Source organism: Oryzias latipes, chromosome 23 (assembly GCF_053564925.1).
Source record: "Oryzias latipes strain Hd-rR chromosome 23, Olatipes_Hd-rR_3.1".
NCBI lineage: Eukaryota > Metazoa > Chordata > Actinopteri > Beloniformes > Adrianichthyidae > Oryzias > Oryzias latipes.
In genome coordinates this window covers 19,982,136-20,121,760 of record NC_136259.1, presented here as the reverse complement: position 1 = coordinate 20,121,760, position 139,625 = coordinate 19,982,136, and the positions used below count along the sequence as shown (strand labels likewise).

General features: G+C 38.3%; 11 protein-coding genes across 40 annotated transcripts in view; 8 read left to right on the top strand and 3 right to left on the bottom strand.

Annotated features, from left to right (window-relative positions):
• Positions 1-29,535, top strand: part of mybpc1 (myosin binding protein C1) — a 33,231-nt gene extending 3,696 nt beyond the window's left edge. Inside the window, exons 3-34 of one of the 22 annotated variants that reach the window (XM_078941597.1) lie at positions 1,176-1,247; positions 2,527-2,742; positions 3,786-3,824; positions 5,073-5,114; positions 5,559-5,600; positions 6,034-6,144; positions 8,540-8,688; positions 8,761-8,878; positions 8,962-9,013; positions 9,650-9,706; positions 13,625-13,791; positions 13,879-14,011; positions 16,656-16,664; positions 16,890-17,014; positions 17,110-17,215; positions 17,684-17,850; positions 17,935-18,100; positions 18,176-18,282; positions 18,362-18,498; positions 18,871-19,030; positions 19,142-19,246; positions 19,330-19,518; positions 20,050-20,184; positions 21,951-22,118; positions 22,192-22,280; positions 22,356-22,551; positions 22,717-22,856; positions 22,944-23,103; positions 24,333-24,469; positions 24,702-24,888; positions 26,843-26,885; positions 28,792-29,535. In XM_078941597.1, the coding sequence (XP_078797723.1) occupies positions 1,176-1,247; positions 2,527-2,742; positions 3,786-3,824; positions 5,073-5,114; positions 5,559-5,600; positions 6,034-6,144; positions 8,540-8,688; positions 8,761-8,878; positions 8,962-9,013; positions 9,650-9,706; positions 13,625-13,791; positions 13,879-14,011; positions 16,656-16,664; positions 16,890-17,014; positions 17,110-17,215; positions 17,684-17,850; positions 17,935-18,100; positions 18,176-18,282; positions 18,362-18,498; positions 18,871-19,030; positions 19,142-19,246; positions 19,330-19,518; positions 20,050-20,184; positions 21,951-22,118; positions 22,192-22,280; positions 22,356-22,551; positions 22,717-22,856; positions 22,944-23,103; positions 24,333-24,469; positions 24,702-24,888; positions 26,843-26,862 (3,701 nt within the window). In that variant the 3' untranslated portion in view covers positions 26,863-26,885; positions 28,792-29,535. The remainder of the gene's footprint in view (positions 1-1,175; positions 1,248-2,526; positions 2,743-3,785; positions 3,825-5,072; positions 5,115-5,558; positions 5,601-6,033; positions 6,145-8,539; positions 8,689-8,760; positions 8,879-8,961; positions 9,014-9,649; positions 9,707-13,624; positions 13,792-13,878; positions 14,012-16,655; positions 16,665-16,889; positions 17,015-17,109; positions 17,216-17,683; positions 17,851-17,934; positions 18,101-18,175; positions 18,283-18,361; positions 18,499-18,870; positions 19,031-19,141; positions 19,247-19,329; positions 19,519-20,049; positions 20,185-21,950; positions 22,119-22,191; positions 22,281-22,355; positions 22,552-22,716; positions 22,857-22,943; positions 23,104-24,332; positions 24,470-24,701; positions 24,889-26,842; positions 26,886-28,791) is intronic. The other 21 variants (XM_078941600.1, XM_011491189.4, XM_078941596.1 and 18 more) reach the window with 21 other exon arrangements.
• A 497-nt stretch (positions 29,536-30,032) lies between these two features.
• On the top strand, positions 30,033-38,528 carry chpt1 (choline phosphotransferase 1). The gene is made up of 8 exons (XM_004083072.4): positions 30,033-30,673; positions 32,387-32,534; positions 32,640-32,781; positions 33,460-33,544; positions 33,980-34,111; positions 34,178-34,336; positions 34,440-34,565; positions 37,240-38,528. The coding sequence occupies exons 1-8, from the start codon at positions 30,434-30,436 to the stop codon at positions 37,354-37,356; spliced, it is 1,149 nt and encodes a 382-aa protein (XP_004083120.1). The 5' UTR covers positions 30,033-30,433; the 3' UTR covers positions 37,357-38,528.
• Positions 38,529-40,195: 1,667 nt separating this feature from the next.
• gnptab (N-acetylglucosamine-1-phosphate transferase subunits alpha and beta) lies at positions 40,196-62,774 on the bottom strand. Its single transcript, XM_004083185.5, has 21 exons — positions 62,039-62,774; positions 61,417-61,502; positions 61,055-61,174; positions 59,426-59,476; positions 57,981-58,183; positions 56,672-56,736; positions 56,460-56,594; positions 49,317-49,478; positions 49,007-49,186; positions 48,755-48,925; positions 48,554-48,677; positions 48,266-48,475; positions 46,263-47,254; positions 45,977-46,176; positions 45,681-45,900; positions 45,481-45,594; positions 45,291-45,376; positions 45,113-45,211; positions 44,864-45,031; positions 43,055-43,145; positions 40,196-41,339 (listed from the first exon to the last, which is right to left on the bottom strand). Exons 1-21 carry the CDS (start codon positions 62,198-62,200, stop codon positions 41,274-41,276), a joined length of 3,705 nt encoding a protein of 1,234 aa, XP_004083233.1. The 5' UTR covers positions 62,201-62,774; the 3' UTR covers positions 40,196-41,273.
• Positions 62,775-65,576: 2,802 nt separating this feature from the next.
• dram1 (DNA-damage regulated autophagy modulator 1) lies at positions 65,577-71,239 on the top strand. Of its 2 annotated transcripts, XM_004083184.5 has the most exons (7): positions 65,577-65,877; positions 66,174-66,241; positions 67,645-67,787; positions 67,864-68,041; positions 68,141-68,199; positions 69,361-69,453; positions 69,526-71,239. In XM_004083184.5, exons 1-7 carry the CDS (start codon positions 65,747-65,749, stop codon positions 69,568-69,570), a joined length of 717 nt encoding a protein of 238 aa, XP_004083232.1. In that variant the 5' UTR covers positions 65,577-65,746; the 3' UTR covers positions 69,571-71,239. The 2 variants fall into 2 exon arrangements, with proteins under 2 accessions (XP_004083232.1, XP_078797716.1); XM_078941590.1 differs by having other exon boundaries at positions 65,609-65,877; positions 67,864-68,199.
• washc3 (WASH complex subunit 3) lies at positions 71,231-76,292 on the bottom strand. 2 transcript variants are annotated; one of them, XM_078941591.1, is made up of 8 exons: positions 76,242-76,292; positions 76,064-76,164; positions 75,649-75,747; positions 74,897-74,962; positions 74,668-74,805; positions 73,402-73,515; positions 73,238-73,302; positions 71,231-73,139 (listed from the first exon to the last, which is right to left on the bottom strand). In XM_078941591.1, the coding sequence occupies exons 2-8, from the start codon at positions 76,112-76,114 to the stop codon at positions 73,040-73,042; spliced, it is 633 nt and encodes a 210-aa protein (XP_078797717.1). In that variant the 5' UTR covers positions 76,115-76,164; positions 76,242-76,292; the 3' UTR covers positions 71,231-73,039. The 2 variants fall into 2 exon arrangements, with proteins under 2 accessions (XP_078797717.1, XP_004083119.1); XM_004083071.5 differs by having other exon boundaries at positions 76,064-76,274.
• Positions 76,293-76,819: 527 nt separating this feature from the next.
• On the top strand, positions 76,820-82,498 carry LOC101160125 (uncharacterized). Of its 2 annotated transcripts, none has more exons than XM_023952480.2 (9): positions 76,820-76,991; positions 77,503-77,705; positions 77,783-77,884; positions 77,957-78,052; positions 78,139-78,249; positions 78,330-78,447; positions 78,536-79,259; positions 80,495-80,547; positions 80,635-82,498. In XM_023952480.2, the coding sequence occupies exons 1-9, from the start codon at positions 76,952-76,954 to the stop codon at positions 82,116-82,118; spliced, it is 2,931 nt and encodes a 976-aa protein (XP_023808248.1). In that variant the 5' UTR covers positions 76,820-76,951; the 3' UTR covers positions 82,119-82,498. The 2 variants fall into 2 exon arrangements, with proteins under 2 accessions (XP_023808248.1, XP_023808250.1); XM_023952482.2 differs by having other exon boundaries at positions 76,845-76,991; positions 77,553-77,705.
• A 5,786-nt stretch (positions 82,499-88,284) lies between these two features.
• def6c (DEF6 guanine nucleotide exchange factor c) lies at positions 88,285-99,893 on the top strand. The gene is made up of 12 exons (XM_004083070.5): positions 88,285-88,906; positions 89,433-89,573; positions 91,593-91,775; positions 93,031-93,261; positions 93,339-93,485; positions 93,568-93,676; positions 95,960-96,192; positions 96,254-96,361; positions 96,582-96,748; positions 96,827-97,025; positions 98,122-98,212; positions 99,361-99,893. The coding sequence occupies exons 1-12, from the start codon at positions 88,811-88,813 to the stop codon at positions 99,573-99,575; spliced, it is 1,920 nt and encodes a 639-aa protein (XP_004083118.1). The 5' UTR covers positions 88,285-88,810; the 3' UTR covers positions 99,576-99,893.
• Positions 99,894-100,720: 827 nt separating this feature from the next.
• Positions 100,721-104,425, top strand: mcat (malonyl CoA:ACP acyltransferase (mitochondrial)). The gene is made up of 5 exons (XM_004083069.5): positions 100,721-101,340; positions 102,144-102,231; positions 102,315-102,532; positions 102,830-102,967; positions 103,188-104,425. Exons 1-5 carry the CDS (start codon positions 100,951-100,953, stop codon positions 103,458-103,460), a joined length of 1,107 nt encoding a protein of 368 aa, XP_004083117.1. The 5' UTR covers positions 100,721-100,950; the 3' UTR covers positions 103,461-104,425.
• On the bottom strand, positions 103,576-107,073 carry bik (BCL2 interacting killer). 2 transcript variants are annotated; one of them, XM_078941587.1, is made up of 6 exons: positions 106,943-107,073; positions 106,822-106,851; positions 105,749-105,852; positions 105,379-105,531; positions 105,189-105,303; positions 103,576-104,135 (listed from the first exon to the last, which is right to left on the bottom strand). In XM_078941587.1, exons 3-6 carry the CDS (start codon positions 105,841-105,843, stop codon positions 104,019-104,021), a joined length of 480 nt encoding a protein of 159 aa, XP_078797713.1. In that variant the 5' UTR covers positions 105,844-105,852; positions 106,822-106,851; positions 106,943-107,073; the 3' UTR covers positions 103,576-104,018. The 2 variants fall into 2 exon arrangements, with proteins under 2 accessions (XP_078797713.1, XP_078797714.1); XM_078941588.1 differs by lacking the exons at positions 106,822-106,851; positions 106,943-107,073 and having other exon boundaries at positions 105,749-106,069.
• ttll1 (tubulin tyrosine ligase-like family, member 1) lies at positions 106,973-118,523 on the top strand. Of its 2 annotated transcripts, XM_020714130.3 has the most exons (10): positions 106,973-108,533; positions 108,661-108,784; positions 109,021-109,229; positions 109,309-109,489; positions 110,796-110,933; positions 111,118-111,226; positions 111,468-111,611; positions 113,424-113,510; positions 114,469-114,632; positions 118,268-118,523. In XM_020714130.3, exons 2-10 carry the CDS (start codon positions 108,672-108,674, stop codon positions 118,395-118,397), a joined length of 1,275 nt encoding a protein of 424 aa, XP_020569789.2. In that variant the 5' UTR covers positions 106,973-108,533; positions 108,661-108,671; the 3' UTR covers positions 118,398-118,523. The 2 variants fall into 2 exon arrangements, with proteins under 2 accessions (XP_020569789.2, XP_078797712.1); XM_078941586.1 differs by lacking the exon at positions 108,661-108,784 and having other exon boundaries at positions 108,352-108,533.
• Positions 118,524-121,007: 2,484 nt separating this feature from the next.
• pacsin2 (protein kinase C and casein kinase substrate in neurons 2) lies at positions 121,008-139,168 on the top strand. 4 transcript variants are annotated; one of them, XM_020714127.3, is made up of 12 exons: positions 121,008-121,169; positions 127,157-127,245; positions 127,391-127,547; positions 127,638-127,873; positions 129,725-129,880; positions 130,499-130,674; positions 130,792-130,912; positions 132,011-132,058; positions 133,892-134,019; positions 136,366-136,497; positions 137,333-137,514; positions 137,601-139,168. In XM_020714127.3, exons 2-12 carry the CDS (start codon positions 127,189-127,191, stop codon positions 137,708-137,710), a joined length of 1,503 nt encoding a protein of 500 aa, XP_020569786.1. In that variant the 5' UTR covers positions 121,008-121,169; positions 127,157-127,188; the 3' UTR covers positions 137,711-139,168. The 4 variants fall into 4 exon arrangements, with proteins under 4 accessions (XP_020569786.1, XP_011489481.1, XP_020569788.1 ...); XM_011491179.4 differs by lacking the exon at positions 132,011-132,058; XM_020714129.3 differs by lacking the exon at positions 136,366-136,497.
• Positions 139,169-139,625: the final 457 nt, after the last annotated feature.

Here is a 139,625-nt window from a genome sequence, read left to right as displayed (position 1 = left end):
CGCCCTGCCTCTTCCATGTGAGCATGTTGCTGGCATATCACTGCCTCTCTATACTGACCCTTCAGATTTGACCTTGGAGCTGCAGCATCTTGAGGCTCCAGAGGGGGTTGAAGGCTGAGCTTAATGTTTCAGAGTGCAACTAAAAATAATTGGGGAAAAACCTAAAATAAAACATGTCTTTCACTTGCTCATCAAATCTAATACTATAACCTGTAGTCAATACATTTTCCCAAAAGAAAAACAGGCTATTTATTGCTTTTATAGGCTAGAAATTAAACTAAATCTGTGACTTATTTTAAAAATAAAAATCCTGAATCAGCCCTTTGTTTGTTTAAGAGGCTTATGGTGCTAATCTTGTGGCAACAGAACAGAAATTTACCATTTATGCTTTCATTTGAATTCACTGAAGTTAGAGGGGAAGTTGCTCACTAGATAAACATATTATAATCTATAACTTATGTTAAACTGTTTTCCTTCCTAGTGTAGATTTTAATGCTGTAGTAATAATAAATTATTGCAATTTTTTGTTTTTTCATGGCAAAAATTGATATTTTATTTCACTTTTATTCAATCTGACACAATAAACAACACTTCTATAAGTGACAATCTATGAATTTAGGTTGGCTTTAAGAACAAAACCCACTTTAAAACTAAAGATTTCCCCAAACACTGAAGCGTCAAGACTACAAATCCTCCGGCTCCGAACACAATCAATTCTTCGTCTTAGACTATGAAGGAAAATATGTTTTCAAACGGATTAGACGTGAATTAAACATTAATCGTTTATCAGTTTACTTGAAGAAACAAGTTAATACCAGAAATAAGGGAATTATGGTGCAGATCTACACAGATTAATATAATTAAGTACAACTTAAACTGTCTTAATCCAGCATTAGTGCAGTCTGTCCCATTAATAACTAAAAATATGGTAAATTGAGAAAAATATTCACATTTCAGTAAAAAAAAGGAACCACGACTTATGTAAAGATAGTTTAAAATGTGAGATTTGAAAAAAATTAAAACATGTATTTCTGTATGTAATATTGGTATAGAACTTGCAAGAAGGTAGATGGATAGACATGCGTGCTTCTGTATTATATGTGGGCGACTGCGGCCTCTGAAGCTTTGTGTTCAAGTAGCTGTTCCATCCACCATTATATCTGTCACATGCTCAGAAAGTGTTGCCCCAGACAGTAATGGTGCCCCAACCCTACCTGAGATATCTCTGGAGGTTTCTCCACCCCCAGGTGGGTAACTCCAATGTCCACCTTCACTTTCCCAAGAATGTATTTTTGCACATCCAACTCACATCACACATTTGCTTGTTGTTTGCCGTCACGTCTTTCCTCACTTCACTTTTCTGGTCAAAAGCCTAAAAAAGCTTTGTTAATTAGCCGCCTCAGTCAACACACATAAATGTCAGCCCACGTGCACTTGCCCTGGCACATGTTGCAGTCACTAACTTACACCGGTTACCTGTTTGTTGTGTTGAATGACAATGCATCAAAATACAGGAGGTGTAGAGAAGGATTAAGTAAGATGGGCTGTACTGACCCTGGTAGCTTAAAAGACCCACAGTGATGAAAATTGTTTTTAACAAGTTCTTGTGGCATTTTCTGAAGATGTAGGGCATCTATCAGGAAAATGAAGCTTAAATTAGCATGTCTGAGTATTTCTTTGTTCAAAAAAACTATTTTTCTTGAAAGAAATGATTTGTAGAAGATAATATTTATATACGTCTTAATTTTTCTCTGGCATTTGGCTTGAAACTGTATGGCTGGGTAGCTCCAACATGGGTTGCCATTTTCGTTGCACCGGTAATATAAGGTTGGAGGTGTAAGGTTGCTGCAAGCTAGCGAGAGAGCATATAAACAGATAACTCTCAATTAAGGGTGACTAAAAGGGGGGGCGGGGTTGCTCCACACCAGCAGCCCGTCCCACAAGTCAGAGGCAACTTTCTAATGAACTACTGTTGCTCGATAGAAACAATGAGCTTGAAAAAGCCACAAGTCTTTGATTTTGGATAAGAATGGCATAATCCTTATCAAAAGACCACTGGGAATGCTTTTAAAATAGTTTAAAAGATGATCAGAGTGGGTCTTTAAATAACTTTTAACAGGGCAATTCAAAGATTACAGGAATTAGTCATGCCTCTGGGTCAGTACGTCCCACCTTCTTCATCACTCTACTGTATAGATGTAAAAAGACCAGATAGATACAAAAATAAAATAATAGCAATAGGTCAAATAATTACAAAAGTTGTATTCTTGACCAACCAATATTCTTATTTCTAATTATTTGTGTCCTAATGGAGACAAGGAGATATGATAGATGTTTTCTGTTTTAGCATTTTTAATATTTTTCAAGCCCAAACATAAACAAAAGTAGTTAAAATGTCCAGTATGGTATCTATCTGGTTGTTAACTATCTATAATTACCTCATCTAAGCAAGCATTGTTTTGAAAGGCTGCCAGAGTTTGTGCTTAATGCTTGCTGCTCCAGCCTGGCGCTTTGTCTGCTATACAGAGGCAGTAACAGAGGGGAAAGAGCCATTAGAGACTGATGGGGAGAAACCAGAGTCCGCAAAGCCTGAGCCATCACAAGCAGTAGTGGCTCAGATGCCCAACACCGCTGATAGTTCTTCAAACCAACCAGAACCTAGTGGTGTTGGGGTCAAAGAGCATGCAGAATCCACGGACTGTATTGTTAAGGATGAGGGCAGTTGCTCTCCTGCTCCGAATGGTAAGTATGATACTTTAATAAGAATAAATCCCATGTCTCGGTGAAAAACATGCATGATTTTACCCTCTCGCTCCTCAGATGAAACACTTCTAAAAAGTTGAATGAGTGTCCCATTCAGCATCTAACATTTACGTCATGCAAATTCTCCCAAAAATAAGTTGAAACTTTCTGATAGGAATGCTATGGACTTCATTCACTTTGAGTGCACCAATGTAACTAAGCTCCTAGACCAGTTCTGGGATTTACCAAAAACAGAAACGAAAGCACTGTGCAAAGGTTTTGATCTATTCTTCAAATTCTTGAAACTAGCTACAACCAGACTTCAATAAAATGGTAAAGTAACATATTTCTAAGACTCTATTCTCCAGATATAGAGTCACTTTATGAATGGAATGATTAAAATTTTAAATAAGCAAAATGTTGTCAATGTCCAAAAAGACAACTAGCACGCCTTCGCACAACTGGACAGTTGTTTGACGAGACAACTAAAAAAAGATCAAATATTTGGCTAAATGGAACGGAAACACATAGTAGAAAAGATATAGCAAAACTGTTGCACAGTGTTGTACACACGATTCTCTCTAAAGCTTTTAGATGTCCAATAAATCGAAAACCTATAGGTTAAAAGATCATTATATAAATTCAGCATCTAACTCAAGTAATGACGGAATAACGAAGGATTCCGAGAAAAAATGGGGAATGATGCAGCTCATTAGTTTAAAGTTAATCATGTTGTTTGACTTGCTCATAATTCTTCTTTTCTTTTAAATAATTACTGCTTCAGGTGTGAGATTTAAATTTATATGTCTGACACATGGTTTGTATAGTCTGCTTGAATGTGCACATGCACTGTGGTGCTCCATCTGCTTATGCTACTGTGGCTGAGAACCTTGAGACCCAAACCTGTATGTGTGACTAAAACTAAGAACTTTGCTTTGCATGTTGTCAGTGGTCTGCTGGTTTGTGCCATCTTGGTCTGCAAATAATGGACTTTGGAGTTCTTTGAGAAGTTGGTCTGTTTGTCAATAACAACTTTATTGCAGATGATAATCCTGCTTCCTCATCCCCAACACCCCAAACAGGTTGGTATCCACGATAACAAATGCTTCCTCTCACCTTTCATTTGAGGAGGAAAACCTCAGAGCACTTACTTTTAATGGCGATCAAATATATTAAACTACAGGGGGAAAAATCTCTGTTAATGTTAGTTAAATAATTCCTGGACACTGCTGTTTAGATAAACTTGGTTTTAATAAGAAAAAGGCACTGACAATCGAATCAGTTAGTTAAAAGGGGCCCAAGTCCAAGAGGTTTGTTTTTCCAGGAAATTATCTTAAATGCATTGCTTAAAGGGAGGCTACACCAAATGATTAATACTTTACCCAGATTTAGCACCAGTTCATAGCTTACAGATGCTATAATTTGAAGCACCTCACTTTTATAATGTCGGAGGACTAGCAAACTAACCTACAACGGACTTGGGACTTTTTTGCACATAATCAAAAGCTTTTCCCTTGAAGACCATAGAACATATAATATCTCTATTTTGGAAAATTGTGGACTTGGGCCCCTTTTGAACTAACCGATTCAATTTTTAAAGTGGAAAATATCTGTGGTTATGTGCATATTTCTATGCATGTGTTTGCAATAACATTTACATTTTTTACAGGAACATCAACTTTATAACCTGAATAAAAATAAAGTAGTATGTGGCAGTAGATATTTGCATGCACATGCAAATAAACCAACTATACACATGCTTTATTTTTATAATATTTAAACCATAATAAAAAAAATGTTTTTTTCTCTCTCTGTACTGTTTTCACCTTTAAAATCATAATAACTTAAAAACACAAAGCAATTCCATTCACCGTGTAAAAGACTGAAAAAAAATCAATTTACCAAAGTGTCACACCTGAATATTAGATCTTTTTTTTATATTTTTCTTATAGCTGAAATTTTAAAAAATAATACTTATTGTCTTTATCAAGAACGCAGCCAAAAGCTTAGAGAACATGCTTTCACCTGACCCACAGCCATAGATTAACACAGCAAAATACTATAAATTAAGTTTTAATTTGTTAGTAACATTTACTGTTTAGTGGTAAACGGTTTATGTACTCATAACAGGAAGTTGGCCAAATCTTCTGTTTAAGGGGCCAGAAAGTGATGGTGGACTTCCATGTAGAAAACACTTGGTTGTTCATATGTTATTCTCCGCTGTCTTTTTCAAAGTGTTTAAAGACCGAACATCCAAAAGGATGGCTAATCTTTTTGGCTGTCAAGTCTGTTTCAAATTTCCAATTAACTATGTTTTTTTTTCTCCACAGAGGATGGCATTTCAACCAAGAAACTCTCAATTGACTTGCCTAGTAAGAAGCATTGTTTGCAAACTGTTACACTGGTCTAATTCAGACGTATTCAAAATACTGGAAACATACGCAACACATTTTTGATACCAGATATTCTGTTTTTAAATATAAATGTTTAAAAAGGGATTTAAAAAAAAGAAACCCTTGCTTTCATAGTCATATAAATAGACTCCTATTAACAGATTCCTGTTAACTTTTAGGCTTTTTCTGTAAAAACTGAAACTTCGTGTATAAACAACTTAAAGATTTAATCGTGTCTTTTTTATATTCGTTAAGAACAATATTGTACATTTAATTCTTTTTAGTCAGTACTTTGATGTTAAAAATTCCTCACATCATTGCTTACATGTCTTAAACTCTCTCCTTTGTTACACATTGTGAATGTATGGATTTTACAGTATTATTTTTTTTTACAATTCGCTGTATGCTGTTGTTTCTGTTTAGATGATAGTGATCCTGTGTCATCCACGGGGAGAAAAGACTCAGGTAACCAAAACAGAAAATGTAGTCAACTGTTCTAACACCACAGAAGTACTTTCTTTTACAACTTTTAGGATGACAACATTTTTCATGTGTAGCATCTTTATTTGCTTCAAGTAAGAGGCTCAAAGACTAAATGAAGAAACTGGAGGGGAAAAAATAGCTATTCAGTCAAACACCAACTACATGAAGTCACTATTAGGTTTGATAGAAAGCAGCATAATCTACATAAAACATCTTTTCCACTATCTGTGCTCACAAGTGTATCTTTACCTTGTCTGTTTTATGCTTTCCACAAACAAAGAGCTGTGTGTTCAGGACTTCAGGCGCTTTGAAATGTGTTTATAGTGTGAGTGATTTCTAAAGCAAAGAGATAGGTTGATCCCAGAGAAGCAGAGGAGAGCCGTTAGTCATCCATGTGTCTCCATTTACTGACTAGTGTGGTCTCTGGGAGACGGACAGCCCCCAGAAGACGTGGACAAGCCAGTTGACAATCCACCACTGTCCACACTGCTGATAGAAAGGCCCCAAAGTGGCACCGTGGCTGTGGGTGAGTGACACAACCTGCTGTAGTTTGATGCTTTTATTTGATTTATAAAGATAGGTGTAGGACAAGAACAGGGGAGTCAGTTTTAGAAAAAAATAAAGATATACTGTTTAATTAAAACATTTAAAGACCCACTGCTATGAAAATTGTGATTTTGTGTTTTTCTCATGATCTTGTGGTGTTTCTGTCATAATGGGGGACTTATATAAAGATGTATTTCGGAGTATTTCTTTATTCCAATCAATGTGAAACAGGAGCAGACAAAAAATTTTGTTGGAAAAAGCTTGTAGATGTGATGTAAGATCTATAACGGCAAGCTTCCTGTTCTGCTCCATTCTAATGCAACCACTTGTAGACGACTACATCCACGCACATCTTCATTTTCCTCATCTGAGCTGGTATCTGGCTCAAATCTGTACAGCTGGATTGCTCCAATATTGCTTGCCATTTTTGTTGCACTGCTACTGTTAGGTTGGGGTTGTGAGGGGCTGTAAGATAGCAGGAGAGCATGTAAACAGAAGGATGATGAGAAGGGGGTCGGCTTACTCCGCACCAACAGTCCCGCCCACAACTCAGAGGTGAATTTCTAATGAACTACTGGCACTCTGCAGAAACTATGTCCCAGAAAACAACAGAGGTCTTTTTCATTATAAATCATAGTCATATGGAAACACTTTTAAAATACCGTAATTTCCGGACTTTTTTCCTGCGCTTACAGCCGTGCGGCTTATTCAGTGACGCGGATAATTTATGGATTTTATTAGCGGCCGCCGTGTATGTATTTTCGGACACAGTGTATGGTTTGAATTCTCTAACACCAAACTCAAGCCATTTACTTTTCAACACACCTCTAAGCAGCCAAACAGCATGGACCTCACTTCAGGTCTTACACACTTCAGTCATGGTTCAACAAAACGAAACACGCATGCCCAGCCGCATCCAAGAATCATTTGGTGCCATTAGACCCAACGTGCACGTGATCGCCGCTACAATATGATGAAGCTTTCAAGTTAAAAGCAATCGTTAAAAGCAGCGTGAAAAAATCCACCATCACCAACGGGTTTGGAAAAGCCGGTCAGCTGCGTGACGGAGAGAACAGCGCATGCTCAGGAGTGCATTTACCTCTGAGTCATAGTGACTCGGCTGGCTGCACGTAAATATATGGGAATAATATCAGCCTTTATTTTGTCGGGACACGACTGGAAACACAAATTGACGTGATCGTTTTAACGGTTATTAAGGACTGAGCGGAGTTTTGCATTGAAACGCTCACAGCCTCCGTGTGAGCTGGAGACTGCGTGTCGTGTGAGCTGCGGGGCCGATGGCAGTCTGAAGGCTCCCACACGTAACAACGCATCCGCCCCTCATACACAAAACGTACAGTATTAAGTCCGATTGCTCTGCACAGACACGATTTGCTCCGTTCACCGGCGCAATGGGGACGAAGCGCTCCTCCTTGAAGCCGCCCTGGCCAGAGCTGTCGGAGTAGATAGGAAGGGGAGACAAGGAGCGCGCGGGAGCGCGGAGGCGTCGAGCCATTCTGCAGGCTGCAGCCAGGGCTTACTCGAGGCGTCCGCGGAACAACAGTGTTTGTTGTGGAAGGAAACTTCTGACCCACGCGCCGCGAGGAGGCGCGCGTATCGCGCTGAGGCGCGCGCTTTTCAATCGTCGCTGCTTTATTTTACTAGCGTGTTTTTTAACCAGCCCTGTTACTCCCATAACGCTGCCGCGACACAAGCGGAAGGAGAGCTTTACCCGTTCACCCCTCCGTGCACTGTTGATACTTGCTCATTCTTAAACACGTACAACAGAATGGCGAGCCGGGCGTTGGCCCCGCCTTTAGCCCCTAAGACTCATGGGAAATGGGGGATCGCGGATGTAAATTTCTTCATCATAACTGAGGGATGTAATGTTGATTATATGGTTACTGTTTGTAATTTTATGTATGATACCTAGATTGTCAATAAGTAAAAAATAAATAAATAAATAAAAAAACCATAACTGAGGAACTTGTGAACAGAATAGATGTTCATACTGTTTAGCAGATGCAGATATACTCAAATACATGAACCTGAGGCAAAATCAACTCCACCCGCTGTGTGCCAATGAATCACACTTGCTCTGTGAGTCAGGACGTGATCCGTCAGGATGACAATGTTGCCTAACTCATGCGGCGGCTTGTTTGTGTATGTATAAAATTAGTTATATACATGAAAATAGGTGGGTGCGGCTAATAATCGGGTGCGCTTTGTAGTCCGGAATTTACGGTAGGTCAAAATAGGATTGGAGTGGGATTTTGAACCTAAGTAGATTCTATTATTCAATTAGGAATAGTTTATTTCATTCAATGTCAGCCATAACATTTTCCCTAAGTGTTGCAGTATTTTTGTGTCCACAGGTGGTGACATCACTTTCGTGGCTAAGGTGGAAGCCAAGGATCTTCTTCGTAAACCCACTGTCAAGTGGTTCAAGGGGAAATGGATGGATCTGGCCAGCAAGACTGGGAAGCACTTGCAACTTAAAGAGAGCTTTGAGCGAGCGACGAAGGTGAGTCAATTGAATTTATTGGACGCCATTCCACAAATATGGTGAAAATTCCACCAAACCACTCCCCCACAGATCCACACTTTTGAGATGCACATCATCAAAGCCAAAGAAAACTATGCTGGAAACTACAGGTGCGAGGTGAACTACAAAGACAAGTTTGACAGCTGTTCCTTTGACTTGGAGATTAAAGGTTTGTCACAGCATTAATGTACAATACACGACGAGAAAAAAGTTTTCTTTCATTGTGTAAGATATGCGTTTGCTTTTTTACAGAAGAAGAAAAAGGCCAACATAGCATAGATATTCGTTCAGCCTTTAAAAGAAGGTAATAAAAAGAATAACAACAACCATCATTAAAAACACGAAATTCAGCTGTAATTCTTTTTCATATTTCTTTATGGAAAAACTTTTTTGTACAAGATAATCATTTTTTAAGCCTCCTAAATGAAGAAAAGACAAAGCGTCTTATTCCTGTGGCGAAACAGGGAAATCAAGAAATTCATGTAAAAATACTGAATGATATACTAGTCCTGCAATAGTAATAATAATGTTATTAACCTTTTCTTTATAAGCAATTACAAATCAATCATCTAATTCAATGTGTAAAGGCCAACTCTTGCTCTTTTAATCTCTAAACAAACAATGTAAAGCAATGCAAAGCATCCCAGTTCCATCACGTTTGCACAATGTTGCTTCAACGTTGCAGGAACATTGTGTAAATAATAGATGGGATAGCTCTTGATGTTTGTTACACAAACTACTTTGTTGCAAGTGCCGATCCAAAGCAAATCTTTGAAAAAAGTTTTTTTGGGTAAGCACAAATCGAGACTTAGCTTGAAGCTAATTTATCGATTGACATTGGAGCTTTTGCTTTGTGCTGCTGTGAGAGCATTGTTTTTTAGTGCCTGTAACTGTTGGAACTCTGACTGAATCTTTATTAATCTCTCCTTGTTAACAACAGCAGTGAAGGACAAGAAGATGCAGGGGAACTTGACTTTAGTGGTCTCCTTAAACATAGGTGAGAATCACATCTCTAGCCTGGCTGGACTTCTTTGTTTTTCACTAATTTTTACACCTATTTAATGGATGTCCTTTTTTCAAAAACTGTTTTAGCCTACTGTAAAAGTGACAAGAACACCTCATCAGATATTTCATAATATTATTGGGTTTTCAAAGTATGACAGGTGGAGTCACAAAAGTTTTGCTGTTTTTTTTAATAGTTATAAGCAATTTTATGGACATAGGTATACAAGCCAAAATAGATTCTATAAAGAACTTCAATAATAAAAATAGAGATAATAATAGAATAGGTAAGGTAATGCCTGACAAGGTGTCCATTATCAGAAATTATACCATGGTCCGGGTGAATTTTCGATTCTGATTGGCTGCTGGGTGTGGATTAAAAACTAATAATCCACAATGATAATGCAGGGCTAAAAAAGAAGTTCCGGTCACATGAACGTTCTGTATGGCTTCTTTTAATCAAACTTTAGCTTCATCATCTGCAAAAACAAGCAATAAGAGGTGAGCTTTCTCTCAGAACCGCTGCTTTCTTTAACCTATGGTGACAATCAGGATGTATTTCGCTTTCCTTTGCCGATGCAGTCGAAGTTGGTGCCGGCTAAGCAGCCACCACCACATTTCAAATAGTCAGCTTTTTGTGAAAAAAGCGATCTAAACTGAAGAAATAACACAAATAAAGTACCAAAACACTGATTGAATATTTATATCTTTTGTAAGTGACCATGGTATAAGCGGGTTAATGGCCTTCAAAATGTGCATTAACAGAAATTAATGCGCTATATGGAAGCCTGGACTGTCCTCCGCAAACAATTTGTCGGCCAATAATCCTTATTTAAGGGATAACGCAGAGGTGTAAATTGTCAGACAATGCGTCTGCAAAGTCCATTAATTTTTTGATATAGACATACAGTGCAGACCAAAAGTTTGGACACACCTGCTCACACCTTCATTCATTTGAATGTGCAGGTGTGTCCAAACTGGACCGTGTTAAAAAGTCAATTTTAAAATGGCTTCACATTGCACCTTCAACAAGAAAAATTGTTAAAATAGATCGAATGTAAAAGTGACCACATAATTGTTATACTGGTAATAATCAGGCACGGATGATTTTTACTCATGTGAAGTATGTGTGTCACAGTTTGAAAACCCTTTGTTAGATAGCAAAGTTACTGTAGTAGCTCAAGATTTACCCTCCAGTGTGGAGATTCAAATCAGGTTTAAGTGTTGGATTAAATAGAGCACGTCAGTGACACTGTTCGGCAGAGAAATTCCACATTTATTTTGGGCTTGTCTGTTTTTCTCCCCTACATATTCAGAAATCAAAGGTTAGTAAAGAGAAAACCCTTAAAATTAAAACGAATAAACCTTGTAGCAGGTGAGTACTGTGAATCCTGCAGAATCCCCAGCATGATGTGTAGCACTAGGTACTGGTCGCGCAAGAGTGTTGGCCTACTGTAGTACGGTAACACTTTATTTGAAGGCAGCATTCTTGATCGCTCAGTCAGCAGTCAGGAATGATGGAAATGGGCGCTGCATGAAGCAGGGAGCATCATTTTGGATCATTACTGATAAGCTGGTTGGCCAAAGAGAAATGATGCCATAAAATAGTGTTATCACTACGCTGTCATTTATTATTTCTTAAGGAATACAGCTGTGTTTATTTCAGCCTTTTTCATAACGGACTGAAAATAAACAGGAAAGACACAAAAGAAGGGAATACTGATTTATGTAAATTACCTTCAACCTTATGGACATTTTGGTAAAATGTCTAAGGTAGAAAAAAATAACAGACTGCTTTTCATTTTGCTAATCCTGTTTAGGTCACGGTAGATACATATTAACCTGAAGATTAGTTAACTAACATCCGCAATAGACTACTGCATCTTTATTGCATCATAGCACCTCTGAAGTGATCACTCAAACCAACAACAAACAAAGGGATGGGCTAGTTAAAAAAAGGACCTTACTGTGTTAAATAAATTGTTTTTTTGCAGGGTTCTTCTAATTTTGTGCATGCTGCACATAAATGCAAATATTGATAATGAAACTAATGAGTAAGCTGGCATTATTATAGAAAATGATTTTACTTTTGGCTTCTACTGTGTGCTGCTTGAATCCAGATGAAACACATAAAGGAATAACACATTCTATCCTTCTTGATGAAAAAGATGTATTTATTTTAAAAATTATTTTCTTGAGTATTAATAAACATTTTAAAAGGGTAAAATTTGCTTCTTCTTAAAGCATTACATCTATTTTTTTATTTAAAGTGAATGCAAATAAAGCAAATTATTGTTAATAAATTAAAAATAATTTAAATGAATACTTTCACATCTTACTTATACTTGTTTAATCATTACCTATTTTTTTTAATTTATATTTTAAAAAAACTCCTTAAATAATTTTTTTTAAAGTATATAAAACGTAAGAAATTTAAACCTGGTAAAGTTCAACGTTATAGGAAATGTGTTTAAATTGTCAAATTAAATATGAAAACTTCCCATAAACTGATAAGCATTTCTCCCTATCACGTTTAGTGTAGAAAAATAGGGAGAGGTAAAACAAACGTTGTTTGTTGCCTGCTGTGCTAAAAGTTTGCTCCAAGCACACCAACTATTTAAAGGGCCTATATCATGTGTTTCATCGTCAATGCCCTTGCTGTTGGAAGGAGATTTTCACTCAAAATCTGACGATACGTGGCCCCATTCATTCTTTCTTTTACAAGGCTCAGTCGCCCTGGTCCCTTTGCTGAAAAACATCTACAAAGCACGATGTTTCCACCCCCGTGCTTTACAGTAGGTACAGTGTCCTTTGGATGTAACTCAGCATTCTTTCTCCTCCAAACACGAGTAGATTTCTTATCAAAAAGTTCTATTTTGGTTTCATTTGACCATGGGACATTCTCCCAATCCTCTTTGGGGTTTTTCATGAGAAATGAACATTATAATTCACTTAACCCTTGTGCTATCCTAGGCACTTTAACATTGGGAGTTGGGTCATCTAGACCCCACAAGACAGTGCTCTGAACCTTTTTTCTTCAATGATTTGTGATCTTCTCTGGTGTCCATGAAATCTTTCCACCTTTATCCACCTTTGTCATGGTAGGGAGAACACATTAATGTAAGGGTGGGGTCATCTAAGATAGCACAAGGGTTACAAGGTCAAAAAGTTGATTTTGCATGATATTGGCCCTTTAATACAAATCACAAAAGCAATCTGGATCTCTAAAATGTAACTGGCTCTTCTGCATTGCAGTAAAATGCTTGTAGGTAATGTTTATAAACACATTTTGATCAATTCAAGTCATGGTAACAAAATTCTTTAAACTATTACAACAGTCGTGTGCTTATAAAAGAGGAAGAAATAAAATCAATGGCACATAGCCTCTACTTCCTCCTCCCCTGTAACAATTTATTCTGAACGGGCAAACATTGTCATAAATTATTTCTAGCTAACTAGCAATGTTTTGGCTTTATTTTAATTTTTTTTACTGTTTATTTTATAAAAAATTGAAGTAATATTCAGAACTTATTAGTTTCAACTTTGTGTGACTGTAAAAGTACAAACCCATGAAAAAACATTAAGTTAACTACACCATCAGCAGGTATCCAAAGGGTTTTACTGATATAATAGTTCTGCTACCAGATTGCTATTAACATGTGCAGTCTGAGCTTATGTCAACACAGGTAGACTACTGTAGGTGCCCATCCCTTTGTGTGACATGTCCTGAGGAATACTTAGAATGAGAATTTAGCATATGGGGTACTTTTATCTGCATAGTTAGCGCTAGATAAGGTTAGATGCCGTGGTCTTACAAGGGCTTCTGAACCACTTACCAGTTCCTCAGAACACGTTGCGAACAACCGCACAAGACTCATCTCCTCACATCTTACCTCATGTCCGCCATTACTAGGGAGCACAAACAGCAGGACGACGCTCCAGAGGTGGATGTTTGGGAAATCCTGAAAAGTGCCCGGCCAGATGAATATGAGAAAATTGCCTTTACATATGGTATCACAGATTTGAGGGGTCTTTTGAAGAGGTTGAAAAAGGCCCCAAAAGAGGAGAAGAAGAGCGCAGGTAGGATGATAAATCCTACCCCAAGTTTGTTCGTGCACAGGTGAGATTTAATCTAAACAGTGGCCCCATTGCCCTTGTGACTTTAAGCTTTTGCAAAGAGGTTGGACCCAACATACCAGGTGGACAAAGGTGGGAAGATTCGCCTGGTGGTTGAACTGGCTGACCCCACAGTTGATCTGAAGTGGTACAAGAATGGACAAGAAATCAGACCCACCCCCAAGTATGTAACACCATTTGATAGGTTTTCTGTACACATTATTGCACAAAAAGAAAGCATTTTCATAGAATAAAAATGCTCTCTAGTGATGGTGTTCCATGTATAGGTAATTTTCCTCCTTTGGTGGTATTGGTGCAGTCCATATTATTCTGAACCATTAACAGCTGAAGCCCAGACGACAACATAGTAATGACTCTACTTTGAGTTTCAGCACACATGTGCTAAAATAATCATGATTTGAAGCAAATATCCCAAAGCTACAGTTGTGAAAAATTAATGTAAATCCCATGATCTTTTAAAAATTAAAACAAATGCTAAAAAATAAATTGGCATCTCAGCTGAAAGGATGCAATATTTATAACCATTTTGGTACAGTTTCTAATGGTTTGCATTAACATAGCTGTGGACGATATATGAAGGGAAAGCAGCCACTCTTAGTAGTGTTAAAGTGCGGTAAAGGCCATTTAAAAAAAGACTACGATTAGTGTCAAGAAATATCGGTAACAAAAAAGTATTATTAGGTACATTTGGATAAATAATAAATTTATAACAGAGGAGCATCAAGTGACCTGTTTTTAAAGCCTAGCAAATCACATCTTTGGTTATAACCTCCATTAAATCCTGTAGGTAATTTTATTCTTGCTTTTGCATCGGCTACCTACTTTTATAGCCCACAAAAGAAAGCAGTTTGATGATTGATATCCTTTAAAAGGTTATATGGGGTTTCATTTTTTTCACAAGACTGTATGTTTGGGTGCAAATGTATTATATGATTGCGACTGTCTTTGATTGCCATTAACTGCTGTACATGTCCTTCTCCATACAGGAAAAAGGTGGTATCTCCTTCACAGGTCTTTAACCAAGACTGGCTTTGGATCAGTGCAAAAAAAAAGATTAATATTTTTTAAATTCAGGACCTTTTTAGAAAATAAAAAGGATTGTACGTCTAAATGTAATACATAAAGATTCCAGTCATGAAATTTACTCTTGAACCTAGTATAAATCTTTCTCTTTCAGATCAGTTGGCGTAACCTATCAACAAAATAGGAACCATGTAGAATGAGTTTTCAATACATAAATTAAAATATTTAGTAATTATTTATGTTTTAAGCCTATAATCACAATGCGTTACTGTAGTAAGAAGATTTTTGTTTGATTTGATCCTTAGGGTAATCAGATTTTTGTTTATTAAACATAAATTGTGGTGCATGAATATTCAAATGCACAAAGTTAAACATATAAGGAACTTTGGTTAAAGAAAAAATATTATATGAAAGTATAAATAAATAAAAAATTGACTTTATCAAAATGAATAAACTATTTGCAAAGTTCATAACAGTAAATGCATACCAAAATGCTGATTTCTTCTACTTTTTGGACATTGGGTGTTTTTTGTGTTTTCTCCATATAATGAACTTTTGACATGAACTAGACTTTCTTAAAAGGAACAAGGGCTGTCGCTTAAACAAATCTTTTTTAGACTACTTGAAATGAATAGTAGGAATAGTAGGACGTACTATCATAGATACTGTTTTTTGGAGTATGAATTGCTTTTTTTGCATAGATTTTTTTTTTGCCGGTAATGCGATTTATACTTAGGCGCGAATTGTATGTGATTTAAGATAAATAAATAGCGATCACTGCTGAAGGGTGCTGTAGCTGTGTGTATCGGTATTTGCTGCTGACAGCAACGCACTGCTCAGTATTACGTCTGGCTTGTTCAAAAGTGACAGGGAATCAAGATTACAACTGATTTAGTGATTAAAAATAATATATAAAGAGTTCAGTTGCCTTGTTAGCATATTTTTTATGCTATGGTTATCTGAAAAGTTGTTCATACCTTGCGCCAAAAAACGAGATACTTTTCAATTCCTTCTATGTTTCATGAAGCTAAATACAGTTACGGTAGTGAAGCGTGACATTACAATATTTGACTGTAATATCTATTTCATAATTATTTTTTGCCTTTCAAGTTAAAATAGTGTTCTTTATCCCGAATACTTTTAAATTAATCTCTCTCAAAAGTCTGACTTATGCTCCAGCGTGACTTAGATATGTTCTTTTCTTAGTTTTAATGCCTTTTTTTGCTGCTGCAACTTATTCTGTGCAGCATCTTATCGTGCACAAAAACTGGTATATAAAATACTAGAATTATATTTCACATATCAGCTGTATCATTTTGCTGCATTTACTAATGCCAAATTATACATGGACTCATCAGAAAGCTGCTGGGATCTTTTAAAGTAAACCATTTGTTTTAACAAAACAAAAAAAATAAAACAAATTTTAAAATGATTAACTTTTGGAAATATAACCTTGATAGAAATGTGCCTTAATTTTAGGACTGCCAAAGCTGCTGACCAAAGCCATCTAAAGTTAAAGCCATCCTGGAGGATATTGCTATTTTCTGGCTTTGGTCTCCATTGTAATTTTATCCTTTGTTCTCCTGTTCTGAAGATTTTCCTGTAACTTTCCATTTCTGTCTGACTATTTACTGTAACACCCAGCCACACGTTCTTCCCCTCTTGGCATGATGTCTCTCTGTCTTTGTCTACCTGTCTGTCTGTCACTTTGTGATGCACCTTCCTGAATGCAATAATTACTTCCTGTGTTCCGGCCCCATTCTGGCTCTACTCCTGATGTTTAGCCAAAGGAAGTAAGTCCATCCATCAAGTTGAATTCCCCTTCTTCATGCTGGTTTAATTCTGCTGCGTGCAGTTTCGCTTTTTTTGTTTGTTTGTTTGTTTTTCAGCCAATGTTAAAACATGCCTTGAAAATGTTGTTTAAAATGACATTATTTCCATAAACAATGTTTGAGATAAAAACATTTTAGTCATATGTTGATTTGGATCACCATGTAACTTATGACTCTCTCATTTAGGTTCATATTTGAACATAAAGGGACACAGAGGATTATGGTGATCAACAACTGCTCTAGTAATGATGACGCAGCCTATTCAGTGGTTGCAGGCGAAGAAAAATGCACAACAGAATTGTTTGTCAAAGGTATATTAGTCAACTTTTTTGTCATTTTGTAGCTTCTCAAAAATTATTTAGTATTCAGTCAACCGTTTTATTAAGCTTCATCTGTTGCTTCACAGAGTTGCCAATTACTATTGTTAAGGGGATTGAACCTGTCAAGACCACAGTGAATGAGAGGATCGAGCTGGAATGTGAGGTTTCTGAGGAAGGCGCTCATGTCAAATGGTAAATTACGCCTTTATAAATATGTTTTTATAAACATGTTATTATTTCTTTTTTAAACGCTATGTTAGAATTCCAAATTAACCGTCCTGGCAGAAACCACTTGTGCACTTGTTCATGGAGACAATAAATTGAACTAAATGAAGATTTCAATTAAATAAATTCATATCAAGCCCAAGAATATAAAACAATAACTTATTTCACAGTTTTGACTTTGGTATGTAAATAGTCAAAGCACAGGGACTAATGATGCCTTCTGGTCTTTCTGGTTTATCTTTATTTATTTATTTATTTTCCACTGGTGTTTGTCTTTGTGTATTTTATTGTGTGGGGCTAATTTAATGTATCTTGTTGTATTTTATTGCATTTGATTTTGTTTTTATGTACAGCACCTTGAGCTGTCTTTGCTGTCATGAAAGGTGCTATATAAATAAAATTAATTTGAATTTGACTTTCAAAATGCTCCTTTAGGCTGAAGAACGGAGTTGAGGTCCCAACGGGAGTGCGGTCCAGGTACCGAGTTAAGAGTGAAGGAACCAAACACTATTTGGTGATTGATGATGCCTCCAGAGAAGACACAGGGACGTTTTCTGTAATGGCCACTGGGGGCGTGTCAGAGGCTCATGTTCAAGTTGACTGTAAGACAATTTCTGCCTTTTATCATAATTTTTTTTAACATTGACTTCCATATGTTTTACATTTTTTCTTTTCTACTGATTCAGTGAAACCACTTAAGGTGTACCAGGACCTGCAGGATGTAACAGTTATGCTTGGACAACCCCTTAAACTACACTGTGACATCTACCCAGGGAATGTCCCTGGCCGTTGGTACAGGAATGGACAGCTCATTCAGCCAAGCGATCGCATTAACATCATACATAGAAACAAGTATGATCATCATATGGAGCAATTAGATGATGACACTTTGATTTGACTGAGTCCCTTTTTGTTTTTGTTTTTCAGGGTTCACCGACTGGAAATTGAAACCAGCTCACTTCATGATGCAGGAGACTACACGTTTGTACCGGAGGGATACTCACAGAGTCTTTCTGCCAAAGTTCAAATTATTGGTACTAAAACACTTGACAAGATCCCTTTCTGTAAGCTCACTGGTGTTCAATGAGCTAAAGCTTTTATTTTGGGCTGCAGATCCTCCAAAAGTACATTTGGAAAGCTTGAACCTACCAGACAACACAGTTACAGTTGTGGCAGGAAACAAACTTCGCTTAGAGGTTCCCATCAGTGGAGAGCCAGCACCCAGAGTGGTGTGGATGAAGGGAGAAAGGGTGAGCTTTCATTTCATTTAGCTTTGTAAAAAACATTTTAGGATCATCCTGCATTTACTGTAATTACTCATTAACTATAAATAGCAAAATTTTAAAAAGTAGCAAAAATTTAGCAAAAATAGCAAACTAAAATAAGCATATTGATATTTACTACAGTGTACCAAAACTAAAATGCTGGATGTTAGGCTCTGGCTGCAGTTACCGAAGGCCTTCCCATGAATATTTTTTGCCAGGTCTTTTTTTAGAGAATTTATAAAAAATGTTACAAATATTTTTTGATGTATTTTCTATTTTACAGTTAAATAATTTCTTAGACACAAGTCACCTGGAAAAAAACAAAAAAAGGAAATTGTATGTTTCTTCTTATTGCAGGTCATTCTTGACTCTGGCCATCGTGTCCGAGCTGAAACATATGTTGACCAGACAAGCCTCACAATTGAGGTCACTGAACGTGAGGACACAGGCAATTACAAAATGGTTTTGCAGAATGAGGCCGGTGAGGCTACAGCCAGCGTCAAAATCAAGGTTGTTGGTAAGAAAAAATAATTTAAAAAAAGACATTCCAAAATATCTTCCCACAGGATTTGTGTTGCTTTTTTCCCCCGTAAAAAGTAAATGAAAGGTAAATAAAACTTGCTTGCAGACATTCCTGATCCTCCGGAAGCACCCTTGGTACCAGAGGTGGGTGGTGATTGGTGCTCTATGACTTGGGAACCACCAAAGTACGATGGAGGTTCACCAATATTAGGTTAGCAATGCAACCTGCTTGTTATCAGTACTTAGAAGTATGTCCTGCTCCTAAATAACAAGATTTTTGGCAATTCCTTGAAGGATATTTCATTGAGAGAAAAAAGAAACAGAGCTCCAGATGGATGAGATTGAACTTCGACTTGATCAAAGAAACTTCGTTTGAACCCAAAAAAATGATTGAAGGAGTGCCATATGAAGTAAGAATCTTTGCTGTCAATGCTATCGGAGTATCTAAACCCAGTGAGCCATCTAAAGCTTTTACTCCTCTTGGTAAGTGACCCTTGTGTCTACTTAATGTAAACATTGGCCAAAGAGTTTGTAGTCCAAACATGGTGTCTAGGAAAGAATAATAATCCAAGGTGAATGTTTACCTAACAATCCTTTCATTATAATGGATAAATGATCAGAGTGGTTGACTAAAAGAACATGTGAGACCTGCCCTTGGAACCTCAGGAACACAGTACCAAAGCATTCTGACTGATCTCCACAGCTTTTGAAGAGATTAAATATGTCTTTATAATGACAGCCAGATCATCTGAGGATTAGAGGTTTAGAAGATCAGACTGTCCGAGAGTTCTAGAGGAGTTAAATATGATTCAGGGCACAAGAAAAGGCAGCAAAGGGAAGGACTGATGAGATCAGACATGGAGACTAAAAGCATACCACTCACAGACAGACACTTCTCACATGTGCATTACTGTACTGCAGAAAAAGAGATTTTCTGATATTGCCCATGTCCATTGTTGGCAATAGATGTTGCAACTGTGACTTTATTTAAAAAATATTGATCTCATCCTACAGCCGTGACCAGTGAGCCAACAATGCTGGTGGTGGACGATGTCACAGACACTGCAGTGACTGTAAAGTGGCGTCCACCCGAAACCATAGGAGCCGCTGGATTGGATGGATATTTGGTGGAGTATTGTATTGAAGGAAGTGAGTCCAACTCGACTTTACACCAAAGAAATTACATCTACAAAAATCTTGATTAGCATACTAAGTGCAAAAGGCTTGGACATCTCTTATTCTTTGTAAAGTAAAGTTTCTAAAGTAGTTTCCTTCCAAGTTGGTCATTTACCGGTACTTTTCTAAATTTTCTGAAGGATGATAAAATTATAAATCCAATGTTTCTATTTTACTTTAGAAGACAGAAAATTCGTTTTCGGAAGTTTTTGCGCAGTCAATACTATTTCATATAATGAATATGCCTGTTTTATCAATTAGTAAAACAGAATAAATACAAACTAAAACAACTGAATAAAAAAGCTTTGGAAAAAAAAGTAGAAAATTATGAAGTAAATACTATATTTTTGATAAAATATGACAGAGTTTTTTATTTCAGTGTTTTTTCTAAATGTATTTTTAAAGTCTGTTTTCCTCAAATGATTGACTACTAGAAATTTTGGATTAAATGTCCTTTAAAGGAAAATTAACACTAAATGTAAAAACATGTACTATAAAAATTAATTTCTGACGATCAAGTTATTGATGTTTGTCTCAATCCACTAGTTGGAAGTAGAGATGTCCAGCTCGAGAGGGCGGCTTGACTCCGCATCGATCCTTCAAAGCAGAAAAGTCACTGGTGGTGTAACGAGCGCTCACGTGACTTTCCAAATGAAGCTTCATTTCATCACTCGCGTATTGCTGACCATTCAGCAAGTTTTGAATTAGGAGTGGGGTTATCAATATGTCCGTTCTTGTAGAGAGACATCACTAATCCTGTGATGACTCGGTCGCAGATATTTTCTCTCTCTCTGTAAGCCACATGCGAGTTTCATTTGCGAAATCTTTTTTTTTCTTGTTTTGCACATTTTAATTTATATTTTGTGTTGTGTTTTGCAGTGCTTTGTTTTGTTTCACTTTAAATTTGTTTAAAATGAAAAAGATTAAAAAAATTATACAGTTGTGAGTGGGATTGTACTTTTTGTATTTTAGAATTTATTTTTTACATTTTATCAGCAGTAAACAAATAAAAGCATATTCATATAAAGCACATATTAAGAAAAAGATTTTTTTGTATTAACTATTCATTTTGTGCATGATTTTATATTTGTATTGATAATAAATTAATTAAACCAACCTAACAATTTGAAGAGCTGATTGGGAGCAGAAAGAGTCAACTCTTCTCAGTGAACAGAGTCAAAAGAAACCAATCTCTATAAAAACAGACAGACGGCTGGTTCCAAATGCAGCAGGTTTATTAGCTCTGCTAAAAGTCCACAAAGTTAAATCAGGGTCAGGCACTGGGAGTTGATAACGAGCATGGGAGCAACAGAGAAGAGACTGGGGTAGTCAGGGTCCAGGGGAGATTCGGGGCAGGCGGCAGGCAAATGGAGTCAAAAACAAAACAGGGTCAGAAGACAGAAGATCACGTTTGGATATAACCCTCGGTTATGCATGCAGAGTGGCACAAACAATACTTCGCACTGAGTAAGGCTCGGTGCAGTGTTTAAGTTTACTGTAAGTGATTGCAAATGAAAGTTGGGTGTGTGGCATCCATAAACTGTGTTTGTTCTATTCTGATACAATTTTGTAGCTTGGTCAATAGATGTCACTAGTTTGAGTGTGTCAAATGCTTCACAACCCTGAACCATTTCAATACAATTTGATTCATTTTGGTTCAGTGTTTCAGAAAGCTTTGGTTTCTTCATCACTAGTTGGAAATATTTTTTTAATCTAATTTTTGCTACTATTTCACAAAGGCAACGACTGGAAGGTTTCTAACAAGGAAATAACAGAGAAAACCAAGTACACCATTACAGGACTAACCCCGGAGAGTAAAATCTTAGTTCGCGTCAGAGCCATCAATAAAGCTGGAGCCAGCGCACCACGGACTCTGCAGCATGCAGTGCTGGTCAAAGAGGTTGTTGGTAAGCCTAATATATACACAAAGTAATCTTTAAAACAAATGTTACTTACACCCCATGTACGGTAACTACACAGAACCACCCAAGATTCGGGTGCCAAGACACCTGAAACAAACGTACACTCGCAAAGTTGGAGAAGCTGTCAACCTGGTGGTTCCTTTCCAGGTAAATTCCTCATTCCTACACAGAGACAAATTTCTGATTGCATCATATTACTCATGTTGCTATGTGTGTATTAAGGGCAAACCAAGGCCTAAGGTCACTTGGATGAAAGAAGGCCAGCCCATTGAACCATCGCACGTTAGCATTCGAAACACAGACTGTGATAGCATCATCTTCATTCGCAAAGCAGAGCGCAACCATTCTGGGAAGTATGAGATGACAGTGCAAGTGGAAAATCATGTGGACACAGCTATAATTGACATACAAATTGTAGGTAAGTAAAAGCATGAGGGCAATTACAAGTATTATAATAAAACAATTCATCATTTTTACTTTACCTGGTCTATCCTGTTGTTGTTAATTGAATACAAAAATGGTGCATACTGATCAGCTATGTTGTAATTTCGGGAATTCATTTGAGTTTTTCCTTAATGTTTAGATTTACCAGGACCTCCTCAGAGTGTAACTATTGAAGACGTATGGGGAAGAAATGTAGCGTTGGTCTGGACTCCACCAAAAGACAATGGAAATGCTCCAATAACAGGCTACACTATTCAAAAAGCAGATAAGAAGACAATGGTAAATGACACATTTCAGTGTTTCTAAAGTCTAAAAATCAACTACGTCTTTCCAATCAATAACAAAAATTTGAACCCTCCTTTTCAGGAATGGTTTACATGTATTGAGCACTACCATCGCACCTGTATTACCATCACAGACCTGGTGGTTGGAAACGAGTACTACTTTAGGATCTTCTCTGAGAACATGTGCGGTCTCAGCGAAAATGCTACCCAAACCAAAAAGAGTGCACTCATTGCCAAAGAAGGTACAATGGTGGGAATAGAATACAGAATGCCATTTTCATCAATACTTTCTATAGAAATGTTAAACTAATAAATATGGCTGCAAACTATTTCAGGAGAAAATACATAGTTCATAAATTCATAAAATATATGAAACTTCACACATTTTTTTATTACAGTACAAATGACATTTAATAGTTTTAGAATGGCAGTGGTTTAATCAATTTATCAGGAATTGGGAACTGGTTCAAGCTGTTTGATCATGGTGTGGATTGAAAGAGGAATAGAGTAGAAGGATTCTGAAGGAAGGGCAGACTGTAACAGACATGGGGGTGAGAGTAACAGAAGTGAAGAGTATGTGATAGTATTAATTCAGGAAAGGAAAGCAAGGAAAGATAGTGCTGGACTTTGCTAAAAGGATGCAAATAACGTTTTTTTCAGAAAAGAGAGGAGCATAAGGTGACTTATAAGAGTGATTAGAGAACATCTTGTGCAGACTTAATCTGAAAGAGGTCAGCATCAGTCAAGATTGTGGCTGTGGGGAGTGCAGAGGGTGAGAAAGAGGACAAGGGCAGAGCAGAAGACCGAGTGGGGAAAACTGAAAGACTGCTGTGTGGCTTTTAGGGAGGAGATGAAACAGTATTTGGGAGATCAGGAGGTCCTCCTAGACGACTGGGCACCAACAGCAAAAAGGATCAGGGGGACTGGGAGTAGTGTGTGTGTGTGTGTGTGTGTGGGGGGGGGGGGGGGGTTGCTCTGGAAAGGAAAGAATTAAAAAATAGCCTCAAATAAAATATTTGAAATATTTTTAATTTATTCATTTCTAGATTAATTATTTAGCCACACCAGTCCATTATAGAAGTGTATTTAATTGAGTTATTTTTTTAACCTAACTGACAAACCATATACTTTTACATTGTTCATTGTGTTGAGAAGTAACAATGGTGTCATAGCAAGCAACAATTTTGTGACAAAAATGCTTTTATTTTGTAAGTTATGACAACATTTTTCACAGATTGTATCTTAAAGGTCATGTCAGTGAATGTTCCCACCCCTAAGTGAGTCTGACTCCTTTTTTCAATCTCACTGGGTTAGGTGTATGACTGACAGACCCTTAAACAGAAAGGTCTCAGTCTCAGGACATGACAAATAAAAACACTATCTTTTCCTCATCACAAAGGGTACTCCCCACATGATACCGCTCCGTGCAAGTATCATGCACAACCCCATTCCTTTACCCTTACCCCCACAGGTTTGCAGGTGAAAATCCCAGAGTACAGTGACCACGACTTCAAGGAGCCACCCAAGTTCACACAGCCACTCATCAATACGTTTGCCATAGCCGGCTACAACGCCACTCTGAACTGTAGTGTTCGTGCCAACCCAAGGGTAGGTGATACAGTAGAAGGTAAAAGTGGTCTCAAAGTTGTTGCATCTCTTTTACCTGTAATGTAATGAATACACCTGCCTGAAGACCTTTTGGTTACTTACAGATTCATAATTTCTAGAAATTACAGATTAGCCAAACGATAAAATAAACTAGTAATCCAGGCATTTATTTAGACAGTAGGATCACCCCAACTTTCATTACAATGCAGCGGACATGTCTGTCTATCTGCAGCCTAAAGTAATCTGGATGAAGAACAAAATGGCCATCATTGATGACCCTCGCTACCGCATGTTCAGCAACCAAGGTGTCTGTACTTTGGAAATCCGGAAACCCAGTCCTTATGATGGCGGCCTCTACACTTGTAAAGCCATCAATGATTTGGGAGAAGCCCAAGTGGACTGCAAGCTGGAGATCAAAGGTTAGTGAGGACCAGGAGGTAATATGGGTAAGACATCTAGGACACTTCTTTGGGTCTGGTTTTCCAAATATTTCTTCTTAATCTTTTTTCTCTAATTTGGAAACTAAACGTTTTCAAATATAATTTCAACTATAAAAGCAAAAAAAACAATCAAAGTTAAAAATTTTGGGGAATCAACTCAAAAAGGGGTGTGTGGAGTTTGATTTGTGTGTTTCAGTCCACCTGAGGGATCATCCATGGAATAAGCATGTAAGTATTGGGACCAGGTTGCATCAGGCATTTAAAATATTTTCATGCCCTTGGTAGAAATGTTGTTAATATGTTACATAATACTCAAAACAATTTTTCACATTACACAAATTACACTGACAGTGTCAGAAACGGTGAAAAGTGACATATTTTTTTTCCAAATCAACCCTTTTTGAACAATAAACGGAATGAAAAAACAAATGTGTGTACCGGACCCTGCTGTTTAATAAAATTATATAACAAAAAGGACTTTGATAAGCCCATGAAAAAAGCTTTGAATTAAATTAAAATTTAGGCTGCATTGCCCCAGGTATAACTGATTTGATGCTAGCACAACAGATTGTTGAATTCACTTGCAAAGCAAAGCAAATGAAATGCCCCTAAAGAAAGTGACAATTCAAACGTAATTTTCCAAAATACGTGCAGCCAGTGCTGAACTTTTTTCTTAGCTGCACTGACCCAGAAGAAGGGTTAAGTTTAGGATTACGGGTTAAGGTTAAGCTGCGTTCTCACCGAACACGATTAGTGCGGCAGTGTCAATGGTACAGACGCGATCTGAGGTCCAGCTGTGCTATATGAGTGACGGGTGTGGCGCAAAGGTTTGGCAGCAGCCCGATTTCAGCAGCGCAATTTGGTACCCGTCTGAATCAAATCACCCAACAGTAGCAGGGTCACTAGCATGGACGGGGACAGTCTGTCTCAGGGCCGATGGAGCAGGAACAATCCAAATCACTATGCCGGCTCCTGGGAGGCGATCGAGTGGCCAGACAGAGACCCACTGCAGAAAAGGGGGACAAGCCTCTCTCGGGCCTCCTAAACTTTATCATATATTTCTGATTTTCATCGAGGTAATAATAAAAAATGGCCCCCTGCTTTTATTGTTGTTTTTATTTTGGACAGCAAGCCTTCAAACTCGGTCAGAGAGAGATCACAAATGCGTATAACACATTTGGGACTTTAACTTTAAGTTTCATTTTAAATGCGTCCGGCCAACCACAAAATCCAGCCTTGGACGCACTCAAAATGCGTGGGGGAAATGCAGCAATGCGCCCTCTTCTCTTCTCCTGCACCTGAGCTCCAGCACGCTGGATGGGGCAGATCAGGGAGCTTGCGCAATGCGAATGCACTCCTCGGGACGTTGTGACATTACAACAGCTCATTAATTCAAACTGAGCATCTGTCCGACAGTTTTACTGGCAGCGATTTAAAAGGAGAAATACTCAGACTTATGTTCTCTTTCATTAGAAAAGGGCCACAAGTACATGTCAAAAACTCAAAAAACCATGATTTTTATCGGAGGGGGCTTTAACATGTGAACATCTGGTGCAATCCGTTCATTAGTATCATTTAAAGCAAAACAACATGATATACAATTACACACAATGATTCAACATTAATCTGTGTGTCATGAAAACATAATCCCAGTAACAATCACTTCTCCAAGCAAACAATATCCCCTTGTGTTGTGACACATCATTGTCCAATCCAGTCCTTCCATTTTTTTTATCACAGCATCTATCTCAGCACACATCTGTGATGTTCTATTTGTTTTCATCTTCAAATGATTTCCCACAGATGTCCTAAATTCAGCACTTAACTCCACACACAAAGAGTTCAGTAATAACTCTACAACCCTCCCTGGTGCACACATATAACTCCATGAAAACATTGTGCTAACCCCTCTTCTCTTCTTTCTCTCCCCCAGTCCAAACTCAAGAATTGTGAATGTATGTTCTCATATAAATAAGGTAAGCTTTCATATGGTTCCGGCATATGAAGCTTATGTCATTCATTATGCATCTTTCAGCCAGCTTGCGTAACCTTGCTGTCCTTTTGGTTGGAGAGATTAGCGGCTGATTTTTCAATAAAAGCAAGCCCCCGATTGTGAGACAGTTCATAATTGCATGAAAGCATTTGCCAGCTAGCATCTCTTCTTTTTGTTTGCTAAGTGCAATGAAACTGTGTGACGTCAATGACTGTAACTTGCGACACACATGCAAGGTGAGTAAAATATATATTTTTAACATTTTTATTACTTTCAAGACGTTATCCCAAAATTCTCCAGTGGGACAAGGGATATGTGTGCTGCATTCAATGTATTCTTGGAAATCACAACTACTAATCAGAACTGCTAATTTTCCTGTTTATTCTGACTCATTTTATGTAATATGAGTCAGAAACAAATGAAATTCACTTTCCCTCAGTGGACTTTTTTAAAGGTGTTATTTTAATAAAACATCTAGCAAGACTGACCAACTTAAACATAGAAATGAGGTAAAATCTGGTTTGATTAAACAGATTCAAAATTTGACTTCCAAGGATGAAGAAAATGCAGAAATATTCATTTATTTATCGTCTAAACCGGTTTTCTCCCTTTTAAGGAGGTTGTGCCCTGTGACAGACAGGCGACCTGTCCAGGATGTCCCACGAGTGCCCGGGTAGACTCTGGTAGCCCTGTGACCGTCTAAACCCCTTTCGGGGTAACGGGGAGCCTATTCCTGCTACTCGTGGGCAAAGGCAGGGGACATCCTGGACAGGTCACCAGTCTGTCACAGGGCCACAAATCACACAACCATCCACTCTCACATTCACACCTAGGGACAATTTAAAGGAAACAATTAACCTATGAAGCATGTTTTTGGGCGATGGGGGGAAGCTGGACTCCCCGAGAAAAACCCACGCATGCAGAGAGCATGCAAACTCCACACAGAAAGGTCTACCGTTGGTGTTCTGTTTCAGTTCCCCCAGCCTGGAATTGAACAGGGGGGGGAGACACAAACATAATTCTCTTTGTATTTGGTGTTTGGAATAATCAGATGAGTTCTGTCTGAAGATCAAACATTCTTTTCTGTTGTATAGATATGCTGTTGGTGCTAATTTCTCGAATCAATTCAGTTCAATTTTATTTATATAGCCCAATATTTACAACAATAGTCACCTCAATGGGCTTCATACTGGTAATTGTATAAGAAACATGAGCCATAAAAAACATAAAGTCATAGAATTCAGTGGCTCATTGCTAAACTAAACTAAACAGAATAACTCACAAAAACCTGCTCTGGAAACACCTGTAATAGTGGCTTTTAATGTTTCCCACTTTTATTGCTCCAACAATCAGCACTAAATTTTACATTGTTCATGTTTATTCTATGCATTTGTCATCTATTGGCACATTGGACAAGTTTTAATAATTCTTAAAACTAGAATGGAACACATGAGCAATGTTTGCAGTGACATTCAGCGCAAATATGCATGTAACCTGGACATATGCACAAGACAGTTGATTCTTTATTTCTATCATGTATCAATCCTTTGCTAGGTAGGTCACACAACTTTGCTGGTCCTCTGATGTAAGCCTCTAAACTTGTAAAATTATTACACATTGTGTCATAAGCAGTTTTTTTTTTACCTACACTGCTCACCTTATTTGCTAAAAGTTCCCTGCTAAACTTTGTAGGACACCACAACAAAAATTGTACACTAAGATAATTTATTTTGTTGGAGTGGGAAAAGCTGATGCATACACCGACTGTCATTTTTCCCCTTCCACCTCATTTCTTGCCCAAACCATTACAACTCAAATGTACGGTTTCTTCCTTTTCGCCTTCCAAAAATAACTTTTATAACTAAAATAACTATTTTTCTGTCCAACAGGAGGCTTTACCTTCTACGAGCTCATGCAACGGGGAGTACCTCTTCACCTGATTGATCAGTACATGAACGAGTCAAAGATTGTCGAGGAGAAGTGAACGTGAACACAATGCAACGAGAAACTTTGTGTAAATGACCACCTTTTCGTCTCTTCTGGACTCAGCTAGTGATTGCTGGATGGTGGGAGAGCTGATGAGATGTGAGAGAGGGCGGATTGCTCTGTGGTTTGACTTGTGAAGTTCAGCTTTATATCTTTGTTACCATAGAAAAGCCATCTTTCCTCTTTGGACATGCTGTTATCTTTGTTTGTTTTGTTTTTTTTAAAAGGTCGACTCTAATGTGCGTAACTAGTGCTTGGTTGTAGCTTCGCTAAGAACATGTGTGTAAAGAGCAAAAAAACTACTTAGGAATACAAAAAAATACAATGTGCAAACATTAACACATCTGAAGTGTTTGACTTTTTTGAAAATATTTGCAAGTAGAAACAACTTTCTGATGGGATTTAAAAAAGAAAGGGGACTGTGAAAGAATAAACAATCAGTGTTTTGTTTGGTTTCCTTCATGCTGCAAAAAAAACTGGACTTGAGTCATAGGGGATGAAAAAAAATGATTTACAGTCTATATTCTGCATGTAAGTACACGTTATTATTTCTAAATTCACAGTGGACTGAAATTTGATCAATTCATGTGCATGCTGTCACCTTTGTAATTATGACTTTCAAATTAAAATGAAGCTTCAATATAAAAGTTTTAGGCTCTATTTTTTCCCCACTTCAAATAGTTCATGTTTGTAGACAATCTTCTGCAAATAACAGCATACTACCCTGGAAGTGCTCTTTTGAAAGTATATAATTTATACTTGTAGTACTTGTAGTCAGGTAACATTTTTTAACATTCATAGTTTAATAAATAAAAGCCTTATACTTGTTCATTTTTAATCACTAATTATCCTTGGTAGCAATTAACTTATGTTTCAGAAATTATAGACAAACAAACATATACATATAAACATTTTTATTTAAAATGTACATCAACTTTAATATTAAGTTTATTAATTAAACTAAATTTTTGCAAACTGTGAAATTATGTATCATAAATAGAATACTTTCGCTTCTAAAATTGAATTATACATTTTTTATTGAACATTCCCTTGTCAAAATGATCGTTTTCAAGATTCTGTAATTTTATTTTTACTTACTTGTCCACATAATATGTTAAAACTTTTTGTTGCGTAAACTTCCACAATAGTTGAAACTAGCTAGCTAGCAATGTGCTGGCTTCGGTTAGCACGAATTTAAGCTAACTTTCATTTATTGCATCCATTCCGTACTTTTCGAGAATTTTTTTCTAACATTTAAGAATTCGCCGGTTTGCATTTTTTATTCAAAATTCCCGGTACACACAATCACACGTCATTTCTTCCTTCTTTGCTTCCTGTCAGGACTCACCTCGAACAGAAACAGACTAGCGACAGAGCTTGGTTCCGCTGGAGAAATGGCCTCGTCTTTTCGCCCTGCTATAAATCCCAAATGAGCTGCAACGTTTTCGGATTAGGCCGAAAGACTATTTAGCGTTTGATCCACGCCCAGGACTACCGAGGGGTTTGTTTCGTGACTTTGAAGAGCGACGAGGAGGGGGGGAAACAATGCCACACTCCCTGTGGTTCGATCCGCTGACACCCGCACAACTCAAGCGCCTGGAGGAGCATAAATACAGCGCCTCTGGTCGCTCTCTGTTCGAGCCCCCGTGTCAGATTTTCTGGAACTGGCTCGTCCAACAAATACCGACATGGGTCGCCCCGAACACACTGACGATTGTCGGGCTGTTGATCAATGTAGTTACAACACTTATACTAGTATTATATTGTCCTACGGCAACCGAGGAGGTGAGTAAAGTGACCTTGGTCAAAGTTTCTACACTGGGAGCGTGATGTGTTCCATGATCTGAAACATAGAGACAGAACCATCTTTCACATAAAATCGTCTATTTTAAGATAATTCGCTGAAGTTAACTCCAGGCGCCTGCGTGCCTAAATATAAAATGTTAAATCGATTGATTTGACTCTGTGTAATAATTCGGCATATATAGTTGAAGCTCGTAATACTCTTATTTAATAAAGTAATTGAACTAAAAATTTGCTACGAATGCAATCATGCTAGCTAACCCTTATCGGTGATGTGTTTACTGGAAATCGAAAACTAGTCAACTCTTTGTTTCTCAAAAGTGCATTTTGATATTTGTTTGAACATACACACAATATTACGTTTTAACATAAAAAAATTAAAATGTAACTTTTACTTTATGCATGTGAATTAAACATTACTGTATTTATTACATTAGATTAGGGAACACGTGTGTCGAAACACGTCAAAAACACATTTAATAGATTTCTTTAGTTTGATTTTTAGGCTCCTGTCTGTCTATGAAAGAAAGCTTAATTTATTGCGGCTGCTTAGTAAATAAGATATAGGATAAACGTGCACAAAAGTGGCTTTAAAAGAACATTACAGGCCTTGAAATCGAATGGTGCAAATGCTCACTTGACCTGTGATCCAGTAAACCTGCATGCATAGTGGTGCAGTAAATGTGCACGTGGGGTTTATCAGATGTCCACCTTTGTCCAGTCCTAACTGTGAGAGCCATGCAGCAAACTGTCAGATTACATGATTGCAAAACAGTCAGTTCTGTCATTATTCAATACCAAAGCATGTTGTGCAATCGGTGCACTATAACTTCATAAATATTTGAAAACTAATCAAGATGCACATACATCCAGGCTTCTGTCTAAAAACCTGTGGAATAAAAGTTTGATTTATTTCTGTATTCACGCATTTTATCACACAGTTTTCAAGGGAAAAAGTGCTGTAATTTTTACAATTTTAACTACATTATTATAAAAAAAATAATGAATCATTTATTACACTCTAATAGAATGTAATGTGCACATAATCTCTGCTAATAAAGGAAAAATGACTGAATTTTTGGGCACAATTCCCATGAATAAACAGGAAAAAACTGTAGGAATCTTTCCTTGTGCCTCTTTAAGTCTTCTTAGTAGCATAGATATTCTGGTTGATAATTATGTTTTCCCTATCATTCCTTTATTATAACATGGGAAATAAAAATTGATTAAAGAAACGTTAAGGGGTATAAAAACAGATTATTTTCTCCCTATTTGTTTTGTTTTTGCATGTAGATAGCTGCAGTCCTACCTGAATTGTTGACTAATACTTATCATCTGAGATTAATCTTTGTTTTCCACTTTTTTACCTTTTTTTTATGTCAAACCAAGTGATTTAGGCCATTCAAATATATCCGTTTTTAGTTAAACAAGTAAACCCTTAAAGAAGAAGCTACTTTGGGCAGTGTCTTTTATATTTATTGTGCTTTTAATGTCTATTTTTAACCTTTGCTTGTACAGTGTCCTTGGGTTTCATGATAGGCGCTTTAAATATAATGGATTATTATTAGTATTTCTGAAGCATCTTACTTCTATACGGTAACTCATCAGATCCTCAAAGAATCAACAAAACAAACGTCCTTTAGTAGCCGCTTGCGCAGATCTTTAAATGTCTTGTGTCCCTTTCCTCCCCCTCAGGCTCCAGCATGGGCCTTCATCCTGTCTGCTCTGGGCCTCTTCATCTACCAATCTCTGGATGCTATTGATGGGAAACAGGCCAGGAGAACAAACAGCAGTTCTGCACTCGGCGAGCTCTTTGACCACGGCTGTGATGCCGTCTCCACAGGTACTTCAACCAACACATTTTGCTTGTTGCTGTAACCAATCAGCACGTTCTTCTGTTATTACAATTCTAAATCAAGCTTCTTGCCCCCCATTCTTTATTGTACAGTGTTTGTTGCTGTGGGAACATGTATATCATGTGGAATTGGAACCCTCCCAAACTGGATGTTCTTCTGCGGTTTCATCGGGATGTTTATGTTCTTCTGTGCCCACTGGCAAACCTACGTATCTGGAACCCTTCGCTTTGGGCTGTGAGTATAAGCACAATTCCAGACATTTTCTTTCTTCTATTTTAGAAAACCACTTGAAAGGAATAAATATTTAAAGGATTATATATTTAAACAGAAAAAGAGGGGGTAACGATTCAGGAAATGGATGAAATTTGAACGTTATACAAAACTGGATCAGAGGTTTTTTTCCTCAAGCAACCTTTTACTTCGAAAATATTTAAGGTTACAGTACATTGTGTATCATTTCCTTACCTGCTTATTTAAAGATCCGTCCGGATCGTCTTTGGATCTATTTTCATAGTGTTCCCAGTGGTCTTTTGATTATGAGGATGTTGTTTTTAGCCAAAAACCTGTTGTTTTCTAGGACTTCTTATCTGCAGAGCGGCAGTAGTTCATTAGAAATTTGCCACCGAGTTGTGGGCGAGACGTTTGCCGTGGAGTTTGTGTTTTCTACGTCACAAATACACTTTTTTTTTTACACAGCATTCTTTCGTCGGCTCCTGATCCACAACAATTAATAAAGAAATAATCAGAAATGTAATTTTGGGCTTGATTTTCCTTATATATCTCCTCTATCATGAGAAAATGCCACAAGAGTTTGTTTAAAACACAATTTCCCTTTGAAGTGAGTCTTTAAGTCTAAAAGCAAATATAATTTCCCCTGATTTAAAGCTAGTTTCTCTTTTGTTCCTCCCACAGGGTTGATGTCACAGAAGTGCAGTTTGCCATCATGATTATGTACCTAATGTCAGCTTTTGGAGGCGTGAGCCTTTGGGACACCACGGTAACCGAGAACTGACACTTCCTGTCCACTGGCACTGAACATTACTGTGTAGCGACACCGAGACATTTTCATTTCACCTGACAGTCGGAACGTTTGACTCAATAATTTCCGCATTTTAAACCTTTTTTATTTTTTTTCCTAGCCATTAAATAGAATTTGTGTTTTACTTTTACTCTGCTGCCTTTGGAAGCTTGACTTAACATCACATGAGAGAGAAGTGAGAAGGTAAATATTGGCAGTAAACGCCATGGCAACAGGTCATCTATCGGACATGATCTGGCTCAAAAAGCTGATGACGTCACCTGCATTTTGTTTTTTTGTTGTATTTTTTTTGCTATGCCCTCCCATCATGCTCGGCATGCTGCAGCTCCTATGATGCTTCTTCACGTAAGCTTTATTCCATCCGTTTAAAATGACCCTCCTGTGTTTCCGTAGCTGCCCGTGATAGGAATGAAGCTGTTGGTCTTCCCCGTCATGGGAATAACCGGCGGCGCCCTGTACTCCTGCTACAACTACTTCTACGTCATTTTGAACGGAGGTGTTGGCAAGAATGGCTCCACTGTTGCTGTAAGTTGCTGTAGGTTAGGTTGTATTAATTTTCTCACCCAGCCACTAAACAGTGCTGCTTTTTAGGACACCAGTGTGCTGACTCCAGGTTTGCACATCGGCCTCATCCTCACGCTGGCCTTCATCATTTTCAAGAAGTCCTCCAGTCATCTCTTTGAACACCACCCCTGTCTTTACCTTCTTACCTTTGGAATGGTCATCTCGAAGATCTCCAACAAGCTTGTGGTATGATTAATTATCCGATTTTAACTGGTTTAACTAGTTTCGGTCGTTCTCGGACACAACAGAGCGTTGATTTAATTCTTCGCCTCGTGTTTCTCATCTGCAGATCGCCCACATGACCAAGAGTGAGCTGCACCTCCCAGATACTGCCTTCATCGGGCCTGGCCTTCTCTTCCTCAACCAGTACTTCAACAGCTTCATCGACGAACACATAGTACTCTGGATCGCCATGGTTAGTACCAGACAAATGTCTCAAATGAATAATTTTTATTTCAGTTGTTTCAATCTGGCTTTCAAACTTTAGATTTGAATCATTTAGATTTCGAAGTGTATCCAACAAACTCAACAAATAAATAAAAAAATCATATTTATATTTAAATTTAATGGATGTATTTTGTAAACAGAAATATTAGTCAAGAACATTAAAATTTAATGTCCCACTCCGATCATCTTTTGATCAATTGTAAAAGTGGTGTTTTAATTATAATTCTGCTGTTTTTAGCCAAAATCATCATCTTAAACACGGTTTCTGCAGAGTGGCAGGACTTCATTAGACACCTCTAAATTGTGGGTGGTACTGTTGACGCAGAGCAACCCCGCCCCTCTCCCTGAGGGGAGCGGAGGCGGGACCTTGTTAGTCCGCCCAACATATTTTTACGTCATAAATAAGCTTATATGTTTTTGTTTGCACCTGATTCACAACAATTTAAAGAAAGAAATGCTCAGAAATGTTGTTTTAAGCTTATTTTCTTTATATATGTCCTCCATTGCCATAAAAATGCCACAAGAATATGTTACAAACATCCAAAACACCATTCTAGGTAGTTAACACATCATAATGTTCCTTTGTTTTGGAGAAGTTTATTTTGGAGAAACTAGTTTCACTTTCACTAAATCCCTTTTGTTGCAATATTCTACATCTTAAAGACAAAATGTTTTTCATTATCTTGTGTATTTAGGATTAGGGTGTATATAGAAGATTTCTTTTTGATATCCTAACTCAATCCATTCATGTAGTGAGGTACATCATCTTTTGAAATATTTCTTTTTCCTTTGCAAAACAATTGTCTTACATGTCACATCATTATATATTTACGTGATATCTATGAAGTAATTTGTAGTGAAGTGTTTTTATGAGGAGATTTCAGGAGGTTAGGATTAGTTTAAACTTCAACTTCCGTGTAGTAGTTTGTATTTCTTCTTTCCATGACATTCAACTCTGGGCAACCTCTCAATCATGTTAACCAGGAAATTGGAAACATCTACTTGGGGGGAAAATAGGCAGTTGTATTTCCTGCTCTGTAGAAATCACAGTTTTAGTCAGACGAGCTGCTGGGTTCTGAGTTTTTGGACTTGGGGTTGCAGGTTTAGCTGTAAACATTCATTTTGACTCATTAACAAACTAATTTAATCCAAAGCTACATTTTTGCTGATCATTTGTTACAGAACTTTAAATTTACTTTTCAGTCACTAGATTTGGGAGTTTTTTCCTTACATCTCTATGATGAGACCTTTTTTTTCCGTAAATCATTTGCATGCTTCAGGGTGTTTTCAGTTTCAGATTAGTTTCCCAATAAGCAGTCGTATGCGTCAAAGGTTGTCTCGTCGGAAATCATAAAAGTGACATTTTGAGCCACTGCTAAAAGCCTGTCGTACGTCCAAATGCCAGCGGGTTTTAACAGCTGTAGGATTTTTAAAAGGCAGATTGGATCATTTCTGACCCTCAAAAAGAAAAAACCTTTCAGCTCAATGGGAACTAATTCTGTGTTTTTATATAATTGAGTTGCTCTCTAATCAATTAGTATTTGGTTGACAGCTCTATTCTTTCTAAGTTAACTTGAGATAAACCTTTATTTGACTCGTACCGTCTTAAAGGCAAACTTAAACAAAAATGTCTGTTAAAACATGTTTTTAAATCACCAAAATATTTAAAACATTTCCACTAACTGTTTTTAGGATTTCCTTAGTAACAAATTGAAAGCTCTGCAGTTCCAATATTTATCCTACACTGCCTAAGTAAAAGCTGATACTGTTGTTAACCGATGTTTGATGTAGCGAACAGACAACTGGAGTAGATAGAAAACTGACGTGGACCATCGTAGATTCTGTTTTAGTAAGTACTGGTTCAACAGGTTTTACTTGAACTACAAAATTTAACCGAAAAGGGAAGTGAAGCTAAAGAAATTGACGTCAAAGCTCAAACAGAATCAAAGACCGAGTCTGATGGAAATTGTACCATTTTTTTGTAAGGATGGAGGTCTCATATATATAAAGTTAAACACAAAATGCCATTTAAGAATATTTTTTTATTTAAAACAAATCAGGAGCAGACCAAAAAAAAAAAAAAGCAGGAAAAAGTTTATTTGTGACGTCGAAAATACACCACAAGCTCCCTGTTCAGCTCCGCCCCTCTGCTCATCTGAGCTGGTATCTGGCTTAAAGCTATACGGCTGCATAGCTCTAATGTTGCTCGCCATTTTTGTTGCACCAGGAATGTTAGGTTACGGGTTTGAGGGGCTGTAAGCTAGTTGGAGAGCGTGTAAACAGAGAGCTCTCACTATGTGGTAGTGTAGGGGGGCGGGGTTGCTTCACGTCAATGATCCTGCCAACAACTTGGAGATACATTTCTAATGAACTACTGCCGCTCTGCAGAAACTATGTCCTACAGTTTTTTTTTTATTTCTTATTTTTTATTTTGTCTAAGAAACGGTATAGGTAAAGACCACTAGGAAACGCTTTAACAAAAGATCAAAAGATGATGTCTTTATATAATGTTGGTTTAGTGGGAGATTTTTCACCAGAGCATGTTTTGCCAGCATAAAAAATGTCAATCAATTGTGAAGGAACTAGTCAGATCCAAGAAAATCCGTTTAAAAGCTGCTAAATAACAATACTGTTTTGCCCAGGTCCTCTCCCTTCTGGACCTGACCCGCTACTGCACAGGCTTGTGCCTCCAGATCGCTGCCCACCTGCGGATCCGAGTCTTCAGCATCACGCCGCCGAGCAACGCGCACCGTGACTGACGCCTTGCCCGGCGGGAGAATGCGGGAGGAGACGAAGACGTCTCCCCGCTCCTAAAAGCAGACCACCAAGACGATACGGAGAAACCCTCAACCCCGAGCCAATGCAGCCTCGACAACATCACCACTTTAGATTAAAACTGCCTCCAATCAAACGCAAAGAAATAATGCAAACCAAAAAGAAAATTGACGTTTGAACCAAAGTTGTTTCACAAATGAAAGTCTAATTTAAACATGAAACAAATTTAACCCTTTTTTGTGGGGTCACTCAATGCCAAAAGGTTTTTCTTAAATGTAATTTTTTATTGTTTGGGCAAATCTCAAAGTATCATCCTGATCATATTTCTTTAATGCAATCTGGTCATAATCAGGGATTGAAACTTGCAGTTTTATTCAAATAACTACCAATGAAGTGTGTTAAACGGCTCCATGAGGGGTCAGGGGGTCACGTGTTCTTGCTGAAAATGACGACAGCTCCTCTCTTAGGTCACTCCCACTAACGCCACTCCAGATTTCACAGTTTAACCTTCATTTCTCCCATCTGGCCATCCTATAAAAGTAGAAATTTCACCTGGCTTGGCCTTTAGAGCGCCGTCGACTGATGAAGCATCAACACCGCCTTGTTCTGCTTTCTCTGTTCTTCTCCCTAAAGGGCTAATGTTTAATTGTGTGTGATTGTACATAAACTGAAGACGCCTTAAATATTTTTGTTGTAATTACTGTTTAACTTGTGAATATTTAAAGCAGGATTGTGTGTGTTTTGTATGTTTGTTATACCAGATACAGCAATAGTTAAGATACCACAGAAGTACTGGAAGCTTTTTCTTTTTGCCTGCCTTTGATCTATTTTTTTTTTCAGTTGGTTATTGATTTTTACAATTAGTAATTACCGAAACTAATTAATATCCTTTGGGAGCAAAAGGGACTTCTCTGTAGGGTTAGCAAACTGTTTATGATTTTTTCTTTGTCCTTTTAAAATCATCTTGCAATCTTGAGCTTTTTACACACGACAGAGGCTCTATCAACAGTTTAGCATATTTTCTGGATTGACGGCAGAACTATGCATCAGAATGTAGAAAAGGAAACTTCAAACACCTTAATCTGTTTGGTAAAACATTCAAACATATTTCCATTAACAAATGTGATGATTGTAATAAAGAATATTTTTCATCCGTTTTGCTGGTGGTGTCATCAGTGGTGATCCAAACCCAGTCGAAAAATATAAAAATGTCTTTTATTAAAAACAATCAATTTAAATCGTTTTTCTGTCTTGAAAATTTCATTGAAAAGTTGCTTAAAATTAATTAGATTTTGTAATCAAAAGACAATTTTTTTGAAGAAATAAAAAAAAAATCAGATTATCACTGTTTTAATTAAATAGTTATAATAAAATTTCACTGGTTGATGATAATTTTAGAAAGGGGTTGTGGCAGCTGTATTACTGATTTGAATATCACAAAACTGCTACAAGTATTGGTCCAAAGCCCTGCTGTTGTCAGAAATAGCTGAAGTGCCTTAGAGCAAGGTGCTCCATTGGTACTTGGGTGCTACGGCCTTCGTATTAATGTATTTGTCAACGTGAGGCTTTACTGCAGTCTTAATAAGGAGGATCTACCTCATTTAGGTAGGCTGGGTTGCTGTTTCTTCCCACCACATGTCCCTCATCAATCAGTCCACAATCTGAGTCAGTGGCTTAAGTGCTCACTTTCTTGGTTTTTTCCAGTCACAATCAAATTCCTGCCTTTAAATTCATAGAAGTTTTTTTTTCAGCATTCCAGACATTTCAGCAGTTCTCCTCCTGGTAGTTTGCTTCTGATCCTCAACCATCATCGGTGTCTTGGATCTGGGGTCTCTTCACATGGTCCCAGGTCATCCCAACCATGCAAGATGTCTGTGGCCCAAAGACTACAGACTATTCAAGCTTCACCATTAACCCTTGTGCTATCTTAGATGACCCCACCCTTACATTGATGTGTTCTCCCTACCATGACAAAGGTGGTTAAAGGTGGAAAGATTTCATGTAATCCATGGACACCAGTGAAGATCACAAATCATTGAAGAAAAAGGGTTCAGCGCACTGTCTAGTGGGTCTAGATGACCCAACTCCCAACGTTACAGTGCCTAGGATAGCACAAGGGTTAAATCTTTCAATCCCATTTTTAAGAGCTCTCCTTTTTGAAATGACTTGTACACATGCAACATTTCCCTTTTTTATTTGGTTTTTAAATGTAATTATGTTAATACTATTACTTATAGCATTTCTTAGTTTGGTTTGGTGTTTCTTGCTCTTTCTTTAATGCCTTGTGGTTGCAAATTGGCACTTTATGAATTAATTGAATTGAAAAAAAGCTCCACACAAGTTGCTTTATGTGTTTCTATTGTCATTGGTGCTAAAATCAGATTTGGAAAGACCCGATAAAAACAGTACAGTGACCTTTACATATATATGACGTAACTTTTTACCAAGGAAAGTTGTCGGAAGTCAATGAGAATAAGAAACGAACAAACTGGTTTCTCTCTTTCATTTCTTGAAATCAAAGTGCGCTGAACCCTTACAGCATGATAAAGTCATTTGAAACTTTGAAATTTGACAGAAAAAGAGTGGTAACAGAATACATCCACCCATTTTCCAAACCTGCTTCATCCCCATCTGAGTCACGGGATGCTGGTGACTATCCTAGCAAATGTCAGGTGGCAGGGTTTACACCTTGTATGGCTCGCCAATCCATCCCAGAACCACAAAACCACACACCCTCATATATATCAGTGTGGCAACACATTTCCCTCCCTCCTAGAATAAAAATCGTTAGTGCGATCATAAAGGTTTAAGAAAACACCAGGCTGAATAACCCAAATGACATTTATTCCATTTAGATGAAACACGAGGAAACCTCACTTCCAGACGCAGGCTTTCGCCTGCCTCACGTTTGACATTAGTGACAGATCCTTCACCTCAAACCATTGTTTCCAGATGCTGACAGCTTCTCGTAGTCGTTCTCCAAAAACAGACATTTTCAAACACATGGCAAGCAATTTATGAGGACAATTCTACATTCCTGCATTCAGAAGAGGTGCTGTCACAATAATACTATCAAAATAAGTTACAGGACATGCTGAGGAGGTCTGAATTTCAGACAGCAGCGAGCCCGTCGAGTCCCACGGGGACACACATGCAGGCGGCTAATACGTGTAGCTCAAACAATCACATCTGTACCATTTTAATAATAATCCTCAAATTATTCTGATGCCCATTCATTCTTATTGTAAACCCACAGACGTGTTTAAGACGTCACTAAGAAAAAGCACTAAAAACAATAAGGAATAGACAATGAAGGCACTTAAAGTCATCTTGTTTTTGAAAAAAGGCAAATGATTCCTATCCATGTCTTAAAATGAACCCTAAAACCTAAAAATGGTGCTCCAATTAACAGTTCAAAAATATCAAAAAAAATTCAAAAGTGGAATATTTTTTTATTTTTGTTTGTTTTTTTACTCCAATATATTTGATGACCAAAAAAGGAAGAAAAATAAACACTCATTGGTTGGCACCACTAAAAATATAGCTGCAGTTTGTGGAGTTTTAAATTTAAAAAAAAAATCTCCTGCAACAGCTTTAAAAGTTCATTTGTAAGCCGGATTATAAAGGCGGTACAGGAGAAAAGAGGATGCAAGAAGTATTTTCTAACGGTCCCTGTTAAGAAAAAAAAGAGATTTAGATGGACTTTCTGTCTGGTTTTTTTCTCCTTCAGTTGCCAGAACCCAGCTATAACCGTCTCAGTCTGACAGGAGCCTCAGTTTGTTCTGAATCAACCCTGAATGCAGGACTTTTGCCTCCCGTTTCCGCAATGAAAACAAGTTTGGATCCACTCAGAAAAAGAGAGAAGGGTGAATTTCATAACAGAGAAGACGGTCTTCCTCTTTCACACCCGCTCAGGGTTGCCAGTCACTCTGCGTCTTGGGAACAGCTTTCTCTTTAGCAAGATGAGCTGCAAAAAGAGGAAAAAGAAGAAGAAACGACTTAAAGAATTGCAGAGTCAATAAAAAAAGAGAAGGTTTTGCAATATGGCTTCATCCAATAATATTTTTCTGGTGACAAAAAAAACAAGTTTCATGATAGGGTTTTAGAATATGTTAGTTTATTTCCAATTGCTTCTGTTTATGGCGTCTTAACATTCTGTTTGCTCCCCTGTCCTACAGGTTAAAAAAAAAAATCACCCCCCCTACCAAAGCCCCGAAATAAAGTAACTTCATTGAAATTAAATCTGTGTGTTTATCTCTTATTAGATAGTTTGTGTGTGGAACTTTTCTGGTATTCAAATGCTTTTGTAATTCTCAGGTCTAAAATGACCCATAAGACAATCTTTGTACTCTAGTCACGTACAGCCGACATGTAAACATAAACATAAACAAAAACAAAGCATCACTTTTTCTAATGATGCAGTCCGATTAGGAAAAGTTCAAAGTCCCCGCCCCCCGCTTCCCCTCACTCATAACTGAGAGCTTTCCGTTTACATGCTCTCCCACTAGCTAACAGCCCCTCACAACCAAAACCTAACATTATTGGTGCAAAAAAAAATAAAAATGGTCGAGTAATATCAGAGCCATCCAGCCAGATTCCAGCTCGGCCGAGGAAAACAAAGATGTACATAGATCTATTCGCCTACAAGAGGATGCATCAGCATGGAGCGGAGCAGGGAGTTTGTGGCCTACCCAGCATATTTTCTACATAACAAATACAATCTTTTTCAAACGCCATTTTTTCACCTGCTCCTGATTCAAAACAATTTTAATAAAGAACTAAACACTCAGAAATACAATTTTAAGCCTGTTTTTCTTAATTATACAGTAGGTCCCCCAAAACAGGCCACAATCTTCATTGGAGTGGGGTTTGAAGCTCCAGTCTCATCGCTAGTTACTTTGAAGCAGTGGATCTTTTATTTTAAACCAGAAAGGCTGGCTGCATCCCAAACTCATGTCCACTGAAGAGAAAAACACAAAACCAAATAAGTTTTTCTTTCCTGCAGCATCCATAGTTATTTAATTTAAGGTAATAATTACCCAAAAGGGAATAGTGTTCCTTTTCTTGTCCCTAAATAAATACATTTTCATTTACTTGCGATTCAAAAAGTAAGAAAACGTTTTTTTTAAAAGCAGCAGACCAAAACTTTTTTTATTCTCGAGTGACGACACTTCTGATCCCCTTAATCTACAAGCAGACCAGCAGCAGCCAGACTCCTCAGATGGCGGCACATCTCCTGCTGACAGCAGAGATTTTTCTAAGGTCACTTCAATTGTTAACCTTTCTTTAAAACGGCTGAGGAGAAACCAGAGACCTTTGGATTAGAATATGGAGGCTCGCTACAGCTCACTGTCAAGCCTGAGTCAGATAGTATTTCCTTAACAAGTGTTCCCTTTTTTTTTTACCGGGTTTCAAAGTATCATTGAGGGAAAGTGACAGGAAAGTCAGTTTTAGTGTCTGAAAGCTCATAATATTTTTCCAGTTGGACGTCGATCTAAACTTGGAACATTATAAAAAAAACTGAAGTCAACAAAGACAGTCAGGTTTTGCATTTCATAAACAAATACTGAAGGTCTTTGGTTTGACACATGAGACAGAGGACCCCTCAAACAACGATCATAGCTCAGGAGTGAATCATGGAACGGAGGATGTGCAATGAGGCGGAAGGCGATGGAAACTGACCTGCTCTGCAAAAAAGGACATCACAGTGAAGACAACCAGCGTCACCAGGACACAGTGGGTCCAGAACTTGAGCTTGTCGCGATACACGCGCCTGAAGAACAAAACATCTCAGTTACTTCGATCTCCATCTGTGACACGTCGTTAAACACAGAGACCTGTGCTTCCTCGGGTGGAAGGAGGATGGCGGCGCGTCTCGGTTAAACACACACGCCAACTGGAGTGATGCAATGAGGGAAAGAAGTATGCAGGAGGGCAGCAGGGGCAGGAGGGTGACAAAGTGACATCACCCAACACCTTGTGTCTGTCACCACAAACTCAGATGTAGGAGGAAATGGAAAGAAAAGAAGGAGCACCAGAAACCTCTAAGCTGTGTCATAATGGTATATTTATCCCACAGCCCAGTCTAAATTTAAAGCCCTGCTTCTGAATCTAAACATGGTTGGTTTGAAGGATGTAAATCCTGCTTAATTTCTCGAAATGTGAGGGGTCAGAGAGGTCACCAAGGGGGCAAAAGGACATTCCTAATCTGCTTTAAGACAACAGGATGACCTGGAAATTTGGCTAATTAAGCTTAACCCTGGAGAACCAAAGACAAACTTTCTTCTGGGCTTTTAAAGGTAATTTGATTTTTTTTTTTTTTTCGTTTTTGAAAAGTAGTGATTAACAGCAGCTAAAAGAAGAAAAATAAAAAATAAATAAATAAAAAATCAGAATAATGGCCAAATTTGACCCTATGGGTTCTCCAGGGTTAAAAAAAAAAACCCGTTGAGGTCTGGGCAGACAACCTTCACCACTACAACATTTCTGCACACATATCCAGTAGCACACATGAAAAAAAAAAAAAAAAGATTATTTCTTTGATAAGTCTTTTCATTTTTCAAACCAAAATTAGACTCAAATCCATCTATTCAGATTTCCAGATGTTGACTAAATGTTTACATAATAAAAAAATATACAATGTAAGCTTAGAAAAATGCACAATAATCAATATTTTAAATAAATTACACAGATTCTTCATAGTTTCTGGAAAAGTATTTATTTCACATCTGTTTGAATAAAGTAAACCTGACAAGTGGCGTGTTTGGACTATCATCTAGAAAACTTAAAGCTATAGTGTAAACAATGACCCGTAGAGTTTGAGTTTATGATTAATTTATACCCCCCCCCCCCCATGTTCAGAAAACTTTTTAGGGAAAACCGGTAAATACAACTTTGAAAGGGATTTTAAAGACCCAAACAAAAGACAGTTTCTTTATAATGCAAAAAAATTAAATCCTTGCAAATAATTTCTTCTTGGGTCAATTTCAAAGGCAGATTTTTTAAAAACCTTAGGATTTACCTTAAAATGTACGGTAGTCAAAATGAAGGGTTGTTTTAGTATTTTAACAATCAAACTCTACATTTTGAGCAATTACATTGTTACTTCTCTAATTTTGCTATTTTTTGTAATTGTAATTATTTTTTTTATTTTTAACGGTTATGCCAAAGATTTTAATGTTTTTAGGAAAGATTTACCAAAAATTTGTCTAAAAGAAACATATTACAAAATATAATTATTAGATAAATGTTAGGAATATCTTCTACCTGCAGACAAAATAGCCTAAACTATCACATAAATCAGAAACGTTAGAAATGAACTGCATAAAAAAAGACTGGATTATAGGAAAGAAAGTGTTTGTCAAAATCGTTTTTACTTTTGTAAAAACCTAAAATGTCTCATCAAATATCTACAAACTTCTCTCCCAAAAAGCAGAATTTTAGAGATGCTGAGCATCTAAATCTAAATATTGGAAATATTGAAGTGCATACCATTCTTGGAGCTCCTCCATGTGCAGGAACCGGTTGCGGTACTCTCTGGGCAGCTCAAACTGGGACGGCAGCGGGAACATGGACTCATAGAAATCCCTCAGCACTGCTTTCACTGTGGCTGCATCCTTATGGCTGTGGTCAATGTTATCGTTCAGACATATGAACTTTCTGTTGGTGTCGGATAAAAAAAGAAAAAGTAGTCAGTGATATATACTAACTGCGATTAAAACACGCTAAATCTCTCATCACTTGGGATTCTTTCGGATGTCGTCCAGCTGTCCGACCACGTGGGAGACGTTGGTTCGCACCATTTTAAAAGCTATCTCCTCCTCTCCCATTATTTCAAACCTAAATAAAACAATAATCAGAGCTAATTCGGAGAGCAATAATCATTCCTTTATAATAACAACAGGTTTTTGGGTCTCACTTGTATTTATTCTGGTCTTTGAAGGCTTTGTGTATCTGTTCGGTGATAGGCTTACAGTGGAGAATCAGGCCTTTAGTGACGGGAGGCTGTAGGTCGTAAGAATAAATCATTTCATTTGGCTCCTAAAATTATTTTAAGGACTGAAATGTCAAAATTCTGTGCAAAAAAATCCTTTTGCGTTGTTACCTACCATGCTCGGATCATAATAGGCTTCCTGAGTGGGGCTGACCAGGTGGAGCTGAGTCAAGTTAGTTGGGAGTGTCTTAGAGCAGTTGATCAGCATCTGTTCCAGACCAGTCAAGTCCTACAAACACCAAAAAAATTTAAAAAATAAACACTTTTTTTTTTTTGGGGGGGGGGGGGGGGGTAATTTTTTCAGTTAGGGCTGACCTGGAGGCTCAGAGGAAGGTCGTGTATCCTCGTAGCAAGAGTTCGAATCTCGCGGTCCGACAGAACGCCCGAGTGATCGGTGTCGATCTCATCAAACACATCTGTGACGTTGAGCTCCTGCTGAGCGCTCATGAGGAAATAAAAGTAGGAGAAAGCAAACTGCATGTCCTCAGAGTGGCGAACACGGTGGGCTGACGTCTTGTCAAACTCCTCCGGGAATCTAAAAGAAGAAAGCGTGGAGCATTCCTAGGACTTTGCTGCTTAAGTTATTTAGGCTTAAATGAAGGTTTTCTTACGTGTCCTGCAGCTCTTGCATGATGAGACGGTCTATCATGTGAGGCATGTGCGCTGGGACCTTTCGGGACACAAATCCAAACTGGCTGTTGAGCAGCTTGTTGACGTAGCGCAGCGAATCAGCAAAGGTGTCTTGCAGCTTTCGCCACGTAGCAGCAGGATCTGTCTGATACGACAGCTCGCTCTGAAGACGCTCTTCCTCCTGTGGAGTCATCAACACAAACGGCACTTTGAGTCAGAAAAATTCCTGACAAAAGCGTTACAGTTGAAGCTTTTACATGTTCTTGCCTCAAGTAAGGACTGGAAATATTTCCTTCTCTCCCATGGCAGGAAGCCTCGGTCTGAGGAGATGAAGTGCTGGAGCCTCCGTCTGACCGGAGGAGCGTTGGCCGCCTCACTCCCAATCTCTGCTTTTTTCTTTTGGGAGATGCTGCTTAAAAGTTTGGAAGTCTTGGGTTTCTCGACTGCAGGACTTACAAAATCGTTCAAATTGCCATCAATGTTGACAGGAATGAGAGGAGTGCTCGGTTTACCCACAGCTTTCTTGGATTTTTCCTTCTTTGACTGTTTAGAAACATTTCCAGCTTCTGTGGGAACTTTTCCCTTCAGCTGCACTTCTTTAAAATCGTTATTGGGGTTTCCCTGAAAGCGGATGCGCTCTTGCTTTTCAGCCAGGAATGTAAAAGGTTTTAGAAGTTCAGCCTTGGTGAAGTTATAACCTTTCACAGTAATGTCACCGGACAAAAGCTTTTCCTCCAGCTTCTGAAGCTCACCGCGAACGACAGCAGGTAAAAGGGACACGTTTAAAGACGGGACCTCTACGACAGCCTCGGGTTCAACGGGATGTCTCCTCTTTATATGTGGTCCTTGTTTTTCCTTGGGGATATCTGAGAACGGGAAGACGGGCTCAGGAGTGGAGGGCGGTGTGGCCTCTTTACCGGCCTCTTTGCTGGCGGTGTCGGATGCATTGGCTGGAGAAACCTCCCGTGTGTCGACAGCTACACTAAAGCTCATCACAAACTCGGTCTCATCGTCTCTCTGGAAGGTGATGTTGTACTGGATCTGGGTGGCGTTGTGGCCGGGGTGCATCAGCAGGTGAATGGTCTTCCACTTGTTGGCAACGGATGTGTGGCGGACCACTGGGTTGTCGCTGACGTGAGCCTCGGAGATTCGGCGAGCTATCTTCTCAAAGCTGAAATACGGTTTGGTCTCTCCCAGAGGAAGAACGTACAGAGTCTGGTTCCTGCGAAGGATGACACGGTGCAGCTCTCCAAAGTGCTCTGCAAATCAACAAAACAGTGAACGTTTCAGAACCATGAGCATTCGCATGATGAAACCTAAGGCCTTTGTCACGTGCACCCTTATGGGTGCTGCCGGTTTTTGGAGTTGTCCGTGCCGGTAAAGGGTCATTGAGAGGAGCGGCCGCATCTGAATCTGAAGAGATTGTACGGCCACCTTAAGGCTCATTGAGTAAATAGAACGTACAAAATTTATGTGTGTAAAATGTATCGTAAAGTATTTGTAAGGCTATTTGAAGTTGAACGCACTTTTGACATACAAGTGATGCTGTTGCATAGGGTCCTGACACCGCACTCTAGTTGTTAGTAAGGTGCGCATACTGGCTCCTTACCGACTGCACACAAACAATTTCAATCTAATATACCTTTGCATAAATCCAGTTTATCAAAAGTGCATGCACATTTTCTGGACCAATTTTGTCAGCCAGACAAGACTTTAAGGCGATGTCACACTACGTACATTTTGTGCATATTGTACAAATGAAAATTGGTCATACTTGAATATACATGGAAAAAGTGAGAAAATTTGTAATCTTTACGTGAAATTTTCAAAGATATATTACGAATGAACCACGGATAAACCACAAAAAAGAACCCGTAAATCCATGTAGAAGCCAAGTGGACCTATTACCAGAAAACTAAAAAATAGCCCAGTCTTTACTTTTTTTTTTGTCACCTTTCCTATATGTTGGTTCATGCTTCCATAAGTATTTTATCTCAATCCCGTGATTAATGGATACGATGACTCCCATGCTACAGGAATTCTGAAAAAATGTCAGCCTGTAATGCTCGTAGAAAAAACTGTGCATTAATATATTTTTAGTCTATGGGCTCACGAAGCGGTCTATAGTTTTTGATATTTTGTGCAGGCCACCTGTGTATTCCATACAGGTTTGTCTACTTTTCGCTTGCAAAAGACCCGTATCCACCCATAAAGGCAGTTGAGACTACAGTTAGACATAAAGTCCAAGACAAGCAAATCCATTTACCCACCTTGGCCACAATCGCCTACATCAAATCCGCAGGAGAGCACATTGCAGGCCTGATCACAGAACTTGTCTGCCAGCCATGAGTTAGCACAGCCTTGATTGCAGTACAGCGTCCCTCCGATGCCTCCCAGACCAGCGGCAAACTGCCACACCTGTCCTCCACCTCCACCTTGTCCAACGACACCTGCAGGGAACCGGCCATTCGCGCCTGCCCCTGGTGGAAAAAGGTGGGGTAAAGGGTGACCCATGAAAATCAGAAGTTCATCAGTTTAAATATTGTCTGCCTCCTTACCCAGGCAATCTCCTCCATCCCAGTCACAAGCAGAGTTGTTACAAGCTTTGTCACAATACCCATCTTTGATCCAGGATCCTGGGCAGCCCTCTGCACAGTTGGGAACAGGCCAAGTCAGGTACACCTAAATTCAAGGAACAAAACATTTCAGGAACGGCCAGTTTGATTCCCAAGACGAGTCTTCTTCTGTTGTCTGAACACCTTCTGTCCTTTGGAGTGGCTGTAGAAATCATCTGGCCAGACGTCTTCTCCAAACATCACATCGTCATTAAGGTAAATAAACCTCTGGGAGAGTCCTGGGATCCGATGGATGTGGGTCTCTATGGCAGGAGAGCTGAAAGTGGGAAGGTGGCTGGTGTTCAAGAAGATATCCTGAAGGTCAAAAAGAACAAATTTTATTTAAAACAGCCAGATTTTTGGCCAAAAATATATGCTGTGACTCTGAATTCTTACTTGATGTGTGACAACTGTAACCCTGGGGTTGTCCAGGTTGAGCCAGGACGGTATTTGGCCATTAGTGACGATGAAGATGTGTCGCACCCAGGGGGCGTGTCTCTCAACCGAGCGCAGCGAATAGCGAAGCTCCTCATTGTCCTCAAATCGGCTTGCTGACACATCTTCATCTTGTTTAGACTGTAAAAAAACAAAAGCGTTTAGTTCAGTAAAGACCGTTCAGTTGTATTTACCTACATATGATTATAATATTATGCCTTAAAATTCCTATGAATAAATAAAATAGAAAACTGTATTTCGAAGGGTGTACCTGTGAAATAGCAGTGAGGTCCCAAAACAAGTAGGCGGGGCTAACTGTTAACTCTTTCCCATCTAGCGTCAGGTTCTTCTTAGCCTGCTGGGTCAGATCGGTGAAATCCTGTGGGCTTCTCAGATGGAGCAGAGCGATACTGGCTTCAGAGTACAACTCAAACTGACGGGACAAAAAGCACACGGAAAATTGGAGTAAGATTTGATTTCACGAAGATAAAAGTGAGAATGAAAAGCAGAGAAAAAGCCAGGCAGCTATGCCGTCCAACCATCCATCTTCAGAACCCGCTGAATGTCTTTTGGTGGAGCCGACCCAGCTAGATTTTGGTGAAGGCCGGGAACACCCTGAACAGTTCACCAGTCTGCTGCAGAACCACACACTCACACAAACAAACACACTCACATGCACACCTATTTAGAGTCACCAATTAACAAATGAAGCATGTTTTGGACTTTGGGAGGAAGCCAGAGTGCCTGGGAAAAACCCACACATGCACGGGGAGAACATGCAAACTCCACACAGAAAGGTTACAACCAAGATTTGAACCAAGGCCAGGCGAGACCGCTAGCCACTGCATCCCCGTGCAGCCAGTCATGACTTTTTGAACAAACATAACTACACGTCTGTAGCTTTCGTGTCTCGTTTCACGTAGAACATACATTTAATGGCAGGGCTTCAGATCGGTTCCTAACTATTAAAGAGACAAAATTAACAACAAACTTAAAACATCTTAAAGACCCACTCTGACGAAAATAGTGTTTTTGGTGTTTTAACATGTTCTTGTGGCATTTTTCTGACGATATATATGAAGAAAATGAAGAGTAAAATTGCATTTCTGAGTATTTCTTTATCCAAACTATTGTAAATTAAGAGCGCACAAAAAAATGTAGTTTAAAAAGCTTGTAGTTGTTGATGGTCCCTCACACACGGTTCCGGACCAGAGGAGACAGATCCTTCCAGGCTGTTGCTCCTGAACTCTGGAATGAGCTCCCATTGTCCTTGCGCTCCCTGGACTCTATAAATTCTTTTAAAAGTCAACTGAAAACCTTTTAGTTTAGTTTGCAAAGCCTTTTAACTGAAACTTTTTATTAGGGCTTGGGGTGATTGTTTTACATGGTGTGTGTATGCTTTTTTATAGATACACATATTTTAACTTGTGAAGCACCTTGTGACTCCTGTTCTGTGAAAGGTACTATAGAAATAAAATGTACTTACTTAAAACAATTTTGTCAAAATGTTTGTTGCGTGTGACAATATATTGCAACGGACAATTTTAAGAGCAACGATAAATACTTGCCTAAAAACCGTATTGTTGATTTAAAAAAAGAAAAATGTCTTGTAAAGATGAGAAAGAACCTTTAAGAAAGCTGTACTTTGACAGCTGTGGCGTTAGCGTGCAGCAAGAGAGTGACAAAGCAGAACGCGTATGACTGGTCGGAAAATGATCCGACCTCATATTCAAAGTTAGGGGTCACAAGGGGGAAGATGCGTCAGATCTCAGCTCAGAAATGTAAGGCATGTTTGGTGTGTGAGACTATATATTTGATTTTGAATCCACGTCTAAACCATCAGCAAATCAAAACACTCCATATTTAACACTGGACGCTTCCTCCGTGATGTCACTGCATTTACAAACAGAACTGCACTGAAACTTCTGGGTTTTAAAGGCAAAAAAAATCTTTTGGTAATTCAAACACACTTAAAAAAACAACATTTTTCTACAAAGATTTTTACAGAAAAATCATTTTAATGTATCATATCACAGAAATAACTCGTGTTCTGCCTCGACTTGTCACTTTTCCTCTACTCCTGTTTTTAGTTTAGGGGGATTATCTGGGATTTACAAACTCAGCGATGAGTCGAGCCTCAGATCACGTTGCCTTTTTTATTTCAGTTCTCTTTATAGTCCTGATAATGCTCTAACAAAAGACTCACAAAGCAGAGGTCTGCATGCGGCCTCAGAGAGGCTCACACTTGTGCAGGACCAACTGAGCATCAAAACTAACACATTAACAAAAATCATATAAAGTTATTTGGTTTGTAAGGAAGTTTGTCAAAAAATATTACTTTAAACAGATTCTTAAAAACACATTACAGATATTAAAATACTGATACGTTTGCTAGACTAGGTCACCGGGTTATAAATGTTATTATTTGCAAAATAAAAGAAATTCCTTCTTCAGTTTATAGATCATTTCTGTGCCCTCTTATCCTCCTATTGTTGTGGGTTTTAAAATAAAGTATTATGGCATTATGTAATTGTTTCAACGTGTGCCAATAGAGCTGCAATTAGCCCCACAGTTTAACTACAGCACACCTGTCACCAGAATGCTTCTGAAGCTAACAGAGAATTCCCCAGAGGAGGATCTGCACTTGAATGCACCACCAGTAATTTGGATAATAAAAAAAGAGATGCCAATGCAAGTAACCACTTCAAATTGTTTTTGGTATTTTTAAGCTCAAAATTGCATTTCTAAGTATTTCTTTATTCAAATTATTGTGAATCAGAAGCAAATGAAAAAATGTAGTTTGATTAAGATTGTTTTTGTTATATAGAAAATATGCTGGCTGGGCCACAAGCTCCCAGCTCTGACCTCTCAGCAGCGGGAAGGGGGAACGGGGTTTATTTGTACAACTCTGAGGCGAACTTCTATTAATTAGTGCCACTCTGCAGAAACGATGTGCTAGGAAACAAAACAGGTTTTTTGGCTAAAAACAACATAATTAAAAGATCACTGGGAACGCTTTTACAATAGATACAAAGATGATTGGAGTGGGACTTTAAGCATTTTTTAAAAGTATAAAACCAAAATGTGGAGACATTTTGACATTAAATAATGGTTGCAAACCTCTGATATCGCTGTGCAGATGGTCTTGATTTGTGAAAATTTGTTTGGCATTTTCATTAAATTTGTCTCCGAGTTGCGGGTGGGGTTCGGTGAAGAGCAACCCCGGCCCCCCTTCCCTTCCTCGTTGCTGAGAAGTCGGAGATGGGAGCTTGTGACCCACTCAGTGTATTTTCTACTCCCCAAATACGCTCTTTTTAAAAACCACATTTTGTCTCACCAAAACTTTGTATATACTCAGAAATACACTTTTATTCTCAGTTTTCTTTTTATGTGTCACACAATGCTGACATATTTGAACTTTCATCAGGAAAAACAAATTGAGGGGACCTACAGTCACTGGAGATCTTTCATAACAAGCTACAGAAGGATTCACTCTCTCTTTCTTTCCTTAAACATCGGAATTTAATCTAAAAATACTTTTTTTTCAGAAGTATGACTACAATCTCAGAGCTTTGTCATTGATATGGGGATTGTAACATAAAGAATTTCTTGGGTCTCAAAAATCTCCAAATTATTTTTTTTTCCAAATCAAAACTTAAAATTCCAAATATTTTCAGAGTTTTTCTTTTAGAAATGTAATTTTCCATTTAGATTTCTGACTTTTACTACATAATTTTATCTTTACTAACAACTTTTTTACTTGAATTTCAGGATTTCAACTCTTATTTAAGAAAACTAAATTCCACTAGTTAGTTTTACATTTCCTTATAGAGGCCTAAATCCACGAACACATAGAAAATACACAACATTTTGTTTAACAGAGACTGGTTTGTCAAGATATCTGATGGGTTTTGCATTTCTTTATGTGCAATCAAGCACCAGATTGTTTTAAATTTTTCAACACTAAAAGTTCTGTTTTTGCTTTTTTTTCCTATCTATTTTTAAATGCAGACACGTGGAGAAACACATTTGAATCACAGTTCAGAGAGGACACCTAGTGGACACGCCCAGCCTTCTTTCAAGCGTTTAATTACACACTAATACAAACACATCAACACAGATGGGGGCAGGACTCGATGGGCAATAGCAGGGGCAGTTGATCCGAGTTGTACTCCAGCTTTTCATCACCATATCACTCAATCTAAGAACGGCTATAAATACCGGCCACCTCTCCCTGCTGAGACGGCCCCTGCAGAGTATGCACATCATCCCCCTTTCACAGAAGCGTCCGAGTGACACCAGGAAACACCTTGAAACCAGAACTGTTCATTGTGCAGAGGCTCGTGTACCCAGAATCCCTTCAGATCTTTTCCGTCCTGGACTCGACACGTCGTGTCGTTTTCACCTCCTTCCAGCTTGGAGGCGTAAAATAAGCGAGATAGTTCAGAGGAGGTCACTAAAATCCTGGTGACCTTTCGGCGGGCTGGCTGGCGCCATGCCACTCAAAACAGTTGGTCTAATGTAAACCCCCACGCCGCCGTCTAGGGTTACAGCCCGAATGCCGCTGGTTATTGTCACATCACCCAAACGAAGCAAACATGGAGACCAGTTAGGGACAACTGGTTCGATGAAATGTGGGTTAAATGCTGTTATTATTGCAGACATTGAGACTAATATGATTGTTTAGTCTAACAACGTCTATTTAAAAAAAAATCTTTTACAAAGCCTCTACATAAAGCAGGTTAAATCTGAATATTATTTTATTACAGTTTGCGTTATGCAAACTTTACGGACCCCCTTAAGCAGGGCAGTCCAACCCTGCCTGGTTTCCAGCTCTCCCTGGACTGCTTGATATCGACTACTTAGAGCAGGTGTATTCAGTCAATCAGGATGTAGAATTCCTTGAGTCAGCTAATCAGCAGCAAGTTGATAGGACAGAACTAGAAAACAGGCAGGGTTGAGGCTCTTGAGGACCAGGGTTGGCCAACACTGCCTGAAAGGGACATGGAAGTGTAAAAAACAGCACTCATTTTTCCTTACTTCATAGTTTCTAGTGCATTCCAGTTAGTTTCAGGTGCCCACCAGAAACTAAAATATTTTTTTTTCTATTTCTAGTTTCTAGCACCAAATAGTTTCTAGTAAGCACCAGAAACCAGAAATAATGTTTGTTTTTTTTCTATGTCCCTTTAGGGACTCCATACTAACTCAACTAAACAATTTATATTTACCATCATTGTGATTTCCATCAATCATTTTGAATTTTGTTTCATTTGTGCCGGCATTAAAAAAATTATCAATTATGTTAAATTTTTTGGAAATTAATGTACTATTCTTTCTTCTATTCTTTTTATTTTTGTTAATAATAAAGTTCTAGAAATGACAGTGTAGGTAAAAGAGGATAGAAACAATATATTTTTTTTCAAACTATGAATAAAACAAATGTCCCCAAACTCAAGATCAGGACAAAAAGTCAAATATTTTATTTTTGGTTTTCCTTTTTTTTTTTTTTTTTAAATCAAAGATAGATAAACCTAAAATTGTTTTTTTTAATTTGAACGACCATCCAACTGATCTATATTGAAACGTTCTAGTCGCAGTTATGAAATGTGTCAGTTATCTAATTCAGCCGTTCATTAGAAGACAGCAGTCATGAGCAGGACGACCGTCCTCCCAGAGGCTCCAGTCTGCCATTGTTTACTTGGAATATTTTAGTGTAATCCCAGCTCATTAGAGGCATTCCTTCCTCTCGATATAAAAGCAAAGCTATGATTAGGGAAACTTATTAGATGCACAAGCTGCCAGCCAATGAACCAAACATCGACTCTCTATCCACGCATAGCTGTTTAAAATAGAAAGAAAGCTCATTTCTACAATGTGTTGCTTCTCAAAGGAGAAATAGGATAGTCTTAGATGAGGCAGTAATTTTAGTGTATTGCAGTTCAATCTTTGAAGGAGTAATAATTGCAAAGCCTCCACAGAATAATAAAACATGAGTGACATTTGAGGAAAATTATTTAAAAGGGGAAATGCAACCTTTCCTTTGCAAGTCAGATAAAACTTTTTTCATGAAACAAAGTTTATATACAGAAACAAGTCAAATGAAAGTTCATTAAAAGCTGGAGTGGATATTAACCGACTATCAATGCAACTCTGCCACCTGCTGCTTTAAAGCTAAAACGCTTCCTGTCTGAGGAGACGTTTCCATTTATTTATAGATTACACTTTTTTCAGGATAACAGCAGAAGCTTGACAACCACAGACCCTTTCCAAAGAATTAGAACATCATGGAAAACTTTATTTCTGTAATTCCATTAACTGAAGCAAATTTTTCATAGAATATACATGTTTAATTGATCTCGAGTATTTGCTGATTTTTACATAAATTGGGGTTCAAGCTCATAAAACCCACAAATAAAAGGATTTTAGAAATTTAGAGAAATCGCCATTTACCTAAAGACAGATAATGATCTCACAAAATCAATCAAAATCTCTGTCTTCAACAAAATTATGTGATCATCTTTAATACTTCGATATGGGGCCTGCTGGAAGATGAAATCTGAATCTCCACCTAGATCCTCAGCAGAAGGAACCATGAAGTCCTCCAGAACATTCTGCTAGACTGATACAGTGGTTTTGGATGGAAGAAAGCAGAGTTTATCAACACCAGCGCTGGACATCGTAGCCCAAATCATAACTGACTGTGGAGATTTCACACTGGACCTTCAGCAGCTTGGGTTCTGCTTCTCACCAGTCTTCCTTCAAATCCTGATTCCCAAATGAAAGACACACTTTGCTTTCAGCAGAAAACAAGACCTTGGACCAGTTGAGACATTTCTTCTGTTGGCCCAGACTCAGAAGTGGCTTGACCCGAGGAACCCAACAGTTGTAGCTCATATCCCAAATGCGTCTGAATGTGGTGGGTTTTGAAGCTCCACCTCATTCCACTTTTCTGGATGTCTGCAGGTTCTTGAATCGTGTCTTTTTGATGCTGGTGACCACATTTGTCTATTTTGCTGGTGCATCTTCTCCTGACACATTTTGTCTTTGCATTAGACTCTCTGTTGATCTGCTTGGACTCAGCGCTCTATGAACAGCCAGCTAGGAACTTCTGTGGCTTAGCCAGACTATGGAGGGGATCAATGCTGGTCTTCTGGCCGCTTGTCAAGTCTTCCCCATATTGAGCCGAACTGAACCAATTTAATGACATGTGGAGAACCTATGCTTTAAGTTTAGTAGATAATTAGTTGGTGAAACTCAGTTTAAAATATACATGCTCTGAAAAATTTGGGCAGATTTCTCCAAGTGTTCTAATTTCTTTAAAATCCTTGAATTATGAAAATGAAGACACTTTTCCACGGTATTCTAATTTTACTGAAAGGGTCTGTATATATACTGAGAATCAGAAATGCTTCACCTCTTTAATCTTGCTGGTAACGACTGAAGGAAGTTTGACCCGCAGCTGCTCCTTCTCCTTGAACGATGAGGGGAAGCCGCTCAGATAGGCCAAAGACTGCATGCGGATCAGACCTGGAGCCTCTTTATCTGTCGTCTGGATAACACAATAAACTTCCTTCTGCAACTGTTTTACAATCCGAAGGACCAGGATCACATTATATCCACACTTACCAGGTAACATCTGGACACGGAGAATTTCTGGACTCCTTTAGACAAATCTGTGTAGGCTTTATCAGCTGTAGACAAACAAACGGGATACACATGAGAGTTGTTTTTTTTTTTTGGCGGATTGGCTATGAAAATATTTTGTAAATATTATTTGTAATTTTTCAATGAAATTCGGTCCACATTTGCAGCCACAGTGATTTATTTTGTAGAAAAAATCCGTCGCTGGATTTTATTTTGAAGGTCAAAGGTCATCCCAGACGAGCTCTTGTTCCAACTTGAAAGGATAAATAGTCTCAGATGTGCTGTAAATGTGTACTGCTCCGTCCTTAACATACAACTTTAATTAGTATGTGAACATTAAAAACACATTTGATAAACGTAAACGGCAAAAATTTAAGGGCTTTATCCAATCAGTGATGTCCCAAACTATCTACTTTTCTATTTAGTTTCATTTGTTTTACATTTCATTAAGATTTCTGGAAATTACTTTTGTTTTCCAAAACCTTTCCATTTCTTTTGTTACTTTTTCCCTTTGGAATTGTGTTTTGGTTTCTGGAATTTTGTTTTAAGTTCTAAAATGTAATGTTTTTTTATTCTTTGTTTTTGTTTATTAATTATTGTGATATTTAAAATGTTTATTCATGAAGTGATTTGTTGGTGTGATTTTGACTTGAGAGCAATCGCAGTTTAATTATTACAAATTGAAACACATGTCAATGAAATTAGAAAAGCCACTTTAAAAATCGGTAAAAAGGTTATTTTAATATGTCACTGGCGAGTAGACCTTGCAACCAGTCGTGTCATATTTTTGTCATCAGTATCTTTTATTCTGAAAAACTGCTAACATACATATTCTCAGCCTACATAAGCCAGTGCATTCCATTGCAGTTTCCAGCTAGTCTCAAAGTATTTTCACATTACATCAAAATAAAAGCATTCTTGTATACTTTAATTTATAGACAAACCTCTCATTTTTGTTCACAAAAACATGTTCATCAATACGAATCTAAAGGTACTTGAATGCATCACAGTTCTCTAAACTCTAGTTCTGTTCTGTCATTAACCCTTGTGCTATCTTAGATGACCCCACCCTTACATTGACGTGTTCTCCCTATACCATGACAAAGGTGGATAAAGGTGGAAAGACTTCATGTAATCCATGGACACCAGTGAAGATCACAAATCATTGAAGAAAAAAGGTTCAGCACACTGTCTAGTGGGTCAAGATGACCCAACTCCCAATGTTAAAGTGCCTAGGATAGCACAAGGGTTACACATCGTTCCGTTTGGTGGTGTTCTGTGCATCTTTTACCGTCAGCCTGCGACTGGAAGACGACCACAGAGACGGCGGTGGGGGGGTGGAAGGGTTTGTACATGATCATCAGCCCTTTGGCGACGGAGAAGGAAGCAGAGACCGTCGGTAACTCTTTAAGCGTGATGTTGGCTGGCAGGGCGGGGTCCAGCGCCAGCATGGGCGCCACGATGCAGTGGGACAGCAGGCACTCGGGCTTAACACTGCAGACAAATAGGAATCAACCACGACAACACCCCCCTATAAAACCACCAGCTGTGGGCTTCAACTAATACTCATTTTCACACGTTTAGCAAATGTAGTTGATGCATTTAGCAGCTCTCTTAGTGGTGGTTAACATAAACAAAGAGGAAGCCACAAAAGAAGCAGGCAGAAGCAAGTTCTCACAGGAAATACCTGCAGCAGAAATTAAAAAGCAGCTTTAAAAATCCCATAGCTTCACTTTCTGAGTCGGTATTTTTTTTTTATATTTCTTTTGTGTGTTACAAAGTTTACTTGTGGTTCACAGTGTTGCTGTTTTGACACAGTTTCTCAAGAGAGGTGTGAACAAGCCCTCTAGGCTGACGACTCTTGAAAAACAGACGTGGAAGGAGCTCAAAGACGAACAGTTTATGTTCAAATGTTTCTGAATGGACTGCACTAAAATAAAACCTACAGAGCAGGGGTCCCCTACCTTTTTCAGCCCACCGACCGGTTTAATATCAGACAGCATCTTCACAAACCGACCTCCATAAAGCTGACCAGGGCGTCTGATTTTCTGCAGCTTCCAGTTTCTCTTAACTTTTGAGGGTAAAGTTTATCTTCATCCTGTGTAAAATATCTGCAGCTGCTCTAAACTTTATTTGTACGCTAGATTTCCTGTAGGAACCATTAAAATGTCAGACGCCAACTTCAGCTTCTCCTGACTTTTAAAGGTGGGACGGAAAAATACACTAAAAAAAAAATTTGTTAAATAACTTTATTAGCAGTATCTTAATAGCATTTGGCAGCCGGATGCTGAATATTACGCATTATTATTATGGTCTGTGAGAAAAACTGTCCCAACAAGTCCATATTTGGAGTAAAGGTTCCTGGTTTTTCTACATTACATGAAGCTTTCTTTTATTTTGAAGTCAAAGGCTCTTCTGCTGCCTCACCGGCTCTTTTCTGGCAAAGAATTTTCAAATAGGTTTGTTTTTGTTAACGTTCCAGGCTTTGGGCTTTCTATTTAGAAATCGGCGCAGCCACTTTAAGAAAGCAGCAGATGGATTTTCTACACAAGACCGAGCAACATGTGGAGGAGAGTGCTTTTTCAAAATAAAACTAAATTCAGAATCAGATTATAAAATAAAAATATAGGTTGTGTTTTTTTGGTACTGATCAGCCGGCTGGGGGTTAGGAACCACTGATTTAGAGCATCAATGGAAAGTCAAAAGTTGCACAGTTTTTGGAGCATCCTCACTTACCTATCTTTTGGCACTTCTGTTGTGTTGTTCATGTTTTTTCCCAGACGTTCCCTGTATGCAAGAAAAAAAAGAAGTTGGCAAGGGTTAAAATGGATCCGTTTGGTAAGTTAAAAACTTTTTTGATCAAAAGGAATTTGCAATAATCTGCTAGAACAAAAAAGATGGTCAAATATGTTCGAACAACTTAACACTGCAGATAAATTAGGGCTTTTATTTAGTGAATTAAACTAAAATATAAACACTACGATCAAATTCCCTTTGGAAAAAACATTTTTAGGAACCAGATTATACATTTTTTTAGATTGAAATATACATATCCCTGGCTACATAAGGGTTAAGGTAGCCCAAGCAGATAGTGTATGGGGTTTAGATGGATGGACTGACAGCCCTTAAAAATAGAAATTTAATGGCCTTGACAGAGAAAAGTTAATTTCCTATTTGGCTGACACCAGCAAAGGAGATGTGGTGTTAGTTTTCTTATTTTTAATCCAACTCTTTTTAGATATACAGTGATCCCTCGCAATATCACGGTTTACTTTTCACGGTTTCGCTACTTCACGGATTTGCATCGTGCATTGTGTTCTGCATTCTGATTGGCTAAAAAGTCACTCCGCTTCTTCTCTACCTGCGCGTCAATAATGTTGCAGTTTAATATGTACACGTACGTAAATCAGCTTTCCAAATTACGTACATGAAAATCATCTTGCAATTTCAAGTTTCTCTAAAACCCATAGAAAAAGAGCGACAACAACTGTCAATCACTATGTTCTTCTCCCGATCAAACACAGCTGCACCGCCGGCTTGAGAAGGAGAAAACACTGCAGCTTCTCAGACTGAAGAGCATTGAAATACACCTGAGCCACTATTTGTCTGTTTGTACTTTGTATTTTTTTCATAATCATTTAAATTTTCACCAGTTTAATCCAATTCTTCGGGTCGCGGTGGGCGGGGCTAATCTCCGCGATTTGAAGCCTTCTGTTCACATTGATGATTAAATTATTATTTGACAGTACAGTACAGACGTTATTTGTTGAAAAAAAAAACGTTTTTAAAGTACTTTGATTTGTGAAACAAATGTTTGAGCCTGTAAAATGGTTTGTTCTTTCATTTCAATGTATAATAGAGTATTTAATTGTATAATAATTGTTAAAAAAAATAGAGGTTTCTACTTCACGGATTTTGCCTATCACGGGTTCTTTCTGGAACGTAACCCCCGCGAAAAACAAGGGTTTACTGTATTTCATAATAAAATATATAGAAACATTATTATAAAGTGTTTTTTAACTTACCCTAAATAATTTATTTTTAAAAATTGAGTTAAGAAGAGAGGATGGTTAGATTTTTTTTAAACACTTTTTCCTGAACTTATGAGCTGCCGAATTAGTCATAACATTTTGTCATAAGTGTAGCTCCATAGAAACCAGGGATGTTTTTCGCTTAATATTGTGTCACTGTCAATAACTTGTCCCTGACAGGACAGCTACAGATATCCAATCACTCATAGACATTGCTGTCCCGTTGAGGGATGGGACGTGTGATTTAGTGATAAGTTATTCTTCACTTGATCACACGTCCCGCCCCCAACTGGAATTTTTCTGCTGCGGACGGAGACGGTGGAGGAGAACCTACTTCAGTGCTCTTTGCTCCTCTTCCAGCTGTTCTTTGACCTCCTTCAGCTCTTTCAGCAGGCCAGAGTCAGTCCCGTTGACCCATGTGTACACAACATCAATAGGCATAGGCAGACAAAGTCTGCAGAGAAGAACATTCCAATAAGGAAAACCAAGACCCGAGCTTATTCTGACCTGTTCTTCTGATGGGTCTACATGAATTTAAGCAGGGTTGGGGTTCTGTCAAGTTGTCACGTTTGCAGATATTAAGACATATGTTACAATTAGTTTTGTTCCCCATCAAAGTAGTTTTTTTTTTTTTTTTTTTGTAAAACACTGACATTAGTAGACCAAATATTAACTTGTTTTAGGGTTAAAGTTTACCTGTTTTGGAATGATTTCCCACCCAAATTGTCCCTGTAGGAGTCGAACAGCACATGATACTGATCCCGGCTCCACTCTACCACCACCTAGAAGTAGATCGCATTCATTCATCCTGAATATCAGCAAAAACCTCACCTGGAATCAAACTGTAATCATGATTTTCTCACATGTGTAAAGCAGTTTCGTAACTTTAATGTTCAATATAGGAATGATTACGGACAACAACGCTTACATCTTTTTGACCATGACTGCAGAAAGGTAGGAAACACACTAGTTTCATTGAAGCTGCACGTGGTTTGTTTATTTTCTTCATAATGTAGCATAACTCTTTTGACACAAAAAAATGGCATGGATGAATGAATTACAAATATATGAAAATGAGTACAAATAACAGTACTAATTTGTAATTTAATGTGCGAAATATTAAAATCACATATGGTAACTAAGTGAAGTGTTTTTGAAATGCTCAAACTAAGGTTTAAAATGTGTTTGAGTCATTTACACGCAGATTGCCTTAAAATGTAGATTTTCTCAAAGGAGTTTGGTGGATTTTTCTACAGTTTACTATAAACCAACACTAACTGACGGTATTTCTGGACACGAATCAACAGAAGAGCCTCACCTCTCCAAACTGAAAGGCGGAAACAATCATTAACACCAGTCCCCCGAAGCAGAGGTAGAGCCCGTACCGGTGAGACAGACAGGTGTACGTCTGCCTCTGCAACAGCTTCAGAACCGAGTTAACGACGGCCATGATCCTCCTGGGTGAAGCATAGCGTGGCATTCATTCGACGTAAGTACGAAGAAACGCGGGTAGACGCGCCAAACACAAGAACTTCACATCACAAGCGAAACGGATTTGTCAGCTGACCGCCAGCGAGACTGCATGACACATGACAAACACGTCTCACGCTTCTTCGATGACGGGGAGGCATCGATCTGTACAGATCGATATCGCCCCTTGCGGGCTGGGGTGGTAGTGCCCTAAGAGTCCATTCAAAGCATCCATTCATTCATCCTCTGAGCCCGTTTTTAATGGACGTTTTTCTGCTACATCAGATTCTGAAATTTTTAAACCTTTGAAATTTCTTTTTGAATTTTTAAACTTTTGAATTTTCTTTCAGAATTTTTAAACCTTTGAATTTTCTTTCTCAACTTTTTTGAGTTTTTGGCCCTTTAAGGGGTCACGTGGTTTGCAAAGGATCAAAAAAAGGCTACTACATAACACTAATAAACAAATCAATTTAAAATCGGGATGGAAATTTTTCACTTTTAAAACTACATTTTTCTATTTCCTATAATGTTGGTAAATCGGATTTTAAAAAATCAACTAAAAAGAGGATGAACATAAAAACATTATTTGAAAAAAAACTATTTTCTTTTCATATTCTTTTTCTGAATTACATCAGTTTTTATTTCTTGAGGGGGGTTAGTTGTTTGGTTTTGTAAAATTGTTGTCACAGGTTCAGATATGCCTTCTTGTAGGGATTCTAGTTTGAAAAGTTGGGGTTTTCAAGCTCCAATACAAATGAAACATTCTTGTGATAAATTATTGAAAAAGTAAGCAACAAATTTTTGGTTTTTAAGTTAAGATTAAGACCTAAAAGACTCAAAATTATAAATAAATTCAAAAATAAACTAATAAAATGCAGCTTTTTTGGAAAGCTGCATTTTTGGAAAGGGGCATTCTTGCAACAAGATTAAAAATGAACTACAGAGCAGAAAACATGGACCAAGTTATGCAAGTGTGGGTTTTCTCCAGGGACTCCGGCTTCCTTAAACCGTCCAAAAACATGCTTCATAGGTTAACTGGTTACTCTAAATTGTGACTGTGAGTGTGCCTGGGTGTGTGATTGTGGCCCTGTGACAGACTGGTGACCTGTCAAGGATGTCCCCTGCTTTCGCCCACGAGTGGCCAGGATAGGCTCCAGCAGCCCCGTGACCCCAAAAGGGACAAAACGGGTTTAGAAGTTGAATTAAAGGAAGACGAATTGTAAGGCAATTAAAATTTTATTTATCTTTAGTGATCCTAAATGGGCAGTCATTAGTCATTAATCCATCTCCAGTCTTTTGTTGTTGTTGTTTAGAGTTTTGAAAACGAAAAAAAAAAAAACTGGTGAAAATATGGTGATGTTGTTGAACTGTGTGTGAACAAACGGCTGCAAACCTCATGAAAACACAGTTAGAAAAAAAATGTGGTTCAGAAAGACAAACCGTGACTTTACTTTCGTGAAGCAGTTTTACAGGAAGCTGAATCATGAGGTTTGGTGAAGCTGTTCTGAAGAAGAAAAAAGACGATGTCGAGGTCAGATGTGTTATTTTCAGTTAAAGTCATGATGCATTTGTGCAATTAGAATTCATGGCCTGATCAGGCAAATTTTAACCCTTAGTAGTACAGGACCTTTTTGAGTGTTTTTGCTACTTTAAAATTTGTTTTAATAATTTATCTTTAAAACTATTTTATGTGGAAATGTTTGATATCAATCTTTTTAGTACAACCCCAGCTTTTTTTCTGTTTTTACTGACATTTTTATTATATTACACAATAATTCTTCTGAATTGCACAAAAAAACCTTAATTTCAAGTAGTAAATTTAGTCTTTCGTTACAGCAAAAGTCCAACAGTTTAGATCCAACAGTTTCTTTTATGTTTTCTAAAAAAAGATTAAACATGTAGAGTCAAAATAAAAATGTCTAAATTCAAAAACAAAGACAAAGTCACAACAATGTTAAAAAATGTGTAGCAAACAAATGTGATATGAATGGTTATATAGGGTTAAATTATTAGCTTTTTAAACTCTGAACTTAGTTGTGTCAGAATTCCTTCACTATTCACTAGTAAAAAAGCAAAGGTTGGTGAATTTAGCCCACAATGCATTGCGTTTAAGCGATTTTTCATAAGAAAAAATGTATTTTAGTTTTTTCTTTTTTATAAAAAGCCTTTGTAAACAGCCTTTATAAAATGTTCATATTTATTAGGTTTTTACCTTGGGAAAACGGTGGTGTATTATTTGGTGTTTAAAAAAACAAAAAAGTAGTATAGTATCCGAATGTGTCATATTTTCCGCTTGGTTTCCTTTTGGCTATGATTTTCTTGTGTTTTGTTCTTGCAGGTTAGCTGTGACATCACATCCTGAGTCTGTCACGGCTGTCTGCAGTCACTAATAAGTATTTTCTGTATTTCAGGAGGTGTCCTTTTGTGTTCTGCACTCGTTTGTTTTATGTGTTCTGCTTTCATTGTTCATTAAACTTTCTAGAACCATTTTGGTCATGTCTGAATCCTTCTTCCATCTGGGTTTCCATCTGACTGTAACAGAATGGATACTAGATAGTTTTTTTATCACTTACTTTTAGTTGATTTATTATGAAACACCAATACTCTTTCTGATTGGGTTGTATTTTTCTATCACTTTTGAATAGTTTTGCATGTCATGTTTGCACCATAAGTTATAAACATTATTGTAAGCCTTATTGTGGCTAAAAAGGGGATGTTCCCGTTTAGCAAAAATGTAAACTTTATTAATATAAATAACAGAACTTTCATGTTGACTTTATATTATTATTGTTTCCTTCCTGAAAAATCTCACTGGATTAATTTATAACAAAAGTGATTTTTTTATGCCTGACTTGTATTTTCCAATTGTGTGCAGAATCCGAAAAGTGAATAGGAGCTTTATGAATAAATATGAATAAACCAGTAAAGGAGGAAGAACATTTTATTTGAGGGTGCTGGTAGGGTGCAGAAGACTTTGGAAGGGTGGCAAATGAGAACAGTAGAGTGGAAAATGTCAGAAATACATATTTCAAACAGTTTTGCTATTGTAATTATTATTAATATTAAAACTGCAGTTCTTTCAGTTTAAGTGCTGTCTCTAATGCTTAAAGATGTTTGTATTGATGATTTCTTAATCTTTGTCAATAATAGTCCTATTATTTCCTCAGAAATTGGGGGAGGCAAAACCTTTTCCTGAGGGGCAGCTGCCCCCTTGCTCCCCTGTAGCTCCGCCCCTGGAATAAACCTAGTAGTTTATTAAACAAAGTAAATCATAAAATCCAACAAATGTAGCCTCAGGGAGCCAAAGGGAGCATGTGTCATGAAAAAAGAGAAAAAAAGAGGATTTGAAATTTGCATAAGACAGCCCTCATTGAGGCGTTTGGGGAAGAGGTTACTGTAAAGTGAAGAGCGCCATGTGACAGCCTGAGCCACAGCAGCTGACGCGTTCAGACCAACGCCGGCTTTTCTCAGCGATTCTTTCACCTTTCCCCTCAGAACACACCTGCGGCAGAGACATTTTACCCCCCCGAGCTTCTGAGAAACAAGAACGCCTGAGATGTTTTGGTTCACGCAAGGGCTCAGCTTCCTGCCTCTGTTCTTGGTCGTCTCGTCTTCCAGCACTTTCATTGTTTGCTATATTATTTCAGTGTTCAGACGAGACGTGGATGTGCTTTTCCCATACATAAGGTGGGTTTGCGTTCATTGAGTAATAGATTTTGGTCTTTATTTTGTGAAAAATGAAGTTCTTTCTTTATTTATTTATTCTAAGTTTCGTTTTCCTTAAGCGCAACTTCTCTTGGCCCAGAGTCCAGCTGTGCGCACTGGCTCAGTTATGCAGACATGCGCGGCATTGCTTCTTTTTTCCCACTTTTGTCTATGAAATAAGGCTTTTATTTGAAGAGAAAAAACGTTGGTAATAGCAGTTCATACTTAACCTAGTCTTACAACGTGATGCTGCTCACCTGTGTCCCCCCTTTCCGCAGTGACACAGGCGCAAACCCACCAGAAAGCTGCATTTTCGGCCTGATGACGGTCATTTCTTCATGTGCAGGTACCCATATGTGGATTTTCCCCCAAATTAAGTAATTTCCTAAAGGAGGAACTCTCCAAACATATGTTACTTACATTTCCTCTTTGATTTTCCAAGAAATTCAAAGCTCAATTTTACACTTGCTGGCCACTTATTAGGTAGCCCACACTTAAACCAGGTTTGACCACCCTTTACCTTCAGAACTGCCTTAATCCTTTGTGCTATAGATTCAACATGGTAGTCCAAACATTCCATAGAGAGTTTGTTTCATATTGAAATGATAGCATCATGCAGTTGCTGCAGATTTATCAGCTCCACATCCATGATGCTAATCTCTCGTTCCAACACGTCCCAAAGGTTTTCCATTGAGTTAAGATCTGGTGGCATTTGAGGACAGTGAACTCATTGACATGTTCAAGAAACCAGTCTGAGAAGATTCCAGCTTTATCACATGGCGTCTTATCTTGCTCGAAGTAGCCATCAGAAGATGGTACACTGTGGTCATATATGTAAGGATGGTCATGGTCACCAACAATACTCAGGTAGGCTGTGGCGTTGTAACCATGCTCAATGGTTACAATTGAACATGGCTCAATTGTACCTAAGTATACCTTTGTGATTGGTGCTAAGGGGCCCAAAGTGTTCCAAGAAAATATCCCCCACACCATTACACCATCCGCCTGAACCGTTGATAAAAGGCAGGATGGATCCATGCTTTCATGTTGTTGATGCCAAATTCTCATCTTACCATCTGAATGTTGCAGCAGAAATGGAGACTCATCAGACCAGACAATGTTTTTCCAATCTTCCGTTGTCCAGTTTTGGTGAGTCTGTGTGAATTGTAGCCTCAGTTTCCTGTTCTTAGCTGACAGGAGTAGTACCCAGTGGGGTCTTCTGCTGCTGTCGTCCATCTGGCTCAGGGTTGGATATGTGTTTTGCACTCAGATATGCTCTTCTGCAGACCTTGGTCGTAACCAGCGGTTCTTTGAGTTCTTGTTGCCTTTCTATTAGCTGGAACCAGTCTGGCCGTTCTCCTCTGACCTCTGGAATCAGCAAGGCATTTCTGCCCACAAAACTGCAGCTTACTGGATATTTTCTCTTTTTCAGACCATTCTCTGTAAACCCTAGACTGGGTTGTGGGTGAAAATCCCAGTAAATCAGCAGTTTCTTAAATACTCAGACCAACCAGTCTGGCACCAGCAACCATTCAAAGTCACTTCAATCCCCTTTGTTCTCCATTTAGCGTCAGATCATCTTAACCATGTCTACATGCCTAAATGCTTTGAGTTGCTGTCTTGTGATTGGCTGACCAGAAATTTGCGTCAAACAGCAGTTGGACGGGTCTGCCTAATAAAGTGGCCAGTGTGTGTATGTGAGGATGAGTCTGGATTCTGTGTGATAGCTGTAAATGTGTTTTTCCACAGGCATTGCCACCATATATGCCAGATATAAGTTTGTGGAGAGGTTGAATGAAGAACCAGTAAAAGTGAAACCGCATCTCAATACGGCAGCTCTGTGGCTTGGGATGATCTCCTGTTTGGGAATGTGCATTGTTGCAACTTTCCAGGTTAGCCTACACTTGTTTGGAACTCTTGACTCCAACACTTTCATTTCTCATTCATGATACCTTCACTTTGTTGCAGGAAACAGAAGTGACTTATGTCCACGACGGTGGAGCTCTGATGTTTTTCCTCTCTGGTGTCATCTACATTGTTCTCCAAACAAAAATATCATATGTTATCCATCCACCCGGGTCCTCTGCAAATACGTTCCGAGCTCGGGTGGTTATCACAATCATTGCTATATTTGCGTTTTTCCCCAGTATCCTTAAATCTGCTATAAAGCAAAGAAAATCCCTGGCATGTATATTCCCAGTTTCTGCTTTTTACAAAAGTTTGTTATCCTTAAGTGAAAACACAGCTGTAATCTGTGCCTTCTTTGTGAAACAAACCCAGTTGCATAGACACAAGGAAGACAAGGTAAGGAAGTATACTAAAAAATGCAGTTACTATAGCAACACCACAGACTTTTCTCTTTAAGTTCTGCAATGTTGAAAACAATCAGCTGCTTTGAGCGGCCGCTTTTCATTGGGAGTTTATTACCAGCATGAATCAGCTGTAACCACACAGTCATGTGATACCCGAGTTCGAGATAAACAGCTAGTACAGTAATTAAAAAACAAGAAAAACATGTTTAAATCACACTGAAACAATTTTATCCTTGGGTTAAAATGACATAACAGGTATTTTTTTTTAACTATGCAATGATGACCTTCTTTCTCAGGTAGACAGCTGGAAACTGTTAAATATTAAAGGTTAGCATTTGTTTAACAAGTTATTGCAATTACATATAGAGTTTATAACAAAAAAGAATAATAATGCAAAAATTAAAACTATGAATACTGAGAGTAGTTGTTGGAACTTCGATTAGAAACCCTTTTTTTTGGTCAGAAAGGTGTAGAATGGTAGTGGTCCCCAACCCCGGGACGCGGAACGGTCCTTAGGCTACTTGTTAACGGGCTGCAGACAGAAAAAAAAAAGTAAACGCTAACGTCGGTTATTTCTGTTTTGTTTATTTTTCTTAAACTAAAGAAAGTTTTATTTTGAAATACTACCGGATTCTGTTCATCACATCCTTTTCTCCTTTCACGTCACATGACTTAAAAGCAGCTGATCGGACCGCCAAAATTAGTAGCTCAAAGCTAAGGAGCTAATGAAAACCAAACAATTAAACGTATTTGGGGAGACATGACTTTTTTTATGTAAACAGCAGCTTTATAAAAAAAACAGGATTTTTTTTAATGTAAAAAAAGAATATCATTGCAACTGCAATAAAAGCCAGCTCAGTGGCCTTGTTGTAGAGTGTCTGCCCTGAGACTGTAAGGTCATGAGTTCAATTCCAAGGCCGAGTCATACCAAAGACTCTTAAAATGGGACCCAGTGCCTCCCTGCTTGACACTCAGCATTAAGGGTTTGGATTAGGGGGAGGTAAACCATTAAATGGTTCCTGAGCGGCTGTGTCAGCAGCTCACTGCATGGGTCAAATGTGGAGAACAAATTTCGCACGCCTAGGTGCTTCTTTTGTATTCCTTCAATGCCATAACACAAACTCTAACGTGCACTGATTGTTTCCTCCTTCAGGACTATCCTTTCCATGTCGCCAGCGCAGTCTGTGAGTGGATTGTTGCGTTCAGTTTCATCTTCTTCTTCCTCACATACCTTTGTGACTTTCAGGTGAGCGCCAGACCTGTAAATCCATCTTTGTTTTGTTTTTTTGTGTACTAAAATCTTTGGTTTTTACCACAGCGTTTCACCATACAAGTAAAAACCGAGTACGTGGAGCAATACTGAACATTTGCCTTCAAAGTTGGATTCTTAATAAGTCAGTCCCTTTGGCAGAACTGTCATCACCAGCCTTTTGTACCGTCCTTTTGACATATTTTACTGCAATATTTTTTTAATCTTTTTTATAATGAAGTGTGAATATGTAAGAAAATCTGTATTTTTATACATTTTTGACCAATCTTTTCATAATTGCGATCAAATGTCACTTTTGCGCCATTGTCATCACATGTGATTGCTAATAGGAGAAGTTCATCACATGATGCACATGACTGCAGTGATCTATGAGGGTAAATGAAAGTAAAACGTTGGGCTCACAACTGTGGTCGTTTATGTTTTCTCAAAATGAAAAAGAAAATCATTTTTGACTAAATTTGCTTTCTTTAAAGCTCAATTCTTTATTGTTTGCTGCTCCTGCTCTAAAAAGCACCACCTGACACCTCATTCGCAGCTATTGATCGATGTTTATTGTGTTTATTGCTGCTAAATATGGTTTAAGTGAATTAAACTGTTTTCTCGCTACACCTTAATTAAATTGGTGAAGTAACCACAGATTGAAGCCAATTAGGATTAAAAGGGATGTGTTGTTTTTTACAAACATTTGGCTTTTTTTATCTTTCTAATTCTTTCTATCAATAAGGCATTAAAGCCATTTGATATCATTCTTCATAAAATTAAATATATTTATAAGGAACTAAGGCAGCTTTTTTTTGTTTAAAAACCAAAATGCACAAAAATCCAAAAATGTATAATAATCCATCATAAAATGTCTCTTTTATCTGTCGAAAAAAGGTGTAGCAGCTTATTTATTTATTTATTAATACTAAATATCCTCAAAAAAAACGAAGATGGAGGGCACCCCTTTGTTTGTATAACCTTTTAAAAACTAATCGCCTTGACTGTTCTGATCAGTAAATATTAACGAATCATGTCCTGAAAATTCGTTTTGCAGCTGTTGGACCACAACAATACCTTGTCAGAAAGGTGCTGCACAGCTGATAAATGGTGAAATAAATCCGTCCTGCAGTTTTCTGACTTTCTCCTCAGCTACTTCCTCTTTTATAAACCAGGTGCTACACTGCAAACACTCTTCAAATAGAGGAATAATGAATGTACTGTCAATTGCCATAAAGAGCAGAGTAAACTTGTATTTTAACAGAATTACAGTGTTTTAGTATCATTTTTGTTCACTCTTTCTGGTACATCATATCAAGAACAAGGAAAAAATTAAATCGTTTTTTTTAAAATGGAGTACTTGCTGGATTAGATGGCTTTAGAAGCTACATTTATGCAACACAAAGTGTTTTTTTTTTATTTGTTTTTTGCACGGCTTACCTGTGGAGATTTTTTAGCTGCTTATCTTATCACAGCTCTCCTTAGGTCTTGCCACATTTTATTCAAAATACTTGCAATGTTGTATCGTTCGTTTAAACAAAAGGTCTGTAGCCGCCTCCAGAATGACAGCTTTTCAAACTACTTTTTTGTTATCGTTTCTGCTCATTTTACTGCTAAATCACCAAATATGTATTGAAAAAAAATGTATTTTTTGTAAACTGCTTCTGTATTTCAGTTTGTCTTAAGTTGATTTTTTTATCATGAATAAAGAAATGTTTTTATACTGGTACTTAAAATATGATGTACTGCAAACTAAATCCAATTAAAAAAAAGATTTTGAAAACACTGTATGCATCTTTATTCAGAGAAAGTTACACATTCAACAGTCTTTTTCTTTTATAAAGTCTTTTCTGAACAATTACACAATTTTCTTTGAGCCTAACAGCATTCTTGGCACATTTCTACACATCTGTTAACAAGTTCTGATCAATATAATCAGAGTATGAGCGAGCCTAATGCAGTTTAACAAACTTATTTTGACAGTTTGTGATAATTTAGTGCAAGTTTCCTTAATCCAGACATCAGCAGCTTTTGTGAGGGGAAAAAGTAGGAGGATGAAACATTAATTGTGTTGTTTTTTTCATCATTCAACATTCAGGATGGGCTTGAAATGAACTTTTTGTCTTTAATTCCAAATTGATTAGGAATACCAAGGGTTTAAAGACGCACTCCAATAAAAATTGTTTTTGACATGCTCTTGTGCCATTTTTCTGATGATGGATGGAATGTATAAAAGAAAATTTCTGAGTATTTTTTGTTAAATCATTGTCAATCAAGAGTAAATTAAAAAATGTTGTTTGAAAAAAGTTGCATTATACGCTGGACGGACCGCAAGCTCCCTACGATCTTTGTCTGGGTGCAGATAGTTACTGAACATTCATGTGGTGTAGGAAGATTTTGTTGTTGTTTTTCTGATTTCTGATCATTTATGATTGTTTTCAGAGTTGGACAGTCACTTTTCACATCATTCCAACTCTGCATGAATGCAGCATTTCTCTAAGTCTGCGTTTTCCCCTGAGGAAAGTGCAATCAGTGCAATTGGCTCTAAAATGAGAAAAAAAAAAGTCACAGCTTTGAAATAAAAATTCAAAGATTTTCAGCTTTAAAATATATATGTTAATCCCATGTCACTTCTTTCTCTTATGATGTGGAGGACCCCATTCCTGGTGTAAACAGAAAGGTCGCGGCAATGGGGAGGGGGCAAGGTTGATTCAACCCTCACAACTAAGAGGCAATTTTCTCCTGCCGCTCTGCAGGAACTATGTCCTAGAAAACGACAGGTTTTTTTTTGATTTTGGCTAAAAACTACATAATTAGAGTAAAAAGATAAAATAAAATAAAAACACTGTGAAATTAGATCAAAAGAGGATTGGAGTGGGGCTTTAAGATATTGGCTCCTAAAGGAAGATTGGCTTCCCCTCTACCTATATACAGAACCAAAAATAATAGCATTTAAAATAATAAATTGTCAAATGATGAACAAAACAAACAAAAAAAGTGCAATTTTTCAATATCACAACGTATATGATTATGACGTGGTAAAAACTGCCTACATATCTGTTTTCGCATATATAAAAGCAGAAAACTGTTACGGACATAATGCTATGAAAGATTGACTCAAATGTATTCATTTCTTAGCTATAAATGACAATTCTACCTTTTTTATAGACTGAATCAGTTAGGATGCAAAGTTCCGCTCATAGCTCTGAAATATATAGCTAAAAAATATACATTCAGGAACAGTTGGGAAAACAGATTTCTGATGCTACACAGCCCCAACCTACAGAATACGAGGGACCCCCTGCTATTATTAGAACAAGTGGGCATCCACACAATGTGAGGCAGGTGGTGTTAGTGCTCCAACTCATTCAAAAAGCTTCCTCTTTCTGCTTTCTTGAATAGACAAAATATATATACATATTTTTCAAATCATTTTAAACATTGATCAAAATGCTGCAGCTCATTCAGATGGATATAAACAATCACCTAACAAACTTGATTGGATTCTTTGCAATGTGTTTCTTTATAGGCAGACTTGCATTTTGAACCTTACAGGACGTTTTGCAGAATAAAAAAAGAGGTTTCAGTCACTGAAGGAAGATTCACTGTCAGAACTGGAGGCAGCAGCCCCTTCGTTCTCTGTGTTGGCTCCTGCTCCGTCGGGCACAGGGGCATCCGGCGTGCTATTATCAAAAGACAAGAGGACACATTTTTGTCATTATTAGTGGAATAAAGATAAAAAAATAGGAGCGCTGCTATTCACCAAACCATGTAAACTCACTCGAGTAGGCTGGGGTCCAAACCCTCCAGGATCATTTTGTTCCTGATGGCCATCACTGGAACACCCTTGAATAATAATAAAAAAATACATTACATAAAATAATACATTAAATTACTGAACAAAATATGACTTTTGTTAAACATTTACATCAGATAATAACTTACCACTTGAACCATTTTCAGGTAGCGGGCATATCGTGGGTCTTTGGCCACTGTGAGGACATTCTCTGCAACGGCTGCTGCTTTTTGCTCAGGAGCTTCTTGTCGTGCCTCCTGAGGCTGAAGCATGAAGAAACGTTGAAAAGCAGCTTTAAAGGAAACTATAATCCTGATGAATATGGCGAAAATAATATCTGTACACTAAACAGATGCTCAGAATGTTTCTGTAACGCACACAGGCAACCAGATCCCTGCTATTCAGTCTATATTACTAACTGGTTCCTTATTTGTTGTGTAAATAAAGCAAGATTGGAAATTTCAAAACTACAAAAGAGAAATATGTGGGTCAAATCGAGATCAGCTTGAAGGGAATGAAAAACCACAAAGTAAAATTAAAAACAATTGAGAAAATTAGTGAACAGTTTTAAATTCAAAAGTACACTTTGGTTATTTTAATTAAATTAAATTTTAAAAAATAAATAAGTAAATAAAAGTACATTCTCAACTTAACATAAACCTAAACTTGTCATCAATTCAGAATTCTGACTGTTATCTGGGGCTTTGAGCCCATTGGCTACCTGGACATGATTGACATCAGGTCATAAAGGGTATGATGATGTCATTTCCGCTCCACAACAGCGGTAGTTGTTGGCGCCGCCTGTGTCATCCCTCCTCTGATGTGGCGAACAGTAGTGATAATTCTCTCCCAAAGTTTGGTACATCAATACAAAACAGCAGCTGTTACAAATATATGTTAATTTTCATTTGGTAACAGTTATAAGTTTATAGTTTTTCTTTTTAATTTTAAGTTTCAACTTAAAAAATTATTTTTCAAATTTTCTATATTCCTCTCAAGTTTAAAATCTTTTTTTTTTTTTCAAAGTTACAATTATACTTTTCACATTTACAACATTTCTTTCACATCTGTTTTTGAGTTTAAAACAGTTTTAAATTTTATTTTTTGTGTTTTTTCCTTCACTTTAGGTTGATCTGGATTTGACCCCATAGGAATTCTACATTACACAAAAATTTTGTAAAGCTATTTTAGGATTATTTTCATGTTTGTCATAAAATAAAATAAGAAAATCAATAGAGATAATTATATATTAAAAAAAACTATAGTAAAAAGGTAAATCATCGGTCGACCTTTCACAATATGAATGTACCATAATCCTTATGTATCAGGTTTGAATCTATAAATTTGTGAAAAACTGTGGGGGAAGGGGGGGTTGGGATATTTGTGTCTTTTTTATAACAAGTCTGAACACTCACCACTGAGGAAGGAACTGCTCCCACTGAAGACCCATCTGTTTGGATTTGACTGGTTGGAGTGGGCCCATTTGTCTGCACACTGTGCTGCTGGTTCAGTCCATCTACTGTGACCTCCTCCAGCCCGGGAATGGAGGCCAACTGCTCCACAAAGACAAAAAACAACAACAAAAACATTTGTTAAAAAAAGAAATGACATCCATGACAATTTGAAAAGGGTGTGACAGCTCACCTTAGCCTCCAAAATGCACAAGGTGGTATCAATCTGCTGGATGCGAAGGGATATGTTTGCAAGTTTCTGTGGGGGAAATGTTGATATTTTGGATTGATCGAGTTCCCACCATGAGGGCTTCACACATTTTGACACTGATAAATTCAAAGTCAATCGAGTTTAAAGTCCCAATCATCAACTTTTGATCTATATTGAATGTGTTTCCATTGGTCTTTTAACTATGTTAATGTTGTTTTTTAGGCAAAAATGTAAAAAAAAACAAAAAAAAAACTGTTGTTCGACAGTTGGTGCAGAGTAAGCCCGCCCCTACTTCCTATCATCCATCTGTTTACATGCTCTCCCCAAGCTTACAGCCCCTCAAACACCCGTAAACTGACATTAAGAGGACAACAAAAATGGCGAGCAATTTTGGAGCTATCCAGCCGTACAGTTTAGAGCCAGATTCCAGTTCAGACGGGGAAAACAGAGACATACATGGATCTATTTGTCTGCAACAAATGGATGCATCAGCATGGAGAGGAGCAGGAAGCTTGTGACCCATCCGCCGCATTTTCTACATCACAAATACAATCTTTTTCAAACTGCATTTTTTCGTCTGCTCCCGATTTACAACAATTTGAATTAAATAATACTCAAAAATGCAATTGTAAGCTTAATTCCCTTAAGTATATTGAGATGAATCCCACAAGAAACACGTTAAATACAGGATTTCCATCAAAGTGGGTCTTTAACGATGTAAAAGATGCACAAACCTCTTCACAAACTGTGGAAAATCGGTTCAGGAATCGAACTGTGTGGACAACAAACTGATTGAGATAGGCAACAATTCGTCTCTGCTGTATAGCTGGAACCTAGAAGGGAGTTTAAAGTCATTTAATCAGGAAAACGATGACACATGAGAGCGAGTCCTATCAGATTCTGGAGAAATTTAGAGTCATGCTTAGTGCCAGCCTTTACAAAAACATGCATTTTAAAGTAAAAGAAAACACGAAAAATAATTCTGCAAATACAAAATCGTTGGGAATATTGATTGAATCCTATTATAATGTGATTAAAATCATGTTTATTATCCCATAAAGTCTTACTTGACTAATCTTTCAGCTACTTCTTTCATTCCCACGGAGATCTACAAGCGAACCATGACTGTTAGCTAAAAAAAACACAAACCTTCGTGAGGTCAACTCCAGACCCCACGATTGGCAAACCGTCCTCGTCCATGCTGGGTCGTTAAAACTCCGCGCAAACGTCCAGTATCGTTTATAATCTGTCTACATGGGGTGTAAATAAAGAAAACAGCACATTAAAAAGGTTTGTAGTGAAGGTTTCATGTGACTTGCGTAATTACGTCATAGCGCGTCCTATTCCTCTTGTCACTTCCGCTATATTGCACCAATGGCCTAACACTTCAGCTTTTATTTTGAAAACTTTAAAAAAATGTGTCTAAATAGAAAAATAAACAAAAAATTAAATAAAAAGAATTACAAGAAGAATGGAGAGGATTTAAATAAAACTACAAGGATATTTTCAGGTCAATGAGTAGAAAAGCCCATTGAGACGACTGTTGTTTTGAATTTTGGCTACACAAATAAAATTGAATTGAATTAAATTGAATTAAATTGGATCTGAAGTTTAAAATTGATTAAATAATAAATATCAACACTTAAAACCCTAATTCCATTTTATAGCACTGTTATTTCACATCTGGTTTAAAATACTATAAAGTTTAGTCAACAACCAACTTTATCACTGCGGTGAAACGTCTTAGTTTTTGGGCATTTAACTTGTGCACATAATCTATTGATAATACATTTAAAACAATACCATCTTAAATAAAAAAATATACATACTGAAATATTCGTGTTTATTTGCGAATATGCATAAACTACATAACAATGTTTTCGATTTTGAATCTGAAAACTCTTATTTTGAAAGCGGAACCCTCAAAAACATTGGAGGAAACGATGTTTGCGTCCCAACAGCGCATGTTAGCTAGAAAAACCAATAAAAAATATTTTTTTACAGTTACTGTTATTTTCAGACTTTTAACGCTGGACTATGCAAATGGACGTTTTTGGGTCAAAGAAGCAAACTAATCGTAAGTGTATTCAGATTAATAAATGTAGTCGTAAATCACGTTTATGCTTTGAAAATACTCTTTGGGACCCGACTAACTTAAGGAATGGTGTGGAGTATAAACTGGCTAACTGTTAATGTTGATGAAATCACAGGTAGTTTTTTTCTGTTATGTGATACATTACGTTTACAGACCAGTTGTACTTTTTATTGTTGTTGAATTTTAATCGTTTCAGTCAATATATTCCCATGTTAAATCGTTAACATAGATGTAAATCCAGCATTTATTTCAATTTCATAACAGATCATGAAAGGCACATCGCCAATTTAGCATTTGTTAAGGTTAAGAAAATTCTTTTTTAGACAATTTAATATCTTAAATTTAAAATTCAGCACATCATTTTTTTATTTGTAAGGTAATGCTACTTTTGAGTGGGGGTTTTTCACCTCTAGTAGTAGCATGAACATGCCTAAAAACAGGCTAATTACTGCCCTCTATAGGCAATATTTTGCATCACACCTTTCTTTTTCAGACCCCAGCTTGCCTCTGTCATCCCTGCGTCTCTTGGTTCCCCCTCTCCAGCTTTTGTCTGCTGCTGTGTGGCATCTTGCAAAGCATAAAGATGTGTTAAATTACGACAAGCTGCAGGACTTTGTGTCTACTGTGACAGAGGCCATTCCTGGCCTAATCAACCCCCTACAGAAAGCCCAGCTCATTCTTGGACTAAGAGCTCGGGTGAGTGTCTTTTGTGTTGCATAAAGGAGTGTTTGTAGTCTATATCTTATGGCTGAGTAAATATTGTCATATTTCAGTTGATTTTGGAGCTGTGTAAAGGCTCAGTTCGAGGGGAAATTGATTTTGAAGTTATCCAGAGCTACTTGGAGAGATTCTCCGTAACTTCAGCAAACACGGGCGTAAGTCAGGTGAAGGAGCTGAACCACATATTTAAATATTTACTGTAGAGTGACACTTCTGTCTTATTGCAGTATGTGGATGCAGAGGTGAGAACAACAGAGTCTACTTTCATTGCTCTGATACAAAGCCTGCTGAAAGATCCAATTGAGAGGGCTTATTTCTTTAAGGTGAGATACCTTTAGGGACACATTGGGCATGTGTGTTCAAAAACCTGCTAAAAATGTAAAAGAAATTGTATTCTCTGTTCTATTAGGAGGTTTTTCCCGTTGAATATGGCCCACAGTATGACGCAGCCTTACACATGTTGATGTGGGAGCTGCTCTCCAAACTGGAAAAGCTGTTTCCAGCTCCAGATATTAAACAGGTGTTATTGACACATTTTTCAGGTTTCTTTACCCGTGTCGCTCCATCAGACTGCGACCTTTGACCGCTCTCTGATTACAGACCGCAGCCTGGCTTGCCTCTGCTCCTTCTGTTTTGGAGGAATGTGTTTATCCATCGCCTGAGGAGCTGGGTTTAATCTTTGACCACTACAAAAGCTCAGGGTTGCTAAAAATGACACGTAAGAGCAATTCTCTTTACTTTTTTAGATAAAACTTTAAATATTTTATGTTAATGGAACTTTAATTTATTCCTGTTTTCTTAAACAGATGCCCCCTCTTCAACTATTGGTAGTTACATCATCTCTGCGTTATCCGTTCCTCCCTCGCAAAAGTCAAATATTAAAGTTGGACTGGAATCCATGCATAACTATGCAAACATGCTGAACCCTGCAAGTCTTTCTGCACCAGACGAGTACAACGTCGTAGCCATCTACACTGAAGTTGGAGCATCTGACGCCAGTGTGGACGTGATTGAGTTAGAAAAAGCTCCAACAGATTTCTATCAGGAAGAGATAGTCGTCAGCTCTGAAAACGCAGGAGGCGAGGGCGCCAGCTCGACGACAGAGGAAGTCAGCGAAGCTGTAGATGTTGCTAAAGCTTTGGAGACTTTGGCAAAAACTTTTGCTTTAAGGAAAGAATGTCTGGTTCAGGAGGGACCTGCAAAGAATGATTCCTCCCATATTTTGGAGCTTGAGTCTGGAAATGGGCTGAATGAAGAAGAGGAAAATGAAAGAATAGGAAAAAATATGGCAGAAGTGAGGCTGGGCTTCAAGGCGAAATCTGCAAGGAGTAAAACAGACTTCGGTGCAGAGACAAAACATACTGGTGGATTATTTTCTGACCAAGAAATCCCAGATCTCTTGGATGAAACCCCTGATTCATCAGCAGGGGTGCACAGATCCACATGCATACAAACCAAGGACTCCCTCAGCTGGCAGGAGACGTCCAAAGTCAAGGAAACCCCCAAAGAAAAGAGTGAAGACCCACAAATGTAAACACATTTCAGGTTGTCCATACTGTTTTAAGTGGTCTTTTAGGTATGATTTGCAGTTTTTAGGGAAAAATCCAAAAGCTTGTGTCGTTTTCTAGGACAAAGTTTCTGAAGAGCTGCAGTAGTTCATTAGAAATTCACCTCTGAATTATGGGCGAGACCAATGGCAAATCACAAATAAGCCCTTTTTCCAACAGCATTTTTTTTGTCTTCTCCTGATTCACAAGGAATTCAATAAAGAAAAGCTCAGAAATGCTATTTTAAGCTCAATTTTCTGTATAAATGTCCTCCATCATCAGAAAATAACACGTTAGAAAAACCCCTAAACATCATTTTCATCAAAGTGTGTCTTTAAGATTGCTTGATTAAAAGGGTTTCCTAAAATTGGGAGGAGTTTGGATACATAGATTTGGCTTTCATGGATCAGTTTACAACTCTTCTGTTTTGATCCAGACACACAGATCAAGAATTTGTTTTTCCACATGTAATTTACTTGTGTTTTTTTGTGTTGAATTCAAGCATTTTTGTTTAGCTAAACTTCAAATATAGACATCAGGTTTCACAGTTGACCAAAAAGCCACTCCGATGAAACATTTAACATGTTCTCGTTGTATTTTTCTGATGATGTAAATAAGGACATGTACGTTTTTAAATAGCATTTTTGAGTGTTTCTTTATTTATATGGCTGTGAATCAGGAGTAGACAAAAAAAAAATGCTGAAAAAGTTTGAAAAAGCTTGCGGGTGGGACATACAAGTTTCTACGGCAAGCCGCAAGCTCCCTGCTCCGCTCCATTCTGATGCTTCCACTTGTGGACGACTAAATCCATGTATGTCTTCGTTTTTCTCGTCTGAGCTGACATCTGGATCAAAACTGTACGGCTGGATAGCTCCAGTATTGCTCGCCATTTTTGTTGCACCGCTAATGCTCAGTTTGGGGTGTGAAGTGCTGTAAGCTAGCGGTGAGAAAGTGCAAACAAAGAGATGATAGGAAATGAGGGGAGGTTTACTCCCAGTGTAAAGTCCCGCCCACAACTAAGGTTTTTTTTCTAACTAGCCTTTGCTGAAATCATCTTCCAGAAATCAACAGTTTTCATTTTTTTCTTTTGACTAAAAACTGCATAATCATAAGTAAAAACCACTAGGAACAATTTTAAATCAAAAGATGATCAGACTTTCTCCTTCATAGGATTTTTCCAAAAGAATAAATAAAGAACTGATGTTTTTATTTCCCCAGGATCCCAGCAGAAGCTTCTCCATCTGTGATTGCTATCAAAGGGACGGAACAAGGTAATGCTACTCTAAAAAGACTGTTGTTTTTTTGTATATTTGTGTAAAAAAAAACATTCAGATTTGTTTTTCCTTCTTTACTTGCAGGTGATTTGAACGACACAACCTCCATCATCTTCACCTGCTCTCAGTGTCCATTCCATGCCGCTGAGGAAAACGGCCCTCCTCACTTCCACATGCAGAGCGTTCAAACTGAACTATACAGAAGTCTCTCGGGAGCAACGTTCACGCCTTCTCCCTCCAGCACTGATGAGATTTTTACTTCCATCAAACTTTTCCCAAGAGGAGACGCAGAGGAGGAGAAAACCGGACAACCTGATCCTCGCGGTGGAGAGTCGCAGCCACACAGAGGACGGAAAGCTCTCACCTGCGAAACATGCGGCAAGACGTTCACCCGCACGTCGGACGTCAGGAGACACCAGCTGACTCACACCGGAGAAAGACCGTTTCACTGCTCGCAGTGCAGCAGAACCTTCCAGCACTCCTGGGATCTGGCAAAGCACAAAAGCAAACATCACGGCTTGACTATTTCATTCTCCTGCCAGCTCTGCGGGAGTTCCTTTCCCAACCTGAGAGCTCTGACTGTCCATCACAAAAAGTCCCACGCGCAGGAGAGTCAGCTCCCTCGGATGTGCTCCATCTGCAGCCAGAGTTTCCCCACTTCCACGGAGCTCCTGAAGCACAGGAAAACCCACGTTGCCACCAAACGTTACATCTGTCAGAAGTGTAACGAAGGCTTTGACTCCCTGCTGGCCCGCTCGCAGCACCGGCAGCTGCACCGATTCAAGCGTCAGTTTAAATGCCCACACTGTGACAAGATTTACACCCGGAGGTCTGACGTGAAGCGACACCTGTCCACTCACAGCGGTGAGCGCCCGTTTCAGTGTAACCAGTGCAGCAGGCGCTTCTCGCTCCGCTTTATGCTCACGAAGCACCTCAGGGTTCACACAGGCGAGCGACCTTTCCAGTGCTCCCACTGTCCTAAGAGATTCACCCTTGCATCCGTGCTGGCCAGACACGAACGGATGCACACGGGGGAAAAGCCGTTCCTCTGTTCTCAATGTGGCAAAGGCTTTCTGTCGCAAGGAGAGCTGTCCAAGCATCACAGGTCGCATGTGGACGACAGGCCTTACTCCTGCACTCAGTGCAACAAACGATTGAAGAGCAAGAAAACCCAGCAGGAGCACATCCTCTCCCACACGGGCGCACGGCCGTACCCGTGCTCCTACTGCGGGAAGGGCTTCACCAAACCGTACGCATTGACTAGACACAACCTCATCCACACGGGAGAGCGCCCGTTCCCCTGCGGGCACTGCGAGAAGGCCTTCCTCACCGTCAGCGAGGCTCAGCTTCACCGGAGAATCCACACGGGGGAGAGGCCGTATCCCTGCGACGCCTGCGAGCTGAAGTTCAAGAGCTCCTCCGAGCTGGCGCGACACAAACGCTGCCATTCTGGTTTCAAGACCCCAAAGCTGTTCTGCCGGCAGTGCAAGAAATCCTTCACCTCCACGGCCACACTGAAGAAACACTTGGAGACGCACAGTGGAGAGCCGGCACACTCCATGGAGTAAAGACACAAAAAACTGCTAGAATCCTAGAAAATAATGTCATTCATTTCTGATGACGGGATCATAAAGTTTTGATATAAATGAAGGAATTAAAACTGACTGACTTCATTTTTGCTGACATCAGATTTTTGAAGGGATCATACTGACAAAAACATTTTAAAATGTCATGTTTTTATTACATTATAGCTGGAATATCATGTTTTATACAGTTGTAAATTCAAATCGCATGCAGAGAAATTTTGTCTTGTCTAGACAACAGATGTCTTCAGTTTAAATTTGACTGAAAGTTTAAACAGTTTTGCCTTTTTTGTGGGCTAAAATGGAAACCGTCTGATTGTTGTAGAGCTGGTTAATAAATAAAACGTCTTTGTGCTGGTAATCAATTAATGCCATCTCAGTGAGGTTTGTGATTTCCTTATGTGTGTTAACACATCGTTCATTCCCTTGGGTTTTTACAGGATTCTTCCATCACAAAACCATTACACAGCTGACAAAGTCATAGAAAAGAAACTGGTATAGAAAAGAAATGCATCTATGCTGATGAACCACCGGTTACCATAGATTATAGCCATTTGTTCATGCATTTCTGCATTTACATGAAAAACAAAATCTATGTCAAAGTCAAGCTAAGAAATGATTAGGAAATAGCACTAACTATGACATCATTATTTACTTAATGATAGGTTTTAAATAGGGATTTCACCCCTACAAGAAGAGAACTTGGCAGCCATGTTGCTCCTAATAAAATGTAATATTTAGTTTGTCAAACTTTTTCAATTCATTATTTTGGAGTATATATATATATATATATATATATATATATATATATATATATATATATATAGCTAGATTATAGCACTAGCAAGATTTAAAAAAAAATCTTGCTAGTGCTGGAAGCAAAATGTCTATCTCTTCAACAGTATGAATGTTAAAGCTTACAGGAGTTAAACTATAAGACCTAATAGATGAGTAAAGCCGCGCTGCACAGAAGGATTGTAAAAATTCCTTAATAGCAAAGCCACAAAAAAAAACAAAGAAAACAAATGCAGGAGTTCTAAATTTATTTTTGAGATTCTTGGCTGTTTATAAGTAAGCTCCACTGTAATGAAAACATAATTTTCATTAGAGTGGTATTCTGCACAAAATGGTTTTGGAATAGCAATGTGAACAGTTAATTGTAATTTATTCATCCGTGTCCAATAATCAATCAAACTGGATCTTAAAACTAATTTTTAACCCAGCCCCAAAATTAGGGTCCATCAGCAGCAAAACTAATCTGCAATGAAATGGATAGAAATTAATAACCATTTTCTTTTCATGATGAAATATGGTTTAAAAATTACTTTCTTTGTCATTTAACTGCAGGTACATTCATTTTGCAGCACATGCCTCAGAAACAGCTTCAAAGTATTTAAATCTGAAGTAAAAAAAAAAAAAAAAAATTTACTTATTTAGAGCGTGTTTTTACTTCACTTTTGACCTCAGAGCAGATAAACACAATAATTCAAAATAGTGCAATTAATAAATTTTACATTTTCCTCAAGCAGCTGCTTAAACAGCAAATATTTTTCAGGAATATTTAGATTTCTTTTGTGCAAATGAGAACGTGCGACATGAAAGCAGTCTGGAGATCACCACAGCCAGTCTATCATCACACTCCCCTTTCAGTCATCTTGTCAGTGTTATGGCTGTCCTATAAAAGGCAGCATTTGTGTTTAATTACCTGTGAGTTTTTAATTATCCGTGACTTTTATTTGATTGGAGGGAGGCAGGAATCTCCAACTAAATCTGGCACCGCCACTTAATAGCAGGCCAATCTGTGAAGGGGTCGCCCACCGATCCAACTGAGTGCAATAACTGCGCCTTAAAAGAGGAGAGGGGTCATTGATTTGTAATTGGATTTCTATTTTTAGCTTATCTTTTGGGAGTATTTCAGTTTATGGAAACGATGGGAGAAACTTGTAACTGTGTTAGAATGGTGTTAAATTTTGTATGAGTGTACAAATTTTTAATGAATTAATTTTGTTTTAAGGAAAAAAAACAATTAAGAACCTTGTTTGGACATTTTTTACAATAATTGAAAGCTTAAACTTAAAAAATAACCCCTTTTTTTCTTATTTGTTGTCTTTGGAGTGTTAAAACAGCCTTTTTCTATTTGGATCATTCACGTTGTAAAATGGAGAGTAGTAAAACCAGCAGGGATGCCTCCTCCTCCCCCTCCTCACCACCAGGAGAGGGTGTGCATTGGTGGATTCTTTCTCTGCAATCACCTGACCAGAGTGAGGGGCATCGTTGATGTCGGGACCTAACAGCGAAATAATGCGAAGCTTTGGTGGCCATGCAACAGGAAGCGGCGTTTGGAGTTCACGATAAACAAGGAGGCTGTGGATGCAGATAACAACGACTCGCACGAGCCATTACTGTGATTTACAGTCCGGTTGGTGTTCTCGGTGGCGGAATAATAACCAGTCATAAAGCAGGGGGAGGAGGTGTGTGTGCCGAAGGACAACAGGAGTGAAGGCTTTGAAAGAAGACTGATAGCAAAAGGGGGGAGTGTGTAAAAGAGGGGATTGGATAAAGCCTGAGTCGGGATCATGAGCTCGGCATTGCCGTACAACTCCCTGTCAGCACGGCCGAGTCCCAGCAGACGAGCTCTGGACTGGGAAAATGAACAGCTAGCTGTGCGACGACTCTCCTCCCCTCAGGGTCTCAGCCTCCTCACTCCTCCACCTCTGCCTCAGCGACCCTCCGCCATCCCTGGATACCTGCTGACCCCCTACCCGGACCAGGAGGGCCAGCTCCACCAGCAGCAGCAGCGTCTATCCTTGTCTGTGTGCTCCGACGCCTCCCTGGCGCCCCCTGCTCCTCCACCATTGGGTGCTGTGCCACCCTGCTGTCGCCCAGTGGGAGTCATGCACCTGCTGCGTCTAGGTCTCCTGGCCTTCAGCTGCGTCTTCTGGGCAGCCGGGTTGGCCATCTTCACCCTGGGTGTGTGGGCTCAGATCTCCCTGGCGGACTACATGATGTTGTCGGCCAATCGCTACCCCAACGCCCCTCTCATCCTCTTGTCGACAGGGGCTGCTGTCACCGCCTGGGGCTTCCTGGGATGTCTTGGAGTGGCTGCCAACCTGCCCTGTGTGCTGAGGGCTTACGGGTTCTTTCAGCTTGCTGCCCTTGTTGCCGGTTTGGCTGCTGGACTGTCTGGCCTCTTCTACAGAGAAGACATTGCTGGGGGATTTCGCAGTGGCTTACAGAGAGCAGTGGCCGGATACACAGAGGACGAAGGCCGTGCCGACGCTCTAGACAGCTTGCAAAGAGCCTTGGAGTGCTGTGGGGCAGAAGGCTGGCGCGACTGGCTCACCTCAGACTGGGCCATCCAGCACATGACCTTCCTTCCCTTCGAAAACGGCACCTCTGTGTCCCTGCCGGACAGCTGCTGCGTGAGGAGGAAAGGTTGCAGGAATCGTCCACTTCTGTCGGATGACAGTGAAGGAGTGGCGGCCGCAGGAATCCATCCACACGGCTGCTTTCGCAAAGTCTTCAGCTTGGTCAACGACAACGTCTTCCACATAGCTGCCACTGTGTTGGGGTTGGCCTTCACGCAGATTGGAGGCATTGCTCTTGCTTGTCTTCTGGCGAACAAACTGGAACCGAGGCAGCACAGACGAGTCATAGCACATTAACAACCAATCTGTAAATGTAGACAAAGAGTTTAGATGTAAAGCAGTGAGTGATCCAATGTGAGGGCAAAACCGCTGCAAAAAAGGTTATTTAAAATGTCTTCCCTGCATGAGATTTACCTTAAGGACCCACTCTGATCATCGTTTAATCTATCTTCAAAGCATTCTCAGTGTTTTTGTCATTACAAAAAAAGAAAAACTGTCATTTTTTAGACATAGTTTCCGCAGAGCGGCAGGAGTTCATTAGAAAGTTGTGGGAAGGACTATTGGGGCAGAGCAACCCCGCCCCCTTTTCCCCTCCCTGTTGCTGTGAGCTCGAAACAAGGAGCTTGTGGCTCACACAACATCAAAACTGCACTCTTTTTTCAATGGCACATTTTTATCTGCTTCTAATTCACGATTTGAATAGAGAAATACTCAGAAATCCAGTTTCAATCTTAATTTTCTTTATATATGTCCTCTATCATCATCATCAGAAAAACACATTTTTCATTGGAGTGCGTCTTGAAGTTGCAAATCTTGATGGGGTGATAGAGGCCTCTTCTTTGCAGAATTGACTCTTTCAGTTCAAAAACAAGTCTAGTTCATTTTACAAAACCTGTTTAGAATCATTTAGATTTAATGTGATTTGCATGTGGCATAAAGAAACGCTATATTGTTTCTCAGTTTTCAAAGTTATGGCGTAAACTATCAACAACGGTGCAATTTTCAATCCAAATCTTATCAAAACAAACATTTTTGTACTGTAAAAAACATGTTTAACCTCTTGAATTTATTTCCAGCAATGAAAAAAATATAATTCACTTATGTTTTTGTAGTTAAGGATGCAGCAGAAGTGGGTTAACGCATATTTGCATCAATAGACGTCAAAGGGTTAATTTCAAACATCCAAAAAATTGTAGATACTCAAATCTAGTGAAACTCTTACCTATTTAGGTGAAGCATAGAAGTATATCCTTCTGCAGATGTATAAGACTCAGAAATGTGTCTTCTTTTGTGCACAATCCTCACAAATTGGTTATTTTTACAATATACAAAGTTGTTTTTTTTATTTTGCATGTGTGCAGCTTATAACTATGTGCAACATTCATACACTTTTTTTTGTTTATTTAATACTTTCCTAAAAAAAAATGTAAATAATGGCATTTGTTTAGATAATTCACTACATGTGCTGCCTAAAAACACCAACTCTGGTTTTTGCACGTGTGCAGCAGACTGCACAGCGATGTCCACCAGCAGTTTTCCATTCAGGTATTTAGTCTGGTTATTATCCACATCATGTAGTTTTCCTATCACTAAAAAAGGGGCCTCAGTGGGTGGTCTTTACAGTAGCTCAGTCAATCTCAGTTTGGCAATGTGTGCAGTTTTAAAAAAAAAAGCTTTAAGGTGAATTTCAGAATTTCTGTTTTCCATGTTTTAACATAAATCTATGTAATCTAGTTGTAGTGCACGACTGAGAAAAGCTGCTTGCATGTAAAACTTTGATGACTGATGATTTTTATTTATTTCATTTTAATGCTTATTTTTAAGCATTTTTTCTATGCTGGAGAAAGTCTGCATAATAAATCTGGCACCAGAATTTATTTATAGATATATTAATTGTTGCCTTCTATGTTTATTTCCATTTAAATGTACTGAAAACAATGGAAACGGTCAAATTTATCAAAACTTTCTTTATTTCTTGCATTTTTAGGTGTCTGTCGTGGTTAAATACATACATATATTGCATAGATTGTCTATTACTAATGTTGTCAACAGCATGATTGAAACCATAAACTATGTATGTCAAATATGAATGAAAACTCTTTGCTTCATTAAAGGATATTGATTAGACACATGGAAACGTCAAGGTCTGCTAAATATATGTATGAATGGAAGCAGCCTCTTTGTAATGCAGTGCTGATGCGGTATACATGTGAACAGCTGCATCAGAAATATCTAATAAACATCTGGTGAAGCAATTTTCCTTAGTTTTTTTTTTTAATACATCCTTTACTTTGAAGAGAAATCTGTTTTTTACCACAAATGCGTGTTTTGAAGATCCCCATATCCTGATGTTATGAGTTAGTCATGCTCTGTTAGGCAGAGCAATGAAGTGGGACTGCACAAGGACCCAATCCCTTTTGGGAACCTTTGGTCATTGCGACCAACTCATTGACATGTGCTTTCTTTGCACCTGTGTTGTGATTAGATATTCCCTTTATAGACCTCTTCTGAGCAGAAGGAGAATAATAATAATAATAAGACTTACAAATAAAGCACTTCCAAAATCCAGACACTTTTGACTCTTTTCCACTATGACACTGCCCTCTATATATGCTGTGACGCACAGACTTTAGGGCTGTGGGCTCTAAACATTTTTATGTTCCAATTATGTCATTGATTAACCTACATTATGTTCCAGCAAGGCTTACAGTCTGAAACCACTGTGCATGTGTTTGACCCACTTTTTCTGGGGTTTTGTCACATCCAGAGCAGCACTTTGATTCATCGCGCAAATGAGGGGGTCAGATGGACATCTGAACTCCACTTTAAGCTGAGTTTAACATTAAAAGTGACAAAAAGTTCAGGATTCATTGCTTCAGAACGACTTGGTGTCAGAGAGGATTGAAGTCACAGCAGAATTTTTGTAACATTTTTTTTTCTTTAAAGAGAAGGTTTGAATTTATATAGAAAAGTTGTTTTGATCAGACTACACGTAATAGGTGTGTTTTCAGTCACTTTAATCTAAATAATTGAGTGGATATTTGTATTAAATGGATTTTGCGCATTCGGTACCGTTGGGAGAACGTCTCTGTGCGGGTCCGATTGGTACTCCCATTGGGCTTTATCTCAACCCTCCGCCTCTTTAAGTCTGTCCCACATCTGACTGCCTCTGATTCTTCCGTTTGCTCAGCGGTTTGCACTCTGCCCCTCGTCGAATTTGGCGACTCTCCTGTCTCCAGTGCGTAAAAGCTGCTGCGCGTCGCTCGGATAATCATGTAGCTGCGCTTCACGCACAAAGCGGTCTCCAAAATGGACCTAAAATCCGAACTCCTGAAGTCCATCTGGTACGCTTTCACGTCGCTGGACGCAGAGAAGTGCGGGAAAGTGTCAAAGTCGCAGTTAAAGGTAAGTTTGGGAGGCATTTTGTGGATCAGGAAACTGAGCCTCAGCTCAAACCGGATTTGTTTTCTGTTCAAATTTTTTTGTGTAACAAAAGAGCCTCGTTGTCTTCATGATATGATAGCTTTGCTGTGGTATGTGAAGGAACGTTTTCATCAGTAAACACCCTGTAACTTAAATCTAAATGTTTGAAGGCGCACGCACCTTCTGTTCAGTCAGAGGAAAGCCTTGTGACCATTTTCTGACTGAAGGTCAAAGTTCAGATGCCTAGAAATCAATATTCCTATTTGTCAAGTTTCATAATAGCACAAGAGCTAAGTTACTGTTCGCTGCTTTTCCATCCAGCCCTTACATGCCTCCAGTTCTTGGAGGAATCCAAGGAACTAGTCGACAGCTGTCCTGACATGCTCACAGAGCACAAGCTGCATGTGTGTGAGGGGGTTATGAACAAACAAGGGAGTGTGCAGAAACCTACCTGAGACTGCAAGTGTCGACTTTTACACATTTAAAGCCACAGTCTTCTCCTCCTCAGGTGCTTTCTCACAACTTGTACACTGTCCTGAACATCCCACATGATCCGGTTGCCCTGGAGGAACATTTCCAGGATGATGACGATGGCCCTGTGTCAAATCATGGCTACATGCCCTACCTCAACAAATACATACTCGATAAGGTATTGTTGGAGACCCACCCCTCGATTTTCAATCCTCATTTTTAACACAGCAATTTTTATTTCAACGTATTGAAAGAATAAAAATGCTTATGTTTTAAACAAAACCCATAATTAAAGATCCACTCCTCTGACGATTGTGTTTTGTTTTTAACATGTTCTTGTTGCATTTTTCTAATGATGGAAGGCAAATATTACGACAATAAAGCTTAAAAGGTATTTCTGAGCATTTCTTTACTTACCGTAAGTCATTTTGAATCAGGAGCAGACGAAAAAATGATGTTAGAAAAATATCCTATTTGAATAGAAAATTTAATGGAGGGATCACAAGCTCCCTGCTTCCCTCCATTCGAATGCTTCTTTTTTATTGTTTGCTGTTATTTAATCAGGAAAGTCCCATTGAGATCCAGTGATCTCTTTTCCAAGGGAGTCCTGGCCAAACGGGAAAACTTTATACACACCCTAGACATGTCATACAAATTTTAAAACATTAAAAAGTAAAAAATAAAAAGTTAAAAACAACTACAGGTTAATGATTTCATTTTCAGGGCCATCATAATATTCTATGAGACCACTAGAGACAACAAACTATGAGATTTGGGAGCTGAATTGTTTTTTTGTAGAGAGTCGCAGTCCGTAGGTGCTTTATACTGAAAAGGCATCTTTCTTTTTTCTGTCTGGACACTCTTGACTTACGGCGAGTAGATGAAGGAAGAAAGGGAATTTGGTTCATCAGATCTCCACTGAAGACCCACACTAATGTAGCACTAATATATGAGGGGGTGTCAGATGAGGCCCTTGTGTGTGAGTCTGTGCCCGTGTGTGATCCTACCAACGGCTAAGGCCGGCCAACCAACTTCCGAATACAGTTCTTAGCTATGAGTTTGTGAGCTGCAGTTTATTATGAAACACAGAGAAGCTGAAGGGGGGCATGTGTGTATAAAACATCCCCAAAATCCAGCATGAATTCTAATTATAGACAAATAGATCCATGTACGTCTTTGTTTTCATCGTCTGAGCTGCCATCTAGCTCCAAAACGTATGGCTAGATAGCTTCAATATTACTCGCCATTTTTGTTGCACCAGTAAACATAGGTTATGAGGGGCTGTAAGCTAGCGGGAGAGCGTGTAAACAGAGAACTCTTTGTCATGGGTGACGGGAAGGGGGGGCGGGGTTGCTCCGCACTAACAATCTCAACTCAGAGGGCAATTTCCAATCAACTACTGCTTCTCTGTGGAAACTATGTCCTAGAAAACAACACAACTATTTTGATTTTGGCTAAAATCTGCATATTCATAAATAAATGGGATCCCTTTTAAAATACCGGTAGATTAAAAGATGATCAAAGTGGGAATTTAATGTGTTTTTACTTGAAACACTTTCTGATTTATAAGTTCAATTGTAGATTTGAACTGAAACTCTCCAGTTTAAACAAAAGTATTAATTATTTTATTATTTGTGTCAAGATATATTATTATCTCTTAGGCACTAAGGTATTTGGAAAATTCTGTTTTGTTTTACTATTTTTATGTCCAGATGAACTTGGGTTTTTCTCTCATTTCACGGTCATCCAAATGTATAGGTATAATAAGGCTTAGACCAAAAAACCATTTGGTTTAATCTGTTACTTGCTCTTATCTTTATAAAAACATTTATCAATTAAAATCTGCACATTGAAAATGCAATAAAACCATAAAACATTCAAAAATTAAAATTCATTGAGTTTTTCTTTTGGTGCTCAGTCAGGGAGTTGTTCTGTCTTCCTCTAGTCTTCAGATGTGTTTTTCTTTCTCTAAAAATTAGAATATCTATTTGAATATAACAACTATCGTGTCACTTCAAAAGCTTAAGTCCACTGACTCATCTTTGCTTTCGAATATTACAATACAATCAATATGAACTTGGGTCCAAGCCAAATGTTAAATTTTCCACTTTTTTATCCATTTGATTAAAAATATTAAACTGTGGATTTTGGTCTCTTATTGTTGTTGAAGCATTGTCACATGCTGCTATTTCTGCAGGTGAAAGAGGGGACGTTTGACAAAGAGAAGTTTGATGACCTGTGCTGGATGATGACGATGAAGAAGAACTTTACCGGGGTCCTGCAGAACGGACTACTGACTGAGAGAAACTGCTTCAAACTCTTCTGCTTGTTCAACCTTCTTTCTGAGGATCACTACCCGCTGGTGATAATCGTGGAAGAGGTAATCAGCAATGATGGGAATTTCATGTGAGACATACAGTAGATGGAAATTTAGACTTATGTAGGGCTTATGTAGGAAGTTTCACCTCTTAAGATACAGACACACCAAGCACGTGGTGCACATTCCAGAACACGCCAAACACAAGTTCTGACACACGCGTTAAGCCCTTGGTGTTCACACTGGACCAGCAGGAAGGGCCTTCTTCTTCCTCTGTTTACTAGCGCTTGTCCACCACCTACATTGGAAAGAGGCTTGGTCCAAAAGTTGAAGTAGTGTAAATCTCTTGAATTTTGCTCAAGGCATTTTCTGTCACACTTGGTATCATAGAATTGCAGCCGAACACAAACTGTAATTATTAATTACAATCTTCTCATGATCAATTTACAAATGATTGGCACTTCCGTCAATTAAAAGGGACGCTAACCATACATCACTACCAAATGCGAGTCCCTGATTGGTCAAAGTTTGACCTGGTTTAACTTAGAATGAGCGTGCAATAGCCAAGCATTTTCCATGTAAAGCCAACAAACGGTTGGAAAAACTTTCCTAGATATATGTGAACGGATTCCAGTTCAGACAAAGAAAACAAAGATGTAAATGGATCTAATCGTCTACAAGTGGATGCAACAGAATGGAGTGGAGCAGGTAGCTTATGGCCCACCCAGTGTCTTTTCTATGTCAGAAATATGATCCTCTTAAAAAGACATTTTTTCGACCGCTCCTGATTCGCAACTATTTAGATAAAGCAATAGTCAGAAATGTTATTATAAGCTTAATTTTCTATGTATTTGTCCTCCATCATCAGAAAAATACCATAAAAACATTTAGAAACCCAATTTTCATTGGAGTGGATCTTTATCACACTTTTCCTTAAAACAATTTTAACAAACATGATGGCAAATTCCTCAACCCACAGATAAAATCAAATGTTACATATTGTTCAGCAAGTAAGGAAAAGAATGCTTAGATGAAAGAATCACACAGGAAGCGGGTTTAGATTACATCTTATCCGGTATATAAAAAAATTGCAGCTTGTGTCAAAGCAGAAAAAAATTAGGCGCAAGTAAGTTAATGAGGCTCTTCCTTCCTGCACTTCCTCCAAAATGCTCTTGGTTTCCTGTAAGTCAGAGGCAACAGCAAACGTCTTGAGATCCAAACACCAGGGTAGTTCAAAGGTAACTGTGGTTACTGATCCATACAACAACAATAAACATAGCAAAAATGCGTTAATTGTAACTTTTTGAATGTCTTAAAGGTGGAGTATCTCCTGAAGAAAATCTCCACAGCAGCGAGCCATGAGTGGGATGGAAAGCTATTGGGAGACCTGATTTCCCAGGATCCCACAGTGCAGGAGGAGGGCATGTCTGTGTGGAGCTTCCTGGCGCACATGAATGCGGGCCGTTTGCTGAGGGTCACCAACAGCGAGGCTTTCAGCCTGGCTTTGAACGAGGTGTTTCTGGAGATGTATCATAACGTGCTCAAGAGAGTAAGTCCTCCTGCAACCCTACTATCTCAACAAAGGTTTGACTCCGCTGGATTCACGTTCTGATCCTGGTTTTGCAGGGCTACATGTGGAAAAAGGGGCACATGCGGAGGAACTGGACCGAGCGCTGGTTTGTGCTGAAACCGTCCTACATGGCTTACTACGTCGGCGAGGACCTTAAAGACAAGAGAGGGGAAATCCAGCTGGATAAAAGCTGTGTTGTTGAGGTTGTTGAAGAATCATCTGTGACAGGATTGTTGGTTATGTCGATCCACAGCACCTGAGTGACCTAGCTGTTTTTCATTTCAGCCCATTCCAGACAGGGAAGGGAAGCGCTGCCTGTTCTGTGTAAAAACCCACAACAAAACCTATGAAATGAGTGCATCTGACCAACGGCAGAAGGTGGAGTGGATTCAAGGTGTGTGGCTGAAAGATTAATTGTTCATTATAGTCTGGGCTGTTCCTGCACTCAATATGAAACGAGTTAAGTGAGGGACATGACATGGTGTTCATTATCAGAAATTAATGGACGAGGCAGAAGGATTCCGCAGGTCCGTGTTAGGAAGTGTCAGAATGACCCAGATGCAGGACAGAATGAGGAACTAGTATTCTTTAAAAACAAAAAGCACCACTGTAGGGGGGAGAAGTCCTCAAACATAACAGAATTAAGAAAACATCATGACTAAACAGAGCAAGAAGCGTCCCTCTGACACTTAGTGTAGAAACAGAGACAATTAAGGCCCGTACACACCGGGACGAATTTCGCGCACGATATTGGCCGACGTTTAACGCCTCGTGACTAAACAACGCCAAAAAAAAAGCCACGCGTCAAAGCGTCACTTTTTAAAAAAACGCCTCGGGTTCGTTTTTTTGGTTTGACGCGCCCCGTCGAAAACTATACGACCAATGAGAATGGCGCTTTTGCACACGTGTCTGGAACTTCTTGGGGGCACTCAAACACAAAACCGCCTTTCTGAGCACACATACCAGCGAAGAAGATAGACGCCAAGTAGCGTCTACACTGCCGCGAAGAAATAATGACGGACATTCTAAAATATCCCCGATATCCTGGTGGTATTCATGTTTTCTTTGTATGATTCTGACAAGCGCGTAAATACTTGCTCTCTTCTTCTGAGTGAAAAGCGACTTTAAGAAGCTTAAAGTTGCGCAGCGCCACCTTGTGTACAGGAGTATTTCTGTTTTACATTAAGCGCCATCTAATGTCAGGGAATGAAATTGCATGTTCGCTCGGCTCACCGTCAGCGAAAATCGCCTGGGTGTGAACACAAAAAACGTGGCGAAAAACGCTGGCGAATAACGCCTGGCGAATATTCGTCCCAGTGTGTACGGGCCTTTAGGGTGTATTCAGATTGTGAACAAGAATTTGTTTCTCTCGATAATTCAGAACAAGTTTTCCGTCTGAATCCAACCTAGCCCTTCCAGGAACAGCTCTTTGACGCCATCTTTCGAGGTGGTCTCTGTTGGTGTACAATGGCACTGAGCTTTTCTCAGTCTGAATAAGCTCTGTGTTCAGAGCAGAGCCACTGGACTGGTCCGCCGTAGCCGGGCATAATGGGATGTAAACAGATTAGGAATGAGGCAGCCATGACGATGAGACACACCAACTTATTGAAATGTGGTCGCATTGAGGCAGACTCATTAAAAAAACTTTTAAGGTAATGCACATTACTTCTCACCCTTAATACCGGCCGTGGTGCGGCGGTAGGGCGGTCGACCCATGATTGTAAGATTACAGGTTCGACTCCCGCCTTGCACGCCCAGGAGTTGAAGTGTCCTTGGGCAAGACACTGAACCCCACCTTACCTCTGGTGGCAGTCAGGCGCCTGTGTTTGGCAGCGGGGCGGCCACCAGTGTGTGAATGTGTGTGTGACTGGGTGAATGGGTCTGTGACTGTAAAGCACTTTGTCCTTGTAGGTAGAACAGCGCTATACAAGTACACGCCATTTACCATTTAATGCTTGTCTCCTCAGTGTGCTGATGATAAAACAAAGGTTTGTTTCAAACCAAAAAAAAGTCCAGACGTAGTTTTCTAGATCTCTTTGGTTGCAAGAAATATCCACCATTAATTAAAATCATTAAATGCGTATCAACAAAAAAACCCATATATTAATATTAAAGACATATATTTTCTCTGTTTTAAATAATAAGGTAAACAAAACACAAAGACAGACAGACAACAAACTATTTCAAATTAAAGTCAACATCGCAGTTGCTGGTAAAATTGAATAGAGATACTGTCATGTCCATCATATATTTAAAGGATGGAGATATACTGTCTTGATGTTGTGATAAACACTTTTTAATGGACACCCTGCAGCCAATCAGAATCAAGTATTCACCCGGCCAATGATGCAGTGATTAGACCTCTTGTCTCACTTTACACCCAAAGTCCAAAAACATGCTTTATAAGTTAATTTGTTACTCTAAATTGCCCCTTGGTGTGCATTTGTGTGGCCCTGCAACAGACTGGCGACCTGTTCAGGGTGTACCCCGCCCTTGCCCAACAGCGTCTGGGTTGGCCCCAGCAGCCTGTGACCCCGTTTTTCAAGATGAATGGATACAAATGATAGCAGCAGTAAACTTGACTCCAAAATGAAACTATTGTTATAACCAATTATTTTAATTCATAAATGCTAGTGATATTAGAAGTATCATCAAATGTGTGGTTTTTTTTTTTTAGCTGTTCAAACAGCACTTCGCCTTCAAAGTGAGGGAAAGTCCTCCCTACACCATGAACTCAAGCTGAAGAGGCGCATGCTGCGCGAGCACAAAGACCAAGAGCGCAGCCGGAGTTCCCGCAGCAGCTGCAGCAGCCGCAGCAGCCGCAGCAGTCAGTCAGACGAGCTGAGTGTCCAGGAAATGGAGAAGATAGAGAAAGAAAGACAAGACCTGGAGATAGAAAACATCATTCAGGTAAATGGGTGGAAAAGTGTTGAATTTTCAGTCTGGTGTTGAAGCACAATACATTGTCTAGCATGCACGAGAAGTGGAAAATCGACGAAGGGAAGCGGAGGAGATGGAGAGGAGGAAACAAAAGGAGGTGCAGATGGATCTGGAGAGACAGCTGAAAGAAGCTGAGATGGTGAGAAGAACGTTGACAAACTTTATATGCATTTCACCTGAAAAGGGTTTTAGCCCACATCTCATTTACTCCAACCTCTGAGAGCAGCAGAAAAAAAATTGGCATTATAAAAAGTCAGGCTTTAACCTTTAACTGTTCCAAGAAGCAGCTGTGACTTCAGTGGAAAAGGTGATCCAGGAAGAAGTGGGTTTATTTTCCTCCTGTTGCTGTGTGCCTGAAGCTGAGAGACAGCATGCAGGCAGAGATGCAGGAGAAGGAGAGGAAGGCTGAGCAGCAGAAAAAAAGGATCCAGGAGCTGGAGATGACTCAACAGAAACTGGAAGCTGCTCTGAACATGGAGATCCAGGCTCGACTGGAGGAGGAACGAGCCAGGCTGGAACTGGAGATGTAACGATATCTTTTGTCTTTGTATGGATTTTGCAGCTTGTTTCAAATTCATTTAAAATCCTTTCATCCCTTCCCCAGGTTGCTGCAGGCCGAAGAGGAGAAAAGGCTGCAGTTTAAGCTCCTCCAAGAGAAGCAGAGGGACTTGCAGAGACTCAGTCCTGCTTTGGAGGCCTCAGATGGCAGCACAGACGAGGACACCCCCTTAGCCCTCTACTCAGCTTCCCGGGAGCTTCAGGATCTGCAAGCATCACGCCAGAGGAGCCACCAGCACCTAGAGGTAGCAAGAAGAAAGCATCTAGTGCAGTGCTTCTCAATTATTTTTTGCCGGGCCCCCCCTAGGAAAAAGAAAATGTCCCCCCCCCCCCCCCACACACACACACTCGCGCGGTGACACTATATTAGATTAGTATCTATAAGATTTGTGTAAGTATACCTGAAATCGTATCTTCTAACATTAACAAAAGAAAACAGCATTATAAATCCACTTTCAACAAATATTAACTTCATTTAGCCACACAGAAACCGTGTTAGTCTAAAACAGAAAAGAAGCTTAAAGTGCCTGAAATAAAAAAATCTCAGTCCTTATTTAAACTAGAAACATTTTGACCAACCGAACCATTTGATGCTGAGAAAATAATTCAATCAATAAATAATATTAAGTGTTAATTGATCTGAAACATTAACACAGCAGCTCCAATATATTTAACGTTTTTAGTCTGAAGAAATAGATAAAAACATTGTTGATTTTTTTTCTAAATGATGGATTATTTATTTATGATCTCATGAAGTGCAGCTGTTTTCCTGCATTACTGGCTGTCTTTATGTCAAATACTGACACCAACTAAACGACAGGCAGACAAAGAATACTGTACATTTAGTGAAAATAAAGACACGTCATCGAACGGTCTACAATAGTTAATAAAGAATGACAATGGCATGAGCTGAGTCATCTAAAGGCGCCAATGATCCTGGTGTTGCGCAATCGAGGCAGTGCTTGCAGCGCTCCATGTGCCCCGTTCCACCTCGCAGTCTGACCCCACTACCCCTCCCCTCTCCTTCTCACAGCCGTGTGTGACAGGAGACAGGAGCAGCTGCAGGGACGGCAGTTCACAGGTTTCAGGCTGTTACACGTGATATAGCAGATAATAGGAAACCATGAGTGGCGCAGATTTTTTTCAAAGCACTGAGCCGCTGTCACCACCGCCCCCCGTTAAATTTGCACCCCGGACAATTTCCCCTATCACCTGTGCCTAAAACCGCCACTACTGCGCGCCCCTCCTGGCATGGCATCGCGCCCCACTATTTGAGAAGCACTGGTCTAGTTTGATTTATACGTTTTCCCATAAAGTTGTGCTAATTCACTTGATTTCCAGGAAATGCAGGAGAGGCTGAGGAATGCCACTCAGCATGTAAGGCACTGGAACGTCCAGTTGAATCGCCTCATGAAACCCATTACGCCAGGAGGTAAATATTTTGCCCCTTAAAATTTGTGGAAACATAGAAAATGGCTTTCATATTACTTTAAAAGGGTGGATATATATATTTTCCCTGCTTTATGTATTTAAAGACCCACTCTGATCATCTTTTGATCTATTTTCAAAGCGTTCGCTGTGGTCTTTTAATTATGATTATGATGTTTTAGCCAAAATAAAAATAAAAACTTGTCTTGTTTTCTAAGACATTGTTTCTACAGAGCGGCAGAAGTTGATTAGAAATGCACCTCTGAGTTAAAGGCTGGTGCGAAGCAACCCCGCCCCCTTTTCCCCTCCCCATAGCTGAGAGCTTAGACATGGAGCTTGTGGCCCACCCATCGTATTTCTGACATCACAATTACAATCTTTTTCAAACATCATTTTTTCGTCTGGTCCTGATTCACAACCTTTGAATAAAGAAATACTTATTTTCTTAATATATGTCAAATATATCATCAGAAAAATGCCACAAGAACAAGCTGCTTTCCTTTAACTTCACAGAAATGTATTATTACTTTTATTATTTGTCACAGTTACAAAGCAAAATATATTCAATTAAATTCACTTCAGTTAAAAAAATGAATAACGAAGTTCATTTAAAGCTGAGTGAGGGCTGCCTCCAAACTGTACAAACAGCTTAAAAAAATGAGGTGGTTTAAAAAAAAAAGATTGTTGCAAATTGAAACTGGTGAAAATTAATAAACAGAAATTGAAAAACTATTTTATTTTGATGAATTTTTGCTTGAAATTTTTGCTTTGGTAACAGTGCACAGGTAATAGTTAAAAAGTTTAGGACATCATTTTCATTTGGTGCAGATTAGAGCAACACTGGAGGTATTTTTTGGTACAATGATGAAAAAAGGTGAAAAATGAACGTTTTCATGCTCATTTTCTTTATACTGATAGGATCTTTGCATTGATCTGTGAGTTACTGATCTGTTTAAGAAGTTTAGGTCATTGTATGTCATAGATTTAGAGAGAATTTTATGTTTGACACTTATTACAAGGGGACATTAGAGACGTGTGATAACACAAACTAATATTAACTTATACTAGTTATTTATGTTCCCTTTTATAAGAATCGCAGTAGTCCTCATTAGACAAAAGTGTGCTTTTCTAACTCAATCTTTTGTATTTCAGAGCGTTTGGATAGCCGACTTACATCAAAATACTTTTGCCCTCGAACGGAGGGAGCTCTGGCAAGCAACGAGTTCATTTCCAAATACAAGATAAGAAATGATCAGAGCAGTCGGCTAGAAGAAGAGGAATGTGAGAGACTGGAGGAGAAAATGGGGGCCGCCCATCTGTCAGATGATTCAGAAGAGTCACAGGAAAAGCCCAATGGGCTACTGTGATTGCCACGGTGACAGATAAAGGGATTTCTTTGTGCATTTTCATGTTTAGCAATGTCAAAGGGGAAAAAATTAACCTTAAACCACAAAACTTCTGTTTTTGTCCATCAAGCTTGTTTACAGACTTCATCCTGTGTGAATGATTGTGTCCATTATGGAGACAACCATTCGTAAGATTTCATCCTCACAAACATGACGGAAGATAATTCAGCTTTGTGTGAGTCCAGAAACTTTCTTTCTGTGTAGAAAAATGATTTGTAAATAAATATGGAGAATTGTGAAAAGAAAATTAGAATTTAATTAAAACACATCTGACTAAAACAGACTTTCACCATTTTGTACTAAACAAAATTTTGTTGTAAACTTTTTTGTGATATGTATCATTTTCATGTATTCTGTTTAAATTAAACGTAAAAAAAAAAGAATTTTATTTTATATTTCAAATAATGCCAACATCAAAAGTTCAGCTAAATGGTTAAAACTCTGACTTTTCAAAGTAACACAAAAAAAAAACAGAAAAAAATAATAATAATTTTGGGTTTCACTGTTGTTTAGCTTTGTAAAAAAAATTAATCCAAATGATAATTTTATTTTAAATTATTTGGGTGTTTTTTTTTATCTGACACTGGCGAGAGTTAATTGTAATTTAAAACAAAAGACTGGCTTTGAAAGCCGGATTTTTAAAGTAATTCTACTGTTTGTTTTTGTTCATTTGGCACAAGTACATTTTTTAATCTTTATTCAAAACACTTAGATGACATACAGTAAAGACCAAAGAACAACAAACTGTACATCATATAAATCTACTTTATACAATTTGTAATGTTGAGACAGGTTTTAAAAAATGGTAAATAATGTCTGATTTGGGCAATTAATTAAAAGAAATTTGGAGTTTTGTTACTAAATGTAATATTTATACAAAATTTTAATATTTTGTGAATGAAATAAGGATTTCTTTCTTTCCAGAAAGATCCCTTTAGTTTAATATCATAATCAATTTGGCACAAGAACACGGTGAGAATTTTAATAAAATCAAACAGGTTAAATTGATTTTTAGCTAAATGTTACAGCTGCTATTGCTATTTATTTTTGTTTAAATAAAGTTTTGTTTTAAGTCTATTTAAAGAGATTCATGATACCGCCTCGCCAGAGGTGGCGCTCTAGAAAGAAGTAGCAGAACGTAAACCGGAAAAAGAACTGAAATAAACAGAGCAGCATGGAGGCTCCCTGTGAGCCCTCACGCTGGCACATTTTTCAAGGATAAACTTAGCTAATTTACTATTAGAATTCATTGCGATTACATCCGTTAGTTTTGGTGGATTTTTAGAAACGAAAACCATAAAATCGCTTGCTAATTTTAGTAACAAAATTAGCCAAAATGAAAGCAGTCCACAGAGGGAAGGTCAGGTCTTTGCTACACCATTTGAGCCGCAGACTGACAACCGAGCAGTCTGTTCCCGCTGAGTCCTCACCGGGCAGCCAGACCCCTGAGATCCAGCAGTGGAGACCAAGAAAGGACCCCAGCGGTTGCGCCGTGCTCCTGTTCCCCGGGCAGGGCAGCCAGTTTGTGGGCATGGTAGGAGGACTGTTGCAGTACCCCAACGTCAGAGACATGTTCTCTGTCGCCCAGAGAATCCTCGGCTACGACCTTCTGTCTCTGTGTCTGAACGGGCCCGAGAAGGAGCTGCAGAAGACGGTCCACTGTCAGCCGGCGGTGTTTGTGTCTTCTCTGGCTGCGGTGGAGCGGCTGAACCACGAAAACCCAAAGGTTCGATACCCTCACACCTGATGTTTTTGAGTGGATTTGACACCAAATTATTTGCATTCTTGAACACTCATTTGACAAAATAATGAACTGCAGGAAGGATCTGCAACTTTCAACACTAAGATTTGGATCTATTTCTCACTAACAACAACCCAGAAGGAGCCATACCGCCTCATTTCACCCTTAAGAAGAATAAAACACTGAAATATTTTTATGTGACTATAAAAATAAATATAAATGAACTGTTAATAGTCTTTTGTATTTGTTTATTGTCTGAGCTGGTGTCTGGCTCAAAAGCTGGATAACTCTGATATTGCTCACTATTTTTGTTGCAAAGCTAATGTTAGGTTGGGGTTGGAAGGGGGTGTAATCTCATGGAAGAGCATGTAAACAGATGGATGATGGGAAGGGTTACTCCACAGCAACAGTCTGGCCCACAACTCTGAGGCGAATTTCTAATGATCCCCTGTCCCTCTGCAGAAACCCATGTCTTAGAAAACAATAAATGTTTTTTTTTATTTTTTTTTATTTAAAAACATAATATTCCCAATTAAAAGACCACTGGGAACGCTTTACAATAGATAAAAATATTAGTTTATTGTTTCAAAACTATAGTTTTATGTGTATATTGAACACTCAAAGTTGTTAAAGACAAGAAATGCATAAGCATTATAAGCAACATTTCTTACAATCTAAGTGGCGTCAGTTTATAATAAAAATGAATTATTTTTAATGTATGGTAATTTTATGTGTGACATTTTAAAATAATCATGGCTGATGAGGTTCCCTTTTCTTTTTGTCCTCAGGCTGTAGAAACCTGTGTCGCTGCTGCAGGTTTTAGCGTTGGAGAGTTTGCTGCGCTGGTCTTTTCTGGAGCCATGGACTTTGCAGAAGGTGTGTAACCGTGACTGTTTGTCAGACATCCTCATCTGACAGAAGACGGAAGTGTCACCTCAGATTTCTGCTGCCTCTCCTAGCTCTGTATGTGGTAAAGGTGCGCGCTGAAGCCATGCAAAGAGCGTCCGAGCTGGTTCCGAGCGGGATGCTGTCGGTCATCGGTCGACCTCAAGCTCAGTATAAACAGGCCTGCTTGCAGGCTAAAGAGCACTGCAGGAGTTTGGGGATCCAGGAGCCTGTTTGTTCGGTTGCAAACTATCTGTTTCCTGACGGCAGGGTCATTGCAGGACATCAGCAGGTAACAATCATGACTTTATAGATGGATAGATTTATTCCAGACTCCTAGTCAAATCAGTCATAAAAAAGACCCAAAAAAAGCATAATTAGAAAAGGCAAAGATAAAAGTATACAAAACAGTAATATTATGTGTTTGGCACTAAATGCTTTATTACTTATGGACGAGATTGGAGTATTTTCTGACGCATTAATCCTACAGATTAACTTGAAAATGAGGGTACGTAGTTATGCACGTAAAGAGTAAATGGAACTTTTTTTAAAATAGTTTTTGTAAATAAGTCATTCATGGTGTTTTCAGGCGCTGGATTTCCTTCAGCAGAAGTCCCGAAGTCTGCACTTCATAAGAACAAAACTTCTCCCTGTCAGCGGGGCTTTTCACACGGATCTGATGGCGTCAGCATCTGAACCTCTGAGGGACGCTCTCAGGGATGTGGAGGTCAGTGAGTCAACCCAATAGATTAGATTGGATCTACCAAAAGATGAGCGCAGAATCCAGTTGAAACAAAAACGTTTCTAACATTTATGCTAACATACAGATATTTTAGGGACATTCTTTGATGCCCTGTTTATTTTATCTTTAGTCCACAGTAGTTTTGTTTGCTCAACAGTGTCTCGTCTGTCGACCAACCTCACCTCTCTGCAAACTTCCCCTTCAGGTGCGACGCCCTGAGATCAGAGTCTACTCCAACGTGGACGGCAAACGCTACATGAGCGAGAGCCACATCCGCCGGCAGCTGGCGAAGCAGGTGGTGTCGCCCGTCAAATGGGAGCAAACTCTGCACGAGATCTACGAGAGGACGCAGGGGGAGAGTTTTCCACACACCTACGAGGTGGGACCCGGAAAGCAGCTCGGGGCCACGCTGCAGAAATGCAACAGGAAGGCATTCCAGACTTACGCTCACGTGGATGTCGGCACGTACGAGGAATAATGACTTATTTCAGGCATATGGACAGATTACTGACTCAGCACATTGGATCTGTGCAAATCCATCTTTGCTTTTGAATTACCGGTAAATCCTTTTTTATGAATGAAACAGCCAGGTGTACGGTATTCATTGTAAAGTTTATTTGCATCACATGAAAAAGCATTTTCAAATCTATTAGAAAGACCAGCTCCCTTCTTTTTGTTTGACCTCTTAAACCAGTAAGAAAGAACTGAAGTCTGCAGACCAGCAACAGTTCAGTCCTCATAAACATGATTTTCTACAAACAATACAGCCCCGAACTGTCCTATCATTGCTACAATATGCTGGCAAACCTCTTAGTGAAGGCTAAAATCACCTTTTAACCAATCCAGTTGCTTAAATTTAAAATTTTCCCCCTTTTTTTTAGTTTCCAGATGATTTGAAATAGATTTTTAGCAATTTTAACTTAATAGTAAAAGTTAAAAAAAAAAAGACAAGTCAGAGTAAACAAAATTAATATAAAAAAAAATCACTTCTTTTTTTTGTTTTGTTTTTAAACATAAAGACCTGCTTATGGCTGCTTCAAACTTTCCATTCAATGCATAATGCACCAAAGGTGCTCACTGCAGCCACCAGTGCCACAGTCACAAGTGCTCCTCTGGTCCAGCCAGCACACGCTGATGTGTTGAAACCGGACACCTGTGAAATGAAACGGAATGAGTCAACAGCAACTTTTTATTATGATGCAACTGCAATTTTTAAAATGAGAGCTGTGGGAAGCACCACTCCATATGTTTAGAAATCATATAAGTCACTGGGGATGCCACGATTTGGTTCAAACTTCAATTTATGGGTCCCGGTTTTGTGTATTACCAAGAACAAAAAAAACTAAAAAATAAATATATATATTTTTTCATTTGCTATTAAGTTGGCTCGTAAGCGTGGTGTAACATCATAAAACATTACATTAAATATATGAATTTAAATTATGCTCAACGCGTTTGACACTTAATGCAGTCGGGATGCAACACCCCCCCCCCCACACACACACAATTCAGTTTGATAATGTAACATAATCTGGTTTTAAACAAAGAATTGTGGCATTCCTTTAAGTAAAAGGAATTAAATAATAAAAAATAGTAAAAATAATTGTGTATGTATATATATATATATATATATATATATATATATATATATATATATATATATATATATATATATATATATATATATATATATATATATATATATATATATATATATATATATATATATATATATATATATATATATATAAACTCTTAAAACCTGGCCAGGAATGCAAAAACTGGATTCAAATTCTAAAGAATCGCTAAGTTTTGCGTAATTATCCCATATTTCTGAATTACTATGGATTTTTGGAAGTTTATTGTATTTCTATTGTTACATATTTGCTTAATTGAAACTTCTGTTGTAAGTCTTGTTTGCATGAAAATTATGATTCTTTTATTCTATTCTAAAAACAAGTTCATCTACTGTAAATTGTTTTAAAAAAATTAGTTTTTTCATAGAATTTGCTAAATCTTTTTTAAGTTTCAATTTATTTTACTTAATGCTATGCTTTTTATGTAATAGTCTCCACTTAGGTGAATTTTTCTTAAGTTTTTATTTCTGATCTCAGCAACAAAAAAAATCCTTGACCATCTCATACACTAACATGAAAGCATATTAATATATAATTATAAAATAGCATGGATAAAAAAGAAGAATTACCCAGGCTGTCAGAGCCGCAGCTCTGAAGGTTCGAGGTCCAGCCGTAGTGCTTGTAATCCAGCCCTTCAGCGCAGCAAACAGATCCTGAAAGCTCCATAACTGACGGTTGATGTCCCTGTGACAGGAAAAAAAAACTATCTACATAAAGCTGTAGACAAATGGAAGAGAATGGAAAAAGAGATGTTTGCACCTGTAAATGCTCCTGGTCAGCATCTGTGCAGGTCTAAACAGGTTTACAGGAACCGGTGGCCAGGTTGGCTCTCTGCTTGCCAGGTCCTGCACCATCTGGTCTCCTATCGCAGCCAACTGACGTCCAACCGCCCGCGTTGCATGGTCACTGAGCCTAGAGAAGGTACAAGAGCCAAAAGCCTTTTACTATTTCTTTAAGTAAACAGTCATCACAAACAAGGAAGATCCCCAAACCCAAAAATTTCCTTTGCATTTCCTTTGGTACTGTCCGAACTGATCCCACATCAAGTGTTTGCCACTGACACAACCTGCAAGGCTGTGTTTTGTTGTTGCTGGTAACAGACACTCTGGAATAAGGGCCTGAGCGCTACCTTAAGTTCATGTCGAACAGGGCGCCGGCGTCAACCACTCCAGGTCCAGCCTGGAGGGACACCGCATGAATTTGTCGTCTTGTTTGTTCCACCATCGTGTTTTTCTAAGACAAGACAGAACCAAAAGGATCAATACAGTGAAACCAAACACACAACACATCATGCAGAACAGATAAAGCCTCCAAGGAATTGTGTATTATCTCTGTTCGACTCCCAACGGTCATAAAAACAAAGTGTGTAAATATTAGACCATGTGACCAGGATGGGCTGTGTTTTTGTTACCAGGAGAAAAGAGCTGCAGGTTAGACAGAAACAAGGTGACATCACCTGTTGAAGTACTTTCCAATGTGTACTTTAAATATCATTCACTTCCTCAATGAAAACAGTTTGCACATTCGACTTTCAAATTTAATTCCTGTTTACTGCAGAGCATGTGATTTAAAGCATTGTTTGTTAATTTAAAAAAAAAAAAAAAAAAAAAAACCTACATCTGCCAGACTGGAGAGCAGTACTCTGTGTGCTCATGTGACTTAATGCAAATCCTACATTTCCATAACTCAAATGAAACAAACAGCTTTTTTTTTAAACCTTTGAAAAGACAAAGAAAATGATTTTGAAAAATAATATGCCACTTCTTCTAATCAGTAAAATAAAAAATGTTTAACTATGTTTATCATAAAATAATCTACGTTATTTATATAAATGCATTTATTGAGTTTTATTTGCATTTGAAATAAAAGTAAACCCATCATGGTAACGTTGAATCCAAAATAATACTTGTTTAAAAGCATAAGTATTTATTCAAGTCCTACAGCAGTTTGCATATTATTAAAACAAACAGATGATGTCATTCTTTCTTCCCTTAAAAAGCCTGCAACGGTCGATTTGATGAAAACATAAGGAATTAAAGATAAAGAAAAATTAAAATACTTCAGAATTTATCAGTACTATATTTAAAAATCGTATACAAGTGCATTGGTTTACTTTTCAAAGATAATGTTCTGCTTTTGCTCGAACAAGTCTTTTCCTGGTCAGTAAACAGGTGTGTATGTTCAACGTAGTAGTAATAGTACCTTTTTGTGTAGATTAAAGCGGACGCCGCCCTGTAACACATAAAGCAAATGCAATGCGGGTTTAAAATAATACGCAATAATATAATTTAAAAAATATAAATCGAAAGTTGTTAGTACTCACAGCAGCGTCCTTTAATCCTGTCGTTCTCAGGTAACTGCCGCAAATAAGGTCAGGCCACGCCTTAATCTATCATGACCGAAACTCATCTGTAGGGGGCGACAAAAACAGCAGAACGGTGAGCTGACATTTTCTAAAAAATATCAAGTTTTTTTATTTTCAAGTTTTATATACGGAGCCCTGGTCCTGGAAATGACATTCATAAAAGAAAAAAATTATTGTGCCCAAATTTTTTTTTTTTAGCATTTTATTGTCATTTTGTGGACACAATTTAGCGTTTTGTGCACTAATTAGTATTTGTGCTTTTAAATTAGTATGTGGGCACAAAGGTTAAAGTATTTTAGTGTAAGCAATTCCTATTAATAGATTGTGCCTAGAAAATACTAATTTAGGCGCTAATCTGTGTGAGCAAAATATGTATTTGTGCCCACAAATTACTGAATAGATGCCACAAAATGCTAATTTCATGGTAAGAAAATGCTAATTTATTCCTACAAAATTCTCATTTGTCCTCACAAAATGCTAAATTGTGGCCAAAAAATAAAGATTTGTGTGCACAAATTGCTAATTATTATATAAGTAATTTTTACTTAAATAAAAAATACTAAATTTACCCACAAAAACTAATTTGTGCAAACAGAATGCTAATCTATGCCTGCAAAATACTCAATTGTGCTCCAAAAATAATAAACTGTGCAAACCATTAACTAATTTGTGCGAACTAAGTGACTGGTGATGGTCAACATGCTAAATTGAGCCCGCAAAATACTAACAAGAGTACACAAAATGATCATTTGTGATCATTAGTTCGAGGGAGCATGTTTTTATATTGTCACTTCCAGGGCTCTGTATTTATGTATATCTTTTGAGTCAGTCAAAAAAATCTGTTACAAATGACATTATTACTTTCTAAATTATTTTTTCTAATTCCAGATAAAATGTTAAAATAAATTTCAAAAATGTGTTTACTGTTATGTAGATATCTTAATTCTGTCTTTTACTTATTTTATTCAGTATTGTTTTACCATATTGGATAGAAATGTTTATTTTCATTGCACAAATTTCATATCTATCCACCGGTCAATACTGGCCTCTACCGGTCATCGGTGGTATCGCACAATGCATTGACATCACTGCGTCCTCCGTTGCTAGGTTGTCCTTCCGGAAGGACCCTAAAAATATCTCGAATAGTTTTTGAAAGTATTTAATTTTCAAAGTATCAATTTGGGTTTGACGTTTTATGTGGTTTTCCTATGCATTGACCGTCACAAAAAATATTTTTCAGTTTAGTTTTTCACCACCGACGTGGGCGTTGCCGTCTTCACTTTCATGGATCAAACTCAATCCGTTAGCAAGAATAACACAGCTAGCTAGCATGGAAGTAGCAGACAGTCGTTAGCTTTGGCTAAATGCTATCCTGACAAATGGTCCCGCCGTGAGCTTAGCAGACAACAGCCGGGTGAGTCTGCGGCCTTGACGGGATGATGGCCGCTCATCCTCTGCTGCAGTCCGGGAAGGACTCTGCATCCTGCTAACGGGGCCGTCCCGTCCAGCGGAGGCTAATGACCGGCTGTTTCCTGACGTCGATTTGCAGGTAGCCGACCACATAAAAAAACAGCCAACAACGCTTTAGTGAGAAATAAAGTTTCTCATGTTTATTTAATGGTGTTTCTATTTTTTCTTTTCTTTTCTTGTGTTGACTTGTTTTGTGCTTCACCCAGAGGGTGGAACCATGGCCGGTAGGGTGAAGTGGGTGACAGATATTGAAAAATCGGTGCTCATCAACAACTTTGAAAAAAGGGAATGGGTTCAAGTGACAGAAAACGAAGACTGGAATTTCTACTGGTGGGTTTTTTCCAAACACACAACCTCAGTTTTTTTACACTAGATTGTTTTAAAATTGATATATAGCAATAATTCAAAGCACTGCAACCATATTCCTATTTTAAAAAATAGTATCAAAGTTCAGGTTTACTTTTTAGAAAAGCATCACATGTCCCAAGAGATGATAAATTAGCTCAGTGACAGTAACATTACCTGGACTGATTGAGAACGCCTTATTTTTACTTTCCCACTTTCAGGATGAGCATCCAGACCATCAGGAACGTTTTCAGCGTAGACACCGGTTACCGACTGTCAGATGACCAGATGGTTAACCACTTTCCTAACCACTATGAGCTGACTAGAAAAGACCTGATGATCAAGAACATCAAACGCTACCGCAAGGAGCTGGAGAAGGAAAGCAGTCCTCTAGCAGAGAAGGATGAAAATGGAAAATACATATATCTTGGTACTGAAGCGCACAGATTGGGGATCTTGTATATAGAAATGAGACACTTGATCACGTTTGATGTTTTCTCTTTGGACAGATTTTGTCCCTGTGACGTTTATGCTTCCCGCTGACTACAACCTATTTGTAGAGGAGTTTCGCAAGAACCCCTCCAGCACCTGGATCATGAAGCCTTGTGGAAAGGCCCAAGGGAAAGGCATCTTCCTCATTAATAAACTGTCCCAGATTAAAAAGTGGTCGCGGGACAGTCGTACTTCAACGTAAGTCATAACCGCCAGACCCACTCTGATGAAAATCCTGTTTTTAACGTGTTCTTGTGGTATTTTTCTGATGACGGAGAACATATATTAAGAAAATTAAGCACAAAATTGCATTTCTGAGTATTTCTTTACTCAAATCGTTGTGACTCGGTAGCAAAAGAAAAAATGCCATTTGAAAAAGAGTGTATTTATGACATAGGAAATACGCTGGGTGGGGCACAAGCTCCCTGCTGCGCTCCAGTCTGATGCATGCACCTGTAGACGACTCACCATTGTCATTGTGATGTGTTAGGTTGGGTGGGGGGTGAGCCTGCAGGAGAGCTTGTAAACAGCTCTCAGCGAGGAGGAGGGGAATGGGGGCAATAATGGCATGGCAATAATCCCGCCCACAGTTCAAAAGCGAATTTCAGAGGCAGTGTTTCCCAACCCTGGCCCTCAGGGCACACTGTCCTGCATTTTTCAACCCAACCCTGCTCAAACACACCTGCCTTTGATGACTGTCACTGCCGGGTTTCTGCAGAGCCCGACGATGAGCTCAAACAGGAGTGCATACGCAGGGCAGCAGGGACCAGGGTTGGGAAACACTGTTCTAATGAGGTACTGCCGCTCTGCAGAAACTATGTCCTAGTAAAGGAAACAGGTTTTTTGATTTTGTCTAAAAACAGCATTATAATTAAAAGACCACTGGGAACGCTTTGGAAATAAATCAAAAGATGATCAGAGTGGGTCTTTAAGTCATGATTCTAGGGTTCATGGCTTGTCTGTCACCATTACACATAGTTATACCATGGGCCGGGGGAATTCTCGATTTTGATTGGCTGCTGGGTGTGCATTAAAAAGTGATATAACACAGTGATAACTGCACGCCCCAAAAAGAAGTTCCGGTCACCTAGCATAAATGTTCTCTATCACTGAGCTGGCTTTTTTAAAACAAACTTCCTCATCTGGGCAAAAAATGGCAGTAAGAGGTGAACTTTCTCTCTGAACTGATGCTTTATTTAACCCATCGGCATAAATATCGCTTTCCTTTGCCGCTGCACTCTGAGCCGGCTAAGGGGCTCGTAACGTCCAAACCAAAAAATTAACAAGAATAAAGTGCTTAAAAACTAATTGAATGTTTTCTTTTTGTAATTAACCATGGTATAAGTGGCCATTAACCCTTACATAACCAATATCTTTTTCTTAATCTTCGCACTAAAGTTGAAACATTTGCTCTGCAAACAGGTAAACATAATAGCGTTTGCTTGTGTGTGAACCCTCTACTTTAGGTTTTTATAACTGATACTGGGCTACATCTCATCCCTAGGTTTGTAGCGGCATCCAGTGGGAAAGAGGCGTATGTCATCTCTCTTTATATCGACAACCCTCTGTTAATTGGAGGAAAGAAGTTTGACCTCCGTCTCTACGTCCTGGTGACAACATACCGGCCCCTGAAATGCTATATGTGAGCAGAATATTTCTCCTGTGGGTTTAGCCTTCAACTGTAGGTTGCCTGGCAAACATGAATGTAAATAACTTCTAAAAAGCACATGTATTTTTTTATTTTAATTTTTATTTTTGTACAGACATGTGGTTCTTGTGTTTTTAATTATACTTGGGTTCATCAGATTCTGTTGTTTGACTCTCAGGTACAAGCTGGGCTTCTGCAGGTTCTGCACAGTAAAGTACACGCCCAGCACCAGTGAACTGGACAACATGTTTGTTCATCTCACTAATGTGGCCATCCAGAAGCATGGGGTAAGAGTCTGTCTGAGGCAGTTTCCTTGTCTGTAGTGTGTAACAGCCATCAGATGAGAAACATAAAGTAATCTTCCACTGCAAAGTTTGAGCAGCACTTCGTTATGAAGTCACAAAACTATCAAGCAACCAAAAAAAGCTGTTTTTGGTCTTTTTTAAAGTTAGACGGTGCATCATTTTCTGATGTGAATCAATTAAAAAGCTATTTAGTTTTTAGTTTGGCGGTGTAATTTAAATGCAGGACGACTACAACCACGTTCATGGAGGGAAATGGACCGTCAGTAACCTGCGTTTGTACTTGGAAAGCACCAGAGGCAAGGAGGTGACCAATCGACTCTTCGATCAAATCCACTGGATAGTTGTGCAGTCTCTCAAGGCTGTTGCTGTAAGTAGATCTGACAATGGCGCTCTCTGTTGGCTAGATTATGAGACTTTATTTAATTGCTTTACTCATTTTATCAACCTGTAATCTACAAGTAAAATATCCAGTTTCAGGTTGCAAAATACACAAGTGAGATTGCCTGTAATATGAAATTAAATGAAAAATAAAGCCATGAGCAATGTTGTATGCAGGCAGGCACTCCTTGCCCCCTCCCACGCCACCCCCATTTTGACCCTGCCACCCATGCTGCATTCATTTTATCTCCATAAGCAACCATTTTACTCTTTGGTCACAGGTCTATGTGTATTGTTTAGAAGAATCTGCAAAAGTCAATTTTTTAGATTTCCTTGGCAACAAATCTTTTTTTAACCACTCCCACATTCCTTCTATGTTCATATTTTTCATATGAGTGAAAGATTCATGTAATACATTTTCACAAGATTCTGGTAAAACATGTTGAAGTAACAGGGGAACACCACCTTTGCCACAGTAACGCCGTTCAAAATCTACAAACTTTAAAACCAACATTTTTTCCCAAGTAGCTTGTAAAGGATGTTCAAGGAGTTAGGAGACGATCGATCAAAATCCCCAGGAAGAGTTACAATTTGTAGCTGGTACTAAAGTGTGTTTTTTGTATTTTTTTTAGAAAATTTAAGATGGCAGCCTCTTCCCAAGATCAAAATTAAAGCTCAACAAAACTTGGGTTGTGGTTGTAGACTTAAGCTGTCCGTGTCTGTCTGAAATTTGGTAAAGATCGCTGGAACAAAACATTTTTTTTTTTTAACAATTTTTGTGCAAAAATATGAGAATCCCAAAATTTCACACTTTGCCACAAAATTGCCACCTTAGGTCCTGTGGCCATCCCATATTAATTTCCAAACTTTCTTTGGATATCCCCGACACCTGAGTTTTGGTCTCATTACTTTATTGTGAACAGTTTTTTTGTAGCCCATAAGAGATTTGGGCGTTTTTGACGTCATTTCACGCTGTGATTTCCTCACTTTTCTTTTTTGCCTGAAATTGTTTTTCCCCGTGCCTAATTGCCAACAGGCTTGTTGGCAATTAGGCACCATTATAAAAAGCCATCAATTAACCAATCACTTTATTTTTTAGAGGACTTGTCATCAACATACTGTAGAACAAATATAAAATACATACATGTCTACAAACAGGTTAAAACAATAAAAAGTCATGAAACACAACAGATTAAAAGCAACAGCAACCAAAGACAAACATCAAATAGAAGGAAACGCTGTGGCTATTACAAAAAAAAGTCCTAAAACATCTGGCTTTAAACATACAATACTGGAGATGACTTTATGTTTCACAGCAAACAGGTAGAGCCTGGTGGGTTTCTGAGGTTTTTCACAGAAACAGGATCATCTTAAAAAAGACTAAAGTTTGAGGAAGTTGTGCTTTTTAAATAAGCTTTCACAAATGTGTCAATGATGTAGCATTGTTTTAAAACTTCATATAGTTTGTAAAAGTGAATAATCCCGTAAAAGAACTATGGTTTTACTGTTGAGGAAGACGCTTTTAGTGACTTAAGCAGCCTGTTCATCTGAAACCAACCTGTTATGTCTTTAATTTGCTCTCAGGGCAGCAAAACTGATCCCTTCCAGTTTTTGTTATGTGATCTTACTCACTTCCCCTATAACGCTTCACTGCTACTTTGGTGTATTAGATTTTATTTATTTGCTAATGCTCTCCGCGATAAAGCACTGTTGCATAAAAAAAAAAAAAGTTCCAATTTTTTTTCAAAACCCTCTAGGGTCAACTCCTCTTCCTAATTCCGTTTGCTTTTCTTTCTCGCAGCCGGTGATGAACAACGACAAACACTGTTTTGAGTGCTACGGATATGACATCATTATAGATGACAAGTTGAAGCCGTGGCTTATTGAGGTGAGTCTTTTTCAAGAAGTCATCGCGCGCTGTTAAACACCTGCTGTTGCAAAAAAAATCTACTTCCTCTAAATCCAACTTGAGAAAATAAAAGCTTTACAGAAATGAAACAGTTGCTGTTTTTCACTTTCTGTATGGGCTTACAGGGAGTGAGAAAATAAAGAAGTAAAAAAAAAAACTTTCTGCCCTCACCGCCTTACTAATTAGTTAGCATGCTTGCGCTGGAACTCCATTTGACCTTTATTGCTGAGTTAGTACAAATACCTTCTGGGTATGTTTGGGTATGCATTCCTCTTTGTATTCAAATGTTGACTGAAGGTGTTTCCGGTGCATATTACCAAAACCAAAGAGAAACCTCCACTGCAAACCTTACAGTCTGTTTCAAGCTACTGTGATCTGTCTGACCATTGCACATGGAGAGCGATTGTCATATTTAATTGCCCTCTTTTTACCAGCTGTGCACTATGTTGCTGGGTAGTTTGTGAGTGATCCTCCTCCTCACAAATCTATTTCGGGCTACACAAAATTGGTTGTAGCGCAGAAATGCTCTTTCTGTGGAACGTGTGCCAGATGGCTAATCAGGGCTGTTCTCCTTTATTTCATATCCCCATAGTAGTCTCTGTTATGGTTCTAAACTGGATATAGAAATAAATGAGCAGCTGCTAAAAGGTTCCTCTTAAGTACGTGAGGGTGTTATGATATAAGAGCAATTGCTTGCCTGATTGGATGTCAATGTACACATCTGTTAAAACACATTAGCGCCCACATTTCCTGCCTTTTTAAGAGCCTCTTTGTATGACCATGAGGAAATTGACGTCTGGATTGATTGTTCAGCGCTACCGCTTACCAGTTTTCCTTCAAACTCAATCTTTATTTTAGTTGGCTTAACATATGCTTTCCTTCCATTGTGAAGTTCTTTTTTTTTTTGTTTGTTTGTTTGTTTGTGTGTGACTCTCAGGTCAATGCTTCTCCCTCGTTGACCTCCAGCACAGCTAATGACCGCATCCTCAAGTACAACCTCATCAACGACACCCTCAACATTGTTACCCCCAACGGCGACATCCCAGACTGCCGCTGGAATCGCAGCCCTCCCAGAGAAGCCATGGGAAACTATCAAGTCTTGTGAGTGACAGCAGGCTCCTCCCTGTTAGATTCAGATTCTCTCAGCTGCCTCGGTCAGGCACGCGGAGTCACACGAGAGATAAAAATATCCGTGAAGTTGAGCTTTGGTTGACACAGCTGCTGCATACCCTGAAGCCTTCTGATGGCTGAGTTTGACGAGTCGAATGCTGCAGGATTGGTATCATTAATGCTAAATCTGACAGTGACATTCAGGCTTGATTGAGCTTTGCTTCGTTGTGTTTCTAGTGTATACAAATTAATTCAAAGTCCCACCCTGATCATCTTTTGATCTATATTCCAAAGCGTTCCCAGTGGTCGTTTAATTATGATTATGCCAATTTTAGCCAAAATCTAAAAAACAATGTTGTTTTCTAGGACAGTGTTTTCAACCTTTTTTGAGCCACGGCACACTTTAACCTTGACAAAAATCCCGCGGCACACCAGCATCCAAAAATGAAAAGAAATTAAAAAAGGAGAAACTCAGTCTGTATTGATCTACAGTCCCTCCGCAATGAATCTCACATGTAATTTGGTGATAATTGTGGCAGAAAAAGCAGGAAGTTGCAGCTGTTTTTTCCTAAAAGATGTAATAAAAGTTAAGTTAGAAGATTTTAAAACTGTTTGATGCGTGTTCGTTGTGGTTTCAAGACGTTTAACAAGAAAGACTCATTGTGCGCTGAGACACTGTCACTTTAACCCAATGCATCATGGGAGATGTAGTGTGAAAACTGCCACAAAAGAGCAGAAATACTCGCATCTCTGAGTTTCATTGTTTTGTTCACTTGTTCCACGGTCTGATACCGGTTTCTGTGGAAAGCTACACCGCTAAAGATGAGCTTTCGTTGGTATTTTTGTTGGAACTGAGAGACTTTTTGAGCAGAATCGGAACTAGGAAGTGAAGACTTTAACCACTTCTGATTGGTCAGACTCATGGCGTGTGATTAAGCCTCCAAGAATGATTGGTGGAGACAGTTAAAGTGGCGGGGCTTTTCCGAAAACAGAGCTGAAGCTGCAGCTAAATCGTGGTACCGTCATTCTTATCAAAATGTCTTTAACAGAATCAAATAAACACAAAGAAAAAAGTATTTTATGATCTTTCATATTCCTAACTACTCAGTGTTTTATCAGGGCCTGTTTGGATGAACAAAGAGCTGATATCCTGGAGATTGTAAATGTTTTTAGATCAGTTAATGAGAGCAATTTCCCACGGTACACCTGACCATCTCCCACGGAACACTAGTGTGCCGCGGCACACTGGCTGAAAAACACTGTTCTAGGAAATAGTTTCTGCAGAGCGGCAAGAGTTTGTAAGAACTTCACCTCTGAGTTAGATCTTTCGCCCGGAGCACCCCCTATGGAGCTTGTGGCCCGCCCAGCTTATTTTCTACATCACAAATACGATCGTTTTCAAACTGCATTCTTTTCAGCTGCTCCTGATTCACAACAATTTGAATAAAGAAATACTCAGAAATGAAATTTTAAGCTGAACTTTTTTTAATACATGTTGTCCATCATCAGAAAAACACAATTTTCATCAGAGTGTGTCCTTAAAGTCACGCTGCGAATGGGCTAGATATGTAATTTCTGTGAAAAATGGAATTTCCTCACATACACATTCAACAGACTGTTGCTGGTTATGAAGCTCACAAAAGTAATTATAAACAATATTTACGACTTGTTTGCTGTGGCGACCCCTGATCGGAGAAGCCGAAAGAGGAAGAAGAACTGAGTATGAATCAATGCTATTGCTTTTGTTTTTGTGTTCAACAGAATAATAAAAGAATAAACCTGGAGAACGGGCCTGAAAAGAATGAAAAGATTGAAAATAACTTGAACATAGAGACATGTTAAACTAAAACATGTTCTTTTAGTAGCTTCATGCATGTTTTCAAACTATTGTCAATCCATCTGTCTATTTAAAACGTAACATGTGATGTTTGGTGATATGGGGTTCACCACACTGAACACAAACCACGAAAGAAGATAAGAGAAAATCACAGACAGTTAAAGCCAAAGTCATCTTGATGTTGTACGTTTCATAGAGCGACATAAAACGTCAGAAAAGACAGGCCATTCACTGTTTACTGCAGGAGATGTCGGCCATATTGGTAAGGTAACTTTGTTTTGGAGTTAACCATTGACTCTATGTGAGAACTGGACTGAGTGGGTGTGATGCCCCCCACAGAAAATGGTTTACTTCTGACTCCAACCAAATGAAGTCAACTCATTGGGGACCCCCACTTTTCTTGGACGTCCTCCTCCTGGTTGGGGGTGGGCGGCCCCTGCCTGGCTCTCTCCTGGACCTGCGGGCTGCGTGAGTGGCTGCCTGGAGCATGGGGCTAGTCTCCCCTCAGGGTTCCTGGCTCGTGCCTGGGGTTGGGGTGGGGGGGTGCTCATCTGGGGCTGGGGCTGCTCTCCGGGGGTGGGGTCCCGCGCTAGGCACTCGGGCGCAGCGGGGGGCTATTCCTTTTGGCTTGGCTGGTGCTTGCCCTCTCTGTGCTCCTGTAACTCCCTGCTCTCTGGCATTGGGGACACCTGTGACCGTCCTTCTGGCCCTGGTCTGGTGGCAAACGTGATTGCCCGGCGGTCGGACTCACCAATCAGGAGTGAACTTGTTGGAAGTTCACACCCCCTACCACTTGAAAGCGGGCTCGGGAGAGTCTGTCAAATGGTTAGGCATCACCTACTTTTATCATCAGGCATCTTATTGGTCACTTTTTATAAATTGATTCATTTACGATTAAGTAAAAAGAAAATGAAAAAAAAATAGGATTAGCAAGAACATGTTAAAAAAAGTAGCAGAGCAAGAATGGTTATTCTGACAAAAAGAATGACTAAGTAACAGCTGTTTATTTCTCAATAAAAGTCTCTGGGATTTCAGCTTCTTGGAGCCAGTGGGTACTTCCTGTTTGGAACGTGTTCTAGGGCTTACCTCAAACACAATACTTTAACTGCTTTATGAAAATCATAGCTGACCTAAGATGTCCTCAAATGACTGTTTGAGTTAAAAATATGTTTTTTGCAGATTACATTTGTTGTTCATTTGACTGCAGAACAGTCTAATATATTCACTAACATCAATTTTTTTAAACAAATGTATAAAAATGTTCACATAATGATGTATGCTCAATATTTTAAAAGGATTAAAAAAACTATCCAGAAGTACCAACAGTCATTGGAATCTTTTTTTTAAATGATTTGACTCCACAATTCTACCCTCTGATGATTCATCTACTAAAAAAAGACTAGAAATGTGGCTGTGACTAATTTCCATGGGATAGATTTTTTTCCACAGAGTCTCTGTGCAGAGGGAAGCATGCAAATGCCGGTATCTGCCACTGTGTCTTTCTTATAAAGCTCAAGAAGTCTGTCAATGGTTGAAGTTAGCTTGGATTTTTATACCCTACATTTGTTAATACAGCTTGTTAGTACGCGCTCACGGCTCCGCCAACCAAACCATCAAAAGTTTACTTTTAATTTGCACAACAGTGAGTGTGGTACATCTGGGATTACTGTACATGAGGTGGGTGTTGTTTGAGTGAAGTCACTTGTTGACACGCTCCACATGCATGCAAACAGAAGAGGGGAGGCGGGAACTCTCTTAAACGCCACTATGTTCTGTTGTGTGCCACCAGATATGACGAGGAGCAGGCTCAGAACGAGAATGCGGAGCGCGATCTGCGGAGCCGCTCGGGGCCGTCGCTGGGGTCAAAAGGCATTAAGGGGAGTGCAGCCGTTCGTCCCACTGCTGCGACGTGGAAATGAGGTTCTTATGACTTACTGACTGAAGACTGAAGACGGCAAATAAAATAAGGACCAATCTGGATTTGTTTATATTTGACCAATTTAAAGACAAAGGAATAAACAAAGCTGCCATCAGCAGAAAAGGAACTATCCACATATTTTGTTTTTGTTTTTTTGACTCTTTGCATTTTCTTAATGAAATCATAACATGTTGATGGCAATAAGAGACGAGTTAAGTAAAATACAAACCCATGCTAAAGTATAAAGATTCTCATTCATTAGACTCATTCATTAAGAGAAAAAAGTGGATCAGCTTTTTGGTCGGAATGTAAAAAGATGGCAATACCAAAAAATAGAATAGTATGATGGCTAATTAGCAGGATTAGCTGGATTCCATGTGCAAAAACTCCAAAATGATATTAAGAATACCTTTTGTGTTGTTTTTTACAGTACGTGTATGCAAAAGCCTTTTAGCAGTTACTACATTCTGTGTTGACTTTGGCTTTTTTTTTGGTCCAATAAGTCAAGTTCTAAAACACAACTCCCGCATTAACAATCAGTTTTGGTGAAACTAAAGTAGGGCTAAATGGTATGACAGGAAAGGGATAAGCATATATTAATATTATATATTAATGGCTGCATTTAAACTACAAATTTAGTGTTTTCAGATTAGATTTTGAGATATATTTGTCAGTAATTTTTTCTTAAAAGAAATACTAAAAATCAGTAAATGTCTTTATCTGTATTGCAGAACCAGAGACAGAATTTTGATTCAAATTTACCCAAAACTTGCGGCCAAAGGAAAGCGTTACAGTTAAGAAAATTAGTTAAAAAAAAAAAGAAGGTAATTCAGCCCTACGTTGATTAAAAAAACATTTTGATTCCTGGGATTATAAGATGCTTTGATTGTTAATAAGCTTTAAAGTTTGCTTATTTCCTGATTTCAAATAAAGCACAAGCACAATTCCAAGGATTATGTAACAACATGTTCATAATTTTTTTTTCCGTTTACGCTCTTGACTGCAGTACAGCGGAAAGCGGGATTAGATTAAAGAAAGACAACCTCCGTACGCTATATTTGTTACTATGGAAGCCAAATCTGCTTCTTGACACTAACAGCTTAGCTCCTTCTTAGTGCCCCGCTGCGCTTTTGTTGTGTCCCCCGGTGCTCATAAAGCTGGTTACTGCAAGCAGAGCTTATGAAGCTGTTAAAGGCCAGAAATCCCCCAAATCACATGAGTATTAAAAGAGCACATCCACCTGTGCGGCCACATTGTGAGCGAGTGGAAAACCTGTCAGTCAGAGGAAGTGAGTAAACCTGTGACTAACTCCCCAATTCGGACTTTCTTGTGGTCACAGTGTTTTTTTAACCTTAACTGTTATCATTACAAGTCCCTTTTACATACTTTTCCCCAAAATTTCATAATAAACTTTGTAACTGAGGAAAATATTTAAGTCGATATTACTAAAAATTTGTGGGGGATTTTAACTTTATGTTTACATTTCAGGTTTAATTGAAACAGAATAAACTGTATAGACATCTGCAGAAATAAAAATGTTAATAAAAAAAGTGTATGTTGTCCGGGAAAAAAAATCTTTAAATTAACTTTTGTTCTCAGGAATTGTTTTATCCATGTTATCACTTCAGCATGTAATTACAGCCTGTACTTTTTGCCTGAGGATTTGTGCATGGGGAAACTGTTTTGGAAACCAACTTGCAACTAATGATGTGCCTCGATTGTTATGATTTTTCAACCTTTTTATGAAGTGTGACATCAATGACCTCTGTTCCCATGTTTCCTGTTGTTATTCAAGTCTTCTTCTACACACAACAACAGAAAGAAGCCTCACTTCGACCACTTAGTGTCAATTAATTATAAAAAGCTAATGGATGAACAGCTAAAATGCACAAAATCTGCATTCGAAGGTTACATATAATTTGCACCTGAGTAAAAAAGCTTTCACTAAATACAAAACCATAAGCCCATGTAAACAACCACACCAAGTAAAATAATCATAATTTTATGTCGATCAAATTATTTAGTTTTAAATGTAAATATCGTGTGTATAGTGTTTAAAAATGTAAATTTTGGCTTTTTTATGTCAAGTAATATAGGACCCACAAAAGCCCTCAAATGCACCATTTAGGGCTAAATAAGAAGTAAATATACTTTTTGACTTTCTGCAAATGAGTTTTAAAGTTTTCAGGGTATTTCTTGTCAGAATGTTTGCATCAAGCTGACATCAACTTAGATCTATAGTGAGGCGTTTCAAAACAAAAGGTTGGTTTTGTCCTGATAAAATCTCTAAAATGTTGTTGAACCAAACTAATGGTGTAAGTCGATGTGGACTTGTCTGATATTGACAAAAAGACCGTGGCTACAATTTTTGTGGATATATTAGATGTCAGTGGAAAATCACGTTGAACCTATTGCGTTGTTGCTCTTCTTGTTTTATATTCAACTGACCTAAAAATATGTTGATGCATTGTTTTTGCATAAAAGTGTTTTTTTATGTTTTTGTATAAAACTTTAAAAGAGATATTTATATGAACGAATTTTGGCATTCTTTACCAATTTCACCGGAAACCTGTTGCATTTAGCTTTATTTTGGAAATCCAAACCGGATATTACGCGCTACATCACCGCTAACTGAAAGTTGTCAGTTTGTCGGTCCATCCATGGTGCCGATGCGGAGCACTGAAAACGACGTAAAGATTTCTAAATTGGAACAAACAAAGCTTACTATTCTCCTGCCTAACTTAAACGCCGAAGGACCGCAGTCATCTTCCAGGTAAGTCTTTATCAAGACTTTTAGGTGGTTTCGATTTACTAACTTTTTTTTATTAACTTTGCGGGCTTTTGTCGCTCTAGCTAAGTTAGAGGCTAACCTCCAAAGTTGATTAATATACTCTCCGATAAGTTAGCTTTGCCCAGACGGCTTTATATCGTTCATTTAGGTAAACTTGGGACAAATTAATATCAAGGTGGGTATAAAAACTGTAAAAAGTTTGTTTAAAACGATTTTATAATTGTTTATAATTATGCTACATAAACCCACCTTTTCTGGGGGATATTTATACAGATAAGAAATCCACGAACTCGAGAGGATTCCACAGATGTCTCTGCTCTGTAAACTCTGGTACACCAAGTGGACATTTACAGTGGCTGTGTGACAGATTTATTCATACTGTTTTACCTTAACTTGGTCAGTTTTTAGAGGTACACGGTCGCCAGAGCCTATCTTTTAAAAGGGCGGGGCAGCTTTCGCAAGTTAAAATAGCCGCTTCAATCTCTAAAGCTAGCCAAATATTTAGATTTTAACAAACTGCCTAGTAGTTGTCGGCATTATTTCAAAGTTAGCGTGTTTTCTACGTTCAGGTCAGTCACTGTTAGAATTTGCGCAGTGGCTTCTTCTTGCTGCCAAGTTTCCCCTTGCTGCTGTAGTGTAGAGTGCCCAAATCTTAACTTGATGCACAGACAATGTAGATAATTTAATCTCTTTATAAAGATCATTAGCTTTCATGTGTTTTTTTTTTTTTTTTTTGTCCTTGCTCTTTTGCCATGAGATAAAAACTGACATGATCTTGTCACGGTTGTTTGTCAAAAGTATTTAAAAGAAGTCTGTTATCAAGGAGTATATTTGTACATGAAATATATATATATTTTTAAAGACATATGTACAGGTGGGTAATGTTTGCGGAAAGGGTGAAGCAGTAGTGAAAATCCTGTTTGGTTCCCCTTTTCAAAGTGGGGTCAGCCACAAGAACAAATCTGAATAAAAACAAAAATCACTTAGACCCATTCCATTGAAATTTGTGTTGTTTTTTTGTAATGTGTTCTTGTGGACTTATTTAATATTTAATATATACATTAATAAAGAAAATTAGGATTACCGGTAATCAGGATTGTGAATCAGGAGCAGATGCTAAAATGCAGTAGGAAAAAGCGTACAAACTACAATCAGCAAGTCACAAGGTCCTTGCTCCGTACCAATTTGATGTATCCAGTTGCAGGCGACTCGATCCATACGTCTTCGTTTTCCTCATCCAAGCTGGCATCTGTCTTTAAAATGTACGAATGCATAGCTCCAATATTGCTCGCCATTTGAGAGTGTAAACAGAAGGATGTAAACAGTTCCGCTCACAATTTAGAAGCAAGTGTTTAATGAACTATTGCCGCACTGCAGAAACTAATGTCCTAGAAAATGACACTTAAAAAATGGCACAATCATACTTAAAAGACCACTAGCAACACTTAAAATAGCTCAAAGGATGATCAGAGTAGGACTTTGAGGAGTATTTTTAGGACATGTGATACCATAAAGCCAGATGTGTATTCAGTGTGGTGTGGAGAGGGTAAAAAGGGCAAATAAACAGTGAAAATCTTGTTGGTTCTTCTTTTAAAAAGAGGGGTCATTTACAAGAACCAAGCTGAATTTCATAACAAAATATTCATTTAAGGGGGATCTGTAGTTGTCGCCCTAAGCAAAAGATTATACATCTAATTACATACTTCTGGATTTATGTTAAAGACTGAAGAGTTCCCACAAAACCCTAAATTGAGACACAAAACGCCTTTTAAAAAAAATGCATTAAATGTTTACACATCCCAGTGTTTATGAAGCCTAGGATATAAATCACTTTGGTGGCTAAGTGGGGGTCTCCCATTGAAGAGAAATGGAATTTGCTTCAATGATGTAAGGATCTTCCCTTCCCTTCCATGCAGGACTGCATTTCCCTCCATTATGTTCCTCTCCATGCTGCTGGCATGTCCAGTGGAAAGCTCCTGAACGTGTGGAATAAATGCCATTGTTTTTCTCAGATTCGTGGAACATGTTTATGCTTCGCTTGATCTGGTGTTGACGGAGCAACAGTGTTTTCGTCTGGTATTTTGGAGGTGTTTAGTTGTTGTTAGTCCCACTTGAACCTCCACAGGGCCAATGAAAACGTAGTTTCTAAGGTGGAAAGGGTGTGCTTGAATAAAAAAAAGCAGTTCATGTGGGATCAGAAGTTATTCGCAGCTGGTGAGCTCACATGAAGAAAGAGGGCAAAGGTGATAGACTAGTAGTGAGCTAAAATCATTTTTAAAGGATACGTTGGAGAGTCAATCTTGTGTTGGAGGAAGATAACAGCAAAGGAACTATTGTCTAGTTTTTTTGTTTTATAGTGTCGTATATTGGGGATGTGTCAGCTCAGCTGTACTCCTGTTTTAACAATAAATATTATAGTTAAAAGACAACCATCCTTATTTCCCTGTAAACCAACATAATCTCTGTAACTCTGGCTGTAATGTATGTGTTTGTAACATTATTTAGATGAATAGTGGCTGTGTGGAAACTTGCGTAAGATGCCAAAGCTCAGTTTATGCATGTTGACACTCAGGAATGCATTTGTTCATTTCTATCTCAAGACTGTTGTCAGCAACCAAATTCCAGCGTGCTTGGTGGGGCATTTTCTTATCAGCCTTTTATTGGATATCATTGTTGTGCTTGATTATGTCATTTCTAGGCCTGTAATCTTACTACCGGTACTTAGAAATGTTTTTGTAACCTTGAGTAAATCATGCAAGAAAAAAATAGTAACTTTTAAAAATTAAAGTGCTCATTTTTAGGTCTAAAGGGGAAAATTTTAAGTGTTTTTTTTCTTAAACTCAGATACTGTTGAAATACCATAATCTTTCTCTTGCTTACTTTTGGGAAAAAATGGACTTCAGACCTCGGGTCTCAGCCTAAACAGTGTTGTTTACAGTTCAGTCAGACCGTCAAATTTTCAGTATGCGTGTCCATGTTTGTTTCCATTTGCTGCTACATTAACCTGAAGTTTCTTTAGTGATGAGGGAACAACTACAACCTTATTATCTCTGAAATTTCTGAAGTTTTTTGCCTTTATTATTAGTCTAGCTTACTTTTTAAAGCTTCTGGTCAAAGGACATAGTTCCACTGACATGGCAGATTGCTCTTGTAGTATAGCTTAGTCAGTTTGTTAGTTCATTTTAGTATTTTTCTATTGAACTCTTTGTATTCGTGATCCTTTTGATTTCATGTTTTACTTTGAAGCCCATCGAGACGACTGTTGTTGTGATTTTGGGCTATACAAATAAAATTGAATTGAATTGAATTGAATTGTAATGTTACAACATTTGGATTCCAGCAGTTCAGAAGGAAGACCTGTTGTTTTCTACCTGGTACTTTGCGGTGCCATTGCTGATCCTGCTGATTTGTGCCAGACACTTCATTTGTGTTACTTCTGAAGCAATTACTCTCAAAAATGTGAAAAATAAGTGCTTCAAAAGGTTGTAGAGGAATGCTGTATAGGCTAGGAAAGTGCACTGTGATTGGATAAATGCAGCATGTGCTTCTAAAACACGTGATTGGCTGGAAAAGAAGAGGCTCAGCTGTGATCGGGTTTCTTGTCACTCAGCTTTATGACAAATTATTTTCCATGAAAGAAAATCAGAAGCCCAGGGTCTTTATTTTTGTGGAGCTTTTTATTTTTATTTTTTTATTCTTTTAAGCCATTTCAAGATTTTGCAAATAAATAAATAAATGAGCACTCAAACATATTCATTTTCTAATCAGTTTTTTCCCTTTCGGGGTCACGGGGCTGCTGGAGCCTACCGCGGTCACATGCGGGCGAAGGCAGGGGACACCCTGGACAGGTTGCCAGTCTGTTGCAGGGCCACAAATCACACACCCACGCACATTCACATTCACACCTAGGGATCATTTAGAGTAATCAATTAACCTTAAATATGAAGCATGTTTTTGGACAGTGGGAGAAAGCCGAGAAAACCCACACGTACACAGGGAGAACATGCAAACTCCTCAAGGAAATCAGGGTCCTTGCTGTGAGACAAGAGCACTAACCACTGCGCCACCGTGCAGTCTACTCAAATGTATCTTTGTCACTTTCAGAACGTAATTTTGTTTAAAATGTGCTATTAAAAAAAATATATCCATTGAAATAATGTTAGGCTTAACATGACTACAAAAGCAAGTATTGAATAATCAACCGCTGGTTTTTAATTTTTATTATTATTATTTTGCATGCTACATAGGTTAATTGGTTACTCTAAATTGTCCCTAGGTGTGAATGCGAGTGTGTGATTGTGTCCCTGCGTCAGACTGGCCGGCTGTCCATGGTGTCCCCGTCTTCACACACGAGTGGCAGGGTTAGGCTCCAGCAGCCTCGTGACCCTGAAAGGGACAAAACTGGTATAGAAGATGAATTTATTAGATGCTCCTCATCTCACTGTAATGCCAGATTCTTTTGTTTGTTGATTTACTGAGTCATTAGGTAGGTTATTAACTACAAGTATGTTGAATATTCACTGTCAAAATGGCTTAAATACTCTTTTCCTATTGATATGTGTAATGTATTTAAACTTCCAAAGTATATCAAAATAGTGACATATAATGTGGTATTTATTCAGCACTCTTTGTGTGTTTAAGCCTTTGGGAAACTAGAATATAAACTTTAAATAGAGTTGAAGGGAGGGTGTTCATTTGCCTCTGCAGCTTGTGATAGCCACAAAGCTGTCCTCTGTCTCAGTGCTGTCCTGGAGACACGGGCCACTGACCATTGACCGAGTCTCACACACACAGCAGGATCCTCCATCCTTTCTTTTTGTGTCACTGCTGAAAGAGGCCCTGTTTGATCTCAATTTGCAAAACCATGTCTTTTTTTGTCAGTTTTGTCATAATTTTTAATTTAAAAAAAAGATGTTTTCCCCTTATTTTTTTAATGTATTACATTTTCTACAGTAAGATCTGAAATAAACAAGATTGGTAAGCATTTACAAAATAGATGTGAGGTTTTTCAGCATTGTTCCCACCTTATTGACTCCACAGATTTCTTAAATGAATAAAAGGTAAATATCATAAACCTTGTTCATTTGTACCAACTCCTAGTTAGTATTTTTTTGAAGAATTTTTTTTAAATTTGTTTCCTACACATTTCCTGCTTTATAATGGATATGGGAAACAAGGGGAAAAAGAGCAACACCATCTGAAATTTGCTGATGGGTTGTAAGTAAATTCCAAAGATTTTTAGATTGATCATAAACAATTCCCTACATTTTCTAATGATTGCAAGGAATGTCATCTATTTTATTATTAATATTTTTTCACATAGGCAAACTTTTTTTTTCTGCATTTCCCATCCCTAATGCCGTTTCCAAAGTTATCAATGTTTTACTTGTATTGGTTACTTCTACATTACTATATTATTTAGAGATGATAAATCTTATTAGCAAGTTTTAGTTATTTAATTTGACAGTCTGAAAACTGCTATAAGATATTAAGATGTGCTTCATTTGTGGACTCCTGACAGAGAGGAGTTCCAGGCAGTGAAGGAAGGCTAAGTGACGGCTAAGAAACGGAATCAAGGAGAGGAATATGAATGAAGAGACTGTGTGCTGGATGCTGTTTAGTTTGAGATGATAGACCTGAAGTGAGAGGAGGACAGAGGACTGACTGTTGCACCTCTCTGAAGGAAGCGGAAGCTCCTAACGGTGTCCAACCAAATGTTTTTGTTTTTTTCTATTTCACTCCAAGAGCAGATACTTGGTCACCTGCCAGTAAACGCTGGCTGAAGATCTACGTGTGAGGTTGAAGAGGTCATAAAAAATGAATGGAAAACGTCCACCTGATGCCCATTTCAACAAAACAAATTCCACACTTGCTGTCTCTATTTTAGCCTCTGAACTCTCAGTATAAAATCTGTGTTTCCCTTTTTATCCAAAGTGAATAAGTATTTTAAATTTCTGCTTATATTTTAGGCCCTGTCTCTTTGTAACTTTGGGCAGCAGACATGTCTGGCAACTGCGATGACTCCATGATCGATGTTTCCAGTGACAGTTTCTGGGAGGTCAGAACTTTTTCTTAAAGCCATTCAATGCAGCATTCTTTTATTTCCAGCATATAAATGTACAACCGGCTTCAAAAAGACAAAAACAAAAGCTGCTATATTTCTGGTGTTTTTTTTTCTGTTTTTTAATGTCATCTGATTTCAGGTCGGTAACTACAAACGAACAGTTAAACGGGTCGACGATGGTCACCGGCTTTGTAGTGACCTCATGACTTGTCTTCATGAGCGTGCACGTATTGAAAAGTCTTACGCGCAACAGCTCACAGAATGGGGAAAACGTTGGCGGCAACTCATAGAGAAAGGTAGAGACCATGAAAAAAAGGAGATAATTTTCCATTGAAAGTGTTTGTGAGCAGATATCCTTCTAGGCTCATTTCTAAATCTGTCTGTAGGCCCTCAGTACGGTTCGTTGGAGCGAGCATGGGCGGCCTTGTGCACCGAGGCAGAGAAGGTTAGCGAGCTCCACATGGAGGTGAAAGCTCAACTGATGGGCGAAGACTACGAGAAGCTGAAGAACTGGCAGAAAGACGCCTACCACAAACAGATGATCGGTGGCTTTAAGGAGACTAAAGAAGCTGACGATGGATTCCGCAAAGCACAGAAACCTTGGGCCAAGAAACTAAAAGAGGTACAAATCTCTACTTTTCAAATGTTAATAATAAAAGTTTGCATTTATTTCTATTATTTTCGATTGCATTTATATCTGAATATTAGTCAAGTTAGTCTTGGTGACGATGCATTAATCTCTGTTCCTATGATTCCGTTTTGTTGATTCAACATTACATTCTTTCCTTCCATGGCTTTGCCTTCATAACGGTCACGCATGTTGTATGTAGAGACCACAAATGGTCATAAAAACCTTCATAGCTACACGTGAACATGAGTTTTGAATGCAGAAGTGTTTTATAAACAGACTTTTTCTCCTCTTTAGCAAAAAGTAACAAATAAAAAACGTGGACACTTTTAGGATGAACATTTTACGGAGACGTTCCATTACGTCTTCTCTGCCATGCTAGCTGACGGTAATATGACGTCATATCAGTCAGATATTTGTAGTAAATTCATATTCATTCTATTTATTTTTTCAAATAATAAAATAATAAAAAATAATTTTCAGTAAACTATACTTCTAATTTTTTTTCAATTGATTATTTTTATCGAATTTTTATTTTTTTAGAAAACACTTGATAGTTTGTTTAGAAAATGGCAACCTTCACCGGCACTGAAGAATAATTTTTTACTTCTGATGACAGTAGCGCATTCCGCTTGTTAAAATTATTCATTTTTCTGCCGTTTTAGAGCAATAATTGTCTGAAGTGTATTTTACTAGACTTTCCTATATTTATAAAGATCGCAAATAGGCAGTCTTGAACGTTATAAATATTCAAACGGAAGTTTTCAGGAAATGATTGCACCTATCTGGTTATTCAGATACTCACTACAGCCCTACTCTTGACAAATGATCTCTCTGCTGTCGTCCATCTGCCCTGCATACTTCTGAGTCAGTTATAGAGAAGGAAATGTGAGGATTGGCCACGAGGCAAACTCTTACTCGGTCAAAGTTGTGTCATTTCCTGTAGAGAAACTCCTTAAGCAGCTTCTGTCAGGAGTCTGCCCTCAGTTTCATTTCTGTGCTCGTGTAGAACCACATACCATTTCAAAACCAGCCAGTAATGTTGCAACTTTCAAGCTTTGCCCCTATTTCCTGTCTGTGTGTTGTCACAGGGTGGTATCCTGGCGTGTCATTGAGCAGGGCAGAACAGAATAGTTTTGTGACATTATTGATTTATTGACTGAGCAGACGGATAAAAACAAGCAGTGAAGGACACAGAGGAAATTAGGCTAATTAACTAAGTGACATGGATGACGAGTTGGGAGTGTCGATAAAGTATTTCATAGCCCTCATGGGCGTGGCAAATTTATCCCCCTTTTTCCTTACAATTAGGGGTACACTAGTTTGTTTTTAAGTATGTGAAAGAATTGGACCATAAATTATTAACGTGGTGTCTTCTTCTCTCTGGATTGTGTGTTTTTATTGGGCTTAGCCACTCTGGCTTTGTTCCAAATCTAACCCAAGTGCCTATTACAATTGTGTTTCCTCGACTGCTGTGATGAAATCATAAATCATAAAACTTCTCCCACAAAGGAGCTGTAAAATAAACAAAAGTCCAAATTAATCATTCAGGTCAGAGCGCTTTTTGTTGGTTTTTAGGGACCCTATAACAATAAAAACAGAGATTTGTGGACATAAAGGTTTCAGTCACGATCCAAACCTGATATATAATATTGGTTCATTAAAAAGAGAATGAGAAATAATAGGAATATCGGGGTAGTAAAAATATGTAGTCTAGCTTTTTTAAAGTAATATTTATAATATATATATATATTTTTAAAGAAATCTGTAAAAAACATATCGTCTGATTATTGTTGCTTCTCAAGCTGTTGCTATTTAATCTATTTAGGTTTTACTGCTTTGCAGGTGGAGACGATGAAGAAAACGTATCACGCTGCCTGTAAAGAAGAGAAGTTGGCATCCAGCAGGGAATCCAACAGTAAGCTGGAGAGCAACAACAATCCTGAGACTCTGAAGAAACTCCAGGAAAAGGTGGAGAAGTGTCAGCAGGAGGTGCAGAAGGTGGGGCCTTCCTGTATGTATTTACAAAAAAAATTCTGAAGCGCTTTTGTTATTCACGAGCTGTTCAACGGAATATTAGAGCCACCAAAACGGAAAATAAAGAAATATGAGAAAAAGGTCCAATTTTTACAACAATAACGTTTATAATTTCATGAAAATAAAGTTGTACATTTAGAAAAAAAAGTAAAGCAGATTCAATGAAATTCTTGAGTTGTTCGATCTCCATCTTATTTCTCTGAATTGTCCGCTACATAAATAGAACAGGTTGCCTTTAAAAGCCAAAGGAACATTTTCTTTTCTAAAAAGCTTGACCTTTTTACTTGTAAACATTTTAAAGCATAAATTTACTGTTTTATTATCATAAATTGTTGATTTTTTTTTTTTTCATAGTCGTATGACTTTTTTCTACCAATTGTACAACTTTATTCTTCTGATATTTGGACTTTTTTCTCGTAATCTTATGATTTTATTCACACGTTCATTTCTCTTCCTATTGGTGGTCCTAATACTCCATTGTTTTAGCTGTATTGTACCACGTTTTTGTCATTAGATGTTAGTGTTGGGGTGTTGCATTAGAAATTGTTGTCACTTATGTCATATTTTTCTCTTTTGCTTAAGACTAAAGAACGTTATGAGAAGTCTCTAGAGGAACTGGACAAGTTGACGCCTCAGTATATGGAGAACATGGAGCAGGTGTTTGAGCAGATGCAGCAGTTTGAAGACAAAAGAATTTGCTTTTTCAAAGAGCTGCTTCTTGAGGTGAAGCAGCACCTGGACCTCTCGACCAATCACAGGTCAAACAAGAGTGCATTCTCTTTGGGTTGCATCAATTGGAATCTTTAAAATATATATATATATATCATTTAGAAATGTAAATATTTGTTAACACTATTGTATTCCTTGCTCTGTAGGTTTCAGACCATCTACCACACATTGGCAGATACAATCACTGCTACTGATGTCGAAGAGGACCTGAAATGGTTCCGGTTCAATCACGGCCCTGGTATGCCCATGAACTGGCCTCAGTTTGAGGTGAGCTACTTCAGTCTTTAAATAGAAACACATGTACTTGGAGAAGGGCTTTTTAGAAAGCACTATCAACCCTCCCAGATTCTAAATCCCAGCTGGATCACTTACACAAAACAATACTAAGTGTTTTCTAAAAGTTCTTGAAACTGAGGAACTCTCCAAAGAGTAACACATCTCCATCAGCTGCTTTGTTGGTTGCAGTTGATGACATAGGAGAGCACTTAATGTAATGGTTGTATTTCTTATGTCCATTTCACATAAATAATTTACACCTACATTCTACTCTTATTTTGAAGGAGTTTTACAACAAGAATAAATGTAAAAAACGTCATAGAAGGCTGAAAAATGGTGCTTGTATAAGAAGCTTCCTGTGTTCTAAAAATCGATGAAGTTCTTTCTGTGCCCTTAATTAAAACTTTAAAATAAAAAGTCATTATTGATTTAATAAGAGAAAAGTTAGCGATGTATTTTATTGTTTCTTAAGAACACCTTAAAGCTTTCTTTAAATGAACATGTTTTCAATTTAATCCTGGAGCTTTAGTTCCAGTGTTGACAGTCTTTTGACAACCATAACTCTTCAACCGTTTAGGCTGTCAGCGTAATCCCAGCCCATTCTGAGGCTGAGAAAGCGCCTTTGCTAAGCCACAGGCGAAGATGGGCGTAAAACCAACATGAAAAGCTGTTTTTCTCTGCATCAGAATCAGCTGATATGTGTTAAACGCGTAAATGTTACTGTGTGATGTTACTGGCGATGTCCTGGAGTTAAAGGATTTACATTTATTTAGGTTAGGGAGGTCCAACAGAGAGAAAATAAGTTAAACATTATTTAAAGCAAAAACAAAAATGTTTAAATGAAGACAAAAACATTTTAGAGCAAATTTAGCACTCCTTTTTAGTACTCCTTTTTTAATTTTACCTCAATCTTTCCAATGATGAAATGGCACACTGTCCTTCCGAGCTTTGCATGACTGAATTGAACCTGTGTGTTTTTCTTAACCTGGTTGTGCTCATGAAGGCGCCTCTGCAGTTATAGGCTTCAATCAGGTTCTTCATTTTAACCATTTGGACACTTCCTTTCCTTTCCCCCCTCATTTCTGACAGACTTTGGACTCGTCTCATCTTGCCTCCTTTAGGAGAAGGTCCATTTTAGTGAGTTCTGCATGGTAGTGCTGCTCTGTCACAGCAGCCGTCTCTAGAGAACGTTCAAACCTACTAACAATCTGACCTTTCTCTCTTTTGTTTTTGTATCTGTCTGTGCATTTTGAAGTGGTTGCGTTTGTATCTTCTTGTTGGAGTTTTCTAAAGAGCTTTTTCAAATCAACCCAACAATCTTTCTGCATAAGTGGAGCAGTGAATGACTATTTATGATGAATTGAGTGATACCAGTGTGTTGTTTTTCTGCCAGAACAAGTCAGATTGTTTCTGCAGTGTTTTGGAAAAATACGAGGGACTCGCTCAAACAGGTCACAGACATGCGGACATCTGATTTAAAAGAAAACAAAATGCAATGCAGTCACCTGCAGAGAGGGTAAACTTGTTTATTTCTGGTTTATGACTGATACCAAGAAGTCCAGTCATTATATTCAGACTTTATGGATGTTTTCTATGTCCAAAAGTTGTTCAACTTTAAACTCATTGAAATTGACAATTCTTTCATTTTAAAAAGTGTTTTAGCTTTAGGATTTAGCTGCAGCTATTGGTATATTAACATGTTCTCCAGCATTTTTCAGGCCACGGACCGGTTTAATGTCAGACAATATTTTTACTGAGCAAAGTGGGCGTTTTTTTGTTTTGTTTAAAGTTTGCAGTTTCCCTTAAGTTTTTAGAGTAACACTTATTGTCCTCCTCTGTAAAATACCTGCAGCTACTTTAAACTGTATTTGCACTCATGTAGGAAGCATTAAAATGTGATCTAGATTTTCCCTTAACCCATAGCCTTCAGAGTGGAAGCTAAAAAAAAATCACATGCCAACTTCTGCTTTGTTTGACTTGTAAGGTGCGATGGATAAATACGAGGAAAAAAAACAGTCACTAAAACTGGTAATTACTAAATATAATCATAAATAGGAATCCACCATTTGAGTAACTTTATCAGTGGAAGATTAGACAGCCGGTTGCTGCATTATTGTTATTGTGTGTGAGAACAACCTTTGCAATAAATCCACATTTGGAGGAAAGAATTCTGGTTTTTGTTTGTTAAAGGGAGCTTTCTATAATCTTTGAAGTCAAAGGCTCTTCTTCTGTTTCTTCACTGGATCGTTTTTGGGTGGGGAAAAAACCTTCTAAATAGGTTTGTTTTTAATTAACTTTGCTACCTTGATTGTTTCTATTTAGCAGTCGGTGCAGCCACTTTAAAAAAGTAGCAGATGTGTTTTCAACATGTGCCCGAGCACATTGCGTCAAGACTTAGTCTGATGTGGTGGACAGAATTCAGTAGTTTTTCCCAAATAAAACTTCTTTCAGAATGAGATTATAGATAAAACAGAAAAAATGTAGGTTATGTTTTGTTTTTTTTCTTCTCTGTGTGGCCCGTTACCAAGTGTCTCATGGCGCTGTACCGGTCTGCTCCTCAGGGGTTGGGGACCACTTTAGTAGCACATACAAGTTGTGCTTTACAATTGTGTATACTTTTATAGTTGTGTCAGAATTTCCTCCTTGTTGTTTCACTTTTCTGGGTCAGCCTGTGACTGAGGGCAGCTCATCTGTCTTGTTTCTTCCAATGGGTGATGGAAACTTTACAGAGTTTGACTCTTTTTGTTTTTTTTTTTCCATTTCATCCTGTGTACTCGGCACTATACACACTCGCGCACATTTCCAGCGTCCAGTTAAGGTCACAGATTGCCGAACATTTTCCTGACCCTGGAGTTTGCCCAAGTGTGTGTTTACCGCCGTCTGTGTTTGTGGGATGTTCTGACTCTTCTGGCTGTTTGATGCTGTCATTTGAACGTCTCACCGTTGGGTGCCTTCCTTTTGTTTCATCAGGACTGGTCCATAGACATTAACAGAACCCTCAGCAGGCGAGAAAAGAAGAAGCCCGAGGGCGTCACACTGACGGGCATCAATCAGACTGGGGCAGACCAGCCGGTTCAGGCTGCCAAGACGAGCAGCAGGTACGCGTCTGACCTTCGTCTGAGTCACAGTTTTTATTTTACAACTTCTAAGGTATTCGCAGCATTTATTTAAAGCCTTCCAGCTGGAGCTCCGAATGGGGTATCCTCCTCTGAAGGAATTCACGTGAAACACACACAAAGGAAGCCCCAGGAATGACGTGTAGCGTTTCCATGGCAACGGTAAACATGTTGTAGCGCAGTCAGGAAAAATGTTTTCACTGGGGGACAAAAGTGGTGCTCATCTGAAAGCCAGCCAAAAGTCATGTGGAAATGCCTCACACACTCACACACAGAGCTTCAGGAGCATGAACACTATTAATGGAAAGAAATGCCCTTGCACTTTTAAAAGTGCAAGGGCATTTCTTTTTATTTACAAAAAGTATTCAATCATAATTTATTGCTGAAGAAAATACTTTTTTCTAAAGAAAAAAAAAGAAAACAATAAATGTCAACAGAACGCAGATTAGGATTAAGTCCTTTCAACAGGGGATTATTGGATGTTTGTTTTTTTTTTGAATCCCTGCTGCTTGTTCATAGGGTATAGATTCAACAATGCTGCAGGCGTTGAAAAAAGCAACTTTCATTCTAAAGTTTTCACATTAAGATTTTTTATCTTTTGTTTTAAATGGAACCTGGAATCAAAACTCTTAAAGACCCACTCTGATGTAAATGGTGTCTTTTATATTTTTCCTTGTGGCACTTATTTATCTGGTGGTGAACATTTATGAAGCAAATTAAGCTCAAAACTGCATCTCTGAGAATTTTTTTTAATTCAAATAGTTGTGAATCAGGGGCAGACAAAAGGTTCCCGCTGCCCTTAATTCTGTAGACAGCTCTGCAGAAACTATGTTCAGGTTTTTTCCATTTTGGCTAAATAGGGCAAAATTATTATTTTTAAAAAAAAAGCAGTAAATACACTTTTAAAATGGATCAAAAGAATGATCAGAGTGGGTCTTTAGTGATAGATGGAACAGAGCAGTAATAAAGCTTTCTAAACATTTACCCGCTACTTTTAATACTCAGTTGAAGTGTTGAATTAGTTTGACTCTTATCATCCAAAGCTACATTCTGTCAGTCCTCCGGGGAATTGGTGTTTGATATAGAAATACGAGCAGCTCAGCTCAAAGAGCAAAACAAAGACGTGCATATTTCCCTCCTCTGTCAGAAGCCGCTGATGTTTGCTGCGGTGCATGACTCATTGTGTAAAGAAGGTGCACACGCCCCGCATTTCCCTATTTATGGGTGAAGATATCTTCTCCTCCACCATCTTTGAAGTAGTTGGAAGTAGGGGTGGGCCATACTGGGAATTTGGGGATCGATCCGCCGATATCCATACTTTTTCTCAAAATGTTGAATTATAGACATTTCTTTTGGAAACACACATTTTTGTTTGTTGATTGTATAGTAAAACACGTGACAGACTTTCAGCAAATAAAAATGTTTGTCTAATTGCAACAATCTGAACTGAACATGCATCAAATGTAGAACGTGTATATTAGTTATTATTATAATATAATAATATCAATAAGAAAACAATAATTAGCGCAAAATTTAAAAAAAAATACAACGTAACAAAAAAAATGCTGCACTTTTTCAAAGTACAGACAGTATTCAGATAACAAAAAAAAAATTAACAGAAGCAAAAATGCTTCAAATATGTTTTATATACATTATTGTCTATTGAGTAATGCTTGTTTTTTTAAATTAAAACCCAGCTTTGCTAATCATTCAGGTCTAGCCTGAGCAACTCGGAAAAGAACAAACAGCTTCAGTTTGAATTGTTTGCATTGATTTAGAAAAGCTGCATAAATGGATCGTTTTTAGTGAAAATACTGTCCACAGTGAAAACAAAACAAATGTTTTAAATGCTTATGCTGTTTTCTAATTGCAGTTTTTTTTGTTACTGTGTCTTTTAATGCAGGTTTTGAGGTTCATTAGGATAAAATTCTTTTATTTGGTGACATTTTATAGTTTTTCTTTAGCAGAGGTTGACAATGGAAACCTGCTTTTAAACTAATCACAAAATGGCCAATACTTTGTGAACAAACAACATATAAAACCCTTGATGTAATTTGTTTTGGTTTTCCCTGTTACTCACAAAGTAACTACGATATGAAGACTCCAGCGAATGCTGTGACTGTGTGTGTCTAACATTCATTTTCTGTCTCTTTTCGAATGACAACAAAGCCATAAATCACCAAAAAATGTATTTTTTTTTATACATTTAGTTAAAAATTGCATAACAAATGTTTATTTTTTACACTTTGTTCACAGTTGTCCTTTTTCACCTGTGCTGATATGTATGCATGTCAACAAACCATCTGTCACTGTATTCCATGTTGTCAGCCTGACTGTGCCCACTAACACAGCACCAGTGGGCTCAAACCCATTTGAAGAAGATGAAGATGAGGAGGAGATGGCTGAGGAGCCAGAGACCACAGTCATCAGCATCAGTGTCAATAAAGAGGAAATAAAAACGTTGGTGAACAGGAGAAAAAGCTCTCCGCCAACCTGCAGCTTCCCTGCCCCTCCTTATTTCTGGCTTTTTTCCATGGATCGCCGCTCATCTCGCATCTTTTTTTATTTTTTAGCATTTCCTCCTTTTGGTTGCTTTTGTGTTTTCTCTGTATTCTTATCCTCAGGTGGCAAACCGTTACGCTGCTCTGCATGGTCTCTGAATAGCATTGAACACAACGTCAATGTCTGTTCTTCACACCTAACCATTACATGTCATGCAGAACCCTGAATTTCATGCGCATGGGGGCGCATGTCTCTGCTGCGGGAACCCTGCTGTATTTCTGTTTTACAGTCAGATAGGAATGTTCACATATATATATTTTTTTTTATCAGATTGTTAATGGGCTTCAATTTTAAGACCTATTTGTAATCAGCTGTTGTGTCTACACTGCTGTTTCTTTAAAGGGAAAGTCAAACAAAACCAAGAATGGACCTATCTGACTGTAAATCCCATGTTTGATGTACTGTTGTACTGTACTTCTGTTTCAGTGGCTCCCCCTGTTGGTTGTCCAAGTTAAAAATCCAATCAATGCATTCACAAATTGATTTGTCTTGCTTCAGGTCTGACGGTCTTTGTTCACAAATCTGTTATATTCTCTTTTTTATTTTTTGCCTCCCCTTCCTTTCTTTCAGTGTTGTGTGTCCATTTTCTTCAACAGTTTTTCCTGAATTTTATTTTAAATCTTTGTCTAGTATTAGTTTTCTCAATGTTTTACTTTGTTAAAAGGCTATATTTTATTTTTTTAAATGCTCAAACATGCTACATTTTTAAAAAGCTGCTGTTTTGTCTGTCTAGTGCGAGCAGTACAGAAAAGACCCCAGACTGGTCTGATGAAGACACTGCTGGAAACCCTTTTGCCGCCAACGGTGACGGAAATCCATTTGAGGAAGAGCCAGCCTCTCTGGTCATATCTGTGCCCGTCAAAGCCCTGTATGACTATGAAGGGCAGGAACAGGATGAGCTGAGCTTCAAAGCGGGTAGCTACCTCCTTCAGTCTACACATACATGCGGAGCTTCATTTCTGGACTAATAGATGTGATTTCATTTTGCTCTCTTTCTACAGGCGATGAATTTACCAAAATTGGTGAAGAGGATGATCAGGGTTGGTGCAAAGGGCGTCTTAAGGATGGACATATCGGCCTCTATCCAGCTAATTATGTGGAAGAAATCTAACGATGGATTATTGCTGACGTAAAGAATAGTTTATGAGAAATGACCCTATAGATGGAATTGCAGAGTTTAGTTTATACCTCTCTTATTGCGAGGACTGTTTTTTCCAGGTTTTGTTGTCATACAGGCTGGCCTTCTTGCAAAACAAAATTGGAAATGATCACATTTCCAGATACAAATCTAGAACGATTTCCTCACAGTTGCTGTCAGAATAGAAAAAATACCACGTTACTTAACACCCTATTTTTTTGCTGTTACAGAAAAAGCACGTCTTGGATGAGACTCACTCGTGTGAATTTATGTATTGTTAAAAGACACTGGGATGAATGTCTGATTTTTGTCATGAAATATGATATCTAGCCTTAATATGCAAATTTCTTTTAAATGTATTAAGGCCGACAAACCGTTTGATTACCAGAATGAACTGTTACTGCCAGTAGATCTCAGTCTTATTAGTGTTTAATTTTTGCCGAAATAAGCCTTCCACGCAAGTTTGTTTTCCAGACTTTTTTTAAATTTTGTATTAACATCACTCATTTCTTTCAGGGTTCATAATTTTGCCGTTTAAAAACGACTCAGCTTACGAGAATGATAAAGATCATTATGGCCTTTACATTTTCATTCATGGCGGGTTTTCCTCAAGTCGATGCAGATGAATGTATATTAACAGATATTTCTCTTTCTTTGGCTGTTCTCTTGTACTGAAATGAGCTATTTTAACCACTGAACTGTTGTCCTTAAATGACTGTTATCCACAAATTTTGATTTATAACAAATTAGATTGTTATGGTTTATTTTTTCATGCAACACTGAATTTATTTTCTTCTCAAGCTGTTCGACTCACTTGAATCTTCATAATTTTAGCTCTCCCTCATTTGACCAAATGTCATGTAATGAGAGAGTGTTTTAGTGTTTGTTTTGAAAACATATTCTGAGTTTTAGGTATAAATGCATGCGTGTAAATAGGCAGGAAAATAAAACGTTTTCAGCAATGCATTCAGATGAAATGCAGTGAGAAATTAGTGATTATTTATGAAACAAAAGTGCTTGTGTAGTACACATTCTAAAATAATGTGTTAGAAAATTACTTTGTACATTAATTGATAATTTTATGGCAAATATTCCTTACATTTGTTATTTTGTTATATTGTAAATAAGATGATCCTTTCCCTTTACTACAGTGGCCGTTTGAGTTAAATTAAATTCTGTTAATGAAAAAAGGAACAAAACTATATTCCCTAAACACACATTTCTAAACTGCTTCTGCGTGGAAGAACTGGAGGCATTTTACAAACTTCTAATTCACATACATACAATGTAAACCCAAGAATCTCTAGATTATTTCCCTTGGCAGTCAGAAATTGTTTTCTGGGTTTGCTGCTATTAAATACAAGGTAGCAGCTATACTTGCACAATAAATGTACGTGTTTCACTGCATAATAAATGAATTTATTGGAAAAATGCTTGTGATTCATGCGCAGACTACATTTTTTCACTGGGATGTACTTTGTGTATCTTATAGTTAAACTGTTAAACTTCCCTGCTGTACTTTATAAACAAGCTGCATGAAATGTTACACAACTTTTTAAGCATTTTAGTCTTAAAAAATCAGTTACACTATGTTGTTGCTATTACAGTTTTTCTACATTGGTTTGACTCATTTCTTGAAACAGAAATTACGTTCTGAAAACTCTAAGATTATTTGGCAAAACAGTCTTACAGTTCAGCTCAACACTATAGTTTACTTGCCAAATCTAATATGTCTCCCAAAACTGTTCATTCATGCTTCAAAAGTAAATTCCTTTTCCATGTAAAGAGTCAGTGCCACGAAAATGGCAAAGATTCTTCTCAATTGCTTTGGCTCAGTTCTTGAAGCAGACCGGACGTTCTCAACACTCTTGGTGCTTTTGCCCAAATA

Bases quoted from the DNA above. Each gene is read 5' to 3' on its own strand.
- mcat (XM_004083069.5), top strand. From the start codon at position 100,951: ATGAAAGCAGTCCACAGAGGGAAGGTCAGGTCTTTGCTACACCATTTG. The intron at 102,232-102,314 runs GTGTGTAACCGT...TGCCTCTCCTAG, and splicing joins AGCCATGGACTTTGCAGAAG to CTCTGTATGTGGTAAAGGTG. The intron at 102,533-102,829 runs GTAACAATCATG...TGGTGTTTTCAG, and splicing joins TCATTGCAGGACATCAGCAG to GCGCTGGATTTCCTTCAGCA.
- dram1 (XM_078941590.1), top strand. From the start codon at position 65,747: ATGTTTTGGTTCACGCAAGGGCTCAGCTTCCTGCCTCTGTTCTTGGTC. The intron at 66,242-67,644 runs GTACCCATATGT...GTTTTTCCACAG, and splicing joins GGTCATTTCTTCATGTGCAG to GCATTGCCACCATATATGCC. The intron at 69,454-69,525 runs GTGAGCGCCAGA...TTTTTACCACAG, and splicing joins CATACCTTTGTGACTTTCAG to CGTTTCACCATACAAGTAAA.
- ttll1 (XM_020714130.3), top strand. From the start codon at position 108,672: ATGGCCGGTAGGGTGAAGTGGGTGACAGATATTGAAAAATCGGTGCTC. The intron at 108,785-109,020 runs GTGGGTTTTTTC...TCCCACTTTCAG, and splicing joins GAAGACTGGAATTTCTACTG to GATGAGCATCCAGACCATCA. The intron at 110,934-111,117 runs GTGAGCAGAATA...TTTGACTCTCAG, and splicing joins CGGCCCCTGAAATGCTATAT to GTACAAGCTGGGCTTCTGCA.
- LOC101160125 (XM_023952480.2), top strand. From the start codon at position 76,952: ATGCAAATGGACGTTTTTGGGTCAAAGAAGCAAACTAATC. The intron at 77,885-77,956 runs GTAAGTCAGGTG...GTCTTATTGCAG, and splicing joins TAACTTCAGCAAACACGGGC to TATGTGGATGCAGAGGTGAG. The intron at 78,053-78,138 runs GTGAGATACCTT...CTGTTCTATTAG, and splicing joins AGAGGGCTTATTTCTTTAAG to GAGGTTTTTCCCGTTGAATA.
- def6c (XM_004083070.5), top strand. From the start codon at position 88,811: ATGGACCTAAAATCCGAACTCCTGAAGTCCATCTGGTACGCTTTCACG. The intron at 88,907-89,432 runs GTAAGTTTGGGA...TCTCCTCCTCAG, and splicing joins TGTCAAAGTCGCAGTTAAAG to GTGCTTTCTCACAACTTGTA. The intron at 89,574-91,592 runs GTATTGTTGGAG...CTATTTCTGCAG, and splicing joins ACAAATACATACTCGATAAG to GTGAAAGAGGGGACGTTTGA.
- gnptab (XM_004083185.5), bottom strand. From the start codon at position 62,200: ATGCCACGCTATGCTTCACCCAGGAGGATCATGGCCGTCGTTAACTCG. The intron at 58,184-59,425 runs GTAAGTGAGGAT...ATTTGTCTGCAG, and splicing joins ACAGAAGTGCCAAAAGATAG to TGTTAAGCCCGAGTGCCTGC. The intron at 48,476-48,553 runs GTAAGGAGGCAG...TTTTTCCACCAG, and splicing joins GGATGGAGGAGATTGCCTGG to GGGCAGGCGCGAATGGCCGG.
- washc3 (XM_078941591.1), bottom strand. From the start codon at position 76,114: ATGGACGAGGACGGTTTGCCAATCGTGGGGTCTGGAGTTGACCTCACG. The intron at 75,748-76,063 runs GTTTGTGTTTTT...ACTCCCTTCTAG, and splicing joins CTGGAGTTGACCTCACGAAG to GTTCCAGCTATACAGCAGAG. The intron at 73,303-73,401 runs GTAAGTTATTAT...TTATTATTCAAG, and splicing joins ACCTGAAAATGGTTCAAGTG to GGTGTTCCAGTGATGGCCAT.
- chpt1 (XM_004083072.4), top strand. From the start codon at position 30,434: ATGCCACACTCCCTGTGGTTCGATCCGCTGACACCCGCACAACTCAAG. The intron at 32,782-33,459 runs GTGAGTATAAGC...TTCCTCCCACAG, and splicing joins GGAACCCTTCGCTTTGGGCT to GGTTGATGTCACAGAAGTGC. The intron at 34,112-34,177 runs GTAAGTTGCTGT...GCTGCTTTTTAG, and splicing joins AGAATGGCTCCACTGTTGCT to GACACCAGTGTGCTGACTCC.
- bik (XM_078941587.1), bottom strand. From the start codon at position 105,843: ATGGTGGAACAAACAAGACGACAAATTCATGCGGTGTCCCTCCAGGCT. The intron at 105,304-105,378 runs GTGCAAACATCT...TTCCTGTCACAG, and splicing joins CTGACCAGGAGCATTTACAG to GGACATCAACCGTCAGTTAT. The intron at 104,136-105,188 runs GTAATTCTTCTT...TTCATTTCACAG, and splicing joins CTGCGGCTCTGACAGCCTGG to GTGTCCGGTTTCAACACATC.
- pacsin2 (XM_020714127.3), top strand. From the start codon at position 127,189: ATGTCTGGCAACTGCGATGACTCCATGATCGATGTTTCCAGTGACAGT. The intron at 127,874-129,724 runs GTACAAATCTCT...ACTGCTTTGCAG, and splicing joins GGGCCAAGAAACTAAAAGAG to GTGGAGACGATGAAGAAAAC. The intron at 137,515-137,600 runs GTAGCTACCTCC...CTCTTTCTACAG, and splicing joins TGAGCTGAGCTTCAAAGCGG to GCGATGAATTTACCAAAATT.